Source organism: Saccostrea echinata, unplaced genomic scaffold (genome assembly GCF_033153115.1).
Source record: "Saccostrea echinata isolate AGI-Se365-2 ecotype Australia unplaced genomic scaffold, CSIRO_AGI_Sech_v1 ptg000051l, whole genome shotgun sequence".
In the NCBI taxonomy this organism is placed as follows: Eukaryota; Metazoa; Mollusca; class Bivalvia; order Ostreida; family Ostreidae; genus Saccostrea; species Saccostrea echinata.
In genome coordinates, this window is record NW_026889800.1 from 3405580 (window position 1) to 3549758 (window position 144179).

A 144179-nucleotide genomic window follows, 5' to 3' on the forward strand; every position below is an offset into this window, starting at 1 on the left:
ATCTTAAAAATCGAGGCCCCATGTCACGGCAGGCGTTAGCACAATAAAGATCTCTCGCTGCTCAATGGCCCTGAGTGCCGAGTAAAGGTCAAAATTTGAAGCCCTTCACCGGTGTATGGTGACGTCTCTATATGAATGAAAAATTCTTGAATTGGACGTAAAACAACATACAATCAATCAATCAATTAATCAATCAATCAATAACCCTCCATCTGGTTTTAAGATATAGTAGTCGTCTTCAGTGTTTTAACCAGTGATTTGCTATCGCTCGAAGTGAATGTTTATTTTCCCCTACCTTAAATAAAAAAAATTGTTTGAGAACACAATAGGTATCAGTGATAATTATCTGAAATGATAGGAAATAACTAATTATATATTATTACTCAGCCATGCATGCATTTAGAATTTCACACAGAATTGTTTGTATAAATCATATTTACGTCCTCGTGGAGATTTGTCACCTTGGTCTGAGTTTTTATGCATTTCGTCGCTGCTTTCCATCAGTTTTATACTTTTGATTAAATACCGAAATAATACTAAGAGTAAAATTTTAGTCCCACAGCTAATATCAATGACATCAGGACACTTTGTATGAAGATAACGAACAGGATCGTTCTAAAATCTATAACAAGATGTCCATGGGCCACTACGCTCACCTGAGTAACTTGTGCCTTATTGTTTTTCACCTGATGTCCCACCTTATAGTACTATTATGGCCCCGCCCTAACCCTGGGGTCATGATTTGAACAATTTAGAATCTACGCAACCCAAGAATCCTTCCACTTAAGTTTCAGTTTTTCTCGCCCAGTGGTTCTTGAGAGGAAGATTTTTACTTTATATTTCAATGTAAAACTTGGATTCCCTATTGTGGCCCCACCATAACCCTGGGGTCATGTTTGAACAATTTAGAGTCTACACTACCCCAGCATGCTTCCACTTAAGTTTCATCTTTTCTGGCCCAGTGGTTCTTGAGAAGAAGATTTTTAAGATTTTTTACTACATATTTCAATATAAACCTTGTATTCCCTATTGTGGCCCCGCCCTACCCCCGGGGGTCATGAGGTAACAATTTAGAAACTACACTACCCCAGGATGCTTCCACGTAGGTTTCAGCTTTTCCAGCCCAGTGGTCCTTGAGAAGAAGATTTTTTTCTACATATTTCAATGTAAAATTTGGATTCCCTTTTGTGGCCCCGCCCTATACCCCGAGGGTCATGATTTGAACAATTTAGAATCTACACTACCCCAGGATGCTTCCAAATAAGTTTCAGCTTTTCTGACCCAGTTCTTGAGAAAAAGAGTTTTTAATGACCCCACCCTATTTTTGTCTTTTCTTGATTATCTCCCCTTGGAAGGGGGCTTGTCCCATGATTTTGAGAATTTAAACTCCCCTTTACCCAAGGATACTTTGTACCAATTTTGGTTAGAATTGGCCCAGTGGTTTTTGAGAAGTTGAAAATGTGAAAAATTTACAGACGGACGGACAGACGGACGAACTACGGACAATGGGTGATCAGAAAAGCTCGGGTGAGCTAAAAAATACAAATCTGTGAGGAGGGCTTTAAACACGGACCCCTGAGGTGGGATGAGGTGATAGGAGATATAAGCATCCTGTGGACCGGTCACACTCGCCGTGAGCCTTATGTATTGATCAAGTAGACGGAACATTCCGTAGTCAAATTCCATATAAAAACAAAGGCCTTAAATTGGTATAAAGTACATCCTTCAAAACAGGATCCAATTTTAGGTTAAATTTGCTAACGAGGTCATTATAACGACCAAAGAATTAACGAAATGCTACTTTAAAGAGGTTGTTGAAATCCCTGTAACATCAACTTATCTGTCAGTAGCCTGCCTCGGTTTAAAAATTGATCTTACTCGGAGCATGCTCATGAGTACATGTATCTAGTAATACGCTAGGAGATGTAAACACCATATGCATGTGATAACGGGATATTGGTTCTTAAAACATTGCTGTGATTTCACTCCTTTGTTCTTGCAGTCTAAAAATTTACCTGTGGCAGTCCGAGATAAGTGAGCAGCCTGATATTAAGCTTAATATCAGACTGTCTCGGTACTGATATCCTTCAATATTGGACTGTTACTGAACAAAAGAAATTAAAATGTGATTATTTTGAAAACACCAAGATACTATGATAGTTATGTGTGCATATTTTAAAAAAAAGCCCAACAGAATATTATTTAATTAGAAAATAAAAAGAAACATTCTGAAATAGGAAGGAATAAAATAAAACGATTCAAAAACGAACTTTTTGAACTTGCAATAAACGTGTTTGACTTTGTGATGTTGTCAATCAGTGGTAAAATTCAGAAATTCTCCTTTTCTGAATAGAAACTAAGGAATATTTATACAGCAGAGTCGGCTGGTAAATCTGTCATTTTAATCATAGAAGAGTTCTTATATTAAAATATTATCCTTACACATGCAATCCTTAATAACACAGGTCCGTATAGTTTTTTTCTATAGTAAATCTTAACTTAAATGCTTCCCCTCTCCCCACTTTTTGTTGCTGTAAGGTCAAGCATAGGCAAATTCCAGAATTTTTTTTCAAAAGTGGACCAAAAAGTAAGGAAAAAGGCTCAAACCCCAACCCACCCCTGGAAAAGAATTTTCGGATTTGGACGGTTTACGTTTTATTTTTATTTTCAGATTATGTTTTGGAGCCCCCCCCCCCCCATTTTTTTTTTTTAAAAAAAATTGTTGCTACGGGCCTGTGAAGTTTAATCTCAATGTTATTAATTAGAAATTAATATACCTTCAGCATCAGATTTTCAGTGTGTTTTTCAGTTCAAATCCAAGTTCCAATCAGTTTTTCCTTTCCATTCACTAGACTATCTGTATCATAATCCAATGAACTGCTTTAAGCTATATGCATACACTTCAGGATATTTCAGTCCTACTCTCCAATTCAAACAATTAAATAACTTCAAATACCCATAAATGTGTAGCTGATTAAAAAATTACTGAGTTTTTATTGAAACATACATTCTTGAAAGAATTGCTTCATTGGCAATTAACACTTTTGTCTTTTGTTAAAATATCCGACTGTCTCAGGTAAATCAAAGTGTCATTTAAAGGGCAATGTTTTAAGTACGATATATGCCTCATACAATTTTGATTAACAAAAAATATTAGACAGTTTTCGGCCCTCATGGGCCTTAAACTGTCTTGATATTTTTTCATACAGAACTGTATTCGGCATATATCCATTTACATAAATAGGAAAGTTTACGATGGAAAAGCTGAGACATCTCGCTTGTCATACAATTTAGTTCTAAATTGGCCCTTTTCGTCTGTATTCAGTAAAACATCAAAATATGATGTGGCAGACTCTGTGGTGTCTTTTAATTCAAGTTCACTAAACTGATTTTAAATATTTTAAAGAATTAATATATGAACAAACTATTAGTAAATTTATAAATACTGAAATACTAATAGACTGATTTCGACAAAAGTTACGTGTATTTTGACTACTTACAGAAAAAAAAATGTCTACTTTACATAAAAATATATCACTTTAACTAAATGGATAATTTTGTGCATTAGTTTAAAGAATAAAATGCTTTATTTGGTTGTTACTATGTATTAATGTCGCAGCTGTTGCAAAAAAAAATTCTGCAATAGCTGCGACGTAAATTCCCGTTCTAACAAAGAAAGACATTCTATTATTTATATTTATATCTGTATTAAAGAACATTTAAAGTAAATTTAAATATGTTAAATATTGTATTAGAGATGTGAATATTATTGTATGCATAATTGAAGAGCCTTTGCTCAAGAAATCTATGCAGGTGGCCTGCTTAATGGCGTTTACTGACTGATAAACGACAATTGTTTTCATAAGAAATAAAGGAAACAATATTCAGTGGATGTAAATATATGATAAAAAACACTTCTTTATAGATTTGTTCTCATTTGGAATTATTTGACCAAACAAATAATCTCTTTGAAGGCTTACTTTTATGTACTACAAACAGTACTCTACAACAAATATCGTCTCTATGCATACACATTTTGACAGTATCAATCAACATGACATTATTAAGCGTGTGCATATCGCATAAAGTGGTGATAGTTAGTTGTTGCATATGTGATATTTGTGATTATTAATTAGCTCCATATACTTTACTTCATTGGCCAATCCGAAAAAAAATGTAAATTTATTTTTTTTCTACAAGTCAAACACATCGTTCCATTTTACAAAGAAGGTAGACGAATAAATTTATAAATAAAAACCAGTAATCAGCATTCTAATGCAGCACTGTTAAAGCTGCATAAAGGAAGCGGAGCCTAATTATATGAGAAATGTTTACTTTGACATCACACAAAAATAGCCTTTCCTCACAAAACCATAAAATAAATGAATTAATTTCCTGTAAATGAACTGAATCAAAACCTACCCCAACATTCATTTTTATTGCTAGTTAAATTCCACACAGAAAGTTTTAAACAAGTCACTGATCGCATCGATCTTGTCGACATGACGTCATCATGGTAAAATGAGACACATTTTATGTGCAGTGAGAGGCAGATCAGGTTATTTTTTCACAGTGAGAAAATCCATCCTATTATCAAATCAAATATTATTCACAGATGTTAGGTAGACCATTTTTACAAATATGAAACTTTTTTTTAAATGCCATTATTCAATAATTATCGGTGAAAAGTGTTGAAATGCCTCATAAAATCGCTTTTTTGCAAGGGCATACGAGGAGTGATCAAAAAGTTCGCGAACTAATTATATTACTTCCATATAAGAAATAAAATTAGGTTTCAGTGTTCATTATTAGCTCACCTGAGCTGAAAGCTCAAGTGAGCTTTTCTGATCACCAGTTGTCCGTCGTTCGTCCGTCCGTCCGTCTGTAAACTTTTCACATTTTCAACTTCTTTTCAAGAACCACTGGGCCAATTTTAACCAATCTTGGTACAAAGTATCCTTGGGTAAAGGTGAGTTTAAATTGTTAAAATCAAGGGTCAAGTCCCCTTACAAGGGGAGATACTCAAGAAAAGACAAAAATAGGGTGGGGTCATTAAAAATCTTCTTCTCAAGAACCACTGGGTCAGAAAAGCTAAAACTTATGTGGAAGCATGCTGGGATAGTGTAGATTTTAAATTGTTAAAATCATGACCCCCGGGGGTAGGGCGGGCCCACAATAGGGAATACAAGTTTTACATTGAAATATATAGGAAAAATCTTCAAAAATCTTCTGCTCAAGAACCACTGAGCCAGAAAAACTGAAACTTATGTGGAAGCATCCTGGGGTAGTGTAAATTCTAAATTGTTCAAATCATGACCCCCGGGGGTAGGGCGGGGCCACAATAGGGAATACAAGTTTTACATTGAAATATATAGGAAAAATCTTCAAAAATCTTCTTCTCAAGAACCACTGAGCCAGAAAAACTGAAACTTATGTGGAAGCATCCTGGGGTAGTGTAGATTCTAAATTTTTCAAATCATGGCCCCCGGGGGTAGGGCGGGGCCACACTAGGTATTACAAGGGGGAAGTCTGGTAATGAACAGCATGGCCAAAGTTACTCAGGTGAGCGATGTGGCCCATGGGCCTCTTGTTTTTTAAAGTACTCTTACTTACCCGGTATATAGCAATATACCCATTATCACATGCATTTGGGGTTTTTGTCTCCCAGTTTATTCGATATGCAAGAGCATGCCCAACGTACGAACAATTTCTAAAACGAGGTAAGCTATTGACAAACAAGTTGATGAAACAATATCAACAGTCTTTTAACATTTCGCAAATTTTAAGGTCGATACAATGACCTTGAAAGGATCCACATTTGATTAATACCACTTCCAGAATACATTGTTGTACAATTTCCTGAAAGTTCTTCTTCACTGCTGATAATATTTTAGTGAGGAGCAAATAATAGAGAAATAGGCTTAATTGGTAGAACATTTACTGGAACCCGCTATGTATCTTTGTTTGTAATGGTTTTTATGTAGTTTAAGAACCCAGATTAGGTATGGTAGTTAAAAAAAATTATTGTAAGGTTGCATGTTGGTTGCCCCCACCTTTCTGATCTAGAATTCAAACACTCAAAATTTTTTTTAACCCCCCCCCCCCCACACACACACCATGAAATGAGATTTGGAATATAGAGTAATATTTCTCTTTTTTGGCTTGTAAAAGATTTTTTGGAATAAGTTGTTATTTTTCAGTCATGCCTCCTTCCTTTCGAAATGGATGTTAAATGTACCCTCGTGACATTTTTTTCTGCATGGCACCAAAAATAGATAAGGTAATGTTTTAACCCTGCTTTCTCACTGTGATTGGCTAGGACTTCCGAGAATAAAAACAATCATTGTTTGCTAAACGAGTATGTATCAATTAATAATTGAATAATAAAATAAAAGATTTATTGCTGTCTTTTCAGTCAATAGGATGATTGAGACTGAGGCATCCTCGAAGTACAATATTTATATTGGCCTTTAGACTCGGTGAATATTTTAGCTGGCTAAACACCGTATTGACCTCAAAAAACGTCAGTAATTGCATATTTTATTTTATCAAACTAATATGGATCCTTTGTAGAATTGTTTTGTATTCAGTCTACCGTTAAGGCCCTTGAACCTCTAGTTTTTACAAGGAGTCCGAATCCCGAAAGAATTTCAACATTCTAGATAGGAACTGGCTCAAAAGAAAAAAAAAAAAAAAAAAAAAAAAAAAAGAAAAAGAAAAGATATAAAGTAATATTTAAAAAAATGATTAAATAAAGGAAACTCCAAAAAAAATTGCTTATTTTCTAATCTACTTTAGTAAGCCGAATTTTATATTAAAGCAAATGAAATTTGTCAAGTTTTCTGGTGCTGCTTATTACACAAATTACAAAAATATTTTCGAGATAAATACTAACAATCTTTCATAATGCAATTCAAGTTATCTGGTCTTTATAATTCTTTCTGAAATGCATTTTATTATTAAACATAATTGATGAAAATAATTAATTTCATCACTTGCTCTCATTTACCTCTGTTAATTGTAAATATTGAAACTAAAGTACATGTAAGTTTTCCATTACGTGTAAAAAAATATAATACAAAAACATGAAACACAGCAAAACTCACCAGTAAATGCTTATATAACTATATATCCTCTTCTAGGTTGAACGAATTCAATTTTTACTTCTAGATCTCTTGTATATAGAAAATAAACCCGGATGAAGAAGCCGGATTTGTTTAAAGAGTTCAGGATTTGGTCACTTTCTGATCATTGGATTTCATCTTTCATTCAGCGGTCACTTATTTCTTCATTGTCACTTCGAAGTAAATTTAAAGTTAAGGAACATTGATCATTGTTAAAAAGTCAGTAAAGGATACGAATCATAAGTACGGGGGAAAAACAAAAAACAAAAAAAAAAAGCAAAAAAAAAAAAAAAAAACAAAACAAAAAAAAAAAAAAAAAAAAACAAAACAAAACAAAACAAAAAACCGAAGATCCTGAAAACACAGACCTGGGATCAGGAGCCTAAGAGGAGTAAATATCCCTTGTCGACCTGTCAAGCCCGCCGTTGATCATTCAGTGTTCAAACCCTGAACACTTAAAACAGGATTGCTTATTAAATCCGCTTTATGTTCTTTATATAAGTGAAGAAAATTATTCATTCAAGGTAAGTGATATTCTAACTTCCCTATATATATATATATATATATATATATATATATATATATATATATATATATATATATATATATATATATATATATATATATATATATATATATATATATAATATGACGTCATAGTACGCAGTTCATGTATCCATGCTCAGTGGCACCGAAAGTCACGTTGTTGCAGACTCCGACAAATTAACGTTAAAACAAGACTGCGATTTATAGAATCGCATAAAAAAGTTTCAATCAGAAATGTTTATTAAAAGGTCTGATATGTTTCAGAGAGGTTTTAAACATAAAATTGTAGTAAATAGAAACGGGAAGGAAGAAAAATTTAACCGCTAGATCCGTACTGCAGCAGACTTTAAGGTCAGTTGTAATTGTCACGGACACTCAACTGTTTTGCAGAGTAGATCAGGAAACATTGTAAATTTTTATTGTTTACAATAAAATTAACAGTTTTAGTTTGCTATATTTTTAGTACTGCAACCTCAATCGCCGACATTTTCCCCCGATATTCATCGTTATTGACTAGATTTTAAATAGAAAATGAGATGCAAGCTATTAGAGTTCATTTATTCGGATTGGTTGCTTATGCTATGGCTGATCTAGGAGATAGTTAGAACCCCCCACCCCTTGGAATTTTCAGAATTGTTAAACATATATGGTAACAAAAAATGACCTTGAACCCTATCCGCCTGTTTGGACAATTATTTTTTTATGTCAAACAATTTCTGAGACAAGTTGTATCTCATTTAACACCCCCCCCCCCCCCCCCAGCCCCAATAAATTGGTTTAGATAATCCAATTTTATTTATTTAATTATTTTTGCTTGTCTTACATGTAAAACCATAAACTGAGAATTAACTTGAGTAAAAATTTCAAATAAGTATAACTTTTCACATAATTCAAAAAAAAAAATCCTCCTGTGTTTATACATGTAACTTAATACAGTACTTAATAAACTTGCAAGCTTTTAGTCATATAAAATAAAAATGCAGATATTAATTCCAAAATTAAACTTTTGCCTTGGCCTGTTTTCAGTTTACGAAAAAAATACTGAAACTAAAGTACATGTAAGTTTTCTATTACAAGTTAAAAAGAATATAATACAAAAACATGAAACGCAACAAAACTCACCAGTGAATGCTTATATAACTATATATCCTCTTCTAGGTTGAACGAATTCAATTTTTACTTCTAGATCTCTTGTATATAGAAAATAAACCCGGATGAAGAAGCCGGATTTGTTTTAAGCGTTCAGGATTTGGTCACTTTCTGATCATTGGATTTCATCTTTCATGCAGCGGTCACTTATTTCTTCATTGTCACTTCGAAGTAAATTTAAAGTTAAGGAACATTGATCATTGTTACAAAGTCAGTAAAGGATACGAATCATAAGTACGGAAAAAAAACCAAGATCCTGAAAACGCAGACCTGGAATCAGGGGCCTAAGAGGAGTTAATATCCCTTGTCGACCTGTCAAGCCCGCCGTTGATCTTTCAGTGTTCAAACCCTGAATACTTAAAACAGGATTGCTTATTAAATCTGCTTTATGTTCTATATACAAGTGGAATTAATTCATTCAAGGTAAGTGATATTCTAACTTGCCTATATAATATGACGTCATAGTACGCAATTCATGTATCCACGCTCAGCCCATCGATGGCAACGTTGTTGCAGACTCCGACAAACTAATGTAAAAAGATGGCCGTGATTTATAGAATCACATAGAAAACTTTTCAATCAATTTCTTAACAGAAATGTTTGTCAAAAGCTCTGATATATTTCATAGAGGCTTCAAACATAAAATCGTAGTAAGTAGAAACGGGAAGGAAGTTATGCCGTACTGCAGCTGACTTTAAGGTCAGTCGTAATTGTCACGGACACTCAACTGTTTTGCAAAGTAGATCAGGAAACATTCTTAATTTGTATAGTTTACAATACAATTAACAATTTTAGTTTGCTATTTTTTTAGTACTGCAACCTCTATCGCCGAGATTTCCCGCCGATATTCATCGTTAATGACTAGATTTTAAATAGAAAATGAGATACAAGCTATTAGAGTTCATTTATTCGGATTGGTTGCTTATGCTAGCGCTGATCTAGAAGAGAGTTTGACCCCCACCCCTTGGAATTTTCAAATTGTTTAACATATATGGTAAGAAAAAATGACCTTGAACCCTATCCGCTTGTTTGGACAAATTATTTTTTATGTCAAAAAAATTCTGAGACAAGTTGTATCTCATTCAACATCCCCCCCCAACCCAAATAATTTTGGTTTGGACAATCTAATTTTATTTATTTATTTAATTTTGCTTGTCTTACATGTAAGACCATAAAATGGGAACAAACTTGAGTAAAAATTTCAAATACGTATAAATTTTAACATACTTAAAAAAAAATCCTCCTGTGTTTATTACTGTAACTTAATACAGTACTTAATAAACTTGCAAGCTTTTAGTCATATGAAATAAAAATGTAGATATTAATTCCAAATTTAAATTTTTGCCTGGGCCTGTTCTCAGTTTATGACCCTAAGCATGGATTTTGTGATACATATTTTTTAAAATTTGTAATGGTTCTAGAGTATCATAAGTGGAAATTACTTTGTGAAAGACTGTTTAATCGTCAAAACAGTCAATGTACAACACCTGTCCTAAAACTAAAAGTGACATACAAATTTGATGGATTAAGAAAAATGTTCACATAATTAATTAATGAATTATAATAAGCAGTTCAAACTGTTAGGCTTAAAGGATGTCCTTGCAGACGAAGCATTCATTCAGTCTTCCTCAAGTGCATGTGGCACATTCCAAGAAGAATCTAAATCAATTCATTATCAATCAATGACATAAATCTAAAGATACCCTTATACAAATAATGCACGTACCTGAGTGTAACATTGAAAATTTTCACCCCAAGAAAACCATTGTCAACCGAGGCGCAGCCGAGGTTTACAATGGTTTTTGAGGGGTGAAAATTTTCAATGTTACACTCAACTACATGCAGTATTTATTATATCATACTGAATGTTTTATACAAATACACATTACAGTGAACCTTGCGCGCATAAATTTTGCGCAGTCAATATTTTTTGGAATAACACCCGTCGTCAGCAATGTTGACTGTTGCTATGCTGGAGGGCGTGGCTTCATTATTCAGCGGGTAATAGTGTTTTTTAACAAATGTTTCTCGACGAATCAGATATAACTATTTTACATGTACATGAAAATATAATATTAAAAGATACAAGATGTGCAAAAGAAATAAAGACAAAGTACAAACATAGAGAAACGTTTGTTGATACTGTACATTTCATAATAATAATAATAATATACTTGTTTATGTCAAATTTAGAAAGTACTATTTTTTTCTATTACATGCCCCTAGAAGTGACATACATGTATAGGGCATAGTGTTTGAATATTTAATTTGTTTCAAATGTTTCTCATTGTATTGTCACATGTCACTATACAAATCACTTACTTATACCAGTACTCTCATCAGCGACAGTGCTATCATTCAAAAATGTTATTCATCACTTTTATGAACTAAAAACCTATATACTGTATTCAACACATTGTGAATACTGTAACAGGGTTTCTGTATATGATAGAATTGCATACAACTCAAACTCCTGTTAGGGTTCGTGTACTGTTGCTTATTTTACAGATAAACAAAATTATTGCCCTGAAATATATAACAACAATATTGAGAATATCATAAAATCATTAATGCACAATCCAATATTACATACAATACTGCATAAAGGGAGATAACTCTTGCATTCAATATAATCAAAGACTCCCTATGAATTACATTTTGTGCATACACTTAAAAAATACTTTACAACAAAATATATATAAATATATATAAATATTAAAGCTTATAATATCTTTATAAACATTATATACCTTTTGTAAATAAACAATAGATCATAAAAACAATAGCATACCATTCTGAGGGAATAGGCAAGCTCCTGCATCATATTTACATGGTTTATCATATATGGCTGGGAGTCCAGATGATAACTATAAATTATCATAGACTTTATATAATTCTCTTATCATGGAACATATATGTACATATTTTCCGAACCATAAAATACACTAGCTTTAATGCTAATAGCTAATTCCAAATATCTTTCTTACTGTGCAAAAGTGCTATGGAAATTAATATTGCCAAAATTACAGGTTTCACAATTATTTGAAATATATTATAGATATGTTAAAATTAGTAAATAAATATTAGCTTACCATAAGATGAAGATATTGTCACATTCAGTCAAATTGTCAGATACAAAATCTACAAGACCTCTCTGCAAAATATCTGGACAAAGAGTGACCAGAAAAACCAAGAATAGTTGGAGGGAATTTGACAAACCAATAAAACACAAGAACACAAAACTAAAACCCAATAGAAACAAAGAACTTATAGGACTTTGGCCTGAACCTTAATTATGACCCTTAAAGCAAATAACAGGGTAGCACTGCATGTTACACCTGAGTGACCATTAAACTTATTTAATGACCCGAAATAAAATATAATTATACAAATAGAATACAAGACATTTTGATATTTATTAATTGATTAGAAATCAATTAATAAATTCATCACTCTTACAATACCATAAGATTACATAAATAAACATGTATTATGCTTTAAGAGTTCCAGAGTTAAGTGAAAAGTCTGCTACTCCTAAAGTCAGAGAAGTCAATAAAGGAATTATTTATCTTTTAGATAACATACGTATAAGGTCAACACAGGCACATAATTAATCACTGACATACCATATATTTATGCTTATTCCTTTAATCCCAAATGTGCCTTAGCCTCATCAGTTTTAATTTGGACTAATACGCTGCCACGCTTTGATATTTACCAGAAATATATCAATGTTGACCGAGACATTTTTTGTTATCTGTTTTTCCCTTTTTATACAAATGGGGACTTTGTTCTGGTGTCAAAAAATCTAATAAATTTTAATGTTTCAAGTTGGTAAATAAATAACTCGCATACAACCCTGTTATTTTTTTTCTTTTTGTTGTTTTCTCAATGGCAAGAGGGTCTTGTTTTTCTTCTGCTGATACGTGGAGTTGTAGAAGACTTAGGCTGTTTTGTTGAATAAAGGTTCTCTCTGTTGTTGTTGTTGTAGTTCTGCAAATTGTACTGCTGATTTTGGTAACTCCAAAGATTGTTTAAAAAATCAGAGATTTTCTAAGGATCTATGAGTATAATACAAATAAATTACAGTAAATTTTATTTACATTATCTAAAAGGTGGTGATTTCTTATTGAATTAGAAAGAGATTTAAGTAGCATTGATTAACCTGGTCTTTAACTGCATTAAAAAAACCAACGATGTCAAGAATAAGTGGCATAAGAGATTTTGATGCTACTCTATCTTTTATTTTTTAAATTCCCTGTCCCTTAATCATTGGTTAATTACTTATAATTATCTATCTGGACAACTACATTGTGGTGATGCCCCTATTGTACATACATACTGACACGTTGTTGCAGATTCTTTTCTGCTTCCTCTTCACCATTGATCCTAATCGCATGCAACAATTTATTTAAATATAAGTAATGCATCCTCGGTGTTTTCACAAAGACTAAATAATTATGTATAGTACATAAATGACCATTTCTCTTTCATTCTATTATGAGCTTAATATAGTATTATGATTTCACAGTTATGTACTTATATTGATATCTTCACTTGCATGAAAATCCTGGCTTTGTAACTAAGTTCTTAATATCAGAGACTTTTTTTGATATCAGTATCCTTACAACTCATCTTGATAATAACACAGTAGTCTGTCTTTCTTGATACGTGACCCACCTGATGGAACTGGATCTTGGTTTTTATGTGTATACAGTCAGTATTTCATGACCCACAAAAGCTACAGTTAATTTACATCAGGGACCTATATACTAACTGTTAGTATATAGGTCCCTGTTTACATTGATAAAATTATATACAATCACTAATAGTTTCAAAGATAAAGCTCAGAAAAAAACTACCCACAATATATTTGCAGCATTCTAATTTATCGAGAGTTTTTTTTTTTAATTTACCCAGTCATAGTTTGAGCAGTCGTTCAAAGATTGTTCAAAGATTGTAAACCACTTACATTATCACTGATTTTGACATTAATATACCCAAATATCTTATTTTTAACAGACAGTCGTTTTCCGTCTCCCACATGACACGCCTAAATATCAGTTTATGCAATGCAAACACCTGTTTTTCCGTGTTTTAAACTTATGTAATGAATAATGGCGGACAATTTTTCAGCGATTCTGATTGGCTTTGCAAGATGGCAGCTACATCAGCCGTGACTAAGGGGAAGCGTGAAAATGACGATAACTGTAGAAATAAAATAAAATTCTTAATTCGAGTGCATTTGTACAGCTAACGAGTGTCAATATTTACCAATATAAGTTCAATAACTCCTTTATTATATAGGTAAAACATCTTCCATTGATTTATTTTAATTATTTCAATTAAATAACTCAAATTAGTAAGAACTTTTCATTATCGGTATTTAAATTAAAGTCTGTCCTGAAAGCGTTCAATATCGCATCATTCCAACTACCCTACCAAGCGTTATGCTTTGCTTACTGAGGTTTTATGGGGGCTAATATGTGCTAAATTATTGATTAATAATTTCAATTTTGTATGAAAATAAACACATCTTACCTAGCTGCCACTACCTATCATAAATTTGCCCAGACGACATTTTCTGTTTACAGCGGGGCGTTCGATATTGAACGCTCGTATTAGGAATGTTTCGGGTATGCTCATTTATAATACAAACTCAGCGTTCAATAAAACGCCAAGATATTGAATGCTAATATTCTCTAGATTTTTAGTAGTTTTTTTTTTTATTATAGACTATCTATTAACTATATAATAAGGTGTAGATATAAAATATATTTGATCAGTTTCAGAGACTGAAGTAATCTTCAGTTGAAAAGGTTTAAAGTATAGACATACATAGAAAACATTTAAAAGAAATCAAAGAGTTTTAAAATCTGGTAAGTTAAAACTTAGTAGTTAGCATGATGAAAGAAAGATAAGTAATCATCCTCTTAAAATTTCTATTGTTGTTGCTTACCATTTCCTTTGAATTTATCGTTAAATTCGATGTGATAAGAAAATGTAATATATGTTTACATCTTCTTGATTTAGGGTTTTGGTTTTTCTTCTTTTTGTTAATTTATTTTTGTTGGATTTTTTTTAAAGCGCCTCGCTAGAATGTTGCAAATGCTTTCGGAAAGGTTTCTTTGTAAGAAAATTGATGTTTAGTGTGTTCCATTGTGTTTAGTGTGTACTACTTTGTTTATTGTGTACCAGTTTTTAGTCCGTACTTTTGTGTTAAGCATGCACTCTTTTGCTTAGTGTGTACTATTTTGTTTAGTGTGTACAGTTTTGTTAATCATGTACTATTATGTTTAGTATATATTATATGGTTAAGTATGCAATTTTTTAATGTGTAATATCTTGTTTAGTGTATACTGAATATATGTTAGTGTGTATTATTTTGTTTCGTGTGTAGTATTTTGTTAAGTGTGCACTTTTTAAATTAGTGTGTACTATTTTGTAAGGTGTAACTACTTTGTTTAGTGTGTAGTATGTTGTTTAGTGTGAAGCGTTCTGCTTAGTATGTAGTATTTATTTATTGTGAACTATTATGTTAAGTGTATAATATTTAATTCAATATGCACTATTATGTTTAGTGTGTATTATTTTGTTTCGTGTGAAGTATTTTGTTAAGTGTGCACTTTTTTAATTAGTGTGTACTATTTTATAAAGTGTAACTACCTTGTTTAGTGTGTAGTATTTTGTTTAGTGTGAAGCGTTCTGCTTAGTATGTAGTATTTATTTATTGTGAACTATTATGTTAAGTGTATAATATTTAATTCAATATGCACTATTATGTTTAGTGTGTATTATTTTGTTTTGTGTGAAGTATTTTGTTAAGTGTGCACTTTTTTAATTAGTGTGTACTATTTTGTAAAGTGTAACTACTTTGTTTAGTGTGTAGTATTTTGTTTAGTGTGAACCGTTCTGCTTAGTATGTAGTATTTATTTATTGTGTACAATTATGTTAAGTGTATAATATTTAATTCAATATGCACTATTATGTTTAGTGTGTATTATTTTGCAAAGTATGTACTAGTATGTAGTATTTTGTTTTGTGTGCACTATTATGTTTAGTGAGCAATATTATGTTTAGTGTTTACTATTTTGTTTGTTTGTTTAACGTCACTTTGAACATTTTTCACTCATAATGAAATGCCACCACTTGCCGCTGGAGAGCTGCAAAATTAGACCTGTACTCGGCACATCTGGCCCCCGAGCAGTGAGGGATCTTTTTCGTGCCAACGACTCGGAACCTCATTTTAAACGGTCTTATCTGAAGGACCGGTCTCCAGGTCGAACAGTGGATTCGAACCCATCACATTCATGTAGGGATCAAGACCTAACGCCTCGACTGTAGAGCAAACGTTCTTATCACTTCGCCACGCGGACGGCTATTTGTTAAGTGTAAACTGTTTTGTTAAGTGAGACTATATTGGTTAGTGTGAACTGTTTTGTTTATTTTGCTGTATTTTGTTTATATAGTGTGTACTATTATGTTTAATGTGTACTCTTTTGTTCAATGTGCACTATTGTGTTTAGTATATCTATTATGTTTAGTGCGGATTATCGTGTTTCGTGTGTACTTTTTATTTAGTGTTATTATTCATATGCACTTTTATGTTTAGTCTGTGCAATTTTGAAGTATGTACTATTATGATTAGTGTATACTCTTCTTGTTTAGTATGTACTCTTTGGTTTGGTGTGAATTATTTTGTTTAATGTGTATTATTTTGTTTTTGTGTATTATTTTAGGGTTAAAGCTTGCTTTATTCAGAGACTCAAGTGAGCTTATCTAATCAAGCTGTCCTCTTTCGTCGCTTGTTGTCCGTTAAGTATTCCCATTCTCAAATGCTCCCCAAAACCCAATTTGCAATTTTCTCCACATTTGGCACAAGTTATTCTGGCATGAAGAAATTGATCTGTTCAAAGGAAAGAAACACTTCTAATTTAAAAGAAGTCAATGCATAGCGCATTGCTGGAAAAGTTTTCCGTCCATGATTTCTTTGATACCTCGATCAAAGAAAAAAAGATTCGTTTCTTATCATTTTATATTTATCTTTCAATGATGAGATTCAACATGAGAACGAATGACGGCTCAACATATAGATTAACAATATTCTGACCTCAATATTCACACGCGGAGCAATACATAACGAACAAACAACGTCGTGTCATTATCAACTATTTCTAACAATAACACAAAAATGACTTACCAGTTGTATTATTACTTTTTCGTTATTTATGTACTTTGAATCTCCCCCTGTAAGCTGATATTTTAAGGTTCGTAAATGTAAAGAGAAGCTACTCCAAATAACCCTGACAACTTTTTTTAAGTTACCGAATTTTTTCAATTTCATTTGCGCATTTTTTTCATCTGAATATCAAACCGAACATATAAATGTATCACAACCTGTCCATGAATAACACCTGGCTGTAAAGTCTGGTGCAATCTCTTGTCGATAGAGTCTCTTGTCGATTGTTTTACACTAAAAGGATTCTTTTCTCGCTCAGAGTCGTTTTTCTCTTGCATTTCACGTATCAGGTGTCGTCGTGCGTCGTCGTCATTCGTCCGTAGTGTGTCGTGTGTTAACATTTGAACAATTTAAGCTTCTTCGCTGACAACACTGAACAAAGTTCAGCCAATTTTAGCTTGTGGCATCTATTTGTAAAGGGGAACACAATTGATTAGTTTCATGATCCCCTCTTTCTGGGGCCTGTAGGATGGGGATAAAACCAACAAAATTTAAGCAATTAAAAAAAATCTTCAATCTTACTCCTGGACATCAAAAAGTGAAACAGTTGACATGATTGTAACAAGCAACTAGTACTTTACCAAAATTGTAAAATTCATGACCCCTTTCTCAAACAAGGAAAGAAAAGTAAGTTTTAGAAGAAAAAAAACTCCTCTGGGACCTGCATAATTATTGTACAAAAATTCGGTTTGTGAATGGGTTTAATGAAACATAGTACTTTTGTATTGAAAACAGGAGGTTTAAAGCAAATTTAGGATCATTAATTGATATCTAAACCATAAGATTCAACAAATTTTATTGCTGAAATTGATGAATATACAAAGAGCAAAGCCATACAATGTGGTAGGGGTCATCCGACATTCGTGATTTTCTATAGTAAATCGAGGACGGTCATTCATTTCAAAGCTTTTGTTTACTGTCAGCCTAACGTCGTACAAACTTGTGCGAATGACAAAAAACGCATTATACATTTATAAAACTTGTGTGAAAGTAGGAAATTTGTACAAGATTAGGCTTGTACTTAAAATATTAAAAATGTATGAAAAGTTCAATGTTTTTCCTATAGCAAGCAAGAGCTATTTAGCTGTATGACCTATGTTGAACCCACCCGTGGAATAAATTATCTAAAATACCGGTAGTCACGTGAGTTCTACCCAAGTAAACATTCGTCAAAGGGGCTCACTGTAAAAGATAGCCACGTTTTGTATCATTATATCAAAGTCGTGCCGCATAGAGACGTTTGTATGTATTTGGTTTTAGGAACACGGGAGGGTTAGGAGAGTTTACTGTCGTTAAAATGTCCATGATGTCATCATACATAAAAGCGTCAAACATTTTTAACATTCATGCATGACAATGGTACCGGTATTGAAAGCCACCTAAATACACTTTTTTTCATTTTAAAATTTAAAGGAACTAATGTTAATACTTATTGCATTATTTCATATTTTTTTTTTCTCAGATAAAATAGCTCAAGAAGTATCATTCGGAAAACGCACCCGTCAGTGATCCACCATCAAATTGTTCAAGTGTCCGATTTAAATGTCTCCTCCCCTTGATTTAAATAAACGAAACTCAAAATAGGTTCGGTACGACTTTTCCGGATTTGGGGTGTCTATAGGCATTTTAAAATCTTTATTTGTTTCAAATCCATGCTGATTTGGGTGATGTTTTAACGTGATTTTAATTAGAAATATCCTCTTGTGTTTAACTATTACCAGAAGAGAACAATTTCATTATATATTCTAAAGTAATACGACACTGAAAAGGGCCCATAAAGCATTGCTTAAGTGCACTTGTCCTTTTAAACTCTGCACAAAAAGATTTACATTAAGTTTTCAATCAGATATATCTCTGAATAAATTAAAATAATTAAACTTTAAAATATATCTAATTTTTTAAATAAATTTCTTGCCATATATTATTCTGTTTCACAAGTCTTGATAAAATGAATCAAAAATTTCAGCGTTGTCTATGAAAACTTTTTCTTCAGAGTCCAATTTATACAGCATTTGTTTCCATTTTTTGATAAAAATTTTATAACTTAGTAACATTTATAAGACTGCTTCAACATAGCATAAAAATGCCCTTTGATTTTTTTTTAATGTAAGTATCTTAATATAACTTAACATTGGTTATATCTGTAGATCTTTTAAAAATTTTAAGAGGATCAATTTCAGTAACAATTATGCTGTGAACCTTTTAAGGTCTTCATCCAAATCAGATTTTTGTTTCCCTCGTACTATAGCGAAACATATATCTATGTAAAATTTCTTCTTGTGTCCAACGACGGGTATCGAAAAAAAAAGGCTTAGCATACTATTTGTTAAACAGTTAAGGAGGAATGCTACACCGTTTTTATGGATCTTTTAAACATTTGTTATGAAATATGATTTATGCATTTAAGGAACAATATAAAATGTTGATTATTTCCCCTTATTTTCCCAGAGAAATAGTAAAAACTGCTTTATATGGTGCTTTAGGGTCTTGATGTTTATGTTAAACTTTATATTATTAAATGTACAATATAAATGCAGTATATATTAAAACATGCTAATAAGAGTAAAATAAACATTTGAAATTTTTAATAAAAAAGATAATAAATATGAAAAATAAGATTTGTTGATAATTTTATCTCCAAGAAACAAGTCACAGTACCCGCATCATTATTCTTTACAGGATACGATAGGATAACTAATACGCATAACCCAATAAACGCAAAAAACGATAGACCTGATAAAATTTCTTCACGCTAAGATAAATTCAGAATACGAATGGATTGATTTCAAGGGGCAGAGATACAGATTTGAAGTTATTATTTTCTCAAATTTTCTGTATTATATCATGACTTACAGTACGACCAGACACAACCTAACACCAGAGCGAACCCAAAGCGCACCCAGGGTTCGCTTTCTATGTTTGCTCGGGGTCCGTTACGGGTCAGATTTCAGAAATTTTGGGTGTAGCAATTTTCATTTCAAATAATCTACAGTGCCTCTCTCTCTCTCTTGTAAAACTATTTTACCGTTCCTGAAATTGATCCCTTCGGTCTCTGCGCCATGATGTTGTTCACGTTTCTTTCAGCATTCAGGTGGCAGCAAATTAATGAATATGTACTCTCCATACAACGTACCTAAGAACTGTGACGACTAATTTTTCAAAAATAAAAAAAAATTAAATTGGATTTCTCATTGATAACGTGCCCAGACGGGGTAACTTTAGGGGTTGGAAGGTTTATGGAAAGTTCGAATGTAGGGAGGGGGTATATACTCAGGTATACCTTGACCATGGAGACAGTATATATCCAGCTAGCAAGTGTCAGTAAAAAAACAGGTGGATGATTACCGACACGTGATGACCCTGGCTTCACTTTGAAATTATTATTTCAGTGTCAAAATTAAATATTAACGTATTTTTTTAAGTTCAGTTTACTAATGTTGATATACAAGGTACAATGTACGTGAACTTCTCATGCTCAAGTGCAAAACAATATTCGATGTACACGACTAGTTTTTTTTTTTTCTTTTTATTTATTATTATTTTTTTTTTAAAATAAAGTAACAATTGTAATAACCATTATTGTCTTTTTTTCTTTTATACATTAATTTACGCAATGTATATTAATGGATGAAATATATGGAGATAACGAACAGTATTCAAGCTCAAAAGTCCATTAAACAATACAAAATACGAGCAGAGCCTACACGAACCTCCAAACATCAGAGGTGGGATCAGGTGCCATGGAGGAGTGAGCATCCCCTGCCGACCAGTCACACCCGCCGTGTGCTCCTTGTCATGATCGGGAAATAACGAAAAAATCCGTGGATTTTAAAAAATAAAAAATTAAGAAAATAAATATGTAATATTAACGCGCTACCTGAATAATTAAAATATAAATATATTTTTAAAAATAATTTTAATGATAGTTTCACACTGTACAATAACATGCTTTGCTTCTACAATGTTTTATTTAATCTAATGACAAACTGGCATGTTAGGTTGGGTCTGGTCGGTAATGTATGAAATATATGGAGATAACGAACAGCATTCAAGCTCAAAAGTCCATTATACAATACAAAATAAGAGGAGAGCAAACACGGACCTCCAAACATCAGAGGTGGGATCAGGTGCCATAGAGGAGTGAGCATCCCCTGCCGACCGGTCACACCCGTCGTGTGCTCCTTGTCATGATCGGGAAATAACGGAAAAATCCGTCGACAATTCAGTGTGTAAATAATGGCCTAACAATTAGTATGACAAACGTCAGTCAGCATTTGACTCAATGATAAATTGTATTTATATTTGTATATGTTGCTATAGCATTTCACACGGAAATCTAAAAAAAAAAAAAAACTTTAGAAACTACGAATTTCCGGACGCGTTTGATTGACATATCCTTGCACCATTACAAAGAAACTTTATCCTTAATACTGAAGAAAAGTAGAAATTTTGTTGTGTATTGATGAAAAACATTAAAGACATAATCTTAAAAATTCAGATTAGAAATGTGAGAAAGCAAAATCAACTCACCAGTATTGTCAGTCCATACTCAGTTATGTATGCAGAGTTTAACAAACTGAACACACCAGATGGAACTTAGACTTACTATAGTAAAAACTTTGGAACTTTGATTAACTATAGTAAAAACTTTGGAACTTTGAGTAAAAACTTTGGATCTTTGATTCACTATATTAAAAACTTAGAAACTTTGATTTACTAAAATAATAACTTTGGAGCTTTGATTAACTATTGCATAAACTTTGAAACTTTGATTTACTATAGTAAAAACCTTGATACTTTGCTTAACTATTGTAAACTATAGTATTTTTTGGTAGGGAACTGAAAAAAATTGTAGACTATTCAGTGAGGAAATAATAGTCTAACAATTTGAAAGAAAAACTGAAAAAAAACATCAGTCGTTATATTCATATTTCTTCAATTTCCCTTATTTATGTAGCAATATATCATTTTCACCTGCATTTGGAGTTTATGCCTCGATATTCGATATGCAAAAGCATGCTCTACGTGCAAAGAATTTCTAAATTGAGGCAGGCACTTTATATATATATATATATATATATATATATATATATATATATATATATATATATATATATATATATATATATATATATATATATATATATATATATATATATATTCATGTGGAAAAAACCTGGTTTTCTTTATAGAGATATTTTATTGACCATTACAAAATGAGCACCATGACGGATTATAACGAGGTGTCCAGATCTTACGACTCCGTGAGAAAAGCTCCAGATGCACACAATATAAAAAGTCTGATGGAAAACTTCACTGGAAAGGCTGCTGAGGCAAGATTATTTTCTCGATGTAATAATTTAAGAGAAAGGTTATTGACAAATTCAAAATATATCTTTTTAAAAAATTGTAAACCTATAATCCTAAACAAGCTATGGAAAAAAAATTACATCGACAACTCTAGAGGTAGCTGAACATCTGGACTCAGAGTATTCCTCTCACAAATAAGGAAAGGCGACGATAGAAAAATTCAAGCCATCTCTTTTGTCGTTTAGTTAAGTTGTTATCTGGCCATTTTCGTCTTTACTGGGTAAAACATCCAAATATGAAAGAAATGTGAAAGATAAATAGCATATTCCATAGTATTTAATTTGATTTAATTTTCATCCAACAATTTTGTCTATCCTTATATTTTCGAAGGATTCGGTTATAAAAGATTTGGACTTAAATCAATCCTGATAAATAATGTGAGAGTTTTAAATCACATTCTTTAGCTTATTTTAATGGTGAACATTTTTTCAATACCCCAATGGTTGTCTTAAACTTCTCAGTAATGAAAACAATATCTCAGTAGGAAAAAAAAAATGTTAAAGATTTAAATCTTATTAATAAGCAATTTGCAAATGTAAATATTTAATTTTAATTAAATGATTTGCAATGATTGCTATACTAGGATAATTTTAAAAAAATCAGAAAAAATGATTTTTTTCATGCGATCACACTCTAGATAGAATAAAAAGACTCATTATATAGGTAATAAATATTCTATACTAAAAACTACTAAAAGTCTAGAGAATTTTAGCGTTAAGTATCTTGGCATTTTTATTGAACGCTGAGTTAATGCATTATGTAAGCGAGTATGTCCCAAAACATTACGAATACTTGCGAACGCCCGTTGTAAACAAAAAGATGTCGACTGGTTAACCGCTCAAAGGCAATATTTATGAAAAGTAGTGGCAGATAGGTAAGATTTGTCTATTTTCACACAAAATTGAAATTATTATTTGTTAATTTAGTACGTATTAACCTCAATAAAAACCACAATAAGTAAATCATACCGATTGGCAGGGTCATTGGAAGTTATGATATTAAACAAGTATATTGGAAAGTTTTGATTTGAATAATGATACTGAAATATTTCTCACTAATTCTGAGTATTTTAATTGAAATAATTAATATAAACCAATGGGAGCTATTGTTATGTTGTCAATTGGCTGCACAGATGCACTCGCAAGGTCATGCATTTGTGCAGCCAACTCCTGTCAATAATCACTAATATAACTTCAATAACCCTATATTATTATGTTCAAAAATTATCAAGACATTCATGAATATATCAGTATTGAAGGTGGGAACAAAATAGGTAGTGCAAGTCCAAGAGTAACTTTTGTGCTATTCTTTATAATTGTTATCCAATCAAAGCTCAGTATTAGAGACTTCTGATTTATAAACAATATATTGGGGTAATTAATTTAAAGTTTATTTGAATATAGGATATGGATATTATTGACATTGGCTGTGGGACAGGAAACTACTCTGAATATTTCCTTCAGTTTGAGCCAAAAAGCCACTCATTGATGGATGCCAGTGAGGGAATGCTTTATAAGGCTAAAGCGAAGTTAGCAACAACATCGCCTAGGACGCATTTATCATTTAAACAAGCAGTTCTACCTGAATTTCCATACAAAGACAATTCGTTTGATGCTGGGATGATAAATCACGTATGTCTTATTTTCAAATACTTAGTTATTTTTTTGGTCTTCTAGTCCGAGAACGCAGTAGCATTTGTATTTAAGTGTTCTTAGTGCGTCCGTCTATTTGTGTGTTAATAGTTTGCTTTTGTCAATCTGCTACTCCTCCGTAGTTTTGACGTACACGCTAGTACATTTCTTCTTTATACGTATTGAGTAGATATTGCTTCTTAACCACTTAAAAATCACCCTCTTTCCGTAACTCCTGCTATTTTGCTAATATTTCATTGAATCTCAAAGTTATAGCACTCCTTTGGTCATGGGTCTTTTCAATTAAGAGTTCTATAATTAAGAAGCTGTTTAGTTTGTTTTTGCATCACTAGTGATGATTGAGTCGACATTCGCTCAAACGTAAAAGGTAAAGTGTTAAAAATGAAACAGAAACAAATATCAATAGTAAACATTAAGGTACATACTAGGCTTTTTAAAATTGCTTGACGGTAAAAGGCGAGATTGATAATTTTGAAGAGTTTGACTTTGTGAAATTTGACAATATATATTGAATTCAATTATCTTGGTCATCATTTCTTGTAGGCCCGTAGTACTAGAGGGTCATTGAGGGGGAAGCTCCTTTTGTTGTAAAATAGCCTTTAGCTTTAGATTCTATATCTTTAAAACGTAGTAACCCCCCCCCCCCTTCAAATTTTGTAGCATGGAAGTGTGCCAAGTAAATGAGTTAAAAGAATTGCCAAAAATTAGAGAAAAATCCCAAATCCTCTCTAGTTATGGAAGTTTATAATTTTTCCTTTCTTGTCAATTTTTTTTGGATAAACGTTGGTACGGACCTGTCTTGTGTTTATGTCTCTTACAGTATGATTCTTGAGAAAATAAATCATTTATTAGTTTTTTTTTAAGATTGGAACATATTTTATTATGCACTGAAACAGAAATGGATTGGGCAGCAGGCATAGCCTATATAAGCTCTCTCCACAGATTTAGGTATTGGGTTTTTTACTGTCTACAGAAATAAATCTTGTCCGCCTCACCATCTATTAGATTTTTCAGCCCGATTTTTTGTAGGCAGTCAGTCACAAACGTATTAAGCAATAATGTTTCCTTCCGTTGCGTGTATACACGTACAGTCTTTTTTAAATGTCGGTGTTGCAATGGTAAACAAAAATGAATGATCGATGAATTTCTTTGAAACGCTATTCCTCCTATAATTCTTGCCAGTTCATGATTGACAATATCTCTGTAGCCTTTGAAGACTACGCCTTCTAACAATTATTACTAACTGTTTTCCATTATTAGCGGTTTGTTTTTGTATTAAGAAGCAAAATTCATTCAAAAAGTTCTACGTGAAAAGAAAAGAGTCTCCTGTTGTGGCATTTTATTCACCATTAAGATATATTGAAATGGTGAAGATAACCAAAAATCTACAAACAATAAAAATCTGTGAACATAGCATAAAACATTGATCCCCGGAAATCTCAGAGAAGGAATCAGTTGCCTAGTGGGAGTAAACACCCCCTGTTGACCGGTCACACCCGCCTTGATTCCTAAGTATTGATCAGGCTGACAGAACATTCTATAGTCAAATTTAGTATAAAAAACAAAGGCCTAACAATTGGTTTGAAACAAGTCAGCCAAAATACAACCCAGTGATGAGTTATGTTTGTTAACAAGGTCATGATAACAATAAAACGTACGATAATGCTGATGTTAAAGAGGATGTTGAAATCCCTGAATCATCGATGTTCAATCAAATATGAATATTTATTTGTATTCATAGTTTGTTTCGATATATCTCATTAAATTCGAGATAAAAGACACCACATTATTATGTTTAATAAAAGAAAGACAATGACAACTAACAACTAAACTATAAAGAAAACGCGATGACTTCAACTTTCTATCGTCATCGTCCCTTGTTTATGTTGCAACATACCATTATCACCTGCCTATTTATTTTTAAAACAAGACATGCTACTGACAAATAGGTAGATTATAAAAGGATATTAACAATCTCTAACAATAAAATCTTTTAACAATAAAAGGATATTAACTATCTCTTTTGGCGTAAACTTTTCTTTTCACAAATTTTGTTTTTTGATACAATGACTTTCTTCAAAAGAGAATCTTTCGTTAGGTCGAATGTTGACCGATGTCGTTTTTAAAATGTGTAAGACCTTTATTTCATAAGACCTGTAAGACTTGAATTTTATTCGGATTTTTCCGATAACCAGATCATCAAATGGGTCACCCAGCGGGTTTGAATGGTCGGGTTGCTGATCCTAATTCCACCTTTGATGTTTCAGCTGTCCGTGTCTTTTGCCTATAAACTGCGTGTTTAATTGGACTTTTGAACACAATTACTGTTTGCTATCTTCACATTTCAAACCCATTTCATTCTTTTAAACTTCGTTATTTTAAGGAAATATCTGGATTCAAGTTTGTGAATGTAAAGCTCGAATTTATATAATAACAAATCTAAATGATTCTTTTTACATACAATACTAGACGTTCAAAGATAAATTTCTCTTTAAAAAACACAAAATCATAAATTCTCTTTGCCAAATATTTAAATCGTTTTCTTTACTAGGTTTTGCATCATATAGAGGTAAACCCTGATGGAAAATCATTTCCGGCCCTAGTTCAAACACTGAAGGAGGCTTATCGCATACTGAAACCAGGCGGAGTGTTGACCATTATTGCTGATACTCCGGAAAATATTGACGGTCATTGGTTCACACATCTAGTTCCAGAAACTACCAAGAGACTGCAGAAAAGGCTACCCACCCATAAACAAATGAAACGTATGCTTGAAGAGTCCGGCTTCTCTTTGAAATCAGCTTATAAAACATTAATGGCTTCGTATCTTCCAAATTATGACAATATAGAAGGTCCTCTTCATGAGTCCTGGAGAAATGTAAACTCTTTTTGGTCGCTTTGTACGGAGGCAGAAATTCAAAATATGATACAAAACGTGACGCAGATGAAAAATGAAGGGACTCTTCGGGCATACTATGAAAAACATGATACAATTGATTCTGTAGGAGCTTACGAAATATTTGCAGCTAAAAAGATATGAATAAGTATTATGCAATTATTACAGTAAAGCTTAGAAAACACAAGAAATTGTAACTTGTTTAAAATATCCTTTTAATGTGTACTTTGAGAGCCAACTGCGCGTTTATGGTGTGAGGATTCAATAACTGCTATCCCATTCGAAATATTATGTTTGTATACTTTGTATATTTTTGTATTTAAAGATATTTAATAAAATCAAAGACGATCCTTGTTTGAAAATACCTTTGGCTTAACTGAAGACATGTGGTATTAAACTCTTAAACCAGACGTATGACCAAATCGTGTATTTATGGCACAATAGCAAGATGACACGGTAGAGGTTATTGATGTGTCAAAAATGTGTACATTTTAAAATAAAAATATGTGTTAAAGTATTGAAAAAAAATATTTATACGAAACTTGGAGAATATCAATGAGAATCTTATGAGATTATTGATATGAGATTGATTGATTGATTAGTGCTTAACGCCGAGTTGGCAATATTTAAGCCATATTTCGGCGGAAAATTAAGTTTATATGACCGGTTTTGAAAGTTTTTTGGTGGCCTCCAGTGAGCCTAGTGAGTACTCCTTTCCGAAAACCAGAGAAACGATCTTTTGTTTGCCATAGGGTTGTAATCCTTGACATGGGCACCATTTAACGTCCCTTCCGACGGATTAAAATTAAAAAAAAAAAAGAAAAAAAGAAAAAAAAATTAAAAATGAAGACTGGAAAATTGTTAAAGTAGTTGTGCTCTTTTTTGTATTTTAAAAGAAATCAAAATGATTTGATCTTAAAAACAAATAATAAGCATAACTAGAAACTCATTGCGAGCAATGAGAGGTCTTCCGTCCGATTCTGAAAATAAAAACAGAAAATCACTCTGAAAAAGTGATAAAAGAAATTCAGCGTGAAAATCCAAGAAAGCTAACCATTAACCATTCACTTTTTTGCACCACTTCCTGTCACGACCGGAAGTAACGGCGATACAAGATTTTCTCACGATTCAAATAAACTGATGACTGACTATCAGACCTGAAAGTTTTAGACTTCAGTCGTTTACTGTTGCCGAGCAATATTGTGAGAACAAATTCTAATTTTGAGGACATGTAAACACTCGACCGGAAGTGAATTTTATAAAAATCTCTGCAAACTTTTTCAATCAAAAAGATGAAAACATACATGAAACTCCTAGAAGACTCTCTATTAACCCTGTAAATCCCAGAGAAAAATATTGAAAAACAAAAAGTTGCAAATTTAACATTTTTGAATTCACTTCCGTTTGCGACCGGAAGTAAGAACGAAGAAAAATAATGGTCGATCTCCATAACTACATTTGATTTTCTATCACCTCAGCAAGTTTCATATTCATATCTTTAGCCATTTTCTGATGATACTGTTTACTTTCTTTTATTCTTTATGTATTCAACTTTTTATTTCATGTAATTCCATATACAGGCATGTCCATGTAATCTTTTTCTGCACTTCTATATACTTCTGCATCAGACCATTTGTCTACTACGAAAGGTTGGTCACGATACATTATTTCGCGCGAAACGTCACTGGTAAATATTCGCGCATTTCCTTTGGAATGTATTTTCTATTGAATGGTGATAGCTTCAATGAAATTTCAAAATGTTCTTATAACCTGAATATCGAGCTTGAGAAAGTATATTTATCATATTGTACTTATCATATATCGTATGGATAAGTAACACTAAAGCAGTGATTTAGGTAAGATTTTCTACAAGTTTTATTTTCCTGTTTACCCCCAAAGTGGACTATCCCGATTAGTTACACATTCATGAAAAGACTGGAATGTTTCGCCCAAAAACATGTCTCGTCCTGTGACGGTCAAGGAATCTGATACCATTTATGTTCAATAACAACATCTTTTAGAAAAAAAATATTTAAATCATTTTCATTAAACAATCTTTAAAAAAATGGTTTTCTTATTTTTGTCTTTTCTGTTCATTTAATATGACACAAGCCTGCATGGGGAAAAACAATGGCCACGTAATAATTACTATGTATTGATTGCTTTAGTCAGGCAAGTTTCTTGAAAAAGCTATAACTTATAACCATGGTTTAGGATCAGTTTTCCGTGGTGTAAAACAAAAGGTTGTAGTTATCGTATTTCCACTTGTAGTCATGTCGTTTTTCTACTTTGAGATACAGACAAGAACAATTATAGTAGACGTTTGAGGAAACCCCGGATTAAAACTCTAGTTCGAAACAGAATTGCAACGTAATTGTGATGTGACAATCCAACAATTCCTTCACATTTCTTTGATCCTTGTGGTACTTTCATTCAAACAAACGCTCGGCTGACTCCGTAAATTCTGACCTACTTATCGGAGTTTACGGAGACAGCCGCCATTTTGGACCCGCTTCAAATTTAGAAATGCGAATATCTAGAGTTTGGATTGATCAATTCTAAAATAAATTATATATTAAGCATTTTCAGAAGAGCCTCTATTAATCTTATTAAAACAAAAGAAAAATATAGAAAAACAAAAAAGTTTAAAAATTCGAATTTTTTAAATTCGCATCCGGTAACGACCGGAAGTACTGACGACGCACAAAAAGGTGATTCCCCTCATTTAGAAGACATAACCTACCATCTCTAACAAGTTTCCAGTTCATATCTTAAACCATTTTTGAAAAAAGGGGGGACAAAATTTCATTTTAAAATCAAAAAACTATCAATGACTTGGCACCGGAAGCGAGTTTTCCAAATTTTCCTTCTGATGAACAAAGTCCATTTGACGACGCATAATTCCTGAAGGTTTCATTTAAAACCACTGAATAGTTTTTGAGAAATCGCCTGCACAAAATTTTTTTTGGGGAAAAAAAATAATAATAACTAGAAACTCATTGCGAGCAATGAGAGGTCTTCCGTCCGATTCTGAAAATAAAAACGAAAATTCAAGCTGAAAAAGTGATAAAAGAAATTCGGACACTCTGGAAATTTAACCCTGGTCGTCAGCCTGAAGATCCAACGTGCTGTCTCCTTAAACCGGAAGTTGACGTTTTCAAGGTTACTCAAGACATTTGCACTCTGAATAACATATTTAAAATTCATTTCAAATACTCTATCTTTAAAGTATATTCATGGGAAAGTAAAATACTCAAATTATTTAGTTTTTCTCTTATGACCGGAAGTTGTCATATTTGTTTCCGGTGGGACCAACATCTTTCGAATTTGCGAAAAAGATGCAATAAAATTGTAACAGAGACATTTATTTGCCTCTGCTGGGGATTGAACCCGGGGCCTTTGGCTTGCCAGTCCAGTGCTCTACCAATTGAGCTAAAGGGTTAACCCACTAGCCCAAGCTAGTAGGAAGCCGTGTATCTGACACTACCACATTGTCCCCCTCCAGAGAATGAGATGTCCTCATCTCTTTTTGGAGTGCCGACGCCTGTGGGGCGAAGTTCTGGGGGCAATCACTTTCACCCGCCAGAGAACACCCGGGTCCCAACGTGGGCGCCAAATGTAACAGAGACATTTTGTGCCTCTGCTGGGGATTGAACCCGGGGCCTTTGGCTTGCCAGTCCAGTGCTCTACCAATTGAGCTAAAGGGTTAACCCACTAGCCCAAGCTAGTAGGAAGCCGTGTATCTGACACTACCACATTTGAAATGGGGTTCGTTTATATGAGAATAATGACAAACGCCATGCTGTCGTTGTTGATAAATATATTCACTCTCAGTATAATCAGTATTATCACAGCTCTGAAATATATATAAACAATCATAAATATTTTATAACAAAGCATACATGTAGATCACTTGCCAGATAGCATGGTCAAATGAAGAGTTATTTCCCTTTAATTGTGCTCATAGATAAAACATTAAGAGTTATCTTTCTTAATCAATAATATGTACAAAGTATGAACACTCTGGAATATATAGATAAAACAATGAGATCAAATTATACTGAACTCTTCCAGAATAATATAATTATATAGACAATATTCAAAATATATATACATCATACCTATATGTGATATAGAGCCATAACTCCAATATATATATATATATATAGCTGAACACAGCTGTACTCTATTCAGTGATCTGTGTATGAATAATATAAATATAACTTTACTATATTACACACTTATTGTCACAGATATAAAATATACTTATTACTCTGAATATTTACAAAGTCATAAAATAATCACACAAACTGAACTTTCATACTTTATATTAGAATATTATTATTTGGTAATTTAGCAGATAAACAATTATATAGAAATAATGAAATTAGTAAAAGTAAACTTACATTCTGTCCTGTCTTGGTCATTGTCATAAATAAGTCATCATATCAAAAGCCAATATGTCTACTCAGACCAAGATCTCCAACAAAAGTAATTAACTAAGTAAAAACCAAAAGAGAGGGAAACTAACCAACCAATGAAATCCAAGTTGGCCTGGACACTACACAAGATATATATAGAAAGGGACAGGGGTTAAATGACCACTGTGATGTCATACATCTATAAATAACTAAATAAACACAGCTTGATGTAAATAATTCCATGTGGATTTATTCAATAAATGAAATGCTGTAAAGAAATGAATATGACAATTTAACTGAATTAATTTAATCCTGAAATATAATAATTAATATATAAAATAAATCACTCTATCACATACTTCCCCTCTTCGTGAAATGACGTCCTCGTCATTTACTATTTCATAAAGAAATAACGACTGTAAAATAAAATAAAATCATATAAAACATAGAATATCACTGAAAATTTATATACACTTACCGAACTGACTGACTGACTTAATGTACTTATCTTAACTAATTCTTACCTGTAATAATATCTATCAGAGCCTTTTCTACGAGTTCTTTACTGTTGTTGGAATGAAATACATTGCTGGAAGCTAATGTCTGCAAATAATCAGCCCTTGTTTTCCAGTCTGGTTGTTGTTTTGCTATCTGTTGGTTTACTATATAGTCTCCACTAGTGATCCATGATGTTGTTTTCTTTACTCTTTTAGATCTTCTTGGTACAGTCTTTGGTATCTGTTGTTCATCAGCTGAGTCTTCATCAGAATTGGTATTATCCAAATCATCATTATCAGCTTCTGCTTGTTGTTTTGTGTCTATAGACTGTTCTGTTTCCTTTACGTCAGTGTCTTCTGTAATGGTAGCTACTGAAGTACCTGTGTCATCAACATGTTCAGCAGGTGAAGGTATTCCGGAACTACTCTCATCTTCAGCGCTCTCTTCTTCATTGGCCAATGTATTCTCCTGCGGGTTACTTTCTATCCCAGAAGCAGGTGTACTAATCTTGCTGTAAGCAATAGGTGCTGCTTCATGTACTAACATTTCTTCATTACTGCTCTCTGAGTCACTATCCTCATGTTGTGAGGTACTCTTCTGTTTGGATCTTCTTGTGACTCGAGGTTTTGTTAATTTCCTAGGTGCTGGCTTAGGCTTTTCTGTCAGTAATTCAAAATCTAAGTGTCCAATTGGTAGTAAAAGGTTCCGATGTAAAGTTCTTATACAGGTGTTGTTGCTTTCTTTTCTTACAATATACACTGGAACTTCTTTGTTTGGTTGACTCTGCACTATATATGGCTCTTCCTCCCATTTATCTGATAATTTGTGAGTGCCTTCAAATGCAACTATCTTGACCAATACTCTGTCTCCTGGCTGAATGACAGCATCTCTTGCCTTGATGTCATAATTCTTCTTCTGTCTTCCTTGGGCATTTTGGATAGATTTCTGTGCCAAATGGTAAGAATGTTCTAATTTAGATTTCAAAGATTTTATGTAGGAATTCAGGTTTTCGTGTTGATTTGGTCCATCTGTTTTGAAAATGAGATCTATTGGAAGTCTGGGTTCTCGTCCGAACATAAGAAAGAAAGGTGATTGGCCTGTTGTTTCCTGTTTCATCGAATTATAGGCATGAACTAAAGTTGAAATGTGTGACTTCCAATCCTGTTTTTGGTAATTTTCAAGTGTTCCTAACATCTTTAGAAGAGTCCTGTTGAAACGTTCTGTTAAGCCGTTGCCCATTGGGTGGTATGGTGTTGTTCTCGACTTGCTTACTCCAAGAATGTTGCAGAGCTCCTGTATGATTTTGGATTCAAAATTTGCACCTTGATCACTATGTAGCCGCAAAGGTATCCCATAATGGACGATGAAATGATGAAATAATGCCTCAGCTGTGGTTTTGGCCGTTTGGTTCCTTGTAGCTACAGCCTGCGCAAATCTAGTAAAGTGATCGGTGATGACCAGGATGTTCTCATATCCTCCTTTTGATTTTTCTAATTTAAGATAGTCTACACACACCAGTTCTAGAGGTTGCGATGTTCTGATATTAATGAGTGGGGCTCTGGTTGGTGTCGTTTTTCTTAGAAGGCATCTCCTGCAGTTTGAAATGAAATGTTCCGTGTCTGCTGTCATTCCTTGCCAATAAAATCTATCTCTAATTCAACTGATGGTTTTCTCGTGGCCAGGATGTCCCATGTCAGTATGAAGATGGTACAATACTGTTCCAATACATGATCTAGGTAAAATTATCTGTGATTTCTTTTTCTCATTCACTGTTGTTTCTCTAATGAGGATCCCATCTCTTAATCTAAGTTTGTCAAAATTCTTGTGAAGTAAAGCATGGTACTGGATGTTGTTGTATGGTAAATGGTGTTTTGCTGGCTTGTACCTATCTCGCACGTATGGTATCCAGAATCTTAACACTGGGTCATTGTACTGATGACGACGAATATCAACCTCTGTCTGATCACTCAAGTCTGGTAGGTTGTCAACTGAAGATGGAGATATGGACAAGCATTGTACATAGGGATCATTGGATACAGTTGAGTTGCATATGGTCTTAATGGAATCGGATGTTATGATTTCTTGGTTTGGTATCCTGCTTAATCCATCTGCATCTGCGTTGTGTGATCCAGGTCGATATAATATTTCAAAGTTGAAGTTGGCGAGATCAGCAATCCATCTTTGGCTTGTCGCGTCAAGTTTCGCAGATGTTAAGACATAGGTGAGTGGGTTGTTGTCTGTATAAACCTTGAATGTTCCTCCATACAAGTAATCTCTGAATTTTTCGCATACGGCCCACTTCAAAGCCAGAAATTCCAATTTGTGGACAGGATAGTTCTTTTCTGATTTGGACAAACTCCTGCTGGCATAGGCTATAACCCGTTTGAATCTGTCTTGCGTCTGATATAATACAGCGCCGATGCTTGATGATGAGGCATCTGTATGTAGCTCAAAGGGTAAGGAGTAATTTGGAAATCCTAGAATTGGATATGTTGTAAGTTTCTCCTTTAGTGTCTTGAAGGCTTGTTCATGTTCACTTCCCCATCTCCACTTGTCTGGTTCTTTTGATGTTCTTATTCCCTTTCTAGATTTCTTCTTGGTATTTGGTAGAAGGTCATTCAATGGGCGTGCTATTGTTGAAAATCCCTCAATGAATCTCCGGTAATAACCAACGAAACCCAGGAATTGGCGAACTTCATCTGAATTTCTTGGTTGCGGCCAGTTCTGTACCTTACAGATCTTTTCCGGGTCTGGTTCTATTCCCTCTTCACTAACAATGTTTCCTACATATTTTACTTTCCTTTTGAAAAATTCGCATTTCTTTGGTGACAGCTTAAGATTTACTTCCCTTAGTCGTTGAAAGATCTTTTCCAACCGCTCTAAATGCTGTTCATATGTTTTTGAGAATATTATCAAGTCATCCAAATAGATGAAGCATATATCAAGGTGAAGTCCTTCAAAACATTCTTCCATAAGCCTTTGGTATGTAGCAGGTGCGTTGACTAGACCAAATGGCATACGATGATATTCGTAAAAACCTAAGGGTCCAACAGTAAACGCAGTTCTTTCCTTGTGACTTTCATGTAACTCAACTTGATGGTACCCACTTTTCATATCTAGTATGGTAAAAAATCTATTTCCTGCTAACGCATCCAAAATTTCTTCTATTCGTGGTAATGCATATGAATCTTTCTTTGTCCTAAGGTTTAACTGTCGGTAATCTACACACATGCGCAGTTCGTTGTTTTTCTTCCGACAAAGGACAACATTACTCGACCAGGGTGACTTAGACTTCCTTATAATTCCTCCCTCTAAAAGCTTCCTCAAATGATCTTTGACTTCCTCAAACATGGCAGGTGGTATATGCCTTGGTCTTTGTTTAAATGGAGTATCATCATGTAGCTCAATTCTGTGTTTTACGATGTTGGTGTGTCCTATGTCTGTGTCTGATTTGGAGAAGACATCTTCATACTTTCTTAATAAATGTTCTGCTCCTTGTTTTTCTGAAGGTGTAAGCCCATCTTCTTCAATCTTTACTAAATTCAGGACATCTTTGGTTTGCTGGAGGTTAGAACAAGGAATATCTGTTTGATTTGGTTCTACTTTCACAGGTTGTAGCTCGCAAAGTATAGATTTAGGTGGAACTTGTACTGTCCTTGTAGTGATGTTATCAATGTCCACTCTTATCACATGATTGGCTGGATAGGTATAGTCTGTAAGTGATGGTACAATATCCAGGTCTGATGGAATTACAGAGCAGGATGTGGCTTGTAGAACAGCTGTTGTAGACTGATATGGTATAGCTTTGTCGACATATCCCGATATAGAAACCGTTGAATTAGGTGGTATAATAATGCAGTGATTTTCAGCTGATTTTACAATTCCAAGTCTGTTGTTGTTGCGAGCAAGTTCTTTTTCTCGTATTGTCATTCTTCGAAAAGCTAGATACCATGGTGTAAATAATGCAGCATCCTGTAGGTATCTGTCTCCATATTTGTCTTTGACATCATCTAGCATATGTTGTAGTATATTTGTTCCTATAAGTAGTGGTACTGTACTGTTGTAATTGCTTGTTGATACAACGAGTAATGGAAACTGTTGTTCTTCTGATGATTGTGGTAATCCATTACTGATGATGGAAGCCTCGATGTATCCATGATATGGTAATTGTTGACCATTAGCACATTCCACTTTTAAAAGTTCTTCTATTGGATGAAGTTCCAAGTGACTAAGATGTTTCATATAAAAATCATAGCTAACTGTTGACACAGTAGATCCAGTATCTATCAATGCTCTGACTAAGTTTCCTTCTAAACTTGCTTCAACTTCTGAAGTACTCCCTACTAATTCACTGGTTCTACTCCTATTAGGGCTTCTCCTGTATTGACCTATCGTCTGCCCCGCAACGAAGGTCTCCTGGTGTTTAAATGTCTTCTGCTGTGGTCCAAACGCACATGACATCTACGTGCTATATGTCCAGGTTGTCTGCACCTATAACATATAGGTTCTCCATCCTCTGTCTCTTGTAAAGCAGAGTCCTGATTGTCGCTATATCCATAATCATAGCCGTATCCCTGATTATATCTTGGACCATTGTAATTCCTGTATTGAATTTCCAGATCCATAGTTTCCTCTTCTGGACTGTGGCTGAACTCTGTCATATGGTTCACCAAAATCTTTGTAATTCCTGTTTGTGCGCTGTTGTCCTGATCTCTTATTTCCTTCTTCCATAGCACTGACTTTGGTAGTAAGCTGTTGAATCATTCCTTTAGGTTCCTTAATCTCATCTCCTTTCTCAGCTTCACTTGATGCTACAGCCATATTAGATTGTGCCTTCTTCGTTTCATGTTCCTTTTCTACAAGTCTGATTTCCTTCCTAAGTTCATCAAAATTGGTCAGTGCATCAAATTTGTATCCAGTAATATCCTTAATCCATTGATGTAATCCATTCCAGAATTTTGATCTTAATTTCTCATTTGCATCCTCCTTTGTTGCGACTCCTTTGATAACAGCTTTCCTATAAATCTCCTCTAAACGACAACTCCAACTCATGCTATCCTCTCCTTTTTCTTGTCGCGCACTGTAAAATTGCTCCATGATTGTTTCTCCTCGTTCTATAGTGCCGAATACACTCTCCATCTTGTCCAGTATCTGGGTGACAGTGGCTCCAGGACCAAGTCTCATGGCAACCTTTCCTGCATCTCCTCGCAATGATCTCCTAATTGACTGAGCAATTGTTTCCTCCTTGTACTTCTCCTTGATCAAGCAGTCAACTACATATCGCCAAAGATCATATGTGGTGTCATTCTTGCTGCCATCTCCAGAAAAGCAAGAGATCTTTGGGATGTGGGAACTGATGGTGCTTCCTGATGCTGATGAATTTCCAGTATCCGTGTGTGGTTCTGTCTTTACATTGACAAATTCCTCCTCATTCATTTGTGCAACATACTGAGTCATCCATTGTTTGAAATCCTGTGCTGTATCAGCTTTAGGTTTTACATTTAATTCTTTGAAAACTGATGCTATTTGATTGAGTTCCTCCTGTGAAATTTCTACTGACATGATGATTTGTTGTTGATCGATTTCTGAATAAACTTCTCTAATTTACTAAATACTAAGTACCTAGTAACTAAATCTACCTTAATTATCTTAATAAATCTAAATTATGTAAACTACATCCTCTGAAGTTGAAGAATCCAATGTGTAATCCAATCCGAAGAGTCCGAAATGAAGTTGAATAATTAAATCTTACTAATTAATAAAACTAATTAAACTTAAATTCTAAATATCTACTTAATTAAATTTTAATTCTATGTAACATTAAAATTCACTGAAATGCAAAAGTATTATACACCTGAAAAGCAAAATTTAATATTAAATTTCTAAATAAGCTGAAATGAAAATAAGTAAATTAAATATCTTAATAAGTTCGATAAATATATATCAAAGTTCAAAGAAAGTACCAACTAAATCCTAAATAAATATAACCTTAATCTAATACTGTATTCTAAATAACTACAGTGGTTTTAAGTAATGAAGGATAACTCTAACTACAAACTTACACAAGGAAGATAACTCTTTTCTTCAGTACATCGTGTGCGCTCAAGCGTGACGAACTCTCGACCAGGGGTCAAATACCCGATGTAAACAAAATAACGCGAAATCAAAGTAAACGGAACAGCAATGCAAAAAAATGAAAAGGAATTCAATGGGTAAACAATAAATGACGGACAATGGTGAAAACCACCAACACTGATTACTCAAAGTAATGTGACCTTAGGAATATGTACTTAAATGTACAGCAATCTGAGTATTAAATGAAAGATTTCACATATTTACTACAGGGGTGATATAGGGGTGATAAAGCAACTAAATACTGACTAGATCAACAAATCTGATCAAAACAATTAACTCACTAGACACTACCTCAAATCACCTGTAAACAACCTGTACCTGAAAGTCTAAATGTAGGTCACTAATGTCAAGGTCAGCTGATCAAGAGAAAAAGAGATTAATGTAGGGTGGAAACAGGTATCTTAGATTAATAGAATTAATTTCTTGTACACTACAATTGTCTTTTGCTCAAAAATAAATAATATTTACATTTATCTTATATACAGGAAGGATATAGCAGGCTATTTACTTTACACTAGTATGCCTGTCTGACTGGTCAGTCCAAAATACACGTGTTTTGGGCACAACAATAAAAAATACCTTACCGTGCTGGCAAGCTTCTAAACACCACAATGAATAAATAGTCACAAAAAGTTCAATTATGTCACTTTCACTGAAAGTCCAGCGTTGAATGGATTACGCAGTAATCAGTCTCTATCTGTCCACACAATACACCACGTCGGTGGATCCTAGATCCTCCTCGGCGTGAGATCCTCACGGTCAGTCGCGCAATGGGCAGTCAGCCAATCCCACCGTGGATGCCATTGAAATGGGGTTCGTTTATATGAGAATAATGACAAACGCCATGCTGTCGTTGTTGATAAATATATTCACTCTCAGTATAATCAGTATTATCACAGCTCTGAAATATATATAAACAATCATAAATATTTTATAACAAAGCATACATGTAGATCACTTGCCAGATAGCACGGTCAAATGAAGAGTTATTTCCCTTTAATTGTGCTCATAGATAAAACATTAAGAGTTATCTTTCTTAATCAATAATATGTACAAAGTATGAACACTCTGGAATATATAGATAAAACAATGAGATCAAATTATACTGAACTCTTCCAGAATAATATAATTATATAGACAATATTCAAAATATATATACATCATACCTATATGTGATATAGAGCCATAACTCCAATATATATATATATATATATATATAGCTGAACACAGCTGTACTCTATTCAGTGATCTGTGTATGAATAATATAAATATAACTTTACTATATTACACACTTATTGTCACAGATATAAAATATACTTATTACTCTGAATATTTACAAAGTCATAAAATAATCACACAAACTGAACTTTCATACTTTATATTAGAATATTATTATTTGGTAATTTAGCAGATAAACAATTATATAGAAATAATGAAATTAGTAAAAGTAAACTTACATTCTGTCCTGTCTTGGTCATTGTCATAAATAAGTCATCATATCAAAAGCCAATATGTCTACTCAGACCAAGATCTCCAACAAAAGTAATTAACTAAGTAAAAACCAAAAGAGAGGGAAACTAACCAACCAATGAAATCCAAGTTGGCCTGGACACTACACAAGATATATATATAGAAAGGGACAGGGGTTAAATGACCACTGTGATGTCATACATCTATAAATAACTAAATAAACACAGCTTGATGTAAATAATTCCATGTGGATTTATTCAATAAATGAAATGCTGTAAAGAAATGAATATGACAATTTAACTGAATTAATTTAATCCTGAAATATAATAATTAATATATAAAATAAATCACTCTATCACAAAATGATGCAATTTTTACTTAAATAAAGAAAAGTTAACATTTTTGATTTCTTTTATTAATTCCTGTGAAGACTGGAAGTGACGGCTGACGCTCTGAACCCAAATGGTTTTGCCTACATCTTAAGGACTGTTGCTCATATAAGTTTGGTGTCTTAATCTCTTACCGTTTTCGAGTTCTTGCTCAGACAACTTCTCATATAGAATTTATCAAGAACTCTTGAGTAGTTTTGATTGTAATAAACAGGCTATATTCTCGATCGTTTAACCTATCAAGCCAACCTTCTTTTTTTTTTTTTTTAGATTTTGCCAAATCAGTGTTTTTGCAATTCTCAATGCAATTCCTATGTAAAATATTGAAAAAAGGGACCTACATAATTTTTCACCATAATATTTCTCCAAAACTCACTTATTTCATATGGTTTTTATTTTATGTACATTATTGTATTTTCATTTCCTATGATTTCTAGATGTTTAGCTGAAAATGTAAATAAAGAAACAAGAAAAGGACATACCGGCACCGATCTCTATTTTTGAGTTACTTCCCTTAACAGCTATAATCATATTTGATTCATAAGGGTCAAGAGAGTCAGACTGGTTGATTGATTCTATCATGTAATTGAATGAATTGATTGAAACACATTGTCATAAAAAATATTGGCATGGATTTATTTCAATTTTTATTCATAGTTATAAATGCTGCTTCCTTTATACAATCTAGAAACTGATCTCAGTCGGTCTACCTTTAAGCATATGTCACATCTTTGCCTTTCCCAGCATACTGAGCATAACTATGGTAAATGACGACCTGTTGACTCTTTGTCTCCTGAACACAATGTACAACAAAGCCATTACTACTTTTCTTTCTTTCTGTATAGATGATTCCACCGGTTGAAGGAAGTACGCGTACTTTTTGTTTACCTCTGTAAACATATGTTTTATTGGTTTTCACCGCGTAGAGAATTCTACACGGGAGATCACTCTCAATCACTATTTCATAAGTGAAAAATCCCATGTATTTAACTTTTTTTTCTCAGGTAAACTTTGACTTGCCAATGTCCGTGAAATATAACACGGGTCATTCAAAAATGCAAGGATTTTTAAGGATTTATTTAAAACAAATGCAAATGGCGCAGGATTCACACAGAAAAAAACATCATTTATGAAGATGAAAACGTATATTAAAGGTAAAAAACGAGAAAGAAAATTCAGACATAATCGGGATTAAACCCGAAATAATAGAACACCGTTGACGTTGGAGGTTAGTGTGCGAGGTACCAGCCACCCGAGGGGCTCCGAGTACCGACCTGCTCGTCGGAGTTTACGGAGACAGCCGCCATTTTGGACCCGCTTCAAATTTTAAAATGCGAATATCTAGAGTTTGGATTTATCAATTTTTAAACAAATTATATATTATGCCTTTTTGGAAATGCCTCTATTAACCCTACTAATATCAAAGAAAAATATTGAAAAACAAAAATGTTAGAAAATTCAATTTTTAAATTCGCATCCGGTAACGACCGGAAGTACCGACGACGAACGAAAAGTCATGTCCCGGCTAGGATTTATCACGATCTATAATCCCTGAAAGTTTCACATTGATATCTTTTACCGTTTTTGAGATTAGTTGCGGACAAAATGTCTTTTTAAATTCAGAAAATGGTCAATAACTTGACACCGGAAGTAAATTTCCAAAAAATCTCTCGGATAAAATAACTTCAGATTAAAACACATTGTTCCTGCAAATTTCATTAAAATTTATCAAGTAATCTTCGAGAAATCGCGTGCACAAAATTAGATGGGCGGAAAAATAATAATAATAATAATAACTAGATGAGATCTCGTTGCGAGCAACGAGTAGGTCTTCCGTCCGATTTTTCGATAAGATGAGATACGATTTTGACTATGATCTTTGTTAAAAGATAATAATATATAGACTTCCCTAATTAGATTTCATTCTTTTGATTTATATAACATTATTAAAAAAGCTCTAGATGACATGCTTTTGGCCCCTCTCAGCCCCTAGTTTGAGGGGTCAGCCCCTTTTTCTTGATATCAATTGAAAGGTCTTGTGATTTTGAAAACGTTTTGTTCAAGAAATATTCAGAGATTTCTTTTCGTTGTGGAGATATGCTGAATGGAAATATTTAGGGGCCACCCCTCCAAGTCCTTAATGGGGCCGTTTGACAAAAACTGAAAGGGTTCATATTGTTTAGAACATTATTCTGACCAACTTTTGTTCAGTATTGCTTATCAAAATATTCCCCCTTTTCGAGATATAAAGCGTCAAAGATTTAGCATTCTGGCCCCTTGTGACCCCTTATTACGTAACATATGATCAGAATCTTATCAGATATTGTTGTAAATCGTTAAGATAAGGATCTTTGCTTCAGTAATGTATTACAAATTATTGATCGTTAAAGAATTATAGATGAAAGACTTTTGGCCCCTCTGAGCCCCTAATTTGAGGGGTCAGCCCCTTTTTCTTGATATCAAATAAAAGATCTTGTGATTTTGAAAACGTTTTGTTCAACAACTATTCAGAGATTTCTTTTCGTTATGGAGATATGCTGAATGGAAATATTTAGGGGCCACCCCTCCAAGTCCTTAATGGGGCCGTTTGACAAAAACTGAAAGTGTTCATATTGTTTAGAACATTATTCTGACCATCTTTTGTTCAGTATTGCTTATCAAAATATTCCCCCTTTTCGAGATATAAAGCGTCAAAGATTTAGCATTCTGGCCCCTTGTGACCCCTTATTACGTAACATATGATCAGAATCTTATCATATATTGATGTAAATCGTTAAGATAAGCATCTTTGTTTCAATAATGTATTACAAATTATTGATCGTTAAAGAGTAATAGGTTGAAGACTTTTGGCCCCTCTGAGACCCTAATTTGAGGGGTCAGCCCCTTTTTCTTGATATCAAATAAAAGATCTTGTGATTTTGAAGACTTTTTGTTCAACAACTATTCAGAGATTTCTTTTCGTTGTGGAGATATGCTGAATGGAAATATTTAGGGGCCACCCCTCCAAGTCCTTAATGGGGCCGTTTGACAAAAACTGAAAGGATTCATATTGTTTAGAACATTGTTCTGACCATCTTTTGTTCAGTATTGCTTATCAAAATATTCCCCCTTTTCGAGATATAAAGCGTCAAAGATTTAGCATTCTGGCCCCTTGTGACCCCTTATTACGTAACATATGATCAGAATCTTGTCATATATTGTTGTAAATCGTTAAGATAAGCATCTTTGCTTCAGTAATGCATTACAAATTATTGATCGTTAAAGAGTTAAAGATGAAAGACTTTTGGCCCCTCTGAGCCCCTAATGTGAGGGGTCAGCCCCTTTTTCTTGATATCAAATGAAAGGTCGTATCATTCTGCACAACTTTTCTTCTATATGTTTTAACAAATTCTTAGCAGGTATGAAGATATGAAAGAAAAGGTGTAAAATTTTGTGAGATGTTTCTGAGACATTTTTTGAGCCCTACCGAGCTTCGGCGCCTTTTGCGCTAGAGAGATTTGGACACCTGCCTGCAAATCTACCAACCTTCCCCTACCCTCACTGAAAATCTTGCCTCAATATCGTAAGTTGTTTCGGAGGAGTTTCCAGGACAAGCCGACCCTCTAAAAATCAGAAAATCCTAAATATCTCGAGATAGAAAGTGACGTCATCAACGAAAAAAATTTCCAATAAGGGTCAGATCAATACCTATCAGATCTGAAAGTTTCATGAAAATCGGCCAAGACGTTTTCGAGAACTCGCGTGCACAAAATCGGTAAGAATAATAATAATAACTAGATGAGATCTCGTTGCGAGCAACGAGTGGGTCTTCCGTCCGATTTTTGATAAGATGAGATAAGAGTTTGAATGAGATTTTCGTTTAAATATAATGATATAAATAAATTGTTAAGACGAACAATTTTGCTTTAATAATGTTTAACAAAATATTGGTCATTAAAGGGTTATAGATTAAAGATTTTCGGCCCTTCTTGGCCCCTAATGTGAGAGGTCAGCCCCTTTTTCTTGATAACATCTTAAAGCTCTCATGATTTTGAACACTTTTTGTTCAACAACTATTCAGAAATTCTTTTTTGTTTTCGGGATATATGCAAAAGAAATATTAAGGGCCGGCCCTTCAAGTCCTAAATGGGGACGTCTAGCAAAAATTCAAAGAGTGCATATTGTTCAGAATATTATTTTGAACGTCTTTTGTTCAATACTGTTTATCAAAATATGCTTCTTTTTCGAGACATATTGCACCAAAGATTATGCAATCTGGCCCCCTAAAGACCCCTTGTTGCACAACATATGATATCAACATCATGTTATTTAGATAAAGTGTGTGAAGAAGAACTATTTCGCTTCAGTAATATATTACAAAATATTGATCATTAAAGAGTTATTGATTGTGTACTTTTGGCCCCTCTCCGTCCCTTATTTAAGGGGTCAGACCCTTTTCCTTGATATTACCATAAAGCTCCCATGATTTTTTACACTTTTTGTTCAACAACTAGTCAGAAATTCTTTTTCGTTTCTGAGATATTCGCAAAAGAAGTATTTAGGGGCCGGCCCTTCAACTCCTTAATGGGGACGTTTAGCAAAAAATGAAAGGTTGCATCTTGTTTAGAACATTATTTTGGACATCTTTTGTTCAATATTGCTTATCAAAATATTTCCCACTTTTGAGATATAAAGCGTCAAAGATTTAGCATTCTGGCCCCTCATGGCCCTTAATTATGTAACATATGATGTGAATATCATAATATATAGTTGTAAATTGTTGAGATTAACATTTTTGATTCAGTAATGCATAATAAAATATTGATCGTTAAAAAGTTATTGTTCAAAGACTTTCAGCCCCTCTCAGCCCCTATTGTGAGGGTCCAGCCCCTTTTTCTTCATATCTCTTTAAAGCTCTCATGATTTTGAACACTTTTTGTTCAACAACTAGTCAGAAATTCTTTTTCGTTTCTGAGATATTTGCAAAAGAAGTATTTAGGGGCCGGCCCTTCAACTCCTTAATGGGGACGTTTAGCAAAAAATGAAAGGTTGCATCTGGTATAAAACATTATTTTGGACATCTTTTGTTCAATATTGCTTTTCAAAATATTTCCCACTTTTGAGATATAAAGCGTCAAAGATTTAGCATACTGGCCCCTTATGGCCCTTAATTATGTAACATATGATGTGAATATCATAATATATAGTTGTAAATTGTTGAGATAAACATTTTTGCTTCAGTAATGCATTACAAAATATTGATCGTTAAAGAGTTATTGATTAAAGACTTTCAGCCCCTCTCAGCCCCTATTGTGAGGGTCCAGTCCCTTTTTCTTCATATCTCTTTAAAGCTCTTATGATTTTGAACACTTTTTGTTCAACAACTATTCAGAAATTCTTTTTCGTTTCTGAGATATTTGCAAAAGAAGTATTTAGGGGCCGGCCCTTCAACTCCTTAATGGGGACGTTTAGCAAAAAATGAAAGGTTGCATCTTGTTTAGAACATTATTTTGGACATCTTTTGTTCAATATTGCTTATCAAAATATTTCCCACTTTTTGAGATATAAAGCGTCAAAGATTTAGCATACTGGCCCCTTATGGCCCTTAATTATGTAACATATGATGTGAATATCATAATATATAGTTGTAAATTGTTGAGATAAACATTTTTGCTTCAGTAATGCATTACAAAATATTGATCGTTAAAAAGTTATTGATTAAAGACTTTTGGCCCTTCTCAGCCCCTAATCTGATGAGTCAGCCCTTTTTCTTTGATATCATATAAAAGATCTTGTAATTCTACACAATTTCTGTTCAATATGGTTTAACAAAATACTCATAGTTAAAAAGTTATCGTAAGAAATGTCTCTAAAATTCACTCATGATTCGTGTCCTAAATTTTGACCCCTACCGAGCTTCCATACTAGGCACTTCCGGAAGATTTGAAAACCCAGGTGATCAATGGCAACATGTCCTCTAGCATCGCTGAAAATTTCAGCACTCTAGCTATTATCGTTTTTGAGTTCCATTGCAGACAAGGAGGTCCTCTGAATTTTGATTAAAGGGCGATAACTTCCGACCAGAAGTGAATTTCAAAAAAATAAGAAAAACGTATAAGGTTCAGACAAAGATACATCTTTCCTGAAATTTTCAAGTAAATCGATCGAGCCAACTCCGAGAAATCTTCTGCACAAAAATTGTAAAGAAAAAAAAAGAATAATAATAATAATAATAATAAAAGTGAAAAAGAAACAATAGAATAATAGAAGGGTCTTCCGTTGGAGACGGAAGACCCTAATAATAATAGGGAAAAAGAAACCGAACGAAAACAATAAGGTCTTCCGTTGGAGACGGAAGACCTTAATAAGAAACAGTAGAATCACTATAAGGTCTTCCGTGAAGACGGAAGACCTTAATAAGAAACAGTAGAATCACTATAAGGTCTTCCGTGAAGACGGAAGACCTTAATTATAGAAACTGACACAATTGTTCTGTTATAAGATACGAACGACAGTTGCAAAGCAAACAATATTTTAAAGACTGAAAGAATATTGCATTTTTTTTGAAGAATTATTTGAAGAAACATGTTATATGTTTACCAAAAACAATAACACGACAAGTAGACGACTCAAAAACTCTATTCGTCGCATTTTGGAGTTTGGCAAATACCATTTCAATGCAGAACAAGATTGCTTGAATATTGAAGGTCTAATTAAGAACCTTGTAGAAATTGTAGGTACGTGTACTTATTCTCAGGTAGAAAATGAAGTTTTGATTAAAAACTCTCCCGATAATTCTACAGTTACATATTACTCAGCACAGTTAAGGCTGCAGTAAGGAGGTGGGGCATAATTTATACGGGAAATGCTCACTATGACATCACACAAAATTATAAGTTACTTCAAAATGAAATGATTTGCTATTTTAAACTGTTAAATAGCTTTGAACTACATCAATACTAACTAGTGCATGCATTATTGTCGTTGGTTAAATCCCACAGAGCAATATATAAACAATTCACTGATCGCAATGCACTTGTCAATGTGACGTCATATCGTAAAATTTGACGCAGTTTGTATGCAGTGAGAGGCGGATCAAGTTATATTTATACAATGGAAAAATGTATTTTGTAATTAAATAAAATATAAATTGTAGATATATAAGAGGTCATTAACTTGGATGCGATGTCTATTTTATGATCTTATTCATATACTTCACGTACATTCCCTAGACAAGCGATACTGTCGTATATTTGTATGCAGATTCATTGAAGGGTAATGGAAGGGTCGTAATAAATCGATATATTGCAAGGGCATACACTCAATGAATAATGACAAGCTTTTACACATAAACGCAAGAAGTATGAAGATATTTAAAAAGTGCTGCGAACCTGTTGAAATCTTGAAAATGAATTAATTATATCTATATTTAATGTACTTGACCAGCAAATATTCAACATACGGTGTAACAAATGTAATTTTAGCAATTAGATAGTAAAATCTATATACTAGTAGGTTCGCAGCACTTTTCACAAACTACAAAGGGTTTTGAAAATAATTATATGTTAAACTTAGATTTTTAACTTGGTCATGCCCTTGTAATATTAGAATTTATAGATGACCTCAATACTTCAGGTATATTTGCTAAAATCATGTGACTGCCACATCACGTGACAAATCTAAATAAGAAATCTAATAGTCCTCAACATGTAGTTTTCAACCACATTGCATTTGTCCGATAATAGTAAAGTCCTAAAAAGGAACGCCCATCCTTGTAAAGAATGTACTTTCTATCTAAAAAATTCGCCGATATTTCCATTTGGCACCTTAACTGTACTGCGTAGACCTTTTGTCAAATTAAAAGTGATTTAGACAGCTCTTTTGTCATTACTTTATTGTTTCGCTTGCAGAGCAGAGCGGCACTTAGGGATCGCTTTACCCGGCGTCTGTCTGTCTGTCCGTCTGTCACACATTGTATCTCAAGAACTGTAAGAGATATGGACTTGATATTTTGCACATGTATTGCTTGGCACTATGGAATTTGTGCATTGCCATTGTTACCGACCTCGTGACCCTTGACCTTTGACCTACTTTATTAAAAAAAGTTAAAAGTGCCAATATACAGCATATTTTTGACATTTAAGGGGTAAGTATATGCTCTTTAGCATGTGCACTGATTGTCATAAAACATGGAAAATACCAGCGTTACAATTCACTTGACCTTGACCTTTGACCTACTTTGCAAAAAATACCCCGGACAGTTTAATTTAACTTAAGACTTTTGAATTTTGAGAGGCGGGGTGTTGATAATTAGCATATATACATGTTTATGAGCTCATAATACTGTACTTTGAAACTGTATGATATTCAGTTACCACACAAACTGATATTTATATACAAGTAATAGCTTTTCAAAAAGCTTGCCTGACTAATCAATCAATATCTTTGGAACATATAAGCAAGAGAGGTGCTAAACTTTTCCGTAATCTAGGAGCGATATAGTTGCGATACTTCATTACACAATATGTACGATTGACTTTTTCAAATGTTATAATCAAATACTAGAGATTAACGAATATCTAAGACATGCCACTGTTTGGTCATTTATTAGTTAGCCCACTGGCTGACTAGTTACGTTGGGATGAAGCTGCAAGTGCTCTAGCGTAGATTATAATTCTGGGGGGAATAGCTAGATGATTCGTTTTAAAGAAATTCATATTACATGTACTCTCTTACTTGAAAGAGCGCTTCTTCATGCACACTCTTTGGTCAGTGAAAGATTGATGAGACGGCCTCTATCCATTATATAGACTGGTCTGTTTTCCGTCGTCCTCGACGACGAAGTAAATTATGAACGTTTTTAACTGGGAAAGTTGTCTTGAAGTGTTTGAGACACAAAAATGCTTCAATGCTGCTCTAAATCTCAAAGTAAATGGCCTGTACACTTTATAGCTAGAGCAAAACAAGATACTAATACCCCCCCCCCCCCCCCCCCGGACAAAACTCTCGCGATGATGGTCTTACCATAAACATGTCTTATAAATGAGTTTAAAATACATCTTTATGTACAGTTTTAAAATTTTTTAGTTTTTCTTTTCAATGGATTTCAGGACCTTTCTCATAATTATAATAACGTGCTTTTTTTATAAAATGAAAACCAGTACAGATCATGATGTCTTCTTCATTTTGCCGATTCTTATACTTAGAACCTTACGGGAGTGAAGCCCATTCCTCTACGGGTACTGACCTACACTCTTGTCACTATATTAAAAGGAAACCCTTGTTCATCACGAAGCATGAAATAATATGCTACTGGCTGACTTTTTAAGCTTTTTTAAAAACCTAACCTTGTAAAGTACATTATTAATAAAATGTAATATTCAAAGAAAAGGTGGAAAACAGACTGGATCAAGAAAGGATGTCCGATTTACTAGGTGGAGGGAGTTTGTTTATAATTAGACTAGTCCACTTATGGGATAAATAGTAAGAACAATCAGCAAACCCATTACTTTATTGTTGCCTGCCCATATACAATGTGTTCTTATAAAAAAAATGAGAAAAAGTTTACTGTTAATAAAAAATATGAAGCTTAAGAATCAGGTTAAAAGAATAAACTTTATTTATTTCCACAGAAGTTATCACACCCATTCAATAGAACAATCCAAGAAAAAGGCGGAAGATAATTTACATGTGACATTTGGCGCGAAATGATTGTGTCACCCCTTTTGTAGAAGGCAAATGGACTGATCCAGTGGTTTAGAAACGCAGGAAAATGTTACACGGACATGTCCGTACAAAGAATCGCAAAGAATAAACATGTGCATGCAAAACACTGAAGGAATTAAATACATCATTATTTTGCATCAGTTATATGATTCTTTCTTCTGCAAACTGTATTTATTTAAATGCAAGTAACAAATTCCGATGTAAATCAGCTTGCACAAAATCTAGTTCATTAAGACTGATCGCTTAGTTTCGGACCATGGAAAAATTAATCCTTATACTGAAAAAAAAAAAAACAAAAAACATCGGGATCGGTATCCCACAACGGATCGTGTAGAGTGACAATTGGTGTAGAGACTTTGAAACACGTAATAGCACATGTAAAATGATAAATAATTATTTATAATTATTTCAACTTAATTATTCATTTGAGGGTTGGGAATCATATTTTCTTTGAATGTCAGACTCTATCGCAGTCTTATACTATGTGAGGATGCTTTTTCTGTGCATTCATGAACTATCATGCTGGTAGTAAATAAATACTAAAATAGCTAGCTACACTTAGATTTATTTACATCTTTAATGAAGCTGCAAAGCAGGTGATACATGCGTTCCTTGGAACACTCTAATTAAGAATCGCTGAATTAAACATATTAAGATTCATACATTTTTAATATATAATTTTTGCTTTCGAACCTTTCTTCATTTGTTTATAGAGCAGTAATCTAGGTGTTGTAAGTGGTACGGTATTTTAAGCGTTCAGCACTGACAATAAAAAAAAATATCAAAGACTGGTCAGTAAGTGAACTTTAAATGAAAGTGAAGGTCCGAATTGAAGAATTGAATCTGTTCTACTTAAAGGAGAATGTGTAATTAGATGAGCAGTTATTTGTAAGTTTCACTGTGTAATATAAAATTAACATATGAAAATGAAAGTGACAAATTAAATCGCTGTTTGTCAGTTGTATTTCAGTTATAAAATGCATTTTAAAAAGATTTTAAAGCTAGGATAGAATGATTTGCATTATGAAAGATTATTAGTAATTACCTAAAATTTCGAAAATATTATTGCACATTATATAATAAACAACACAAGAAAGCTTGACATTTCCATTCCCTTTGAAATAAAGTTCGGTAGAGATAATAATATAGTAATACTAATCTTGAAGTTTTGAAGTATTTTTAAAATTTGCTTTTTATGTATTGTTTTTGTTTGCTTTATGAGCCAGTTTCTAGCCAGAATAAAGTTATTCCCGGATTGTGTTTCCTTGTAAGAAATTTATTTACATCTCTAAGTTTCTTATAACTTCTTTTATAAATTAAAAAACGACTAGAGGTTGGCAATCTGGACTGGGTTCAGAGTTTTACATGTACATAGAAATACATTAAGACAATCTTTTTGAATCATCTTTTGAATTCCACATATTAATTTTGTAGTGATATAATGCTATCCCAAGAGATTTATTCCTTGGGTGAACGCTGTGACCTATGGAGCTATTGAGTTTATTCTTGTTGCATGAGTTTTCCAGCAGATTTCAAGGACTTAGTGCTTTACCGGGAATGGCCCAAACATGTTGATGGAAGCTTAAAGTTTCAAATAAACTGAATAATTTCTGTGGGGCCATTCAGTAGTGAAAAAAGTGCTGAGTTAATTTTAAAACATATTGAATTTATCGTCACGGTCATGAACTGTTTCATATCTCATGGATTCTTAACATGCCTTATCCAAAGGGAAATAATCATCTTTGATCACTACTCCATCTAAAAATCAAGTTCACTTTATTTGTTTAGGAAAGGAAGATTTATCCCGAGCAATTATATGTGGCATTGTGATCATCAACATTGCATATTTTTAAAATATTCTAGATGGCGAAAAATCTTTATATTACTGATTTTATGAAGAACTATTTTGGATTATTTTGAAGATCATTCCTTGTAAAATACTAAATAGGTAATGAATACCCCGTAAGCAGACAAATTCATACGATATTGTCATTTTCTTTTTTAATTTTACTTTTACAATTAGAATAAGTACTAAAATGCCAAATTAAGATGATTAAAAAAAAAAAATCACTTTTTTGCTTTATTTGAAGACAAAAAAATCGTATATTGGTATTTGCTCTATATGCATGTAGCGTTTTATCGTTCAACTTTCCTTCAGCATTTCATTGGGATGCCCTTGGTTTGATTCTCGTTCGCCGAGCAGCCTTAAACGCTGGACGTGAACATAGGTAGTGACTGTTCTTTGGCCAATCGCCAGGTATTAGAAGTGAAAACCACGGGTCCTTTGGATGAGACATTAAAAACTGTGGTCCCGTGTCACGGTAGGCGTTGGAACCATAAAGAACCCTCACTGCTCAATGGCCCTGAATGCCGAGTAAAGGTCTAAATTTGAAGTCCTTCACCGGCATACGGTGACGTCTCTATATCAGTGAAAAATTCTCGAATGGGACGTAAAACAACATACAATCTATCAACCTTTCAGCATTTCTCTCTGTTTCTTGCTCACACTTCGCTTTTCATTTACACTCCATTGAAGATCTTTCTCACCTCTTGCTTCTTTCAGAAATTTTGTAAAGCATTCATTTGGTGTTTAGATGAAAACAGCAGCTTACATGTAATACACAATAAGTGCTATACAAAGTGCTATATAAGAATCATTTTCCTTGCAGTTTAACAATCGTCACAAACCAATGTTAAGTATGATATTCACAACACATGTATTCTCAATAGTATATGAAGGTATCTGAAGAATTTTTAAACCCGTTACAAAATAATAATAATATAGCATAGATACAAAAAATATGTTTCTATATTTTTATTTGGTATATTTATAACCAGTTAGATTTTGGTTATAAAGTTATAAAAGTAATTCCTGGACTATATCCATTGTTTTAGAGTAAACGGGGAAAAAGGAATGTTGGCCTTTGAGAGTCAATTGTGAAACGGAGGGAACTAATCTCGTGCATTTGACCATCAATTTGAAAGCGGAGACTGCTGATGTTGGCCTCCTGCTCGTCTGTCTGCTCCTGTTGTCTTTTCATGTTCTGGTCTGCTGTGTATAGCTGTGTCGACAACATTAGGATTTCCTCCGTTTGTTTTTTATTCTCGGCAGAAAGCTCTGATATACGGTCTGAAGCCATTTTATTGTTCTTGTTTGCATTGTTTAGTTTTATCTTAAGGTCGATTATTTCCTGCTTTAATTCCGGTTTAGCTTTCTGTAGGTTTTGGATATTTGTTTCTAATTGCGAGACTTTTGCGGAACTTTCTTGTTGAACGGAGATGAGTTGTTTCTTTGTTGATTCATAATTTTGCTCGGTGTTGTGGAGTTTATGAAGCAATTCCTTAATCTTGCTATCAGAGATTTTGAGCTTTTCTTTTGTCTTTGAAATTTCACACCGAAGAGATGAATTCATATCCACACATTTATGAAAGGCAGCATGTCTGAGGTTGTGGAATGGTAATTCTCTCAGAAATTGCTTTCTGTCCAGAAAATGCTGAACTCTGTTTGCGTCACGTAATTTCTTTGAAGTTGATTTTTTCGAAGGAGCTTGACAGTTTTTGGCGTAATGATCATACTTTCCACAGTTGAAACACACTGACGGAGATGGATGCTGAAAGGTGCAACTATATCGCGGCCGAATGGAATTTGTTGAAGTCCGGGGTGGTCGAAAGTGAAAGTCCATCGTGAGGTTTGATGTTTGGGGAAATTAAACTCATGGGGAGAACACGTCGCTGGCGTAGTGGAAGGTACAACACAAAGGGGATCGTCCCGATTCTAACACCAATTATAACCAGTTAGATTTTGGTTATAAAGTTATAAAAGTAATTCCTGGACTATATCCATTGTTTTAGAGTAAACGGGGAAAAAGGAATGTTGGCGGGTAATACAGTAGCGGCGCTGTGGGGCCGTAATACAATGCAAAGGAGAAGGGTGCCGTATTCCTTATGGTCTTCCAATATAGAGTCCAAGAACTAGTAAAATCAGGTTTCCGAATTTATTATAGACGATGGTAAATAACAATCAACATGAATTTCAACAATAGCTTACAAGTCTTAACCGAGTTGAGTGACCAGTAGAGCATCGGGCCTCCAAACTAAAGAAGGTTTAATGGACATAGCTTTTTGTAAGATAGAGAGTAAACAATAATTGAATTATGACACTAGCTGAGTTAATTGATAGACAGGTGTGTTTCTTTGATGGAATGGACATAAAAGACATTGCTAAATAATTATATAAACAAAGTTATTGATATTAGATTAACAGGTCCTGAGGCATTTACACCTAACGAGTATCAATTCTTTGACACGTCACTTAAAGTCAATTGGAATGTCTTAATCCTGTTTCAAAGAGAATGAGATTCAATCAACTAAATAATAGACACATAATGATAATAGACAGAGAATTTAACAGTTAAATGTCCAAATTTAGTAAAATATATTTAAAGAGTTATTTATTTCAAAAATGTTAATTTTGCTCGGTGACATATTTTCGTTCATTTTCCTCTCAGCGTTCCTCGCCGTTTTCTTTTCGCTTAGGCTTCGCTTCGTTTGCAGCTCGCATTTACATTACATTGAAGGTTTTTTTTTATACCTCTTGATTCTGTCATTAACTTTGCTCACCTTTGATTGGGTGTTTGATGTAAAACAACACGTTAATATACAAAACATGATAAAGCGTCCTTTTCCTTGCAGTTCAGTTTTTCAGAGAAAATGATCAGTTCTCACTACAATGCTGCGTCATGTCCGCAATTTGCTCTTCTTTTTTATAAAATATCTTTAATGGATCTCTAACAAGTATCATAAAAAACATGGGAGTTCATGAAGAAAATCATTTGAAAAGATAACGGAAGTCTGTAATAAACGAAGTGTATAAGCACAGATACATTGAACATAAAGTATAATGATATAATAAACTTACATGTGTAAACATGAAACATGGAGATAAGGAACAGTCAAACTCAGAGTCCATTTAAACAATACAAATCGGGAGCAGAATAAACACGGACCACCAAAAAAATCGGAAGTGTGATCAGGTGCCATGGAGGAGTGAGCATCCCTTGCCGACCGGTCACACCCGCCATGTGCTTTTTGTCATGATCGGGAAAAACGGAAAAATCAGTAGACAATTCAGTGTGTAAAAATGGCCTAACAATTACTATGACAAACGTCAGTCAGCATTTGACTTAATGATAGATTGTATTTGCTGACAAGTCATTGTATCGACCGGAGAACTTGCGAAATGGTGAGTTTAAACGAGACTTCTGATTTTCTTGTTTCATCAACTTGTTTGTCAATGACTTGCCGCGTTTTAGAAATTGTTCGTACGTAGAGCATGCTCTTGCATATCGAATCAACTGAGAGACATTAGATGTCTTTTGATTGTTTCACTGCAGTGTTACGTCCCTTGCAAGAATATCTCACTCACATGAGGCGTCTGTGTTTGTTATTGTAGGGCTTCAAATTTTACTTTTACTCTGTTCTCAGGGCCATTGGCCAGCGAAAGATCTTTGTCGTGCCAATAGCGGAGAAAGGCTTCAAATTACTATTCTCGGCACTGAGAGCCATTGAGCAAAGAAGAGTACAATATCCTCTCAAGAAAACAACCTCAAAAATCTTATGCAAATGTTATTTTACGACACGAGAACCTAACTTTAAATAAGTTACATCGTTTGCCTTTATTCAAATAAACTATTCATATAATACAGTTAAATATCACTAAAATTTACAAAAAGTAGATATTTAGTACCAGAAACGTTATTCTTGACATGATAAACGATACGATAAGATACACGTACGATACGATAGGAATCAGACAAAATACGATAGGACACACGCACGCACGATAGGATAAACGCAATATACGATAGAATATAGGCACAATATAGGATACATACGCGATACGATATGATACTCACACGATACTATAGGATAAATGCACGATACGATAGGAAACAGGCACGGAATTATAGGATACATGCAAAATACTATAGAAAACAGGCACAATACGATAGGTTACATACACGATACTATAGGATACACGCACGATACTATAGGACACACACGATACGATAGCTATCGCAGCTTCTTGGTCCTTTCCGACAAATGGAAGAAAAACCGATGTTTCGCTGTTAGTGTTTTTCGCAACTTTTAGAACTTTAAGCATTGCCGGCAATATATTCTTAACCTGGTGATGGAAATTTAAATCTTCAGTTAAAAGTTTGTTTTTGTGTGCAGCCACGTGAGATTCGTATAAAATAAAAATCTCAATATCTTTATAAGTACTCCATACTTACCTTTGAAAACTGACCTTTGGCACCTTCCCTCGGGAAACTATCAAAAGACAGCAGCAATGTGCATATTGCGCCTGCGGGACGACACAGCTACAGATCCTACAAGACAATGACAGGGCATTTGTTGTACGTATTCAGATATTTAAACATCATGCTAACAACTATTAGCAAATAGAATCTATCGTTAAGTCGAATGTTGGCTGACCCTTTTCAATCGCTAGACAATTATTTTTTCACTGAATTGTCTACGGATTTTTCAGTTTGCCCGATCGTGACAAGGGGCATACGGCAGGTCTGACCTGTCGACAGGAGATGATTACTCCTCCATGGCACCTAATCCCACCTATAAGTTGATGTTTTGGGGCCCGTGTTTGCTCTACTCCCCATCTGTTTTGTACCTATGGACTTTTGAATTTGATTACTGTTTAAATCACATTTCATTCCTAATAGCTGTTTATTTTTTTTTTCATAATTGTCTGTTTTTGTCACCTGAGCCAGTTCGTCGGGCGAAATTTGTGGACTCCTATTCCTCTATTGAAATCTTTTGAGCATTGTGGCCCATGGACCTCTGGTTCAATTTGCGTGCTTTCATTCCCAGTGCAGATTTTTAATATTTTCTTATTTGGCATTTTCATTTTCGTTTTCATGAGGAAAATGTTTTTCAGACATTAATTTGGCTATACTGTGTATACATCATATAATTTTTTTTATATATATGTGGGCTTTCATATAAAGTGATATTTTATTTCTTTATATCTTTAATTCTATTTTTAATATATTGACATGTTAATGGAACTACTTTCGTGGTCAACTTTTTATTATTGAACAAATATGTATGCTTGTAAAGAATTGTACCTGCTATAGTGAGTTTATATCAAAACTTAAGGTTCTTCATAAACAAGTGTAGCCCTTAAATTGATTTTAAAGGATTTCATATTGTTTTGAATTATTGATGCACTGTTTTATACCTTTGGCTGCGCAGACGTGCAAGTGTATTATGCACTTTATAGCTGCAAACTACTGCAAGTGACAATTAAGCTGCATATTCTTTTTTAGGAAGATGACATACCAGTTTTTCAAGTTTTGACAAAATTAATGTATTTAAAAACATATTGAAGTTTTTATGTTTGGTGAGTCTCACATGGCTGCACACAAAACCAAACCCTTAACAGTAACACACTGAGGGGTCAGCAACGGAAAAAAAGTGCCTAACTGATCTGGAATTTAAATAACCTTAAGTCACGGTCATAAATTCTTTTCATATAAAATAATTGCTTTTTATAATGTATCTAAGAGAGGAATCAAAACCTTTGATCATTGACCGCTATAAGAGAAGCAAGTTCATTAATTTCTTTTAGAAAGGTAGGCCTACATCCTAAACAGTGATATTGGAAATCCATCAAATTTGTATACTTAAAAAAAAAAAAATTCACTAATCATTTTCTTAGAGACAGATCTATTTATATTTTTAAATTAAATTCTGCTTAATCTGGAAAGAAATTGCAAAATTATGTTATTCAAATTCATAAAAGTATCAGTTCTCTAAAAGCTTATTTTTCATGTAGCATGTTTTCTTTATTGTTTAACTTATTTCTTCTTCAAAAACTTCCAGTTACCTTAGAAAAAAATAAATTACATTTATTATAGTATACCTCAAAAAGCATTGCATTTGTTTGCTACATCTTATTCTGCTCCAAATGTCATCAAAACAGATATAATGATATAAATTTTAACTTTAAAATATTTCAGTGTCGTAATGTAAACATATTCTTCTTGCTCAATTGCAATTACATGTTAGTACGCTATTTGGTTTTAGTTTGGATAAAAACAAAATTGATTACTCTGTAAAACATATTTTAACACCATAAAATGACTTTTGAAGTCTGTCATCTAAATATAAAATATAAGATTTTATTGATTTATTCTATAACATTAATATTTACAAATTGAATTATTAAACTACATGGAAAACTAATTGAAAAACAAATTCGGTGATTTTTTTATGCTAGTACGTCAATGCTAGCTATGACTAGCCATTCCTCTCAATATATTCAAAAAATGTATTTTATATCATCGACAACTGCTTCTTCAATAAAAATGCAACTCGGAAATTTTTCATATCTTGTGATTGGTCATCAATAAAATTACTTTGTTTACAATTATTCTATTTCTACAAGTACTCTGAAGTTGATATTAAAAAGATGCCAAAGATCCTTATTCGCCGCGGGGACGGTAATTGTGCTCTTTTATTACCTAACCTGTTTATATATTTCTATGAAGCAGAATTTATTCTAAAAACTTCTACATGAGAATAAGAACACTTGCTGTGGCCTTCAATTCGACATGCCGATATATCAACGACATTTATCAATTAACAACAGTTACTTCCATTATGCCGAATAGATATGTCCAAATGAACTTGAAATAAAAGACACCACAAAGTCAGTCACATCTGTTTCATATTTGGATTTTTTACTGATTATAAACGATAAGGGCCAACTAAATTGTATGACAAATGAGATAGCTTCAACTTTTCAATCGTCAACTTTCCTTATTTTCTTATTTATGTGATAATATTCCGCTATCACCTGCATATGGTGTTTATGTCTCCATGCTCCCAGTTGATTCGATTCTGAAGAGCATGCTCTGAGTACGAGCAATTTTTAAACCAAGGTAGGGTACTGACATATAAGTTGATGTAACAGGGATTGCAACAACCTATTTTCAGCATTTCTTAAAATCTATGCTCGTTATAATGACCTTTTTAGCAAATATGTCCTCTCACAGTGGCGGATCCAGGAATTTCATATGGGGAGGAGGCGCAGTAGAAGGCAGGAGGTCTGAGGGCTGCATTGAAGCCCCCAGTGGGTTCAGGGTGGGGGTGCGGGTGCGGGGGCCCTCTGAAGCTGACGAATTCTTATAAGAGGTGCTTTTTCCTTGATTTTTGGATAATACTTGTTATAAGAACAAAATAAAAAAGATCAAAAGGGGGGGGGGGACTGACGCTGGATCCGCCTTTGACTCTCATTGGGTCGAATTCTGACCGACATATGACATACCAATTGATATGCCTTTGTTTTTAAACTAAATTTGACTACAGAATATTCAGTCTACTTGATCAATACATAGGGCTCACGGCTTGTGTGACCGGTCAACATCGAATGTTTACTCCACCTAGGCACTTGATCGCACCTCTGGAATTTGCAGGTGTCCGTGTTTATGTCCTGTTCACAGATCTGTAGTGCATATAGTTTTTTTTTTTAATTGATCACCTTTTTCACTGTACTAGTACTGTATGCTTGCTTACAATGCTGATCCTGAGAAACCTATATTTTTCGAATGCTGATACTAATGTTGGCTGGAGCTAATGCTTATGCTTATTCATGTATCAAAATCATTTCCCTGCACTGTACCTATAAACATTTTTAGCTCAAGTCTTCATGCAAATGAAAATGTCGACTTCAGAATTTTTTTTTCAATAATACACATACAGATAAAATTTCTTGTCGCGACCAACAATGGGCACTGAAGCAAATATAGCAACGGACCTGATTTGTTAAACGTAGCAAGTAACCTTTTGTATACTTTCATAATTGTGTAATAGATAGAAAATACAGTTCTAGATATTTCTCACGGTGCAGATTTAACTTTATATTACATAATGTGTGTATCCGGATCCATTTCTTCCTTTAAGTATGAATGATAAAACCAAGGTCGACTTTCAATCGACATTTGCATTGGAGGAAAATAGATATAGAAGCCATTGCTGAAGAAGAAGTTGGAACAAGCCTAAGCGTGCCTTTTAAATAATCGTCTAAAATATATTTGACCCCTTCTGTCCCTACATTTTTGGCACACAATAATGAAGATCTGATTTCATTTTCTGCGGAAAATATGTATTTCCAGTTATATGTCACAGATTTTTTTAAACTAAAAATCTTAAAGATTTTAAAATTGATAACGTCTGATGACGCCTGTTTTTGCTTGTCAAGAAATTTCTATTTGGTCGTATCCATTCTCCAACTAAAATTGCTTTTTGCATGCCTGCTACATTATTTGTACTACCAAGTTTTCTCCATTGAGAAATGAAAATCGCAGAATGAGCACCATGACGGATTATAACGAAGTGTCCAGATCCTACGACTCCGTGAGAAAAACTACAGATGCACATGTTCTAAACAATCCTAATAGATTGAGTTTCTGATGTTATAATAAAAAATATTCTATAACAAAATCAAACTATATCTTTCCACATAATTATATGGAGTTAAACAAGGAATTGGGTAGTGTAAGATAAACGGCATCCTACTAGCTTGGGCTAGTGAGTTAACCCTTTAGCTAAATTGGTAGTGCACGGGACTGGAATGTCAGAGGTCCCGGGTTCAATCCCAAGCGGAGGCACATACCTGTCTCAGTAACACAAGTAAAAAATTACATCGTCAGCTGCTAGGTGTCATTACAACTGGATGCAAGGGTGGAATACAATGAAAAAGGTGAGGATAGCGAAAGTGATCAATCTCAAGAATCTTTAAAAAAATACAAATTTGTGAAGAAAGCATAAAAAACGGAAACCTGGTAACTCTTGATGTTTGTAAATCATATACGGAACCAATTTTAATGTATCAAATTTGTACATGCAATTTAGCGCAAAAAAGTAAGACTTTTCATTAAACATTTTTGCAGAGAGAAATCTAGTTAATTTTTTAATTACGTAATTCTGGTTATGTGGTATAACAGATCTACTAATTATTTTACATGTATTTATTTAGTTTGGAATAATTTCATTTTTCGTTTTATCTCAAGTAATCTTAAATAGTTTTGAAAACAATGCTTTGCTCATTGGATAAAGTTGATTTCTATCTTCAATTCCAGTTCACGCATTAAAAGATTGAAGGGCAATATGAAAACCATCTATCCTTCTGTATTCAATAATCCAGAAGTTAAAAAAGAAATTAGATAGATTACATGATCAGTACGTACTGGTCCCTGCTGACAAAGCAGGAAACAACATTGTCTTTGTTTGTAAGGCTCATTATATTAAATGTATTTTAGAGGAACTTGGATTTAATTCTACAAGTGGTTATCCAACTTATACTCATAGTTCTCTTTCTAAGGAAAAAATCTTCAAAATCAGTCAGTTTTGAATATGTCAGTTTTCAATATGTTTAATATTCCAAACAACCAAAATAAATTTGAATTACCATATCTATATTGGATTCCGAAACTTCATAAAAATCCTTACAAACAAAGATACATAGCGGGTTCCAGTAAATGTTCAACCAAGCCTCTTTCTTTACTCCTCACTAAGATATTAACAGTAGTGAAGGGGAAACTTCAAGAGTACTGTGCCACAATATATTCGAGAAGTGGTGTAAATTAGATGTGGATACTTAAAAATTCCAAGGAACTTTTGGAAAATTTGAAATCAAAAGATTTTTCCCGATCATGACAAGGAGCACACGGCGGATGTGACCGGTCGGCAGGGGATGCTCACTCCTCCCTGGCACTTGATCCCACCTCTGTTGTTTTGGAGGTCCGTGTTTGTTCTGCACCTATTTTTCAATGTTTAATGGACTTTTGAGCTTGAATACTGTTCGTTATTTCCATATATTTCATTCCACTGGTTAATATTAAGATATTATCCAATAGTTTTAATTTACATTGAATATAAGTGCCCGTTCGAACCAAGCAAAATTTGGCAATATTACATTTCCATCGTGTATCAGCTGCATCTTATAGTACTACGTAATTATCATATTTGTTTTCTTTAATACGTTACTGTTAAAGTTTGGAGTATCAACCATTTTAATTGCAAAGTTTATATGTTATCGTATTTTTGCAGTTAAAGTTTCCTAAGTAAAATCTTACATTTGTTTATAAGTTCAAAGTTCAGATGACATTTTTCTATCTTATAAATGTATGTTGCATAAACTGAAACCTTTGTTAAAGTTTATGAAACTGTGTGTAAATTGCATTTTTCTGTAATTTATTCTTTATATTTGTTATAGGTAAATGTCTTTTCATGCTTCATTAAATAAAATGGAGACCATCATCTTATTCCATTATCTCATTGCTGCTTGGTTACACTTGAATTACTGATCTTGAAAGAAATTAACGTAGTATTTTATTCAAATTAATAAAGGTATCAGCTTTCTAATGTCTTATTTTATATAGCATGTCTGCTCTATTGTTGAACTTATTTCTTCTTTATATACGTATACTTTCATCAACCACAGAAAAATAATAAATTACACTTAACCCAAAAAATTATTGCCTTTGCTTGTAATATCTTATTCGGCTTCAATCTTTTTCAAAACAGATATGAAATTAGAGAAAAAGGTCTTCCTGCAAATCAAAATGTAGGCGCCAGATTTTTTTTCCAATTTATTCAGGTAAAATTTCTTGTCGCAGCCAAATATTGAAACAAATATTGCAAAGACGAGATTTGGTAAAAGTACGTTGTTAACTTTGTACACCTCATAGGATTTTGTAACGAAGATAAGACACAGACCGAGATATCCCCAAGATGCAGGTTTACCTTTATATTACATTTCTGTGGCCATTTTTTTTCTTTAAGCATAAATTATAAAGCCAAGGTCAACGTTAAATCGAAATTTGCACTGGCGGGAAATAGATATAGATACTTTTGTAGAGGGAAGAATATATATTCACTAACAGCTTCAGTGCGCCTGTTAAAGAATCGTCTAAAATATTTCTTTGTCTCCCACTTCCCTAAAATTTTTCTTGGTAGCTCTGATTTCATTTTTGGATAATATGTATTTCCTGTTATATTTCAACGATTTTTTTAAATTGATAATCTTATAACATCTTAAAATTTATTAGATGTTTAAGTCATTAATTTAGAGCAGTTATTTTCTTATAATGAATAGAAATTTATTTAGATATAAACACTTATTTGTGTGGTATGTTAAGGATGAATTGCAGTTTAAAGAAAATTACTTAACTTATGTAGTGAAGGTCAATGAATTCGCGAATTTATTATCAGGAAGTAATCCCTCAAATATAACGTCTGATGGCTCCTTTTTTTCTTGATTTTTTTTTTTTTTTTTTTGGTTTGTTTAACGTCCATCTTGAGAATTGTTCATTCATATGGAGATGCCACTACTTGAAGGACTGCAAATTTAGACCTATACTCGGCACTTAGGGCCATTGAGCAGTGAGGGATCTTTTTCATGCCAGCAACTGCGACACGGGACCTCGGTTTATACGATCTCATCCGAAGGACCTGTCGCCCTGTCCCGCAATGAGATTCGAACCCGCGACGTAAAGATCAATTCCTTACTCCGCGACTCTAGAGCAAACGCTCTAATCACTTTTTCTTATTCGGTCGTACCCCATCCACCAACTGAAATTGTTTTTTTTGCAGTCCTGCTCCTTTATTTGAAATGCCAAGTTTTCTCTATAGACATATTCTACTGACCATTACAAAATAAGCACAATGGTGGATTATAACGAGGTTTCGAGATTCTACGACTCCATGAGAAAAGCTCCAGATGCACACATTATAAAAAGTCTGATGGAAAACTTTACTGGAAAAACTGCTAAGACAAGAGAGCAATTTTTCTGATTCTTTTTTTTCCATATATATCTGAATAACTAATTGTTGAATTCAAAATGCATACGTTCAAGTTTAAAAACGCGGATATTAAAAAATGAGTGTAAATTATGGGTATAAATTGAATTTTCTTAGTTTTTAGCTCCACTAGACAGATAAACTAGAACTTTTGATGCAATTATAGCTCTACATGTACTTGTCACATATCAGAACTTAAGCATCCTGTGTGTCATTCTGTCCAAATTCATTAAGTAATGGTTATAAAATGTGTTTAGTTTCGCTATATGTGTTCATTACCTTTCTTCTGCGACAGTTTTGGTCTGATTTCGATGAAATCTGGCATAGAAGTAGAAAATAAAAAAAAAACAATATAAAGAAATATCTGCTTTGTTTTTCAAAATGATAATACTTATACGTTTTAGTTTTGAATAAAATTTGGAAAAGAAAGCAGACTAAATTTCTTTTTCTTTAGATCTGCCTTCGCTTTCATTGAACGATAGGGGGTCAGAGTTACTAGAATTAGATCTAAATTAACATTTTTAAATCTTTACCAATCCTACTCCTCCAAAAATTCCTTCCTGGCAAAAAAATCCTAGTTGGGAAGAATAAATGAAACTGAAAAATTCTTTGTATTGGCAGTAATTTGAATAAATCTTGTTTCCAATTTGCTGTAAATTAAATAAGTTAAAATTAAAATCTATCTAAAGTGAATCATTGTTGACTGAAAAACATCCAATCGAATACAATATCAAATCATAAATGTTTTGCACCTTGGAACAAATCAAATTTATCAGATATCATTATCCTTTACACGAAAACATTAGCGTAAACCTAGCCTTGGTTTGAATGTCTCCATTCGAAATCGATATAGTCACAATTTCTCATGTAAAGACAACTATTTATGAATAAGGGAACAAAGAAATGGATCATATGTAATGAGGTTATGAAGGTAAATTCTATAATTTTACAGGTAACTATTGACAAAAAATTGCCAAATGTAAATATTATATTTAATTAATGCTATTGCCATGGTAAATGAAATGGAATAACATGTTAAATTCTTTCAAACACTGACGTTTTTCTTGCTTTCGTGGTCTAGTTGAAAAGTCGTTATAATCATTTTAATTTTATAAAGCACCCAATTGCACTATTTAATTCAAAGGAACCTCAAAATGAACAGTACATGTCTAAAAGTAAACTATCAGTCATTTACATGTATAAATACAAATCAGTGGCGCATCAGTTTTATAAAAGATTTTTAGTTTCTTAAAAGCTTAATATTTATTGTAGTATATTTTTTCGTGCCGTTATCTTAAATTTTTACTTAAAACAGAATATGGATATCATTGACATTGGTTGTGGGACCAAAAACTACTCTGAATTTTTCCTCCAGTTTGAACCAAAGGGTCTCTTCTTGATGGATGCTAGCGAGGGAATGCTAAGTAAGGCTAGAGCGAAGTTAACAGCATCTTGTAGGACGGAGATATCAAACAAGCAGTTCTACCAGCAATTCCATACAAAGACAACTCGTTTGATGCTGGGATAATAAATCATGTACGTTTTATTTCAGATACTTAGTTTTAGATCTAATTGTTCAGGACTGGTTAACTTTTAAGTTGATAAAGTGACCAGTTTCTGTCAATATTTTTTTCCAAAAGGCTCCTCCTCCTCAGTCTTGTAAAGGGAAGTCGAAATAAAAGACACCACGGAGTCTGCCAGATCTGTTTCATATTTGGATGTTTTGCTGACTATAGACGATAAGAGCTAACTAACAAAATATGACAATCGAAATGAATTCAGCTTTTTGATCGTCAACTCTCCTTATTTATGTAGTAATGTTCCACTTCCACCTGCATATGGTGTTTATGTCTTCCAGCTTATTCAATACTCAAAAGAATGCTCGGAGTATAATCGATTTTTAAACCGAAGCAAGCTACTGACAAACAAGTTGATGTTATGGAAAAATCTACTGATCCCACCTCTCGAATTTCCAGGGGTCCGCTTTTTATGCCCTGTTCAAAGATTTGTATTGTTTGTAGGCTTTTTGAGATACATCACTGTTCGTTACTTACATTTTCTTCCATTTCGTCCTTTCCGCTCGTAGTGAATATTATGTTGCAATATTAAAAGTTTTCTTTAAACTTAACAAGATTCTTCCCTTCCTCCAATGACCATGACCTCGTGATTTAGTTGACATATCCTTGAATCTTCAAGTAATGGTATTCCTTAAAGTCATGCGGAACAATATATCACACAATTTTAATGTTACAGTGATTGGCTTTTAATTTACATAACTACAACTAGAAACAACTTTTTATCAACAGAATACTGTTTGAATTCTATGGTCGATACGATAACCGTGTTAACAAATACAATATATCGTTAGGTCGAATGTTTCCTGACGTTTTTCTGATGAATTGTTAAACTATTATTTTCGCACTGTATTGCCTACGAATTTTTACGTTTGCCCGATCATGGCAGGTGGCATACGGCAGGTCTGACCAGTCGACAGGAGATGCTTGCTCCTCCATGACACCTGATCCCATTTAAAAGTTGATATTTTTTAACGATCCGTGTTTGCTCTGCTCCCGATTTGCATTGTTCCAATGGACTTTGGAGCTTGATTAATATTCGTTATCATCATATTTCATTCACAAAGAACAAGAGTTTGAAACTTCTATATATGGCCCCCTAAAACCATTCCTAATCTCTGCGACCAGTGTCCTCTAATATATGTTTCAGAGTCAAGATCCTAAATATCTTTAGGTTTCGAACAATAACGTTTTAGCCAAGAGTTCGATGTCTGTGAAACTGACTTAATTTCACTGTATCATTGACCAGTGACCTTGATCTTTTGGATCTGACCGTGGGTATATTTTTATGCCTTTTCATGTAATATGAATAATATATACTAATATTTCAATTAACTTTGGGAGAATTTGAATTGTCACGACATGTATAAGATATATCAAATCCAAATCCAAATGTCCCTTTCTGGTGAGAGGGAAAAAACTCTACGTAAATTACTTTTGATGACCAGTGTTCATGGATACTAAAAATGGAAGAACTTGTGAATTTTTTTAAAGGTCATTCCTCCTCCAATTCTTGTCTGACTTCCATAAAACTTGGTATTTAAGAAAATGAATGTCAAGATGCATGCATATAAATATAAAACTATACAAAATATAACGAGCCTAAATGGACTTCTTTTCTATGCAGCATTAAAAGTCTTAAGTCTTTAGAAGTACCGGGGTACTCTTTTTTAACAAAACCATAAACCGTATCATATAAGCCATATCTTATCTACATTCTTTACTAGGTGCTGCATCATATAGAAGTAAACCTTGATGGCAAATCATTTCCAGTCCTTATTCAAAAACTAAAGGAAGCTTACGGCATCCTGAAACCAGGTCTAGTTTTGACCATTATTGTTGATACTCCGGAAAATATTGAAGGCCATTGGTTCAAACATCTAGTTCCGGAAACTACAAAGAGAGTGCAAAAAAGGCTCCGCACTCATAAACAAATGCTCGAAGAGTCTGGCTTCTCTTTGAAATCAGCTCATAAAACATCAACGGCTTCATATCTTCCATATCATGACAATTTAGAAGGTCCTCTTCATGAGTCCTGGAGAAATGTAAAATCTTTTTGGTCACTTTGTACGGAGGCATACTATGAAAAACATGTTAAAATTGATTCTTATGAAATATTTGCGGCAAAAAATTGTAAATGCGTATTTTGATACCCGCAAATTTAGTAAATATAACTGGTTTAAGTTACTACTTTAACAATGTACCTGTACTGGAACAGCCAACGTAAAGTTTATGGATGGAGTGGGGCTGAAAAAAAAAATCCAAATACCGATATATATGTATATGTCTTTCAGAGGTTAATAAAATAAGACATCATTCTTGTGCAAAGATGCATTTGACTTTACTGAATATGCGTTATTTCAACCTTCAATTAGACATATGACTGGAATGTGCATTCCTGGCAAAAGATAACACAGCAGAGGTAATTGACGAGATTTAAGATATTAATGTAAACTGTGCTAATGACAAAATTACAATGAGATTGTGTCCTTAAGTATACTTCACTTTAGAAAGTGGAATCAATTTCAGAAATAATTTATTACAATTAAAGTAGTCCGTTCTTTCGATTCTGAAATCAGCAGTAAAGTAATTGAAAATGCTCAAAAAATGTCTCTGAATTCATGCAGTAATCTGTTTTCATCCATGGTATTTCTTCAAAGTTCATCATTATAGTTAATCATATTATATAGGGCCGGGAAAATTATCAAATTTCAAGTATATTTTCAAGAATAGTGAATACACACAGTGTAAAAAAGGTTGTGCTATCATTTAAGGATATCACAGATCACTTTTAATTTAATATTCTGCTAGTAAGCATTGGTATATAAGGCTAGATTAAAGGAAATTTGATTTCTCTAAAAATGTATTTATTTTTTGTACTTTTATGGGGTGCATATGTCAACTTTTTACAATACAGTTTCTAAGACTTCACAGAACCTTGAATAATATTGAGATGCAGGAAATGTGAATTGTTTCACGAAAAGATTTCAATTTCAAACTTAATTAAGAGGGGCAGACTTCCTTAAACATCTATCGAGATAGAGAAGCGGTTAATGACGTGATCAAAGTCAAGAAAGTTCGCATATAACCATTGACAGTATGAACATGAATCTCATGAGAATATTTTAAGAAAGTACTGAGAATATATTTCGAAGAACTATTGAAAGGAAATATTTACAAAAAATATGAGAATATCAATTGAAAATTCATGAAATGCAAAAAGTAAAGATAAGGAACACTGATCAATCTCAGTAATCAAAAAGAGTCGTGAACAGGATAAAACCCTGACCCCTGATAACACAAGTTGTGGATCAGGTGCCTAGAAGGAGTAAACATCCTCTGTTAACATGAACTCGGAGAAATCTTATGAGAAACTATGAAAAGATTTTTGTCGTTGTGCTTTATTATCTTGAGTAGTAAAGAACAATGACGACATAATATGACGTCATATTGTGTACTGGCTAAAACATGTCGTGGGTACTAAGTATGAACAAGAAAATGAATATAAACTTTCTCTGCATAAGAGATATGCCCGTTATGTTTTTTATTAGAACATTTGCATAGAAACGCTTATACCTAGCTTAGTGTGTAAGGTATTCAATATATACAGATATGTTTTTGCACTTGCCTAGTGCTTCAAAGCATTACACAGAGATTTGGCTGTACAAGATGGCTATTTGCCACTTGTCACTAACTACAACAAGTCACCCTGGCTCTAAGTGATTATTTTTTCACATTTCAACTCTTCCAATTCTTTTTTTTTTTTAATATTTTGGATTTCCAACGTTTCGGCTTGAGCATCACTGAAGAGACATAATTTGCATCTGTTGCATCAAAATTGGTACCGTATATGATTTACATAAAGTAACTTTATCCAGTCTCTTGTCAACATGACTTTACCTGACAATGACTCATCAACTGTGAAACAGATCACCACAGAATAAACATTTTGTGTACAATTAGACATTTTGCTAAATATATAAATAATCTTTATGTCACTTTTTTACGTTGCTTTCCGGGCAAGAATCCGACTTTGGGCATACTTTGCTTATTTCAGCCTAACATTCATTTTTGTTTTGTTTCTATATATATATATATATATATATATATATATATATATATATATATATATATATATATATATATATATATATATATATATATATATATATATATATATATATATATATATATATATATATAACATTCTTTCTTGTATTCTCACTCAATCAAATAACCTGTTAATTAAATTATATACAAGGATTTCTCAATTAACACAATCTAGCAAAATGGGAGTAACTCTCATTTGCTTCATTTTTTACAATTGTGTACTCTGTTTGCCTCCTAGATACCCAGGAGCAAAGAAAACGTAAGGCACATTTACTTAGAAAATTAAAGGAGACTTACCTGTAAGGTGAACTTTAATTAGAATTCTCCGAAGCACCAAGGGACGTTGGGTATTACGTGAGATATGCAAGCCTACTCCCAGATCAGTATTTAACTCAATATGTGAATATTCTTGAGTTAAATAAAAATCAATTTTAAAAATGTTAAGTTTTGATTTATTTATAAAAATCACCCTAGGTCCCATGGAAGGAGATCAAGGGCCGGCACCTAATACCCAACGTTCTTTGGTGCTTCGAAGAATTCTAATAATAATATTTAATATATTTACATTGATATTATTGCATTTAGTTTGTTTGCTTAGTACTCATGGGAAGAGGAGGGCGGAAGATTTTCAAAGCATTACTGCATTTTTGCTAATAAATCAATAGAGCCCCACCCAAGCACCAGAACCCCTGAACCAGATGCCATTTTGGAAGAGGAACCCTTTCTCATCATAACTATGTGTTTAGTTTGTTTGATTAATACCAATGAGCAGAGGAGATTTTAAAAGCATTACTTCATTTTCAGTATATGATACCCCCCCCCCCCCCCCCGAACCCCATGAAATTCACAATTTTGGATAAGGTACTCTTGCTCATCATAACTACATATGTATCTTATACTTAATACCTAAGAGTAGAAGAGAAGATTTTTAAATAATTAATGCATTTTCACTACATAATCATCAGAGCCCCGCCCTAACACCAGAATCCCTGACCCAGGGGCAATGAAATTCACAATTTTGGAAAAGGCACTCTTGCTCATTATAACTATATATGTACCTTATACTTAATGCTTAATACCTAGGAGTAGAAGAGAAGATTTTTTAATAATTAATGCATTTTCACTACATAATCATTAGAGCCCTGCCCTAACACTAGAATCCCTGACCCAGGGGAAATGAAATTCACAATTTTGGAAAAGGCACTCTTGCTCATCATAACTATGTACTTAGTTCATTGGTTTGATACTCAGGAGCAGAGGAGAACATTTTAAAAGAAATAATGCATTTTCACTAAGCCCCACCCTAGCGCCAGAGCCCCTGACCGTAGGATTATAAATTTCACAATTTTGATAGAGGGCTCAATGCTTATTACAATAATGCCAACAGTTTGACTGTTTGATGTCCAGGAGTAAAGAAGAAGATTTTTAAAGATAGCATTAATTTTGATGGTTTTAGCCCCACCCCTCGGGCCCCAGGGGGGCAGGTACCATGAAATTCACAAATTTTGTTCCCCTGAACCCATACATGTTATATGTCAGAATTCGTTGAAATTGGTTCAGTGGTTCTAGAGAACAAGCTGAAAATGTTTAAATGTTAACGCATGACAACAGACAAAAACGGATAGCAATAGGTCACCTGAGAAAACTCATCTGTGTAAAAAATAAAAATAAAATAAAACATAAGGAATAGCAGCCCCAATGTTAACGCTGAGTACAATATTAAGATTAGATTTTCGCAAGTTTAATTTCCATGAAAAGTATGGAGATAACAAAGAGTATTCCAGCTCAAAAGTCTATTAATCAATGCAAATTTTGGAACAGAGCAAACACGAACCTCTAAAACAACAGTGTAAATAATGACCTAACAATTAGTATGAAAAACGTCAGTCAGCATTTGACTCAATGATAAATTGTATTTGCTGACAAGGTCATTGTATTGATCTTAGAATTTACGATTTTAAGGGAGATTGCTGATATTCTTGTTTAGCTAACTTGCTTGTCAATAACTTACCTCGTTTCAGAAATTGTTTATACGTAGATCATGCTCTTGCGTATTGAATCAACTGAAAGATATAAACCTCGTATGCAGGTGATGAAGGTACATGGCTGTATAAGTAAGGGAAGTTGACGATAGAAAAGTTTAAATCATCACGTTTATCATAAAGCTTGGTTGCTAGATTACCATTAACAGAAGAATAGACTGATTATTGAAAGTCTAATTACATGTATCACAGAATATCATAGAATTCTTTGATATCATACCTTTTACATTTCTAGGTTGAAAATAAAGAAATGAATAAAAGAATGTATGCAATGAGACAGTACAATTTGAACACTTCCACTGACTCTCGTCAAAGAAATGTAGGTATTCATGAAATAGATTTCTGGTCATGATTTAGTGTACATTTTCTATCTGCAGAAGTTAATGTAAAGTACCACAACACTATCACAACACTACCGCAACACCACAACACTACCGCAACACTAAAACACTACCGCAACACCACAACACTACCGCAGAACTACCAAAACACTACCACAACACCACAAAACACCACAGCATCAGATATCGAAATAGATATACTAAATAAATAAATTGCTTTTTTTTAATAATCTGATTAATAGTAACCGTTAATCCTTACATACCCCCCCCCCCCCAACATACCCCCCCCCCCCAACACATTTACTGTATAAAATAATATTTGAGCATTGCGTATTTATCACTATACAGATGCATTTCGTCACATGAAAACAGAATCATTTTGATGAAAGGTAGCTCAAATCCTCATATATTAGGCTTCCATCATTCTTTCTTAGTGTGTGTGTGTTTTACAGTAATGAGAGTAAAGTATGTTATTGTCAGAAATAAATTTGATAATACACCCTCCTGTTAATTTGAATCCGTTCATATCTTTATGAACAGTTTATTATTGGTCTATAATCTTTTAAATATATACCTAATCTTCGGTTTATGGTTTTGAAACAAAGAATTAAATAAAAATGGTTTTTCTCCCTTTCATTTATATCCCATGCAAAATTACACTCTGATAAGCTAATTAACTTAACATAATATATAATAACATAACATAATTTATCTAATTATTCGTCCTAAAATATATAGAATATATTCAATGTTTTGTCGCTAGATATGGAGTGGGGCAAAAATTTTTGATATTTTATTATTGTGAAATATCACACAAAAATTCTGTCTCAAGAGTGAAATAAATTGCATATCCAACTTCAAAATATTGAATTTTCTATTAATTACATGTGTACATTTTCAATGATTCACCCTTGTCTGTCTTTTCAGTATCATTGGCTGTGTCGTCAGAGTTGAGCGTTTGAGACCTCATAGGCTAGAGACTGTGAGGTTGAAAATATTGTAAACATTAATTTCAACAACAATTTGATAAAAAAAAGAAGGAGTTTTTGTCTTCTTTAGAATAGTTTATTTACTCTTATAACAGGCCAGGGAGTATTTTTTAAAAATATTCTTTGTGAAGGGACGGGCACTCGAGAGTTTTGCCTGGCATCTGATATTCTGTCACATTGTGACAGAACATCACTTTTATCCAATAAATAAATTATAGTATATCACTGTTGAAAATGTTATATATATATATATATATATATATATATATATATATATATATATATATATATATATATATATATATATATATATATATATATATATATATATATATGCATATACATGTTGATATATATATATATATATATATATATATATATGTTGAAAAATTAAAAAAAACTGAGCCCATTGGATTTTTCTTTTTTTATTTTCTATGTAACAAATTTATAGAACGGACATTTATTTTCCGAAAGTCTCAAAGTTCCTTTATATCTTTTTGAATGCCTTAAACACTTAATACCTTTATATGCCCCTATTGTGAATAATATTTTTGGGTATGATTGAAGAATGAGACTGTAACACAGTGATAGTTTGTTAGATATTTTAAATGAAACGGGGCAAAGCTATGTGTTTCTGCTATTATTTATAAACAAAGACTACAGATATGTAAATCTCAATCTGAGAAAAATATACAGTAAAAACTTTTCTAACCCAGACACTACTGGTTCCATTGAAATTTGCCGGATTAGACAACATACCAGATTTGACAATATCTTTAACAATTAATTTTTATGAAAAGTACTTAAAATTTACTTCGCAATAGACAAGATTTCAGAGTAAACAACATCTGGATTAGACAAGTTTTACTGTTCTAGGTACATTGGATTATTTGACTGTAATTGTTATAAGAAAAATACAATTGACAAAAATATATATTTCTTTCAGAACAATATCTTTTACCAAAGTACATTACATTCATTTAACCACCGCTTCGAATTTTGATTGCCTTGTTCTCTATTTTCTTTCCGAGATGGAGGGACATTCCACTATTGTTCTCCACAGCCGACAAGGATTCCCCTTCATTTGATTGTTAATTAACAACTAAATAGTTCTGTAGGGTGCAGGACAGAACTTGGAATGTTGTTTGCGTATCACAGATTGCATGTGTAGAATATACATAATTATATTGTTTACATTCGATTCTAAGGTAAAGGGTAACAAAAAGTGTGATTTTGCAAAGTTGATGCATTTTTTAAAACAAAACCTGAAACAGATGAGGTATGAAGATTAAAGTCTTGTGAGGACTTTTCTACAACTGATGGATTTTGTGATTTATTTTAATGGTAAGGGTACGTTGTTTACCTCTTTACGCTTTAAATTTAGTCAATTTGCTGAAAGACCAAGATAGATTTTTAAGTATTGTAGAAAAACAAACGTCAAACACATAACTGCCACACCAGAGTTCAGAAGAGAGGCGCTATTTTTGTCGTTCGTGTTTGCGTATATCACGTGACTGTGCAATGATCTATCTGTTTCTGGCGTAGTTACAAATCTGGCAATAGGGGTGCTAGTTTTCTGTAAATAAAACAAAACAGAAAAATATATCTTATTTTTCATGCATAAGTCAATATTTGCAAAATAACTATTATACTTTAATTATTTTTTTTTAAAGAATAGCACACATTAATAAGACATTTAAAAGATAGCTTAAAATAAATTCTTAAGTTCCTATTATCCTCATTAAAATCGAATTGGAAGTTTTACATTAAATCAAATGTACAAAAAAGTCAAGGCAATGATTTCAATTAATCAAAATTCTGGGTTCAAATGGCAATACAGAAAGACAATTTAAAGAAAAGCAAATTTCAATTTTTTTGTGATATAGTCTCTTGCCGTTTGTTATTTCTTTACGATAAATTATGGTTATCCCAAAAACCACACATTTTTAAACGTCGAAGTTCATTTGGGGGAATTAATAATTGACAAAAATGCGTTTCAGCGATATCAACAATCTAGCTTCATGAAGGATTAAAACAGTGATCACAGATATCAAGTCTCCTATCTCAGAAGGAATTAAAACAGTGATCACAGATATCAAGTCTCCTATCTCAGAAGGATTAAAACAGTGATCACAGATATCAAGTCTCCTATCTCAGAAGGAATTAAAACAGTGATCACAGATATCAAGTCTCCTATCTCAGAAGGACTTAAAACAGTGATCACAGATATCAAGTCTCCTATCTCAGAAGGAATTAAAACAGTGATCACAGATATCAAGTCTCCTATCTCAGAAGGATTAAAACAGTGATCACAGATATCAAGTCTCCTATCTCAGAAGGAATTAAAACAGTGATCACAGATATCAAGTCTCCTATCTCAGAAGGACTTAAAACAGTGATCACAGATATCAAGTCTCCTATCTCAGAAGGGTGTCACTTTCGGAAATGTTTAGATACTTTGAAATTGAATTAATAATATACATGTATTAATGAAATTTTCGTTAATCAGATGCTCTTCTAAGAGGTAAATTATTGAGCTTGCAAGAATGAAATTTAGGGCTAAATTTCCAGGTAAATTGATATTTTTAGAAACAAAAAATGTTAGATCTTGGAATTGAGACAGGACGACAAAATAGAATACTAAGGGGGAATAGAGTAGGTAGAATATGTAAAATGTGACCTAGAGAATGAGAACCATTTTGTTTTAATTGTCCTCATTTTGAAGAATTTCGTAAAAAATATGTCAAGAAGTTTTATTATTTTTTTTTAACAAAAGCAATCTGTTTTCAAATTTGTACAATTATTAAGTATTCACAATGTCCATGATCTCTTTAATTTAGGGAAACATATTCATTTTGCTTTCAAGTTCAGAAGAAAGTTTTTCTCATAAGGTCATTATCTATGGAAACATTATTATATATGTGTCTGTAATGCCTTAACAACGCCATGCAAAATGCAACACCATTTTGTATTATGATATTGTTGAAATGCGATAAGATGTATGTCTTAAGCAAGAAATAAATAGTGATAAAGAGTTCATTCATTAATATATCGAAATTCGATTGGAAATTTTTGAGACTTTCCTTGAAAAAGTATTTTCTGCTTAAAATTACTCTGTCATTTTTAGAATGGAAGTAAAAAAATCTTTAGTATTATAATATACTGATGTAAATACTACGTTACCACAAAACATGTGTAACATGAATCAGATTTTAATGAATCTGTTCAATTAAGGCCTGCATCTTTTATATCTTATTTATTCACTCATTCATTTCCTTGAAAAAAACATGACTAAAAACTGCTTTTTGAAGTGAAAAAACAAAACAACATTTAAGGTAGTACAAAACACCCATGCAATTTGTTTTAATTCAGTTTTTATCAAGTACAACAGAAAGAATGATACCACTATGTTGTCAATAATCAATGGTCTTTGTTAGAAAAATAATAAGCTGTGATAAATTATCGCCCTATTTTGTAAAAAATAAGAGGCATCCTATATATTGGTCATTCGGGAGCCTACATTGTAGATTGTGTTTATGCCATCTACATGCGATTTGACCGTCTGCTCTTCAATGCAAAATAACTTTTGATCCATTTGTAGTACAGATCTGATATTTGGATATATTTATACGGAGTCTCCATTTTAATGTACAAGAAAGGTCAATGTCACATAAAGAGGTCAAAGGTTAAATATTGAGACGTCATCTACTGATTTTTATTTTTTTTTATTTTTTTGCATTTGATTATTTTTAAGTTGCGAAAATATCTGAAACCGCTGGTTCAATTTTTCTCATTTTGACATATTTTATTTTGGGTTCAATTTCAATCATTCAGAATGATTGAAATTGAACCCAAAATAAAATGTTCATTTTTTGTAAAAATTGAATAATACATTTCTTCTTAAGAGAACTTAAAGTGTAGCATATTTACATGTGAATTTTCAATTCCCGGATGATGTATACTCATTTTTACATCATATTTTACTCAGATATACTGGTATCAATATATTTTACTGAATTTTAGTAACAAAAAGGTTGCCTTTATAAAAAGCATCACACAAGTTTGCAATAGATCGATTGGTAATTTTTAAATAATGCAATTTCTCATGTCAAATGTCTGATTTCACAATTTTCTTACAGGGGGCTGATAAGCCACATTTCAAACTATTTGGGCAAAAAAATGTGTGGTTGAATTTCTTTCCTATTACTTATAAAGAGAGATTTTGTATCCTAGAACAAAATATCAGTTTCAAAAAATTGAATTTGAGGAAAAAATTGACCTTTTTATTGTGTACTGCCTTAAGAAAACAACCTCTCGATCTACACTATCGCTGCATATTTCGAGATTTTTTTGTGGTCATTTTTATTTCCGCAACCCTGAAAGAGTCGCTCGTTCAGATTATAATAAGCTAGCACATCGTGATCGTAAGCTTCTCGTCAGAAACTTTGATAAGCTCTTTTACTATTTATTCGAAAAATAAGATATTTCTTTCAATAAGAGGGATATCTTTCTTTACTTAAGAGCTATCTCTTTAACTTATAGGATATATCGTTAGCTTAGAAAGATATCTCTATAGAAAGATATCTCTTTAGCTTGGAAAGACATATCTTTAAATTACAGAGATATCTTTTTTTTCGAATAGATAGTTAAAGAGATTACCGTAGAAACCTTTGTCCAATGAAAATGATGGGTCTATTCAGTGTTTGAATGTAAAGGTAACTGAGCAGATATTGTTCGAATTTCCTGTCCAAAGGAGTGATTATTCACACAAAACAACGTCTCTTTTGAAGTATTTCAGAAACTGTTTTACTGCCTCTGGTAATTCATTAGATACATACGAGTCGCAATATACCGGATTATCAATATTATTGCGCAGCCCTATTAGATAAAACACCAGCTAGATTAGCTTGAGTCAGGACAATACACTATAGCTAGAATGAATGATATATAATCTAAAATGGATAATACAACGGCTATATTAGCTTGAATGGACAATGCACTAGCTAGAATGGATAATATACCAGCTAAATTAGCTACAATGAACAATACACTAGCTAGATAAGCTAGAATAGATAATGCACCAGCTAGATCACCTAGAAAAAATAATATACATGCTAGATCAATTAGAATGGATAATATGCCAGCTAGATATAGCTACCTGTCTGTATGGTCTCCGCCGTTTTACCGTGGTCTGGGTTTCTTCTGATATCGTTGTAGATATCATGTCACACTTCGTGCTTTTCTTTACCATAGGCTTAACAAGAACGGGTACAAGTTGCGCAGCTTCCGGTCCACACTCGATGGTAATTGTTGAGGTAATACAATCCAAGGTTCGTGCAAGATCCCTACCAAATGAGAAGGGCATGGTTACTGTTGAGGTAATACAACACAAGGTTCGGACAAGATTCCTATTGAATAAGACGAGCATTGTTATTGCTGAGGTAATACAATCTTTAGGGCAAGACCCCTACCAAATAATAAGGGCATGGTTATAGTTGAGGTAATACAATTCAAGGTTCGGGCAAGATCCCTACCGATCGCGAATAAGGAGTGAATGAAAATGATATACCAGGGGGTCAATGTTAAATCCTTTATATATATATATATATATATATATATATATATATATATATATATATATATATATATATATATATATATATATGAATTAAAACTTTAAGCAGGTTATTTAGGTTAATTTGCATAAATATAAATGCTTAATAAAATAACAACTTTAAGGTCTTATTATCGGTCGCAGCAGCGGTCCATCTATTTGTGGTTGTGTTAGAGAGTGCACATGGGGAAATGAGATGAGAAATGAGAAAATAAAATTATTTCTTTATTAGTTCAGTAAAATAATTTTTAAATGATAACATGTATAAAATCATGAGTAAAATATTTCAAAAACTTGCTTTAAACTAGGTTTTAATTGTTGTTATTATGTTTCAATTTCATTATCATTTCTCATCAGAAAATTATTAATTTATGATTATATAAAAAGAGTTTACAATAGGTACTCCCCAACCTGGCAGTGTGTAAGATATGAAAGCAAATCGTTATAATTTTCCGGATAATAATTGTGGTAAAAGTGCATGATGAATAAAAATTGAAAGTTGTTCAAATAGTGAATATTGTTTTGAATATGCTACAGCTGCGAATGACATAAAGATAATTTTTTTCTACATTTTGCACCGCGCCGTGCAGCATAGCCTACTGGCCTACTATGCAGAAATCATGGGCATCGTCACGTGGCTAAGATCCAGGGTATCAGCACGTGGTTCATCTTTAGAGACCTACATATTAATTTTGATGACAATAAATTCTTATCATTTACCACTGACTTTATTACATTGATGAATCAATTTGATGACCAAATGCACTAAAATTTCTATTTATTTCATTTCTTTTAATTATTTATTTATTTTGCTTTGAAGACAGTCTGAAATAAAAATGATCACTCTTCAAGCTTTGAATATCTTGTGCTTTTCTTGCATGGATGCTTTTAAAATTGTGAAAGTACTTTTTGAAATGCAAAATTTTGTTTGCGGCCGATTTGATGCTTTGCATCAATTTTACTTGTTTATGTAACTTTAAAACCATAAGTTATATCTTCACATGGAACTGGTATATATCATTGTCATACATAACTAATTAAATCATTATCTTCTTACCTACATAACTGAAATATATCATCCTCGTTGATCCACTGCATTAGGCGAATTTTGGAGTTCATCTTTCTCTTAAAACAGCTCTCCGAGTATGGCCCGAATTCACGGAAACAAGTCATATAGCGGGCATAACCTAAAGTAGGACGGAATAACTGATAAACTGTTGTATGTGTGAGAAGAATAAACAACGTAAGAATAAGAATCTTAGTAATTAAGATTGAGATTAAAAATAAATAAACAAACATCTGGGTTTCAGGTTTTACCATTGCATCTGAAACCCTCTTCAGTTTTGAATAGCATTGCAATCAATTACTTTTAAAGAGAATGTTTGACACTGGAGATGAAGTACATTTTGATCACAATATGAACTATATATCCAGGGTATAACGTATTTTTTCTATCTTCTAAATGAATCCTTCTACATTTTGAATCAAGGACGGAAAATTCATTTTTAATATTTTAGTACAATTCTGTAAGGATTCGTAAATTCCCCCAAAATATCTAATTTTTCGAGACTGAACAAAGTTTACATATTTTATATGCCTAATCATATCTAGTCGTTGTTTTTGTCAGGGTTTATTTCCATTGACCATTATTCAGTAGGAATTTATTTTATTACAATCATGTATATACACATAAACAACTTAAAGTCTACATGTATATAGTATTGTCGGAATTAATTGATTATATCAGGGACCTATATACTTAGTATATAGGTCCCTGATTATATTATACCTTTCTCGCTTATATCAACATCATAATACAATCGTTTTATGTTCAACAAGATGAAGATTTTATTGGGAGGAATAAAACTTAGGGTGAAGTTCAGGCCATATGATGCACAACACATGCGGTCGATCCCATAAAATGAGGAAAATTCGTGCTCCTCAACAAAATGTGCATCTTACGTTCATAAATACTGTCATCAGAGCAGAGCGCCGAAAGCTCAGATTGAGCGCCCTCCAAATTCATCTGCGTCGCCTCGATTTTTCTGTGTAGAGACATGGGACAAAGTTCCTTCATATTTCTGATACAGGCCATGGCTGTATTGTAGGAACTACAAGATAACACATTCGAATACGTCAAAATTCTATCTGATATGGTAAACTGAAATTCAAATGTTTGTGTAATGAGATTTGTTTTCTGTTTGATGATTATGCCGTAGCTTTATCATTCAGTTTGTTGACAGATGTAGCAAGGAGGTTGTATCAAGTTTCTTTTTCACATTTCAGAAGAGGGGTTCTATTCAGTATTTATCATGTTTTTTTCGTTCATTTTTTCTAAACCGTCTGAATATGTTTAAAACTAAATAAAAAAATCAGATTTTATTTTACCAGATTTTATTTCACCAGAAGTATTTGGAAGTGTTTATGAATAGAGAGACATTTCAGTTAAAAAAGATGAAATCATTTTTTGCATATTTTCATAGGATATACTAATGGATTCGGGAATATGAAAACATAAGAAAAGAAAAATTACAGAAATTTGTATAAAAGTCATGATCACTGATAGTGCTACCTGCAGAATGCCCGTAGTATTTCTACATCCACCCCAGACAATAAAGTCGCACTGCTTTTTTTCATGTTCAACATTTGGGTATTATAATCGGTGAAACATTCAAATGCATACTTCTGTACGGGGCTCGGGCAATAGAGGTAATCGGCACCGAGGCTTCCTTAATTAAAAAAAAAAAAACATGTTCAAATATAAAAACATGCAAGTACACTTTTAAATTGCTATGTAAAAATATCTTTTTTTAATCACCCCCTCCACCTTGAAAAAGAATTATTAGCGAGTACTTGATGAATTCAACTTTGAATTAAATTATAGAGAAGCTTCAGACGGCATTGTCGGAGGGGAAACATTGATAATTATAAACGTGAAATCGGAAATTCGGAAGATGGTTTAAGAAGATAATAAACCTACAATAGGAGATTGATAATCTTTATATATATAACTCAAAACATACACAGATATACAGCATGCAACCCCACGGATCGAAAAACGTAACTACAGTTCTGTGAAAATTCGAGCAGCGTTTTGAATACTAGTAGACATGAGTACATTAAGAAGTCGACATGTCGAATATTGTGACGTGTAGCCTAGCTAACATCTTACAACAGAGAGAGAGAGAGAGAGAGAGAGAGAGAGAGAGAGAGAGAGAGAGAGAGAGAGAGAGACCTGTTTACTGTAGTATTAGCCCTATAAAGATGCTATTCCCCGGTAATTAGCAGGTGCGCTCTTGAAAACAATAAACAGCGGAGCGAACAGATAACACTCTACCAGTTCTAATTAAAGGAACATAGCCTGGGGAGTTATTTACCCTCATATATATCGTGTCAATTTGCTACTCTGTTGGAGGTTTTAAAAAAAAATCAAGATACCCCATAAACTCTGGAAAAACCTGTAAAACATGACATGCTTGTAAAACGAGTTAGTTTTGACTGTCTCTTTAAATTTGACATGTTTGATGTATCATTTTTTTCACTATGCTAACTTTGTTACTAATCAAGCTTTCATAAGTTCAATATAATATAGGTTTAAGTTTGAGAAAAAGAGAACTTTTATTGTTTTTAATGCGAAACATTCACTTAGAGAAATTACAAAAATCTTGTTAAAATAAATCTAAGATAGGATCGCATCCCGTAATTTGCTCAGTGTCTTGTTTTTGTCAGGAGAAACTTGTGGAGATAAATCATGTCCTGATTGATTTATTCCTAAACTTATCGCAATCATTAGGACAGATTAGAGCAGTCATTTAGCCTTATCACTTTCCCTCTTAACACATGTTCAACATCCAGCCAGCTTCTTATTTTTGTCGATTGCTGAAACAAGACTTTAAATGTTATGACAATGCACTGCTGCTGTTATTTTTCTACCGACATTTACACCATTGTAACTTTTTTTTTTTTGTAAGAAGGTCGCTCTTTTAAAACCAGAGAGAAAAAAAACCAAACAGATGCTGAGTCGCAGCGAAAATGTGTATTCTAAAGCGACGGGAGTTAGATATTAATTATGAAAGCTGAGTACGTCCTCGCGACATGTGTTTGTAAACATGGATGAAAAAATATACATGTTTGAAGCCTCTACATGAAAAAGCATGTCCGCGAAAAACAGATGTAATGGTTCTGTAACGTAAACAAATTATTAACAGAGTTCAAAAGATTCATTTTGCATGTAAACATTTGTACAGAAAGTTAACTAAAGCTAGCGGACGCTTGGATAAATATTACAGCTTCCAAAAAATAATCATAATCCAATTTTCTCGTTCCCTTCTCTCTGCTTTTAGATCCAAAATTTTAATAACTCTTTACAGCAAAAAAAAAAAAAAAAAAAAAAAAAAAAAAAAAAAAAAAAAAAAAAAAAAAATTCGAAAAGAGTTTACTCCAAATTTTGCAGGGCCAAAATTCTTAGCAGTAAAGACAATTTAGAGAGAGGGATAATTAAGGTTCAATATTTGTACAGATTTAACTGAAATAAAAACTTATCCCATTAATTAAGGATTCAGCTATGAATCAAAGTTCCAGATTTTCCAGTTGTCATCATTTTCCACTTTGATAACTATATTAGTAGATTAGTTTGGAATAAAATATTTAGTTTTTGCATATTTTAAATCAATTTCTTTATTCCTTTATATATTTTGAAATATATATATCTACCTTTGTATCAAGGTAGTAGATATTTCCGAGGACACTTAACATTTTTAATTTATCTTTCTTTCTATAAATCCCGAATGCATGAATCTGATGTCAAGGGAGACAAACTCCAGCATAAAATAACGTTAACGAATAAAAAAAAAATTCATTAGCTTGAATATGAGCAGTGTTATAATCTTTGTCGTGATATGAAAAATCAAACCACTAAGTCTTTACGATTTATTCCTCTTTAAACAATCCATACCTAAAGGAATAATTATGTTTCAAAACATGTTTTTTTTAAATATAACGGTAGAACCTACCTGTCAAAGTGAAGAACAGAAGAATCAGATGATACATTAAATTTTCCTTTCCCTTCAAAAGCACAGAAATTGAAAAATCTTTTTTGCGCATTTTTGTCTAGATGCACGACAAGTCTGAGCGGGAAAGTTAATCAGCAGGCGATATAGGGGCGCGTGGTCATCCCGCATCAAAATAGAGACGTTTATTGCGAGCTGGCATCCATAGTTCGTCAGTTAAACAAGTTGGATGATAAGCCACGAAGTATCACGAACTTCCAAAATCTTTCGCCTGTCTCATTTAGCCGAAATATCCTAAACATTTGTTTAGCTGTGTGTTTATGCATCTGGATTTGCGATTTCTTTGCATTCGTTACATTTTCTTCTTCTGAAAGAATCTCAAGAAATGCAAACAAAAATCAGAGATTTTTTTTTATTATCTTGCAGACAGAAGAAATAAAATTATTTGTTTAGCGTTTTACCTTAATTTGTGTTTGATTTTAAAAATAATTTTTTTAAAGAGAATTTTGAGCGGAATTTTACTGAATAGTGGATAAATGTCGTTCATTACAGATTCGTATAAAGAAGCAATTTTAGTTGGGGGTGGGGGGGGGGGTACCAAACAATTTCAGTCAGTTTAGTAGGAGGGGGCACTACCAAGCAAAAGTTCCTTGACAAGCAAAAATAAAAGGTCATCAGACGTTATTATTGAGGGGGCACGAGCATAAAATAGCAGTTTTCAATGGTATACTATATATTGGCAAAATTATTTGAGCCCCCCCCCCCCCGTCCCTTCGGTTCCTACGATCACGCCTTGAGAAATTCGTAAATAATTTGTTCCCATTATTGGCATTAACCAAACTTCTAAATGTAAATAAGGTTCAAACTGTTCTCATAATTCATTACAGTTCCAAAGAAATCCAACGAAATAAAAATCTTAAATAAATGTCTTTTTTTAAATGAAAGATATGTAAGGTTTATAAACCCTCTGCTCATGCATATAAAATACTGCTTTAACAGTTATGATTTTCCAAATGTGTTTTATAAGTAAAATAAAAACAATTATACCAAAGTTTGAGGGGTTACATTGAACAAAAAAGTCACTTCAACTTGTCGAATTTATACAGGAATAATAGACATTTATGTCATTCACAGTTATCTCTCTTATCAGAGTATCAATGAACCTTGAGGGGATGAAGTACACATGGTCACATGACTCCGTTTAACTATGTCATAGTCTCTGATAATGTAAAGGCAAAAGATTAATTAAATCGTCAGTACTTGTATAGGATATTAACAATTTGTTTTACTTTAATATCTTTTTTTTTTTAAATATCAAAAAGTTTTAATATCCTTATAATCATTAACAAATATAATGAAATAAACTGATCCACTTCTCTATTTCCCTATACTGCGTGTCCAACTTCGACTCCACATGCACATTGAGTAAGCATATACAGATTGTTCCGATGTAAAGACGAATAATGACCCCCCGTAGAAAAATGTCCAGGGAGGGGGGGTCATCAAAAAAAGACGCTATTTTTTTCTAATCTAATTCGCGGGGAGTAAGTGTTTTTTTAACAATAATTTTGAATTTAAAGTCCACAAAGAGAAGAGAGAACAAGAAGGAAAAATGATTGTTCTTAATGATATTACTATTTGAAGAAAATAGGTTAACTCTGGTAAATGTATACGGACCAAACACAGACTGTCCTGACTTTTATGAAAATGTTTGAGATAACCTTTCTAGAATTTGAAAATGAATATTTTGTATTATGTGGTGACTTGAATCTTGCTCTTAATCCTGATATAGATACATAAAAATTATGCCAATGTTAACAATCCAATGGCTCGTGAAAAGAATGATAGAAATTATGGAAGATTTACAAGTAATTGACAATTACAGACTTCTGAATCTAGATAAAAAAATCTTTACATAGAGGGAAAAAAACCCTGTTAAACAAGGCCGATTAGACTATATATCTTCATTTCTGAAGGTCTATGAAATATATAGAGATAACGAACAGTATTCAAGCTCAAAAGTCAATTAAACAATACAAAATAGGAGCAGAGCAAACACGGACCTCCAAATTATCAGAGGTGGGATCAGGTGCCATGGAGGAGTGAGCATCCCCTGATATAACATATTGTAGATATAAACCCCGTATGCAGGTGATGAAGGTATATTGCTGCACAGGTAAGGGAAGTTGACGATTGAAAAGTTAAAGTCATCACGTTTATCATAAAGCTTGGTTGTTAGATTACCATTAACGTCCTTTTCAAGTAAAAGATCCAAATATGAAACAGATGTGTCAGACTCTGTGGTATCTTTTATCTCAAGCTCACCAGGATATATCATATCGACATAAGAATGGAAATAACCATTGTTAATTGACAATACCTCATCGATATATCTAAAAGTCGAGTTAGGCCAGAGCAAGTGTTTTCTTTTTTTCACGTATAAGATTTTGAACAAATTCTGCTTCATATGAATACAAAAAAAGGTCTGCTAATAACGGGGCGCAATTGTTACCCATGGGAATTCCAATAGATTGTTGGAAGACCTGGTCTCCAAAAACCACATAGATATTGTCAATCAGAAACTCAAGCATCTTTTAGTGTCAACTTCAGAGTACTTGTATGTACAATCAGAATGTTTTTTAACAAAATAATTTTGCAAAAGACCAATGACAAGGTAAGTAAATTTACGAGTTCCATTTTTATTGAAAAATTAGCTGTCAATGATATTAAAAAGCCTGGACTTTAATATATCGTGGGGAATGGTTGAGTATAAAGTTGAAAAGTCGTAAGTTTTTAAGCTGTTGATTTTGGTAAAATCTTGTGATTTCAAATTTTCCAAAAGTTCCTTGGAATTTTTAAGTATCCACATCTAATTTACACCACTTCTCGAATATATTGTTGCACAGTACTCTTCAAGTTTCTCCTTCACTACGTTAATATCTTAGTGAGGAGTAAAGAAAGAGTCTTGGTTGAACATTTACTGGAACCCGCTTTGTATCTTTGTAAGGATTTTTATGAAGTTTCGGAATCCAATACAGACATGGTAATTCAAATTCATTTTGGTTGTTTGGAATATTAAAAATATTCAAAACTGACATATGATTTTAAAGAATTTCTTCCTTAGAAAAGGGAACTATGAGTATAAGTTGGATTACCACTTGTAGAATTAAATCCAAGTTCCTCTAACATGCATTTAATATAATGAGCCTTACAAACAAAGACAATGTTGTTACCTGCTTTGTCAGTACGTACTGATCATGTAATCTATCTAATTCTTTTTTTCACTTCTGGATTATTGAATACAGAAGGATAAATGGTTCTCATTTTGCCCCTCAATCTTTTAATGCGCGATTGTAACATACATCTGATACATTTAATCCATTCTGACAAAGTGTCAAGGTCTTCTTTTTCACGTCTGACCCAACGCCTGGCGTAATCCTCTACAGAATCCATAATATTATGAAATTACGACGCCCGTTAAAGGATCGGGGTTCCCTATATTTAGGACCTTTTAGAATTAGTGATCTAAGGTTCTCATTATTAACTATATTTACGTCACCAGTAATAACGTGTCCAGCAGGACTATAGTTATAGGGTGAAGAAGAACATGAACACGAAGGAGGATTATGTTTCAGATATTCGATATCCAGGCCCTGTAAAGTTTTCTTGTAATTACAAAGTTTGGAGGCGATAGTTGATGTATATTTTTAGGAAATACAAGGTGTAGTCTTCAACTTGAAATATGGTGGAATATATGACTCGACCCTTTTGTGATTAAGAATATTACTTGAATTAACTGCGTCAATTCCTTTGTTGGCATATTGGAGTTTAAGGGGAAAAAAACCGGATTGTTTTAGCTGCATTTTCTTCTGTAAAACGTGGCGGTTTAAAAAGCCTATGATCTGCAATATCCATAATCATAGATCTGAGCCTGTAATCTGGTGTCGAGGAATCAAAAAATGGACTTTCTTTGACCTTTTCAAGTAGACTATTCATAAGATTCAAAGGGCAGAGTAAAGTTTGGTGAGAATGTAATGAAGACCTAACTGTTGATTTACATAAGGTAGTAACGAATCAAAAGAGACATCGTGTTGTAAGACCGATGCCCATGACTACGTTTACGTCTCTTTGTATGGTTAAAAAGTCCCATCACATTTACATTGTTACTCTGTGGACTGGAAAGATTCCAAACACTATCGACATTGTCATTGCATCCATAGGGAAAGGCTGTCCCTAGTTTTCTAATCTAAAATTCTTCTCGTTGTCTACGGAAAGGTGTACTCAGTGATGGACTGTCTGTATGATGGTAAATCTTTTCTAGAATTTTAAAAAAATGAGAAGGTCGTCTGTTTTTTTTTCACCCGACAAGTTGCAACAAAACTATAGCTATTAGAAAAAAATATCCGAATATTTGGCTATCAGAATTATGTTCAGAAGCATTCTTTGCCAAATCCACTTTTTAAGATAAGAGATGGTTGCCCATCTAAAGCTTGTGAAATGTTTTGCCAATCTAATTTCTAGTGAATTATCACTAGCAAATATGCTGATTTCAATAAAAAAAGGACCCGAAAAAATATTCATATTCATGTTTAAACACAGGGAAGTATATGTTATTAATATCTATTTGTTATCTGTAAAGGTTGTTTCTTCCCTATAATATTATGCGTTTAATAATAATTTTGTTTGTTTTTTCTGCTAATTTTATCTTTCTCAATATCAAAACAGAATTTATATGAAAATCCAATAAAAACATGCTTGCATATTGATAATATCAATTCTTAAAAAATCAGATCCAGTAGTTTCCGTGCTATAATGAACAATTTCATTGGATAACAATCTACTGTAATGATACTCCCCAGTCCAGGGATCTTTTTCCCGTTCATTTGTGGAGCTATATGTGAATTAACCAGTTAAAAGCGTTTGTTAATAAATAAATCTAGTAAGGTTTTTCATAAAAAGGGAAAAGGAGATGCATGTAGAGGAAAACTGGGTTACTCTTGATGTTTTACATAAACTTTATTAAAGATTACATTTTAACAAATGATTATTTCGTGTAATATGGTTGTAAATGATTTGCCAATACAGTCTTTTATAGGAAACACTTAAGAAGAACAGGACAAAAGAAGTATTTCTTAAAAGAACAAAAAAAAGCATTAAATATAAGATTGAAAAAATGATATCATTTGAAATAAAAAATGCAAAACACAATTTAAAGAAACTAATGGTTAGATTGATTGCAGTAAATTTGTAATATTGTGGTTTATCAAATGTGTGATACAAACAGGGTGTCAATATAAAATATAAATTGATAATCCCTATTGTAAATATTACAGGATCAATTTATTAAAAAGTGGTCTAGTGATGTGAATAGCTCTCAAAATGACAAATGTACAGAATGTATTTCTTAAAAACCACGTACATATGTGTCCATGGAACCTGATCCCACCTCTGATATTTAGGAGGTCCGTGTTTGTTCTGCTCCTGATTTGAATTGTTTGAATGAACTTTTAAGTTTGAATACTGTTCGTTTTTTCCAAATTTCATGTGCATTTCGATGCAATCCTCTTCATGTTATCCATTTCTAAACCAAGGATTGATTCTGGCAAACATTGATGTTACAGGGGTATCAACAATCTCTTATAAAGTCAACCTTTCACGAAAGCGTATATAATTATTCAATTAATGGTTTTACTACAGTGAAAAAAATATGCAGTGTTTATTATGACTTCATTTTTTGGGACTGACATTGAAATTCATTCAGCTGTTACCAGGACTTAGTCCTTTGAGATATGACATGTTCTCAAGACGATGTGATAAAATTTAAAAAAAAAATAAACTATTGAACATAACATGTAATTATAAAAAGATTACTGATGTTGGACGAGACAAAATAACCGAAGCAATATCAAGATTAATCAAAGAACATGTATACATTATAGTTTTACAGAAAATATATAAAATTCCGTTAACACTTTTAGGTAAAGTCACCTTATCTAATTCACTTAATACCCAAGTTACCAAATAAGTACCTTAAATGAATGATACATTTTAATTAGCTATAACTTAAGTTACATTGACCTAGGCCTTCGAGTTACATCTATGGCCTTCAATTACAATGACCTAGAACTTTCTTAGCAAAGATCTTAAGTAACAATGACCTAGACCTTTGATGTACATGGATGACCTTATGTTACAATGACCAAGACCTTTGAGTTACATGTGTGACCTTAGTTTCAATGACTTACATCTTTTCTTTACATGAAGGACCTAGACCTTTGATTAACATGTATGACCTTTAGTTACAATCATCTAGACCTTTGGGTCATGCCTTTAATAATGAATATGACGGTGAAAACTCTTAGCAAAATGATACAATTGGTTCAGTGACTCTAGAGATATGAAGATTGATACATGTAGGTTCACTTGAAGAATTTCGAACTTTGTCGTTATATTGATTATATATTGATAATAAACTATAAACATGAGTGAGCTTAGTCACAGTTTTGACATATTGCAAATTGTATGAAGACACAGAAGTGTCTTTGTGTTTTCAAAACTTAAATTAGTTCATTTTCTTTGCTTTAAAAAAAGTCTGCACTCGGCACAAGACCATTTATCTTCTAGACTGATTTTTATATTCGTTTGTTTAATGTCCCTTTGATAATTTTTCACCCAAATTGACAATCCACCATTTGCCAGTAGAGGGCTTCAAATTTAGACTTGAACTCGGAAGAACTTAAGTCTTTGCTCAGTAAGGGATCTTTTTTGTGTCAGCACCCACCGCAACACGGGACTTTGGTTTATTCGGTCTCATCCGAAGGAACTCGCAACGTACATGTAAGATCAACTCCTTACTCCACGATTCCAGAGCAATTGCTCTACAACTGTTCCAAGCGGGCAACAATTTTATAATTGAAAAATATTTTAAGCTATAATGACCTTACACCTCAAACAGCCAGCAATTTGTGTATGAAAGTACGGGAAGCTAGACACATGCAATGTATAAATTACATGCCAGAAAAAAAATCACAAAAAGGGAGCACAAAAACTAAAAATGTAAAGGAAGGAATGCACGAGAGGACTACAGACTACCACAGAATTTATTGTTACACTTATCTTTTAAGACCTGGAGAAAATTTAAGTTTTAGAAATTTAATATTATTTGTGATTTGTAATGTTTAAATCTTGTCCTACTTCCAAAATTAATACCAGTACTATTTTATCTGCTTGAGAAATCAGAATTTAGAGGAAGTTTCCTTTCAACACAGATTGATTTTATCGAATTCTCCTCCTGTCCAACTTTTATAGATTTATTGGATGAATCGAGGTATTGGAAGGAAGCCAAAAGTCATTAGGTGATGTCATTTTTTTTTAGCTATTTTCCATTCAGGACCAACGTGAAGTAAGTATGGGCATTCGTTTAAACTAATTTTAATTGTTCAATCTACTTTTTTTAAAGTTTAGATTATCCTGCATTTTGCTTACACCTTTTAGCTCTCATTAGGCTGTTTTAAATTAAAAAAATATTGACCTTGTCAGCAAATACAATTTATCATTGAGTCAAATGCTGACTGACGTTTTTCATACTTATTGTTAGGCCATTATTTACACACTGAATTGTCGACGGATTTTCCCGTTATTTCCCGATCATGACAAGGAGCATACGGCGGAAGTGACCGGTCGGCAGGGGATGCTCACTCCTCCATGGCACCTGATCCCACCTCTGATAAATTGGAGGTCCGTGTTTGCTCTGCACCTATTTTGTAATGTTTAATGGACTTTTGAGCTTGAATACTGTTCGTTATCTCCATATATTTCATGAATTAAATCAATAATCTTTATATTTTACTATCTATACAATTACTTGAAAGGACCGCATGCCTTATAGATGCTGGCTTAAGTTTTTAAGTTCTCGTAACACAGTGATAATTTTATGCGGAAATGCATTGCGTCATAAAATATCGTGAATTACCAATAGGTAAAATGCGGTATTATTGATAATATTGGCAGTGCACTGGAAATTCTAGAGCTGTTTAATAAATATATGTACATTGTGTTTCCAGACATTTCTGATAGATTTTCATGATTTTAAAGGAAAGGGGGTTAAAAATCTCATGTTATTTAATCTTCGCTTTTGTGATAATTACGACGAAATTGTCGACAAATAGGCGAAAAAGACAAGTTTTATATCTACTACAATGTCAAACCTTTACCTTATTTGGCTATTGTTATAATTGCGCACAGTGGATCTTACCATGAGCATATGACCAATCATTGAATGAATTTCAAGGAATGTTGGTCTATTACCTGTTTATATTATTTCGTGGTTTAGGTTAAATTATAATGCGATATCAAATGGACTGCAAAAAAAACAATTGAAAATAATTCTTATGAAAAAAAAATGTTATAAATTGCAATAGAAGGATATTCTAGTCATGCTCTCAACAACAAAAAAAGCACTAAGTAAGTTTTTACTTTATACTTTTTACTGGCGCCAAAAAATGCTATTCCAAGGCAACCATGTTTATTAAAAAAAATACTTATTGAAGAAGTATAAAGGAATACTAGAGAGATTACCCGGTAAAGTACATTTCCAATGAAATACCGTGATAAAAAATTTAACTTTACATATCTTTTCTGTGTACCATGTCTCCACGCGCTAGTCCCTTCCTAGCTAGTTTACCTTCCTATTAACAGTCTCGCTTTAGTCTCACTTAATCTCGCCAGAGCTTCTGCGGACTCTTCGGATATTATAATTTGGAAAAAACCGAAAAAAGGGTTCCGAACATTTTGGTAGGGGTGAAAGTAACAAACTTAAGGTAAAAAAAAAATTACAAAACACTGCTAAATATATATTCACATATTTTAATTAGTCATTTAAGGCCTTCTTTTCTGATGCTTAAACACTTTTTCAAGATATCCTTCCTAATTCATTTATTACAGGATTGGTTTTCTGGATATAATGGAAGGGGAAGAACAGAAGAATGCATTAACTAGCATAGAGGCTTTCATGGAGTTCTACTCCAGAGTACCGCGTCCTAACATGATTTTTTCCGTCATAGGGGACTCTGACAAATTGATTCCGAAACAATGGCCTAAATCAAGATTTCAGCAATCTTTGATCTATGCAGCAAAGGCTGCAGGGGGTTTGTATTTATTATAGTTATTTTCTCATATCGACATTTCAATGCATTTGCCACAGACCATGGTAACTTATATTTTGTTTTAGTATTTTTTGTTAATATGAAACAGCACATATTTACAGGCATGCAGATTAAATTTTTATAAATATAATTATATACATTGTACAGAGATTTATCTTTATATTGACATCAGATTGTTGGATATTGAGCAAAGGAGAACCCCTGACGGTCTCCAAAATTCTCCGAGAGATGATGGAAGAGTACATTTACCTAGAAAAACCTGTCCGTAAAGACATCCGACTAATATCCATACCTTCTAAACCTGTCACGGACACAGGCTTGTACTTTGATTTACCAGAGGTCCTAGAAAACGATTGGGACCAGTACAGAAAGAGAAAGGTAGCATCGAGAATGTTTTTTTTTTTCAAAACTACTTGTACATCAAACACTTTTAATGCTCTTATCTATGTTTAATATAGCTTTTACTTTTTGGCATGTATATTTTCATCTGATTTAAAATGCGTTGGGCCTGTTTTCATCCTCTGTTAATCAATTCCCGCACTGTATATGCTGACTGTCTCCATTGTAGATAGGTTTTTATAATATTGAGAATAAGTCGCTTTCTGGACAGGTTATAATATCAAAATACTAAAGAAAACTATAAAAAACAAAAAAGTCAATTTCACTTGGATAGATTTATCATATACCCGATACTATAAATGAGCGATGAAAGAGTTCTTGTTGTCTTTTAAAACTACTTCCAATTCTTCAATAATTCTTATATTATGAGAAATGATTAACATTTTATTGTTTAAATCACTCAACGTCAGATACAATGTGTCTCTTAATGGTAGTATTTATTTAAGGAATGAGTAAGTACATACAATAATTGTATATGATATTTTTTAAAAAGATTACCGAACATATTGATCCCAGGTCCCTCACTTGAATTCATTTCAGCGTCTTATTCCAGCAAAATAAGTGACAAGAAAAAAGTTAAAATGACATGTACTTCTCATCAAAACATGAAACGCTTGCCAAAAAGAAATGAATTTTTGTAAAAATAAATAAATAAATAAATAAATAAATAAATATATCAATCAATCAATCAATAATAAAAATAAATAACAAGAAACCCATGGGCCATATCGCTCACCTGGGCACTGTGGCTAGGAAAGAAGCAGAAATTAGCTCAGTATTGAAAAGTATAAATGCATAAGTGCCCCCGACCTACCACTAAAAAATAGGAGGGGTATGATTTGAACAAACTTGAATCTACACTAAGGATTCTTACACATTTCTTTGCCGAACTGTGGCTTTTTTCCTATAAGTTTGAAACTTTCATTGTGGTCCCACCCTATCCACGGGGGTCATGATTTGAACAAATCTGAATCTACACTACCTGGGGATGCTTCCATATAACTAATCATGGCTAAAAATTCCTATGTATTCCTATGTATAACTTTGCTCGTCCATTGTGGCCCCATCCTACCCCCGGGGTCAAGATTTGAACAAATCTGAATCTACACTACCTGAGGATGTTACCTTATAAATATAACCAATCATAGCTTTGTTGTTTTTGAGAACAGGATTTTTAAAGATTTTTCCTGTGTATTCCTATGTGAAACGTTGCTCGTCCATTGTGGCCCCACCCTACCCCCACTGGTGATGATTTGAACAAACTTGAATCTACAATACCTGAGGATGATTCCACATAAGTTTCATCTTTTCTGGCCTAGTGGTTCATGGGAAAAAGATTTTTAAAAGATGCCATTAATTTTTCACTAATTTGTAATTATCTCCCCTTGAAAGAGGGCATGGCCCTTCATTTGAACAAACTTGAAACCCCTTCACCCAAGGATGCTTTGTGCCAAGTTTGGTTGAAATTGGCCCAGTGGTTCTGGAGAAGAAGATGAAAATGTAAAAAGTTTACAACGACGACTAAGACAACGACAGACAACGGGCAAATTTCAATCAGACAAGCTCACTTGAGCCTTAGGCTCAGATGAGCTAAAAAGTAAAAATATGTTAATTAAATCAGTCTAATCATGTCATGAAATTTATAATTTATTTTCAAGATATATATGTAAAGAATGTATCAGCTTATTTGAAGATCAAATGTCTTTGTATTTCCATGTATGAACAAGTAAGGTTACTTTTCCTGACCTTATTCGATTGATGTTACAAAATTAATTTGATCGACAATATCAAAGCAGAGTTTTGTCGCCTGTACATTTTCTTGTCAGCGACAATACGTACCTACTCTCACCTTACATATAAGCATTCATCGGTACATATTGACACGAGCAAAAATATTTGCTGAAATTATTTTTTCTGTGATCGGCTTCGACCAATCACTGTTAATTCCATATGAGGCATCCGGCAGATTTAACTATCTGCGCACACAATACTCCCTAGCCGCACTACTTTGTTGACTATGCATTGACAGCTTTATATATATCTTTCGGGACATGTCAAGTACTAACGAGCATTATTTTGATACGGTTACCTTGAGATGCAGACATTTACTCGTTACTTGACTAATTTTTTTTTTTTTACTGTTTTCTTTACATTCGTAAGAATTTCATTCGGAAGAACACTTCCCTCAAGAAAAAAAGTTTATTGGTTCATTGTGTTTCGAAAAAAAAAAATATTCATGTAAAATCGTATTAAGAAAGCGCGACGCACGTTTCCTATTCTCTTTATAGCATTAGACAATATTATATATGTTTAAATTTAAATTGACTAAAATTAATATTTTGCTATGAGTATATGTATGTACATATGTTTAATTTTACATTATTTCTCAACTTAGTGTGACGTGTAAAGGATAGCCCTATTAAAATATTTTTCTAAACATACCAAATTTAAATTAAAGAACATATTTTAACCTGACATTGTTGTTATATAGAGTAGTGTGACCACATGATGTTGCCTTTTAGATAATTATTTCGTGACAGAAAAAAATGTGCTAATGTTGGCATTTTTTTGAAATAGGATGAGAGACATGAGATCAAATAGGCTAAACCTCTGTAAAGAAAAATAACTTTGCAGATAAATTAACTATCAATTTCTTTTACAGAGTTCTGAATTAAAGTTGCAAGGAAATAAAACTTTAGTACTAATGCAAGGATTCTGTTCATTTCTTCATGTAGTACATTTTGTAACCTTTTTAAGCTCATCTGAACGTTTCTGATCACCTGGTGTCCGGCATCCGTCCCTCTACCTGTCTGTCCGTCCGTAACCTTCATATTTTCAACTTCTAATCAAGACCCACTGCACCAATTTTAACCAAAGTTGATGCAAAGCATCTCTTGGTAAAGGGAATTCTAAATTGTAAAAATGAAGGGCCAGGCCCCCTTCCAATGGGAGATAATCAAGAAAAGGCAATAATTGGGTGGGGTAATTAAAAAATCGTCTTCTCAAGATTCACTAATCCAGAAAAGTTAAAACTTATGTGATAGTTTCCTCAGGTAGTGTAAATTTTTAATTGTTCAAATCATGGCCCTTAGAGGTAGGGTGGGGCCACAGTAGGGAATCAAATTGAAATATACAGGAAAAATCTTTCAAAATCTTCTTCTCAAGAACTACTGGATCAGAAAAGCTGAAACTTATGTGGTAGCTTCCTTAGGTATTGTAGATTCTACATTGTTCAAATCATGGCCCCTGGGGGTAGGTTTGTGCAACAGAACAGATCAAATATACAGAAGAATACATGTATTGGGGGGGGGGGGGGGCTGATGAAGAACAGCAGAACAGCAGGGCTAAAGTGACTCAGGTGAGCATTGTGGCCCATGGGCCTCTAATTTACTTATCAACAGGATTAGTAATTATGTTCAGAAATATTTCTAGCGAAGTTAAATGTAGGTCTAAGAAACTAGTTTAAACGACCTTGTACGTAATTTGCTTAACGAACTCCAAATGAATTATGAGCCGTTGTGCCATACAATTCGATACATTCTATGAGATATAACGTCATTGTAGGTTCATGCAAATGGAGGAAATGATATTTCTTGTTATATTATGACTAATGTAATGTGTCAAGCACTTGTTTTAAAGATCATCATAATGGTAAAATTAAAAAGACATCTAAACTGAAATCGGTAGAATTTGAAATTTCTTTATAAACGATAATATGCTGAAAGTCAACAATGCTTTAATTAGACAGAATAGGAGTCGCGCTTTCTTAAATCGATTTGACTTGAATATATTTGTTGCTTTCCGAATACCAATGAATGAATAAACTTCACACTTAAGGGAAGTGTACTTCCGAATGAAATAAAATTCTTCCGCATCTTAAGATTATTCACTATATAACTGAATAAACCTTTGCGTCTTAAGGTAAATGAATCAAAATATTCCTCGGTAGTACTTAACATGTTATGAAAGATTTATATGAAGCTGTCAGTGCATAGTAAACAAAGAAGTGCAGGGCGTAACGTGTGCGCAGATAGTTAAATCTGCCAGATGCCTCATATGGAATCAACTGTGATAGGCCTAAGTCGATCAAATAAAAAAATCGTTTGCAAGGTTGACTAGGTACATGCTTAAATACTTAGGTTTTTTTTCCTTGCAACTTTAATTTAAAACCCTGTAAAACATTTGATATTTAATTTATCCGCAGTTATTTTTCTTTTCAAAGTTTTAGGCCATTTGATATTATGTTTCTCTTCCTATTTCATTTAAAACAAAAAACACATCCACATTATAATATTTTTGAAAAGGCAACATAGTGTGGTCATACTTTTTATATCACTACAATCTCCTGTACATAGTGTGGCCGACGACAATATGTAATTTCACAAAAATCTCAATTTCACCAACAGATCTGCTAAAAATAAAATGACCTCTCAATTGTAATAACTTGAATATTATTTTACTATTATGTTCAAATTTATAACCTGTTTATTTGATCAGATTAAACTGATTTTGTGTAGTAAGTAAGCTTTATCCTCAACCTTATGTTTAGCTTAATACATGTATTTTAAAAAGTATTTTGTATAAACGAGTGAAACTTTAAGAAAACAATATCTTATAGTAGTCTTGATATAACTTTTGTATCAACTCTCTTATCTGTACCTTTTTTTTAATTATTATGTTTGAATAAAACAAAATACTTTTTACTTGTGATGTTCTAGACTTTAACATCAGAGACACGTTGGGATGACAGTTTTTATGTTGATCTGTTTATCCCTTCCGTCGGTGAAGACTACCTTGAGTTTAGGTTCGAGCTAGAAAGAACTTTGGAAAGACCGGCAGAGAAAGGTAACATGTCCATAAGGAAATCCTGTTGCTTAAAATAACATTTTTTTGTTAATTTGAAATGAATAATTATTGCACAATTTCAAGATTTCTTGTTTTGCTATTTTAATCATCATGACAAGTTAACATTTTTCTTAAATGAAATATTAAAGTCAATTTGTGATCAATAAATCCAAAACAAATAATATCTTTTTGAAGTAAATGATAACAAAGTTCTGGAAATTGATTTTTGTGAGAAAATTATTTTTTTTTTATTCTTTCTATTTCTAAAACTTATTTATGCTTACTTATTCCCTCAGTAGCATAAAATTCAAAATTTAACATATTGCAACTCTTTCCTGTATTGTAAATTGAAGTGAATAGAGAGTGCCGTCGGTACGCTACTTAAACATTGAATTCTTATTTTTTGAAAGATATAGTTTCATAACTGCAATTGTGTATACAAATGAATTGAATACCGCGAAAATAATTTTTACACTTTGTTAACATTTTTTAACTCACTGCGTTGTCTTTTTTTGTGTGATTTTTTTTTCTAAATCTTTTTATTATCCTTCGGGTAAAAAACAATGAATGGAATAGCCTTTCAAATAGCTACTACGCTTACATTCTTCAACATGAGCATGAATTTTAATTTTCCCTGATAACGTTGCACTTGCACGGCGTTCATCATTTGTGACGTCAAGATAATATTCATTACTTGCCCTTTTGACCTCCCCGTCCGTATAATGGTGCAATATTTACATTTGTCAATGCCTTTCCTTATATGACAATTCGAAATAAATTGACATTCAATTTTAAATACCATGAAGTTAGTCATTTGATAGGACTTTCTTGCTAATGGAAAGCAAACCGCACAAGATTTGTGTGCCTACGAGGACTAAGCATCCCCTGTTGAACGTTCACACTTGCCGTGAGCCTATAAAATTAGTCAAGTAGACGGAACATTCCGTAATCAAATCTAGTGTAGAAAAAGGCCCAACAATTGATATGAAATAAGTCAGCCAAATTACGACCATGCAAATGATAGGTTATATTGCTAACAAGGTCAATGTAACGACCATATAAAATACGAAATGCTGACTTTAAACCAGGTTGTTGAAATCCCTGTATTATCAACTTATGTGTGTAAAGCCTAATAGGGTTTAAAAATTTATCGAAGACAGAGCACGTTCTTGAGTAGCGAGTAAGGGAGACAGAAATACCATATGCAGGTGAAAGCGGAATATCATTGCATTAATAAGGAAAGTTGACGATGGAAAAGCTGGTCATCTCGTTTGTCATACATTCTAGTTGTTAGTTGGCCCTTATCGTCTATAATCGGTAAAGCATCCAAATATGAAACAAAGAATCGGTGGTGTCTTTATTCAAGTTCAATGGGATATTTTGAGTTGATGTATCAACATGATGTAGTCAACTATTGTTAACTGATAAAACCTCGTCGATATATCTGATAGTCGAAAAGACATTAGGTTATCTTACAATTTAAATAAATGGAAATGTACGAAATATGGTCAATGTTTCGAAAAGTTTCCCTTTCTCGACTTTCAACTCGAACTAACACAGTTTGTTTTCATGTTTTCTTAGTATCGAAAATACAAATATGTTTTAAAAATATTTTATTATGATATAATTTTTTGGTAATGATTTCAGAAAAGAATGCCTTAGTTTTTATTCTTGTGGAAGGAGATTTGTCGGCCGTAGATCATGTAAAACAAGCCACTGAGAATGGTATACCTGTCATGTTTGTCAAAGGAACAGGCGGGTTGGCGGATCTCCTGTCGATTTCTATGTAATTATACTTTAAATTTTATCTCTTATGGAGCCGAAAAACATCTGCAAATCATTAAAATTCAAACTTAGCAATTAAAAAGTTATATTGTTTAACTAATCTCATTTATAAACGTTGCTTTCATTTGATTATAATTATAAGTACATCATATGATCCACTTGTGAAATTCAGTTTATTTTATGTGGAAATTTCCCTTTTGTAGAAATAATGCTATATGATTGAAAAGTCATATCTGTCTATCATGAAGAAATCAACTTTTTAGGGATTTGCAAAATAAAAGAAGGGCTCTTAATTTAAAAACGTTACTAACCTTCAAGCTGTACTTGAAATTGAATTGGAGGATTTTGCAGTTGATAAATGGAATTCAAACCATCTTTTTAGGGAATTGTTGAATGAAAAAAAGGCTTTGGAACTGAGAACAATGCTTCCAACTTTATTTGGAATTGAACTGGAGAACACTGAAATAGACGAACTTGACCAGAGTTTGAGAACTATCTTAAGAAGATCGTACTTAGTAAGAGAGTTTACTTTTTTTCCACCTGATACAAAATCCTCTAACTATCATCATCTAAATAATCTCAGTTTCATTGCAAGCTAGCCTTTCCTTTGTACTCATCATTGTATTGTGATCGGCTTCGGTCGATCAATGTTGATTCCATATGAGGCATCCAGCAAATTTAAAATCTGCGCACACATTTTGCCTTGCACTACTTTTTTTAACTATGCACTGAGAGCTTCATAAGATGTTAAATACTAACGAGGATTATTTTGAAATAATTTACTTCAGATGCAAAGGTTTATACAGTTGCATGGTAAACTTACATTTTTCTTAACTTATGTAAGGATTTTGTTCGGAAGTACACTTCCGAAAATAGAACTTTTTTTTTTTTATAGAAATCAAAATAGAATTAAGAAAGAGCGACTCCTATTCTGTCTATTTAAAGCATTGTGGACTTTCAGCATATTATCGTTTATAAAGAAGTTTCAAATCTCACCGATTTTAGCTTAGAAGTATTTTGAAATTTACCATAATGATTATTTTTAGAAAAAATGCTCGACACATCTCTTAGCCCTAGCATAACATGGAATCACATTTCCTCCATCTACCTACGGTGACGCTCTCTCTAATTATAGAAAGTATCGATTTATTTTGCTCACGGCTTATAATTCCTTTGGAAATAAGCGGGGAACGATTATTCAGCAAATGATGTACAAGGTCGTTTAAACATTTTTATCCTTTTTTTTTTAAGGATATCCCTGAACATAATGACCAGGAACGTTGTATCGGGGTGGGGTGTGGGGAGGGGGTCGGGGTGGCCTGACCCCCATATTTTTCAAAACGTAAATGTTTTACTATTGAAAATGTTATTGAAAGGCTGATTGCTCCTATCAATTACTTTTTGACGTTCACAGTTTAATTATGAAAATCTAAGTTATCCCCCCCCCCCTCTTCCGCACAAACACACACACACTTTCAAAAACGATTCTAGGTTCTTGATTACTAATTCTGTTAATAAGAAAAAGTCGGTTACAAAATTGATTCGTTGAGTCAAGGAGCAGAATACATGCATGAAAACTTAAGTTTTACTTCCTTGCAACTTTGATTAAGAACTCCGTAAAAGATTGACAGTTAATTTAACTGCAGGATGTTATTTTCTTCATAAAATTTAGCAGCCCATTTGATTTCATGTGTCTCAGCCCCCCCCCCCCCACGTCAACAAAACAGCCTTCTAGTTACATTTTCTAGAGGCAGTTTCAATTGTAATTTGGTACGTTAAGAAAAAAATTTTAATAGGGTTATTTCTTATACTCTTTACTCAGTTTAGGAAAAAAAATGGTGATATTATATTGCAACAGCGCACTGATTTGACAGATTGGATTTGTACAGAGTTGTTGAACCTGATTATTGTTGACATTTGTAGGAAAGTTGAGGTGAACTGGTATATGTGTATATTTATTTGACATAGCAGGAAACTGTATAATTCATGCTTTTTAGGGGTAAGGATATGGAAGTATAGGTTGGGCCTTTTGAATTTAGACTTAAAATGACTTTTTAATTTTATTCTAAGAAGAGCCAGAGATATTATATTTTCAGTACTTTTAGGAGCTTCTTGATTTGTTGAAATTTGCTGTTTGTTTAAATTTTCGATAAATTTGAAAATTTATTAAAATTGTTTTCATACGATTTAGGTAATTTATACATTTAGCTGAGGAAGCTGGTGTATTTCTAATTTTGCTGTTGCTTTATAATGGTATTCCGACTTTGAAATTTTCTGGAAATTTACTAGTGTTAGAAATTGATTAGGGAACTTAGTTCAAGGGATTAAGTTTTAGGTTTTCGTTTTTACTTTCATCCAGGAGGTCTGGGAGAAAGTTTGAGAGTTAGGAATTTAAACTTTGGAGATTTACTTTTCGAGCGTTAGCACTGTGGGAGGAGTTGGTTATATACGGATAGATGTAGGTGACTAGACTAGAGAGAGAGAGAGAGAGAGACTGAGACAGAGTTTGTTCTTGTTTATTTGAAAGATAATCGTTATAATAAATTGTAAAATTGTATTTTGTCTCATGTCAAATACAGAGATTAACAAGGTGTTCTAAAGTTGAAGGCTTCCAACCAAGTTGAATATGCGGGATAGTTAAGATTAAGTCAGAAGATACTGAGTATTAAGAGAATTTTAGTGTCTTCCTTAAAATGAAATATGTGGAGATAACGAACAGTATTCGAGCTCAAAAGTCCATTAAACAATACAAATTTTGGAGCAGAGCAAACACGGACCTCTAAAGCATCAGAGGTGGGATCAGGTGCCATGGAGGAGTGAGCATCTCCTGCCGACCGGTCACACCAGCCGTGTGCTCCTTGTCATAATCGGGATATAACGGAAAAATCCGTCGACAATTAAGCATGTAAATAATGGCCTATCAATTGGTATGAAAAACGTCAGTCAGCATTTGACGTAATGATAGATTGTATTTGCTGACAAGGTCATTGTAACGACCATAGAACCTACGAAGTAATGACTTTAAAGGAGACTGCTTATATTCTTGTTTCATCAACTTGATCGTCAATAATTTACCTCGTTTTAGAAATTGTACATACGTAGAGCATGCTCTTGCGTATCGAATCAACTGAGAGATATAAACCCCGTATACAGGTGATAAGGGTATATTGCTGCATAGGTAAGGGAAATTGACGATTGAAAAGTGAAAGTCATCACGTTTATCATAAAACTTGGTTGTTAGATTACCATTAACGTCTTTTTCTATTAAAATATCCAAATATGAAACAGATGTGTCAGACTCTTTGGTATCTTTTATCTCAAGCTCACCGTTTTGCTGCACTATTTTGTGTGTTTTAACAAAACAGAATACCTTTACTTGTTCTTTTTCATTTTCTTTCAATTTAGATATTTTTCTCTTCAAACGATAAAGAGAATTTATTTATGTAATGTATTTCTTTTAGCTTGATGCCTTTGACGTTTTCGGAAAGACTGAGGAACAATTCGCAGCTTCTGTGGGGGAGCTGGTGCAGAAATCCTGGTTCTTAGAAAACATAAGTCCTACTGAAGATGAAAGATACAGAGAAAGCAGTAAGACATTACATTTTCTCTAAATAATATTTTCACAAAATATATACTGTTATACAGCTTAAATGACATTCTATGGTCGAAACAATGACCTTGTTAGCAAAAACAAGCTATCATAAAGTCGAATGCTCACTGAAGTTTATCATATTAATTGCAGGCCAATTTTTACACACTGAATTTTCTAAGGGTTTATCGGATTACCCGATCATGACAAGGGGCACACTGCGGGTGTGATCGGTAGACAGGGGATGCTGATGTCCGTGTTTGCTTTGCTCCCGAATTGTATTGTTTCAGTTGACTTTTGAGCTTGATAACCAGTCTCGTCGAACAGTCAAACGTGGGTATACCCTCAGTCAAGGGTTTTCCGTCCCGTCATGCAATGCGCAGGAACAGTAACTCTTGCAGTATCCAATATAAGCAAACTTGCCTATATGATCTATCTTAGGGAAAAAAGATCGATAATATTGGTATTTCTGCTATGAACTTGGTAAAATGTCAACAGAAAAAAAAAATCAACAGGATAAGTTTTTCGATATTTTGAATTTATATTTTAGGAATAAGGAAATATTTTCTGCCATTTCATGAAATAATTTATTATTTTGTGTGACGTTTCAATTTAGGTTTTTTAAATTATGAAATTTAAAACACAAGATATAAAAGACAATAAATACGATAAATTGCATTTGAATTTTTATTTTAAACTGTATTTTTGTTACACTTCCTGGGCATGATTATCGATAACACAGTTTAGTATTTAGTAGCTATAATCAGTAGAACATTTATGAAACAATTATGGCAGACCTTTTTTGTCTTTTATTTCGTGTTGAACAGGATATATCGAGCTGATATATTAATAAAATGCTATTGTCCATTGATAAAACATCGTCGATATATCTTAATATTATACTTTTATGTAAATTTGTTGAATGTGATTCGTCGAGAAACATTTGTTAAAAAACACTATTACCCGCTGAATACTGAAGCCACGCCCTCCAGCATAGCAACAGTCGGAAATGCTTGACGACGGGTGATATTCTAAAAAAAAAAATAGTGACTGCGCAGAATTTATGCGCGCAAGATTCACTGTTATATGTATTTGTATAAAACATTCAGTATAAAATAATAAATATTGCATGAGGTTGAGTGTAACATTGAAAATTTTCACTCCTCGGAAAACCATTGTCAACCTCGACTGCGCCGCGGTTGACAATGGTTTTCTTGGGGTGAATATTTTCAATGTTACACTCAACAATATGCAATATTTATATATTATTATACTTTCATGTTAAATACTAAAATCTGATTGGTTTAAACGCATTTAACAATCCGTAATGTTACCCTCAGCGTTAGCAACACACTTGACAACGGGTAACATTACGAAAATATCACATGCGTTCAAATCATGCGCGTACGGTTCACCGTAGAATTCTCAAAACGTCGGTTGTGCGTTTGAAAGAAGCCGAATAAATAACGTAAATAAAAGCTTGTGTCCGATGTAGCTTACTTGAAAACAACAAACGACAGACGAAACATCCTTGCGAGTGCAAACTTTAGATGATAAAGGACTTTTTGAGTAGCAAACAAACAATAAAGAGGTTGGTAAATCTTTTCCGAAGCTTTCTTATTGAGAAAAATAGAAGCGGGGAGTTTGAAAGCTTTCTAAGCGTGAACTTAACGATGATCTCCGAATTTTTTATATGACATCCGAAATCAATAAGACATTCAGTATAATAAAATAAATAGTGCACGTTTTTGAGGGTAACAGTTGAAATTGACACCCCTCGGAAAACCATTGTCAACCTCCGCTGACGCGTCGGTTGACAATGGTTTTCCTTGGGGTGTCAATTTCAACTGTTACCCTCAAAAACGTGCACTATTTATATATTGTTTTGTTGCAGGCCACAGCAAGATTTGTTTTTTCTATGAAGAAGTTTTTGAATAAAATCTGCTTCATTGGAATATGGTATATGTCGGCTAATAAAGGAAGACAATAAGTACCCATCGGATTTCCAACAGATTGTTGGAATAATTGGTCCCAAAAACTAAAAAGGAATTATCAATGAGGAGTTCCAATAGCTTTTTTAATATCATGATCAGAATACCTGTATTTGTATAATGTCTCAATTGAACTTTATTCATTGACCTGTGTGCAAATTATATGACCTTACTTTATTGAATTTCACAGTCAATATCACGATTATAAAATACGAGTATATAGATATAGAATCATTCATGTGAATGTTTATGAAGTTTTTTTTGTACGGAACCTCACGTAAAAATATAAAATATGGGAATTAGCCGAAAATAAACAAGATAAACTTATATTCTACCTTGTCAATTTGGACATGGTTGTCTTTGCACAAATCTAATATTATTTTTTAAGAAAAAATGTACGCCTCTAAAGATTAAGTTTAAAAAAGCTTAAGTCACTTAAAATCATCAGGGAGGAAAAAATGGCCAACCAGTGAAAATAAAAATGGGGCATGACACATCACAAAATATAAATAGATGGGAAAAAGCTTGAACTGAATTCTATATATATATATATATATATATATATATATATATATATATATATATATATATATATATATATATATATAATCTAAGAAACAATGATTGTTTTAGATTATATCAAAATAATCATGATCTTTTGATTTAATAGATTAAATAAAATTCTTTTGAACATGAATTTGGTCATCTAACTGAATAATACAACAATCCTTTTCATATAATACATATATAAATCATCCTAATACATGTTTGGTAAAATATTCGAAGCAAGTTCTATCAGAATTGTTAACTAGATAATATGTCTGGAATACAACGAAAATTATATACCGAATAAATAGAAAAGTGAGGACGGAAGTTTTATTTCAATTTAATCACACTATTTACTTTATTTCTTGAAAGAACAAGCTAGAGGAAAAACAAACAAAGAACAGTATCGTATAAGCTCTTATGCAATGGAGGAGAAGTGGAAAAGGGAGACAATCACGTGGCATATGGCAAAACAAGAATATGAAACCCTCGGCTTTACATCCTTCTCGTCGCCTTTTTCACTTCCGCTAGATTTCTTCTTCCGATTCTCTAAGTTTTTGGAATTGAAGAGAGAAAACCCCTCCTCAATGGAGGTGATGAATGAAGCGCAGGTATCAACCTTCTCTTTAAAGAAATGGAATGTTTTTTTTAATAATGTGAATATATTGCGTTTCATATCATATGTTTATACTTATTTCAGAACTTGTTAAAGACTGCTCTGTTAACCAATAGAACTGACTATATAGAAGCCCTTCTGGACTTAAATCTTCCATTTTCATCAGATGAAATTTGCGAGCAAGATGGCAATCATATTAGTGATCTATACAAGGTCAGTTTAATATGTATTCTATATGCGATATTTTTAGAGTCAGACTACACGTTCCTCGAAAATACATAATTTAATTTCCCAAAGAATTTGTCATTGAAGTATTGCTACTTAAACAATTTTTCACACACAAAAAAAAAAATGAGGAACCTTACCAGCAAGATACAAGAGGGTGATATTTCTTATGTTATCCTTATGGGTAATCTTTTAAATTGCCAATGTCACAATATTTGATGAAGTTATGTTTTAAAACATATTAAATACAATTTAGAAATTATAAGTACGGAAGCGTATTAGTGCCACTTTGACACTTTTTTATTTTTCATTTTCCACATTTTAATCTGTAAATTTTGCACTTCAATCTGTAATTTTTACACTTTAATCTGTACGTTTTACACTTTAATCTGTAAATTTTGCACTTTAATCTGTAAATTTTACACATTAATCTGTAAATTTTACACATTAATCTGTAAAATTTATACTTTAATCTGTAAATTTTACAAATTAATCTGTAAATTTTACACTTTAATCTGTAAAATTTACATTTTAAACTGTTAATTTTACACTTTAATCTGTAAAATTTACACTTTAATCAGTAAATTTTACACATTAAAGTGTAAATTTTAAACTGTTATCTGTAAAATTTACCAATTAATCTGTAAGGGATGATTCTCTATAATGCCATTTTCCGGCCTACGATAAAATCACTAAAAATTTGATTTTATGTAACTTTAATCATTGTATTTCATGATTTTGATGTTTGTTTTTCAAAATCGATCACCTAAGTCGCGTGATTTAAAAATCACAAACGGCCGTCAAGTAAAGAAAAATTGAGGGTAGGTCTATTTACATCAAGTTTCTATGCATGTTTCTAGATGTAAATGATCAAAAATTGTTTATTTATGTTGGAAACATATCAGACTTAAGTAATAAAAGCAAAGATTGTTTAATTTAAGGCTAAAGATATTTTTTATGGCAAGAATTTTGATGCATTCACATTTTGCATATTTTGAATGTAAATCTTTATAAAATGCACCTCGTATGATGTTGAAAAATGTTTAATTAGCATTTAATTAAAAGTATTATTAAGGTCTTCCGCTCCAGGCGGAAGACCTTCTACTGATTCTGATGGTTAAGATTATTCTTATTATTCTTTTTTTTTTCCTAGACGCCAACTTTGAGACCTCATATCTTGCTCATTTCTCAACGGATTTTGCTCAAATTTGCAGGGTTTATAAACGTTACAAAACTCTATCAGAATGCTGTCAAACACTTCAAAAATTCACTTCCGCTTTTGGGTTATCTCCCTTTAAATGAAAATTTAGGACGCTTCATTTCCAGACAAAGGCTCAGAGACTACAAAAGCTGGAGTAGAAATTCTACCGAATTTAAATAATAGAAGCACTGAAGTTGTGCATATCGGTTTTTGTTTTTCAATTTCTGTATTCAAAATGGCGCTAGAGAGGGGTCAAAAATTAGAACGCCTAAAAGAGCGAAAATTTACACATATTTTCCTTTTTATCTTCTAAACTAAAAATATTTTGATAAAACATGTAGAATAAAAGTTGTGCACAATTTTAAGGCCTTTCATTTGACACCACTAAAAAGGGTCTAGCCCCTAAAATTAGGGATCTGGGGCCCTTTAAAGTTTTTGCTTTATAACTCAAAAACGGTAAATATTTCGAAATAGCTGCCGTAATTAAAGTTGTTATTTAACATCTTATTGATCTCAAGAAAATGTTATTTTGTTTGAGTCTTGTGTTCTAAATGAGCTAGAAGCATAACACATATACAGGTAAGTGTTTTCATTCAGCAAGTAAACAAGAGTTCTTCATGCGTGTAATTAAAATAAACTTACTATAAATAATAAACCTAGCTACATTAGATGCTAATATTCTTTAGAATCAGGTTCTTGAAGTATTTTGTGCTTTATTTCCAAATTATTTACTGACAACTTTCCCTTTTATTTCGTTTGTTTTCAAATTTGGATAAATCAGTCTACTAAACAGGGAAAAAAAAGATAACCTTTTCTTCTTATCATATAAAAACAAACAATAAAGTTAGAAAATAAAACAAAACTTTAAACATAGACTATTCACAGCCATTAAGTACACGCCTTTTACATTCACTTTGTGTGTTTACAATTATGTAACCCCTCCCTCGATAGCGCGTGGCAAAGGAGGTCACCGAGGATCAATCGGCGTGTGAACCAGCGACCTAAGGTCATACACAAAACAATCCATAGAATCGCCATTCCAAATACATTTTGTTAACTAAGTGATGAGTGGATAAATATGTTGAATCTTTCATACTATTTCGTAATATCTTTGATTAAGTCGCTAGTACATTTCAATTTACATGTTACAAGAAAGTTGCATATTTATTTTTATAAACATTGTATTTCTCGATGTTGAGATAATTGCGCTTTGTGGAAAATTACTTTAAAATCATTTCGAATCTTTCATATGATTTCGTCTTACTGTTTATCACTCGCTCGCTTTAATCAGCTAGTCTTAACTGCCTTTCACTTATTCACTTCAAATTCAATGCATTTTGAATGCCGAAAAGACCACTTTGTTTGCGTATTAAAGAAACGGTTTATTTATCTCTCTAATGTTATTATTTAACAAGTTGCTATTTCTTTCATGAACATTAAACAGCATGTATATAATTATCACGATAATTGTACGTAGAGGTCACATTTTTAATTGTCAGGAAAATCGAAAATAAAATTAAGTACTTTTGAGTTTGTATTATTTTCTTCCTAACTTACAGTATTATTGCATACAAAATACTAGGTCGGACGCAAGTAAGCTAAATATTTCACTTGTATTTGAAAATTCTATCGAACGTCGAAAGAATTTTACCCGTTAAAAAGTATACCAAAAAACCCTTCCTATGCAGTTTTCTTCGGGAATCAATTGGCTTAGATAGTTTGTTCCGACATGTGTTGAAAAAATTCACGCAATGAGAAGCCATACATTTCGAACTTGTGACCTCTTGGTCAGTGCATGTGAAGATTACGCATGGCAGTTAGTGTCTGGAAAACGAAGTATGTTTTATAAATGATTTGACAGATTAAGATTTGTTCTCATTCTAAATTAAATACAAACACAAACCCGTTATTTTCTTTGTTATTTTATACCGTCCCTTATATCAGACAGATTATTTTAAAAACGTGTTGTTTAGGAAGATTAATCTTATGCATTTGTTTTATTTCATCTAATAAACTGAATTTACCCATGAATTACTGGTACATGCATGTAAGTACGCGTAAATGCGGTTTTATTTGTTTATGTGGAAGAGCGCCCAAAATAAAGACACTTCGAACTCTGGAATTTCCCTATTTTACTGTTTAAATCATAGGTCCGCTCAGCTGACGAGTTGTTTTAATAACGGTAATAAATTATATTCAAGTCCTGGCCAGCGATCGTTACGGTTGGTGACACTGCAATTAAACAGGTCGATACTCAGGTACTAAGATACTAACGGGTATATATATTTTCACCTAATATGTTTTCATTAAGTGTTTTCATAAGAAATAAATTGCTGGATGATATCATGTTCTCCCTGATCACATCGATAGCGTGTAGAAACAGCGGTACATGAACACACGCTTTTGTGTACAAAGCAAACGTGTAAACCAAAAGGATGGGGAAAAAACGACGAAATAAAAACATTTCTCTATTAACTGAAATTATTGTCTTTAGACAGATAAAAATAAATGATTATCCGCCTGAGAACATGTGAAAATTATACCCAAATACAATGTAACGAAGGATTTGGGGTTTAATCCCGAGTACACAATTATAGCAATGATGTGTACATGTACATGCAGAATACCGCTTTTTTATCCTTCGTCCATGTGTTCCTCCTTAGCGGAAAAAATTATCAGTAAATTATATTATACCGAACGAGGTTGAAAAATGACGAACTTTATTTCTTAAAATTAACAGCAATTATCAGACTTTTCTCATATCACTGTAAAAATGCCCTAAAAACTAAAACCGTCTTTTTGACTTTGTCAACGCGTTTGATAGATAATGAAAAAAAAAAAAAAAACGCTGGCAGATTTAGAGGAGGTTCAGGGGGCCTGCCCTCTTTTGTATCAAAAATATACACAAGATTTAATAAATCAATTTTTTTATGTGGGTTTGGGCCCCTACCCCGACCCAAAACTGGTCGGGCCCCCTTTTCAAGACTCCTGTATCCGCCACTGAAAAAGAATGTGTTGTTCTCCTGGATGTCGATATCTGAATTATGTTTTAATTAAACACCTTGTCTAATATATCATGGGCGCCCATAATAGGACGATTATTTGTTTTTGTTTTTCAAAAAGTGGTTCTTACAGATGTTAAAAAAACTTATAAACGGCTAATTAATTATTTTATTCATCTACAACAAATGTTAGTTTAGTTCTTTGCTTACATAATCCAACTTTTATAAATTAACACGAAAGTCGTGCGATCGTATACAAATACTCAGAAGCAATCTTTCATATTTAATGAACGTATAGGTGAATAAATTTCCTCTCATCACTATACGTATACCCCCATCCTCGAAATAAATAGAAAGTTTTCCTTTCGCAGTCGGTTGGTTTTACCAGGTACATGTCAGTACAAGTGAGGATGGAGCTTTACAGAAGCAGGTGATGAATTCCGAGAGAGATAGGCACTGCCTATTTTATATACATGTACATTCCTAGGGACCTTGTTTTCTGAACCGATGTCACTGTTATTCAAAGACCTAGCTAGAAATTCTCTCTCTCTCTCTTTGAAATGCAGGCCCGTCGATTATAAAAAAAAAAAATGACAAAATAATTTCAATTTTTAATAAGTATCTCACCTTCCAAGCCAAAGACCCAAGGAAGCTTTTCTGTTCATAATTCTTCATCTTTGTTTGCTTTCTTGGTGTATATGAGCGTTATCGTCGTTGTTGTTCTAAAGCTACTTGTAAATTTTTCTCATTTTTATCAAGAACCACAGGACCATAACAACGAAAATTAACACAGAATATTTTTGGTAAAGTTTTATTCAAATGAAGGGTCAAATCCTCTTTTAACGGATACATGTAGTAAAAGTTAGATGGGGTCCAGGCGCGGATCAAGGAATTTTTTCAACGGGGGGGGGGGGGGAGGGGATCCCCCCCAAAAAAATTTCAACCCAGAAATTTCTTGACGACCCAAAAAAAGAAACTCTTTTCCCAAACGTGAAAAACCAATTTCGTGTGTGTGTTTGTGTGTGTGTATGGGGGGGGGGGGGTCGCTGACTTTTAAAGCTTCATACCTAAGACTTTTCATACCATTTTAACACAGATCCGCGTTTTCGAGGAAGGGTCCGCGTTTTCTAGGGGGGGGGGGCATGGTCACTTTTACTTGGCTTAGTATATGCATTTAACTGCCCCCAAGCCCCTCTAGATCCGCGCATGGGGTCATTTGAAAATAGTATTCTCAAGAACCCCTGGACTAGAATGAGAAAATTTCCAACATAGCATACATTCATTTTTTTTTCAAATATTGATTCCAGGGAGAAGGTTTGGGCTGGAAAGAGTGTTCATAATTTAACATAGGAATTTATATATCCCCCCAAACGAAGTGTGTGGGTTTGGGGTGGAGGTGTTTTGAGTCTTCTGGAATCACACTGTTCGTCTGCCTAGCTGTCCGTCTGTACGTGATAGTTTGCCAAGGATATTATAACTTTGCTATGAAGAAACTGGAAGGTCAACTTGGTACAAAGATTACTAATGATCCGAGGGTGTGTCATGGTTTTGATCCAATATCATTCCGGCAAGTTCAAGGTCACTGGAAAAAAATAGCAAGTATCATACTTGATACAGGAATTGCTTATGACAAAATTAAATGGTTTGACACGACCTTCATCCAAGGTCATTCCTGTAAGTTCAAGGTCACTGACAGAAAAGTGTAAGATTACTGTATGTGCTATAATTTTGGAAGCTCATACTTGGAACAAAGATTGCTTATGATCCACCGGTTTGAGATAACATAGTACTAGACAGGCAGAAGAAATGGCAAAATTCGTGCCTGGATTATAAATTTATAAGGGGTGGGATGAACGCAGGAAACTTTTTCTCAGATTGCTTTAGATGGGTTTGTCCTGACCTTGAACAAAGGTTTTTTCGGCAAGTTCAAGGTCACTGGCAGATAAATATTATTTTTTTCCCCATGCTATAACTTTGTTATATAAAATCACTGGAAGCTTTTACTTGATACAGAGATTGCTTATGATCCAAGAATGTGTTTTGACCTTGATCCAAGGTCTTTCTGGCAAGTTCAAGGTCACTGACAGAAAAGTGCAATATTCTTTTTTAGGTATATCTTTGTCATTGAGTATCACTGGAAGCTCATAATTTGTTCAAAGGTTGTTTTTGACCTTAACATAGGTCATTTAGGCAAGATCAAGGTCACTGATATAATAAGTGTAAAATTCAAAAAGGTCTAGTCGCCCACGTGGCGCAGTGGTAAGAGTGTCTGCTCTAGAGTCGTGGATTAAGGAGTTGATCCTTACGTTGCTGGTTCGAATCCCACTGTGGGATGCAGAGACCGATCCTTTGGATGAGACCGTACAAACTGAGGTCCTGTCTGGCAGTAGGTGCTGACACGAAAAAGATCCTTCACTGCTCAATGGCCATGAGTGCCGAGTATAGGTCAAATTTGGAGACCTCCATCGGCAAATGGTGGCGTCTCCATATGATTGAAGAATTCTCGAAGCTGACGTTAAACAACATACAAACAAACAAACAAAAAGGTCCATAATTTTGTAATAGAAAAAATTGCATGCATTTGCATTTCACTGAAAAGTTGATAAATATATCATCCAGAGTGTGTAATGGCCTTGACTTAAATTCGAGGTCACTTAAAATATGATGTTTTGGATGAATCACAGTCTGAAAGAATACGTGACTGTGATTTTTTTTTTTATGTCGGTGACATACAGATGGTGTTTGCTCTTAACCAGCTGCAGAATGTGTCATGGCTTGACGCAAGGTTATTTGGACAAGTTCAAGTTCACTGACGGGGGAATTTTACATTCCTTAACTGTCTTTCTACTGTTGAAACATTGAAAGTTGATGCCCCTTACAGGATTGTTTATAACCTTAAAATGTTGCATGACCTTGACTCAAGGTCACTATGTCCTGTCCGGAGCTCAGACGGAAGACCTATTCGTTGCATTGCAACGAGCTCGGCTCTAGTTTCATATATGTTTATATTGTAATTGTGTATTGTTTCTATAGATGTGGTACCTATTTTACGCATAAAATGCCGATGCAAGAAATGAGATTTCTAAGTTTCTATTGAACTATAAAAGTTGTGTATCAGATGTTTGAAGCAATGAATGAATTTTGTTTGTGATTAAATCAAAATTAAGTTGTAATTTATAAAATATAGTCTACATTTGCAAAAAAAAAAAAAAAAAAAAAAAATAAAGAATTCATTAATTTACAGGATAAAAATATTAATGCAAGTACATCTTGATAGTCAGTACATAAAACTCAAAAGGTTGTATTAAAAATATATATATCGACGTAAAATGAAATAACATCGTAAGAGTTGCTTTTATTCAATTTAATTACGCATGTAAAACAATATATTTAATCTAAAATGCTATCTAAACTATAATACACAAATGTATGTGTAAAAGTCGAGTCCCCCCCCCCCCCCCACGGCACTCCATAAAATGGAGTAGATTTTAGATTTTCAACAGTTCCTTCCACTACGCTTATCAGAAGTTTTAGTATATCCATGGACTAACAGAGTTCTACAACATCTCAGGAACAAAATGGACCGTAAGAGATGACACTCCTTTTGCACTCTTGAAACCTGAGGATTAAATTCTCTTTCCGTGCTGCGTCAAGAACTAAGGTGTTTAACACGGGTAGTGACAGTTCCTTTGCTAAGTCCTCAGCATTGAAAGTAAAAGTCATGGGTCTTTTGGATATTATCTTAAAGAAGGAGGTCCTGCCCCACGCTAGGTGTTGGTCAATACTGAAACCATGCATAAATCAAAATTGTGACACTTCACCTTAAGTGGATGATCTCTTTATCTAGGTGAAAAATTCTAAAATGACCTAAAGCAACATTCAATTATCAATCACTTGACATTTAGGAACCCCTTTCCTCCTTGGCGTTTTATTTTCTAAGACAGAACTACTGTTCTCATAACTTATATTGATGCTACCAAAGAAGTGTGATGAAAAGATTGAGTCCTCTCAACACCCAGTTAACAAAATACATGGATCCTATGTCACTCATACGGAAAAGTGTCCTTCTAAAAGGTCGAGGCGAGAATTTCCATTATGAAACCATCCCATCAGTAATTCTCTATCTATAAAAGTTACATGTGTACCCATAGAAAAATTAAGCTTATAACACAAATAGCAAATGCATCTTCCCGCTACAACAAAAATAGCTTTTATCATTTCTAGAACTAATAAAAAATATGCAGTACTCCTAAGGAAATACAAATACAAAGAATTAGCATAGATAAACTAAACTACCCTATTAATAATAATAATTATAATAAGTAACTTATATTCATACCTTATAGTCTATAAAAAAATTTCTTTATTTCTAGCAGATAGTTCAATGAGACTTGTCTTCACGTAATTTCATAACAACCAGTCATTTCAGTCCTTTGATTTTAGATTTTTTAAGTAAAAAGTTAACCTTTTTTGAGTAAACATGCATGGCTTATATTAATTCTTAGTAAATCAATAGAAACATGTACTCTAAGTGGAAGTTTATAATAAGAAATAATCTACATAAGCTGATATCCTCCATTGTGAGTAGTTAGCTTTTCCTGCATATATCGTAAAAATGAAGCGAAAAGTTTTTATTTACATGTCATAACCACCTTTAACCAAGTTGATAATTTGGTAGTCACTTTTTATGTTCATAAGAAGTTTACATGCAAATTTTGGTGTTGGTTAAAGGTGGTTATGACATGTGTAGGAGTTACCTAACACACCAACCCTCTTGAGTTTTCCCATTACCCTAATGCTAATACGGACCGATAGTACCTTACTTTGTGACCCTATATCATAACAAATACTTCTGTATCATTAACCAATCAACATTTATCATTAAACTGGAACATTAGCCTACTGACTCATGCAGTTTTTAAGGGAAAAAATACTATTTGAAAATTTGAAGTCATTGTAGGCCGCAAAACGGCCTTATAGAGAATGATCCTTTATATTTTAATCTGTATAATTTACAATTTTATCTGTTTAATTTACAAAATCAATTTGGTATAAGTAACAGGCTTTAAAGCCAATGGACCATGATTCCTGGATGACAAAACTTAATTTTGATTTCTTATTTAACAATAAATATGGAAATTAATTACTTATCAGATATTATATGTATGGATATAATACAAATAATAAGCTATCTAATATGACTGATATAGGTGAAGCTTTCATAGAATATTTGAATTATAAAGAATTATGAATTAAGTGGAAGTGAAGCGCAAATCAAACACAAAAATCTTCTCAATGATTATGATAGTGATATCATTATACGCAAATTCATTTGATGCGCTCAGCAGCTCAATTATTGATAGCATTAATTGAATTACATTCTACATGTTTTATGACACCAATTGAATTTACTTAGTATAACTGAATTGAACATTTTTAAATAACCATTAATATATTTATTATTTATGTATATACATGTAGATAATTAAAGTATATGAGTTTATATTAATTTTGGAACAGCATAAAAATTAATATCCTTTGATTCAATGATGTTTCTTTATTGTTACGTTCTAAAATCACCGTAATTTTAACTATCACATTTTACGACCCATGAACTGCAAATGAGAAGACAAAAATATTTGAGATATATATTTTTTACTGTTCGTCGCTCTTTACTGTAGTGCTAAAGAAATATACTGGATTGAAAGCAGATTCCCGATATTTTGCTGGGGAAAATTACGAAGCCCATGAGCAAATCGCCCATCCTTACATATCATATATACATATATAAACTTTTATGCAAACATTTGTGAACATCTCAGATTTATACTATTTTTCAAGTCATAGGTATAATACCATGAAAACGACCGTCCGATTATTACAGATTACAGTATGTTTTTTTTCAGATTAAAGTGTAAAATTTACAGATTAATGTGTAAAATTTACAGATTAAAGTGTAAATTTATCACATTAAAGTGTGTTCATTACATGTACATTACATGTGATAAGAACTTTCCGAATTTTCAATCCGTTAGACCTAATGACATAGACGCTTATGGTTTTATACCTTAAAAAAATCTCTAACTTGACTGTAACTTTGCAATAGAAGAAACAGCACTTCCACATGTTTACACAAGTGTATTATCTCTGACAAGACCTTTTTGAAAAAAAAGAAGGTCCAGATCTCTTAGTTTGATTTTCAAAAATTTTGGAAACAGACAAAACCCAACTACAGTAATTCAAGATTTTTCTCAAAAATGATTTTTACAGGTGGTGATATTTTAAAAAAAAAACTCTGTGGGTTCTTTAGAGTTATACGCTTTTCATTAAAAATACCTTTGAAGGTATGCAAGAAATCTTTCTCAGAAACACCTTTTGATTCTATCTAGCGACACTTTCTGGAAATAATCAATAACATAACCACTCGTATTTACATAAATTGAGATCCATAAAACTTCTTGGTTACGTAAATTTTCTAGATCAGTTAGAATACTAAACATTTTAGGACTTTGTGAGGACTTCAGGTGTGTACTTGTCATTGCTTTTTTAATGTAACCCATTCTGGAGGCAGCCTTATACCTTTCAAAGAAGCTAGTTGGTTTCTTTTTTAAAATTTAACATTTCATAGCTCTTGTTTATGACCTTACCGATATATAATTTCTAATTTTACACAGAATCTAACGTCTGACAACTGTGTGTTGAAATTCTTCCTTTTATTAGCTCATCCAGTTTTAAATCTGAAAAGGTAAAATGAAGTGAATAAATTGACCTTGGAGATCATGGCTCTGTGGCTAGATGATTTAATTGGGCAATGGACACGTGGTTATCTTCTGAGGAAGTCTCCTTATTATAAATGGGCTACCTCCATAGGCAATCCTGAGTCATGGTCCAAAATGTATTTATATGCTTTTTTAAATCACAGATCGTCATTTCTTCTCATTTTTTGTATAACTTAAATCCTTACAATTTCATTATTGGACTCGGATCTTTATTTTTTAAATAGCATTCTTTTATTTTTCTTAAATCATGGTGTCTTTTACGAAAAGTGGGGTCGCCCGCGTGGCGCAGTAGTTATAGCGTTGCTCTAGAGTCGCGAAGTAAGGAGTTGATCCTTACGTCGCGGGATTAAATCCCACTGCGGGATGTGGAGACCGGTCATTCGGATGAGTACAAACCGAGGTGCCTTATCGCAGTAGGTGTTGTAAAAAAAGGATCCCTCACTGCTCAATGGTCCTGCGTGCCGAATATAGGTCCAAATGTGCAGCTCTCCAACGACAATGATGGCGTCTCCATAATATCGAAAAATATTCGAGAGGGACGTTAAACAACAAACAAACAAAACGAACTGTGGGTGGCATCTACATAAAATATTGAGACGTTGATCAACTAGTACTTTACAAAATATATTTTCGTAAAAGAAACAATAATAGATGATCATTATACATCCTACATTAGTTATCTAATGTCATAATGCAGACAAAAACACGGAAATTTTTCAAACGAAGAATCATGGACTTTTGAGTTTGATTATTAATTGATATCTCCATCTTTCATCTTAATTAGCTTACACGAATGTAGAGTATTTGCCACGACTGAAATGTTAGAATTTACCAATTCTAACTTCTTGAACAGGTCCAAAATACTTTAAATGAATTTGTTGAAAAAAAAAAAAAAACAGAGTGTGTCATATAGATGTCTATTTTTTTTTTTTTTGGTCAGTCATTGTAATTAAAGATTGGTTCATCGTGTGATTTCTTATGAAACAAATTAAGTCATTTCTTTAAAGTAGAATTAAAATCTGATTGTGGCATTCACAAATGAGATAATGTCAGCATTTAAATTCAAGGTTTTTTTTAAATTTTCAAAGACTTGTTAAATGATACATTTTTTCATTACAGTTTTCATTGTATGATTACACAGAAAGGAGTAACTCTTCAGGAATGCGCTGGGTTTTAAAGGTAAAATAGTATCTTTTATTAATGATGAAGCATGCGTCTTTATTTGTGAAACCAATATATTTACTGGAAGCTGCCAACAAACTTGTACGTGGATATATTTTCTTTTGTGCCCGAGTGCATTGAAAAAAATGTCCACATTATCACTAAAGAATTTATGATAAATTCTATAGATTAAGAAAATATTAGAAATTTTCAGAAGTTAGTTCAAGAGTATTCTAATTACATTATGTATGTAAGCCCCCCCCCCCGACTTTCAAGAAATTAAATCATCTATTATTTTTAAAAGATTGAACCCCTATATCACTTCCGAGGGTGGGTGGATTATGGTCTTTCGTAAACAAAACCACATTACCCTGACTTCACTATGCTGCAACAAAATGTGTGGGTGGGGGTTAGGGAGGGGGAACTAGTCTTTAAAGAAGAAAGTGGAGGGGGACAGTGCCTGGGTTTTATGGTTTGTAACATAAAATCTCAAACCTTATCTTTGTTGAACGTATTACACAGTGATGATTGTAATGAAGTTTAAAATTATGCAGATTAAGAGATGGATTCAGTGTTACTAACATGTGAACCTTTTCTTTGTTCAATTTCCTGAATCTTTTACTTCCTTATGATGTTTTTTGATAAAAAAGAAATAATGACAACTGTAAGTTTTTAAATTTACAGTTCATTCACTTGAGAGATGAAAACTTTGCAATTTTATTTCTCAATCTAAAAATATTCACAGTGTTACTTTACAGTAACAATGAATTGTATTGTAATACCCCGTGTATAAATAAATAACATACAATCTTATTGTAATTTAGAAAAAAAAGATAAATATATGTTTATTTGTGTTGTAGGAAATGGGTGGAAAGAAAAAACTAGCAAAGCATCTTTTTGAAGGTGAAAAGGACTGTCACAAAATTGCACAGAAGATGTGTAAAAGACTTTTAAAATACAACGGTTAGTTCTTTTTCGTAATTATATGTTTGTGTACTGAATGTGTAGACGTCTAATATAATTCATGAGGTTAAAAAAGAGAAATTTCATATATGTATAATTTACAGACTATCTTGAAAATTAATTAAGAAACTTTTCCCAATGAATTTTGCAATTTGATAGATAATTTCAAAAAAATAATTAAACGTTCAGATTTCGACTTAACGTTTATTTCATTTCCAAAATGCAGAAACTGAGGATCCCAGATTATATACATACTGTAGGACTCAGAGAAGAAAGCAATACCTGAATCGACAACGTTACTTACAGGCAGTCCTTCTGTGGTCATTACTGACTCATAGACCGGACATTGCTACTATGGTCTGGCGGAGAGTGGCCAATCAGTTCTGTACGCTTTTGTTTCTTATTTTTGCGATTGCACTGCAACAAGATTTTCTTATCTGCCAAAATATTTAAAAATAAAAACTATATTGTGAAGCTCTCCAAGTGGTAGAGCTTATTATAATAATTTACTTTCAAAGGATGTCAGGATGTTCTCTTTATTTGCTCTTGTCAGGATTTGTACTCTTGTTTGTGTTTTAAGTCCAGAATAATCAGACTGACATTCCAGCTTAAAGGAACAGACTTTTTAGTGTACAGATTTATTGTTCATGTATAACCATCTCAGTGACATAAATACACACCAATTGTCAATACAACACACAAAGATCCACTTTGTTATACGTACACTAGTCTACAACATCAAAATAACCTTGGCTCTATTTTATAATTCCATCTCAGTGACATAAATACACACTATATATGTCAAAACAACACAAAGATTCACTTTGTTATACGTACACTACACCATCAATAGAACCTTGACTCTATCTTATAATTCCAAAATATAGAAATAGAGGGATCACTTTATCCGAAGTGTATATCCTGGGAATAACCCTTGATATATATAATGAAATGATATTAAACTCCTATGCAAAATAGAATTATGTTAAATCTCTTTATCAAGAGATCTCAATAATTATCAACGAAGTCCAGAATTCAGAGAAATAATCTCTAAATAATCTTGCATAATTACCCATCAATTAAAGACGCTAATTCCTAGTCATTATAAATCTGCGAAGTTAATTTGTACTAAATAGGTAATTAATCAAGGGATTAACCCGTTAATTAAAATACCGTTTATCTAAAGACGGAAGGAATAACCTTCTATTTCCTTACACTTACTTCCGCGATTTTAGTAACCTATATCTGCCAAAAGTAAAGCTGGAAAAGTACTGGCTGCTAATATAGACTTCTAGATCCACAGGGGTAACAAACGCGCAAGAAACCATCGGAGACACTATCGGTGCTTCCAAATAAAATAATTAATACAACTTTAATTATACATAAAGTAACATAACTGTAGACATTTTACTACAAAGAATCTTCGTCACTCAAATAAATGTCACAACCCAGAAGAAAATAGCAATATACATTCAAAAAGACCACCAGACGAAAATAGTCAGTGACCTAAGGACAAATGCATAAATTACAACTCTAGCGCGCCCTACAATCAGTTCCGATAAACTGGCAACCTACATGAAATATATGGAGATAACGAACATTATTCAAGCTCAAACGTCCATTAAACAATACTAAACAGGAGCAGAACAAACATGGACCTCCAAAACATCAGAGGTGGGATCAGGTGCCATGGAGGAGTGAGCATCTCATGCCGACCGGTCACACCAGCCGTGTGCTCCTTGTCATGATCGGGTAATAACGGAAAAATCCGTCGACAATTCAGTGTGTAAATAATTGTCTAACAATTAGTATGAAAAACGTCAGTCAGCATTTGACTCAATGATAAATAGTCTTTGCTGACAAGGTCATTGTATCGACCATAGAACTTACGAAATGATGACTTTAAACGAGACTGCTGATATTCTTGTTTTATCAACATGTTTGTTAATAATTAACCTCGTTTTAGATAAATAGAACATAAAAACTTCGTTATTTACATGACATATCAGTAATGTTCAACGATATCCCTGTAATAACTTACATAACGTAAATAAGTTGTAAATAACAATGCATCAAGTCATGAAAATTCATATATATACCACGTTATTTACAAACATTGAGCATATGTTAACTTAGGGGGCGAATAACAACACAAAATATTACGAAATCAGCTGATCACAGAAAACTATCAACCGTTTGCATAGATGATTACTACAAGTAATATTATTTATATTAACATGATAATGCTAGAAAATAAATATGCATATCAGAGACACATGACTCCACAATATTTAACTGATACGTTGAGGTATGCAAATGTGCTGTTCAATTTTTCCTTTACAAACAGAATAAACACGGCTTCAGTGTTTTACTTTAATTGAACAAACTATTTACAGTCCGAATAACCTCTAAATTGGAATTTAAAACAACAAGTTGAATTATGCTTTTAAAGGCTTTTTCTTAAGAAAAGTTGCTGTCAGATTCAGAATTTCTCACCAGGCGTGTACAGTAAATTGTTTTTTTTTTTTTTATCTCATTGTTAAATATTTGTTTAGGTCTGAGCTTAAAGCTCATTTGAACTTTTCTGGTGATATTTTGTCTGGCGTCCTTCTGTCCGTCCGTCTTCCGTCTGTCTGTATGTTAAACTTTTCTTAGTTTCGACTTCTTCTTAAAAACTTCTCGGCAAATTTCAACCAAACTCCCCACAAAGCATCCTTTGGGAAAAGATTTTCAAGTTTTTGAAAATGAAGGGCCACGCATTCTTCAAGGTAAAATAGTTCTTTAAAAAAAAAAAAAAAAAAAAAAAAAAAAAAAAATAGTGAAAAATTTATGTGAAATCTTATCGTAACGTGTATATTCTAATTTGTTCAAATTATGACCCACTAGTGTAGGGCAGGACAGATTGTAAGTGATCAAAGTTTCAATTACGAAGAAATAGAAAAAAAAAATCTTTAAAATCTTATTTTCAAGAACAGTAAAGCCAGGATGTCATTTTGATAAGAAAACATCCTCTGGTAGTGAAATTTCTTCAAATCATGACACCTGGGGTTAGTGTTCGCCATAATGGGGATTCAATGTTTATCTTAGGAATATATGGGAAAAAACTTAACTTTTATTATCAAGAAGAACAAGGCACTGATAGACATAAGTTATTGAAAATTCCTCAATTATTGTACAAATGAAAGTTCGTTTACATAATTAGGTAGGGGGGGGGGACCTTGGGGGAATAAAAAAAGAAACACCTGGTAGAATAAATGAATATCGGAGAAAATCATTAAAAGTCTTCTCTAGAACATAAAAGCCATAATAATTCATTCGATATGGAAACATCCTGAGGAAATGTAGATTCAGGTATGTTCAAATCATGACCCTGGACATAGGTGGTGCCACAATAGGGATTCAAACTTTTATAGAGGTATAATAGGAAAAACCAATCTTATAAATCTTTTTTCTTCAACAGCAAGGCCATGATTTGTCAAATGATATCGAAACATCCTTAGGTAGTGCAGATTTAATTTTTTTTTTGTTTAAATGATTCTAAAGGTGGGGGGGGCAAAATTTGGGATCAAAGTTTTATATAAAAAAATAACGGAGAACGATTGGGGATCGAAGTTTTAAGAGGAATACAAAGGAAAAAAAATCGCTCAAAATCTTTTTCTCTAGAAAAGCTAATCCACGATTAGTAACATTAATATTGAAAAATCCTCAGGTAGTGAAGATTCAAGTTTTTTTCAAATCATAACCCCCCCCCCCCCCCCACACACACACACACAACCAAAGGGAAAAGGGTACGTGGGTCCATAAGCTGGGGTTCAAGGTTTTATCTAGGAATATACTAGGAAAAAATCTTAAAATATTTTCTTCGCCAGAATAGCAAAGCCACAATTGATATATTAATATGGAAACATCAAGTTTCAAGTTTGTTCAATCAAAGACCACTGGTGGTAGGATGGGAGATCGAAGTTTTTCATAAGAAGAAAGGAATTAAATCTTTTGAAATAGTGTAGATTCAAGTTATTTATAATCATGACTCTCTGGGGAAGGTAGAACCACGTATTTATAAAAAAAATTCACCTCAGGAATATTTGACAATTTTAAGAATATGCGTATAGGAGAGAAAAAAACTGCCGAAGAAAAAGCTTCAGGGCCATATTGACTCAGGTGAGCGTTGTGTCCTATAATCCACTTGCTTTATATGTGATTATAGATACTGGACTTGTGAGTGCAATAATTCTCCAAGAGATGTCCTCCATAGCCACATTGAAGGATGAGGAGTTAGCGATGAAGCTAACTGAACATTCAAAGTAAAAAGAAAATCTTTTAATGTTGTGCACTTATTCTAAGCATTTGATATGTTAGTTCAACAGTGAAAATTAACCTTTAGAAAATCTATTCTGAACAGAACAACTGAAATTGAAAAATAAATACTAAAAAAGAAGATATATAAAATTGAAAATAAAGATCGAAATGTTTTATAATTTTGCAGAATGAAAGACTAAAGGATGTATGCCGTATATGAATAAAACTCTGCTGATAACTCGCATTAAACTTTTCAAATTTGTCATTTTAGTTCAATATATTCATTATTTTAAACAATATAGAAAGAAGAAAAATGTTTTGAGATACAAGGCATTAAAACATGACGGAAATCAAGACTTCTTTGAATTTTTCCCAGCCAATGAATAAGAAATTTCTTTCTTTCTTTGAGAACTTATGATCTAGAACTAAACGTTTCTCAATATTTTTAAGGAGACTATGAAAACATCAAAATGTGAATAGATAAAAGTGGGTTAGTATGCAAAAAATGGATGTATATTTTAAAAGACGAAGCCTAAAAAGTTCCGAAAAATGGCTGACACCTCAGCATAATCGGCAAAATACATCCTTAAGCACACGATAAACCGAAGCACTGAATGTTTGTTTTCCTTATACTTGATCTTTTCGAACATTTCAAGGAAAACTATGCAAAGAATTTATTTTTCTTAAATATTATTGAAGAAGTATTATAGATAAAACATGAGATCAAAATGTTCTACAAATTTGTTACATAATTACTAATTTAGTCACGTATAAGACATATAAACTTAATGTAATATTTACATGTACAAAGGGCTCAGCTTAGCATTATAAGAATCAAATAATTAATATTTACATTTCGAAATGTTTTCATTAAGATTCTTTACAAATTAGAAAAAGTTCATGTTCTCATTAACTAGCGTGGGATGAGTAAGAATATTTCCATTGTGATGTGACAGAAGTCAAAAAATAGTGCAAACCTTTTTTTTTTTCAAAAATGAATGACAAAAATATATGGCAAATCATCAGAAAAATAATGTAAATAATATATAAGATATGAATTTAATTTTTGAGAATTCATGAGGTACATGAACTACAACGCTTCACGCCGTCACGGTCAATATTCTACGGGGGGTCACTTTTCGTCGTTACACCGGCGTGAAGCGTTGTAGTTCATGTCCTCATGAATTCTCAAAATTTAAATTCATCGCTTAAATGATCACTGTTTTGATCTTTATTGAGCTCTGAGGGACACTTTTACGTAGAACAGATATGTTTGCAATTATCTCTTTTTTTAATAAAAATAAAAATGTACTACAACGAAAACGGAAGGCCTTATGGTGATAAGTGGATTCATCAATTCAAAAACACTTACAATGTAGGTGTATTTGATAGACAGGTACATTTTTGAGTGACTTAGCTCACACAGAATTAACTTAATTTGTTGCTGTTTCATGGTCTTGAGAGAATGGAATTCAGTGATATATAATTTAGTTTTCTTGGGATTATGTCATTTAAATTGGTGTCATTACATTTTAAACTATTTTAAAATAATATTACATCTCTATGTATGCGTTTTCTAATTATTCTAATATTTTCACTCATTTGGCAGAGCGTTTATAAACCGAGCATTAAATATGATGGACAATCTTTATCGGACCGACCGAGATCTTGCATTTGAAATCTTGGACGAATTAGACACAGTATGGACTATCCAAGCCCGACCTCTATCATTTGCATATGAATCAAAGATGTACGATATCATAGCCCATCCATGCTCTGTTGGTCTGATGGATAAAATATGGTATAATGGTCTAATTCCGAGTGGGATGTCGATAAGATTTTGCAAAGATTTTTTAGTAAGTAGCTGTAGTTGCTTATTTCGTGTGCCTACACAAAACAACAATGTTATGATTTGCAAACTGTTTTTATTCATACAATTTTATTTAAGCTTAAAATCCAAACCAAAATTACTGTACAGCAGGAAATTAACTCGCAGAGTTAATATTCGCTATATTCGCGGAAATAAAAATTCCGCGAAATCAACATAAAGTGAATAATTCTTCAAAAATCAATAAGGATAAATTGAAGAAATATTATCGATATCTGTGATTAGATTCGTTAACTCTATCTGTGTTTCCTTGCAAACATAAAAGCAGTTACATGTAATAAGACCGTCTTCCTAATTATGCGGTGTACGGATCAATCACTAATAAGTAGTTGAATAAATCACTTGAGTATAGAATCATATGAACGTATTTCATAAATATCTAATAAAAAGAAAGAAAAAAAACAAGAAAGAAAGAAGAAAATTTATCTGAATGCGTAACATTGTAAATCGTACATTTTGTCCTTTAATCGAAATTAGTACGGCGTTTCGTTATATTTAATCGGGTTCAGAATCGACACAATACGCAAGGAAAATACTTGCAGTGCTGGAAAAAGTTTTTGTACAATTTTCCTTTCCTCGAATTCAAACGACCGCAATTTGCTGCAAATTGAACAAATCGCGATCTTTTCCGACCGCGATTTTAACCTGCTGCACAGTATTGAGTTCAGGATTTTTGAGTGTTATATGAATTATGTTGATGAACAACAATGAAATGTACAGTGTAACAAATGCTGATTTTGATTTAAAGGAACAACCACGCGTCGCAGGATCTGCCCCCTGCTTCCACTTCGTTCTACATTACGTGAGTAAATTCAGGACTAACTTATTGTTCAATAATCATTAATACCCCTCTACTGTTTCCCCTATATAATCCTTCATCGATATATGTGAATAATTTCTCTAAAAATTGCTGCGGATTGCTAAGTGCTCATTTTGCCGAGCGTAAGCTACGGTATTCTAGTGAGCCTAACCCTAACCCTGAATGGTTTGACAGTGATCTGGTCTGACCGTAAGGTACATCAAGAAACAACATAAATATAGACGAATTTTGACTGCTTCCTTGACCCGAATCAATACAACATATAAACCATTGCTCACAATCAATTTGGTCACTGATGTTGTAAAAATTAGCATAAGCAAATCCGTACTACAACACATGCAAAAAATGTGTATAATGATCCATGATCAATTTTTAAATATTCTCCAGTCCTGTGCAATTTCTTTATAATTCATATTGTTAAAAAATGCCTGATTTTTTTTAAAGGAAGGGGGAGTTATTACACGTCCATAGAGCATAAAATCTTAGGGTAAGTCAGGGTAATTTCGATCACCGTTTAATTTCGAACACAGGAACACAACACAACACAAAGATCTACGGAAGTGTTGAGACAAGTTTAATTAACCCATGCAACATGCTTACTTATTTTTAAACAAATTCATTGTTTTTTTATGCATTTTTAACTCCTAAAGCAAAAAAAAAAAAAAAAAAAAAAAAAAAAAAAGTATGAAGAAAAAATCATTCTCAATTACTTTGAATCTTTTTTAAACTAGTGCAGTTGAAAACAATCGTGTTTTGTGGATTGAAAGTGGTCGAAATTACTCCAGTCTACCCTACCTTTTGTATTCTAACAATATCGGTATTTATTTATTATCATAACAAGAACTTACTCAAAGAGTCATAACACGTCAAGATGATAGGCACAGATCATCAGCACATATGGTTTAACGCTAGGTAAAGGCCTTTCAATGCAAATTATTCAGAGAAAGTTTTGATTTATTTTCTTATACATACTTAGTACCCACGATAAGTTATAGCCAGTACACATTAGGATGTAATATTATGACGTCATTGTTCTTACCTACTGGGGGAATAAAACACATCAACAAAACAGCTTCGGCGCGAGGGATTATCCTTTTTACATAAAAATTGTATATGTATAATGCTAAGAAGGATATCCTATAGATTAATAAAACTGCTGCACAGATCCTAGGTAATTTCTCATTTGATCCAAATTTGAGGAAACTTACACCGGACTGTGCATTTTTACCCTGTTTCAACTTAAACCTGTACAAATGGTAATTAAATAACTGAGCTGTTGATATTTGTGCAGCAATACCAGCAATCCTTGGATTATTTTACTTCTAGATATACATTATTTCAGTTTAATAAAATAGAGCATGCCCTTGCGCCGAAGCTGTTTTGTTGATGTCCTTTAAAATCTTGTGTAGTAAAGAAAATGCGTCATAATATGACGTCATAATGTGTACTGGCTATATCATGTCGTGGGTACCAAGTATGTATTAGACAATACGTTTTAACCTTCCCTGTAGAATAGGTATAATACGTTTTAACTTTCCTTGTAGAATAGGTATAGTCCTTAGGCATTTAAATTAGTTTATTTGCATAGAAATGCCTATACCTAGCCTAAACTCACTTGCGAGATCAAATGAGTCAATGTTGATGTGATAATCTGCTTTTGTCAACGAGGTGGGATACGGCTCTTCGGATCAAATTAGTGTTATAAAAATAATTTTTTTTTATATGTTATGGAGCAGTTATGCAAATTTTTTTCATTGATACACGAAATAAAAACGTCATGTATACTGTGTGATTTGTCACCAGTTTCAAAGAAGATTGATATGGATTTAAATAAACACAGTTTGGTGATACGGAAAGTCGGATCACACCGTCAATATATTGCTTAAAATCAGCAGTAAAACTGAGCTATACACGTTTTTCTATATAATAAATATCTTTGAACTTGAAATAAAAGACATTACAGATTCGGACACATCTGTCTTTTATGTTTGGATGTTTTACTAGAAATGAAATTCATGGCAACGTTACAGGACAAACACCACCAAATGTTTTCCCATAGACTTCCATACAAAGTTTAGCTCCTGTCACTGATTCATATATTGAAATTTGGGCAAATGAATTTCTTGCGTGAAAGTTCGAGATCTTGCAAAACAAAACATGCCAGAATAAATATACCGTGTCGCGGCACTTCTACTTTCAAATTCCATTTGTTTACAACTAGGTGCGTTCAGCACAAAATGAAAATCTCTAACTTAAGTGCATCCCTCCCTTCAAATTTTTACTTTTAACTCCTATATATCTCAAACAAGCTTAAGTCTTGATATGAGCTTTTTATCACCCTTATTTCACTTGTCAAATACATAACAAGTCTTTTCTCTTAATGACCAATCATATGCCCCTTAAAATTTTCTTCTCCGCACAACTTTGGGTGTCCAAAATGTCTGCTTCCATGTATATGCTTATGTAAGTGTTTTTCTAACAAAACTTAAAGATAAAAGTGATTACCTTGGTCTTTCTACTTACATTTTTCTTATGTATAAAGCAATTTACTACTACCACCTGTAAATGAACTTTATGTTCTACAATTTATTCGATACTCCAACTTATCCAACTTATACTCAATGTTCCCTTTCTAAGGAAGAAATTCTTCAAAATCATAATTATGTCAGTTTTGAATATTTTTAATATTCCAAACAATCAAAATGAATTTGATTTACCATATCTATATTGGATTCCGAAACTTCATAAATATCCTTACAAACAAAGATACATAGCTGGTTCCAGTAAATGTTCAAACAAGACTCTTTCTTCACTCCTCACTAAGATATTAACAGTAGTGAAGGAGAAACTTCAAGAGTACTGTGCAACAGTATATTCGAGAAGTGGTGTAAATCAGATGTGGATACTTAATTCCAAGGAACTTTTGGAAAATTTGAAATCACAAGATTTTACCAAAATCAACAGCTTAAAAACTTACCACTTTTCAACTTTATACACAACCATTCCCCACGATAAATCAAAATCCACGCTTTTTGATATCATTGACAGCTGCTTTTTCAATAAAAATGGAACTCATAAATTTACTTACCTTGTCATTGGACATTTGCAAAATTATTTTGTTAAAAAAAAACATTCTGATTGTACACACAAGTACTCTGAAGTTGACATTAAAAAGATGCTTGAGTTTCTGATTGACAATATCTATGTGGTTTTTGGAGACCAGGTCTTCCAACAATCTATTGGAATTCCCATGGGTACCAATTGCGCCCCGTTATTAGCAGACCTTTTTTTGTATTCCTATGACGCAGAATTTGTCCAAAATCTTTTACATGAAAGGAAGACAACACTTGCTGTGGCCTTCAACTCGACATTTAGATATATCGACTACGTATTGTCAATTAACAATGGTTATTTCCTTTCTTATGTCGATACTATATATCCCAGTGAGCTTGTGATAAAAGATACCACAGAGTCTGACACATCTGTTTCATATTTGGATATTTTACTTGAAAAAGACGTTAATGGTAATCTAACAACCAAGCTTTATAATAAACGTGATGACTTTAACTTTTCAATCGTCAACTTCCCTTAAAAGGCCCTTTCACAATTGGCTCACGAGAACTTTACAACACTTTGCGATTGAAATTTTTTAGCTTCACACGAGCTCTCGCATACGTTGCACGATGTTTCGCATTTTTTGCATGCGTTTTATTAGTCGCATCAAGTCTCCTCAAAATAGTGGACATGCACACTATTCAGACGCGACCAAATGCGATCCAAATTACCGCCAAGCAACGCACGAACATTAGTACGAACGTCTTACAACGTTTTGTGTACTCGTAAGAGTGATGCACGATTTTTAAAGGTCGTAAGATGAATTGCAGCTTTCTATGCGTGTGTTTTGCGACCATGAGACTGTTGCTCAACGTGTCTCATGTAATCTTGCACGATTTATCAGCTTCAATTTTCCATGCATATCCATGCATATATTAAATATATACACCATACATATTAAATATTTACACCAATACGATATCAAACCGCCGAAACACTTTGCTGTTACATGTATAATAATACAGTCAATAATTAATTACGCATATTCTAAACGATAACAATATTAGAAGAAATAAGCACTGTGTCGGGTTCTCTAAATTTAGAATTGCGTGGCTGATGGATGTTGCCTAAATGCACTCGAACGAGTATTCGTACCATGGAACGCATGATCGCACGAGCGCCGCACGTCCAATCGCATTGGCGCACGTTCAATCGTCCGATCACCTAATCATTCGCGCGATCCTATCGCATTATCTTACAACACTCGCTTTCATTGTATATCAGACCCATATAGACGCAAGACAAATCGCAAGATTTAATGCGTGTGTATCGTACAACGGTCGCTGTAGATCTTGCGATTTCGTACGAACACTTTTTCATATGCGATTATTTCGGCAACAGTTTACGATCCAAATCAATTTTTTTCGGTCACACGAATATTTTATCGAGTCTGCTCGCTAATTGCGAAAGGGCTTTTACTTATGCAGCAATATACCTTCGTCACCTGCATACGGGGTTTATATCTCTCAGTTGATTCGATACGCAGGAGCATGCTCTACGTATGTACAATTTCTAAAAAGAGGTAAATTATTGACAAACAAGTTGATGAAAGAAGAATATCAGCAGTCTCGTTTAAAGTCATCATTTCGTAAGTTCTATGGTCGATACAATGACCTTGTCAGCAAATACAATTTATCATCGAGTAAAATGCTGACTGACGTTTTTCATACTCATTGTTAGGCCATTATTTACAAATTGAATTTCCGACGGATTTCACCGTTATTTCCCGATCATGACAAGGAGCACATGGCGGGTGTGACCGGTCGGCAGGAGATGCTCACTCCTCCATAGCACCTGATCCCACCTCTGATGTTTTGGAGGTCCGTGTTTGCTCTGCTCCTATTTTGTATTGTTTAATGGACTTTTGAGCTCGAATACTGTTCGTTATCTCCATATATTTCATTCTCAAGAGAATAATCTACGTACAAACTATTTCTTAAACGAAGCAAGCTATTAACAAATAAGTTGATGAAAATAAGATATTTACAGTCTCCTTTAAAGTTAAGATCTCCCAAATTCTTTATGTGAACTTGTTAGCAAATATTGTCTGCCGTTTTCAATTTGTGAAGCAATTTTTTCACAATGAATTAGCCGTATACCTTTTTTGTTTGTTCGAGAATGAGAAGGAGCACAGGGCGGTTGGGACCGGTCAATAGGTTATGCTTACTCCTGCGTGTTACCTGATCTCTTTTCATATGGTTTTAGAGGTCTGTGTTTGTTCTGTTTCCAATTTGTACTGATCCAATGGATTTTTGAGCTTTATTACTGTTCGCTATCTTCATATCATTACATGTAATATTTTATGATAATTGTTATTGTACAAGTTAAATGTATCCCCCCCTTTTTTTTTTTTTTTTTACACTTATTTCACAGGTTAAAGGTTTGCTGTTGTGTAATGTTTCCTTTTTCACAGGTTTCCTTTGCAGTGATCATTCTCCTGTACAGCTATATGTTGCTGACAAATCTTAAAGAGTATACAGAAATGTCCTTGTTCTTTCAAATGTCTGAGAACGTCCTTTATATCTGGACAGGCTTTGATTTCCTCAACGACATCGTCAGCGTTATGGTAGTTTTCATCTCATAATCATTTTCTGTATTATTTTATTCAAGTAGCATAATCAAGAAAGACAAAAATAAGGCGAGGTGATTAAAAAATCTCCAGAGCCACTGGGCCAGAAGAGATAATACTAAAGTACTCAAATCATGGTTCCAGGGTAGGATTGGGTCATAATAAGGAATAAAAATTTTCCGTTGAAAAATATAGGAAACGTAATTCTAAATCTCCTCTCAAGGACCAGTGGGCCAGAAGGGACCAGAAGGCATAAAACGTAGTGAAAACTTCCTGAGATAGCATAGATTCTAAATTGTTCAAAGCATGGCCCCGAAATATAGGTTTGGACCACAATAGGAAATCAAACTTTTACATTTAGATATAGGGCCATTTTTTAAAAAAATGTTTGGTTGCCCTCTCCTGACCGACAGGCTAAAAACATTTTTAGCCTCCAGAAAACTATTATTTTTTATGCATTCCAAAAAAAAAAAAAAATAGATTTCGAAAATTCAGCATGTTATGATGTTATGAACTTTTTTGGGAAAAAATTTCCCCACCTTCCTATTTTTTCCTATTTTTTCGGTCTAAGTCGGAAGAGGGCAACCAACAGTATTGTAAAGTTGGCGTAGAGGAAAAATATTTTTAAAAAAAAATCTAATTACATGTAAAATGTTTTTTTTTCTCATCAACCAAAGGCAGAAGAGATGAATTTTAGGTAAGATTCTAAATTATTGTAAACATGGCCTCTGGGGGCAGGTCGGGTCATACCCTCACAAAAAATTACTTTAGTTAACTATAGTTTACTATAGTAAACTACACTTTACTATAGTATCAAAGTTTTTTTTTACTGTAGTAAATCAAATTATTTTCACTATGGATTTCGGATCGTTATATTTTTTGTTCTTCAATTCATACATGCACATTTTGTATATTAAATGGAAGTATTATTTGTATATTCACAGATTATTTCTAAGTTTTACATAACTTTAATCGAATTAAACAGATTGTAAGCTTCTAAATCGCTAAAAAAAATTCCAGATTAAAGTTTCATGGAATATCAAAGTATCAAATATTTCACTATAGTTAACTATAATTAAAAAAAAAACCCGCAAAAAACCAAAATCATGCTCTACGCACGAACAATTTCTAAAACGAGTTACTAACAAAGAAACTGATGAAACAAGAATATCAACAGTCTTATTTAAAACCTTCACAAGTTCTATGGTCAATACAATGACCTTGCCAGCAATAGTAATTCATCATTAAATAATTCAAAATATGATGAGGATTTTCAAACTAATTGTTAAATTATTATTTACACACTCAATTGTGTACAGGGTTTTTTTATATTTCCCGATCATGACAAGGAGAACACGGCGGGTATGATCGGTCGGCAGGGGATGCTCACTCCTCCATGGCACCTGATCCCACCTCTGATGTTTTAGAGGTCCGTGTTTGCTCTGCTCTTGATTTGTATTGTTTGAACGGACTTCTGAGCTTGAATACTGTTTGTTATGTCCACATTTCATCAATGTTTGAAAAATATGCTTTATATTTACTTTTTGGAGGGGGGGGGGGATAAAATAAATGAAAGTATTAGATACATTGTTAACTAAAATGGCTGTTCGATTTTAAACTTATGGAAAAGAGAATGTTTTGTAAATTAGCATGAAAATGGCCGTGCAAATTTTCATAAAAGAATTACAAAAATTATTTTCCTTTTTCAGGGAGTGTTGTGGAAAAGAACCGAAACAAGGAGAAAATGTAGATACAGATTTCTCTCTCGATTAAATGATATGTGGAAGCTCTTGGGCCTTTTTTGTGCCCTTCTTGTCGTTTTGACGATCACATCCAGACATAGCTTAGATATTAATTTCATAATGCCAAGATTTGCCCCTCGCTCGGCAGCCCTTTTACTGCTGTTCTCGTATCTTCGGTACATGCGTTTGTTTGTTATTCACCATTACACAGGAATTACATTCGTTTTTCTGAAACACATGGTAGGTATAATCAAAGTTTATCTTAATTTGAAAGATATTGATGATATTTGTTAAAGCGAGGAGAAGGTCAAGAAAATAACACTCATTTAAAAAAACATGTATCCCCCAGTAACACCTATGTTGATTGTAAAATATTTGTCTTGATTTGAATGCGAGGATACTATTAAACAAACAATGTTTTAGATATCTGGTCCCTTGTTTACACTTTTTATTATCATAAAACAAATTTTTCCAACAAACTGTTGGAGATCCGGTGGGCACTAATTGTGCTCCTTTTTAGCTGACCTGTTTTTGTATTCCTATGAAGAAGAATTTATTAAAAAACTTCTACCTGAGAAGGGGAAACACGTTGTGGTCTTCAATATGACGATCTGATATATTGACGATGTTCAATTAACAATAATTATTTTCATTCATAAATCGACTCGATATACTGTAAACCAACTTTTATTCGCGTGCGAGAAATATTCGCGTGTTTCACGACCTATTTTAACTCGCGAATATTCATCGCCACGAACCATTTATTTTGCTTTGTATTTGTAGAGAAAGTTTCCTCAGTCGTGAAAATTAATCGTCGCGGATTGTTTTCAAGGTGACGAATAGCGAATAAAAGTTGACGCGAAAAATAGTTGGTTTACAGTATACCAGTGAACTTGAAATAAAAGATACCACAGACTCTGCCACATTCGTTTTCATATTTGGATTTGTTACTGACTATAGACGATAAAGGCCAACTAATAACTAAATTGTACGACAAACGAGATGATTTTTCCATCGTCAACTTTCCTTATTTAAGTAGTAGTATTCCACTATCACCTGCTTATGGTGTTTATGTCTCCCAACTTATTCGCTACTAAAGAGCTTGCTCTGAGTATGATCAATTTTTAAAGTGAGGCATCCTACTCACTAATAAGTTGATGTTAAAGGTATTTCAGCATCCTCGATTAAAGCCAGCATTTCGTAAATTCTATGTTAGCTATAATTACATTGTTAGCAAATATATTCTATTATTTCGTCGTATTTTGGCCTGTTTGTTTCATACTAATTGTTAGGCTTTTGTTTTTATACTGTATTTGAATACGGAAAGTCTACCTGATCAATACTTAGGGCTCACGGCGGGTGTGACCGGTCAACAGGGGAAGTTGTCTTCTCCTATAGGTACCTGATCCCACCTCTTGAATTTCTATTGGCCTATGTTTTGTGCCCTCTTCACTTATTTGTATTGTTTAGAGTATTTTTGAGATTGATCACTGTTTGTTCACTTAACCTTTTACATATGCTTCGATTTTCAATTACGATAAAGTTAAAAGTGGAATCATGATACGACGGTCGTATGCAACATACAACATACAAGCAACATACAATTGAAATTGCTAAATGTAAAAAAAAAAATACTTTATTTTTTCCCTAATCGAAAACTATTTAGAGTCCTAATCATTGTAAACCGCAGGGTCTTCATACCCTAACAAAAAATACTATAGTAAACTATAGTTAACTATAGTTTGCTATAGTTAACTATAGTAAATCAAAGTTCCAAAGTTTTCACTATAGTAAATCAAAGTTCCAAGGTTTTTACTATAGTAAATCAAAGTTCCAAAGTTTTCACTATAGTAAATCAAAGTTCCAAAGTTTTCACTATAGTAAATCAAAGTTCCAAAGTTTTTACTATAGTAAATCAAAGTTCCAAAGTTTTCACTATAGTAAATCAAATTTCCAAAGTTTTTACTATAGTAAATCAAAGTTCCAAAGTTTTTACTATAGTAAATCAAAGTTCCAAAGTTTTTACTTTGGTACTAAAGTTAACTATAGTAAACTATAGTTAACTATAGTTTACTATAGTATTTTTTTGTTAGGGTACTGTCGTTGAAAGTAAATTCACTTTGAAAGTTAAACTACACTTACTTAAATCTGTTTAAAAATGATGTCTGCATCAAGAAGATAAAAATAAGAAAGTAAAGCCGTAAAGCCAGAGCTTTGAACAATTTTATTTTCGAGGTTTTGGTAGGCAAAATTTATTTTATAAAAAAAAAAATGCCCAATAACTTGTAACCACAGTAAAAAAGAATTCTCAAATTTCGCGAGGAAAAGGGGGGATGATTTCATTTTTGGGTATGATCATATAAGGCTATCAAATTTTCGGGAACAAAAAAAAAAGATAAGGGGGGGGGGGGAGAAGAGGAAGCAAGCATTGTAAAATTAGGTACCTACTTAAGAGCAAAGGTCTATTCTGGGGAAAAAATGGTGAGTAAGGCCCTCATGTCCCCCTACAATAGCGAGTGACCAAATCAGAATGCTGTCTTTGGCATAACAACCTCAGGCAAACAGTTTGATTCTAACGTACGGCAAAATGCATTGCTCTCGAACCCAGTCATTAAATGTGTAATATTTAAATTTGCTGAATATGACTACTGTCAATGTTTCATATCAAACTTTAAAATCTTGAAAAGTGGGAGGGGCTGGCATACATTTGAAATTCCATAAAACTGCCAATAATTCAGAGCATTTTTCTGTAAGGATATATAAGGACTGTGACACACATGATCTCAGCTTTTAAATATGTTCAGATGATCTTTTCGTTTGGTGGAATTTGCGTAAGCGGGCAACCATCCTACAAACATACTCTTATGCAGTTTCCATGGAAAAGGGCACAAATACGAAAAATTGATATTTTTATCCTTATGGAAACCCTAGTATATTTTTTGTAAAGGGACAAATGAAATTAACGACTACATTTGCATGATTAAATCTTACTGATTTCAATGGTGCTGCAGAAAATTCAAGAAAATCCATGTCTTGCGTACCAAAATGGTTTAGTACTTACGAGAATGGTAGAGAGGATATGGTCACGCGCTTGCGAATGGTTGGACGAGTTTGTGTGTAATGGAAGTAGTAATCTATGTCGGAATCTATGTAATTTTGCTAACTTTCTCACGAGGGGATGCCCCGATTTCGGTGACCTAATTCGTAATTTCAAGCATTAGATTGAAAATAATTTCACAGGAATTGTTGCACTGCATTTGCTATTGAAGATCACCTCTTGCCATCTCATATATTTTAAAATGAAATATTCAAGCTAAAACGTCCTTTCGAACAATACAGGAGCAGAGTATACACGGACCTCTAAAACATCAGAGTTTGGATCAGGTGCCATGGAGGAGTAAGCATCCCCTGCCCACCAGTACATGTAACACCCACCGTGTGCTCGTTGTCATAATTGCGAAATTATTGTTGTCATTAGTGGTTATGATGACGCATAATTCATGATACAATTTAATTGTTAGAGAACAAAATTCCATTCATAATACAATATTTTATATTGTTAGTGCTAATACATACATGGAGTCCGTCTGTCTATATTTGTCTTTGAAGTTTAAGTGGGATAAAAACTTAAATAATGCAAAACTAAGAGAATCAGATAAATAAGAAAAATAATGCTGATATCCTGTTGGCATGCCACAAAAAAAACTATTATTTATTCAATTTATTAGGTTAGAAGGTATAATTTAATGCCAGCACTACTCTTTGTAAAAGAATTAGAGAAACATTTGAAAGTCAATCTGGATTAAACAAAATGAAACGAGACTTGAATATAAAAGAAGATTAAGGTCATTGTGTGAAAATGTTTGACTACTATTCCTAAGTTTATCTTCTAGGAATTTGGAATGATAGCTCAATGATTTTAATAAGGCTAATTTTTTTTAAAAAACGTTTTATACAATAAGTCAATTATATACTATCGTAATGATTCCCACCTTAGATTAAAAAAAAAACCAAAAAAAAAAAAAAAAAAACCCCTGACCTTCTCCTGTCAGTCATTGACATCTTCCTGTCTCCCCCTGACTTTCTCCTATGATCCCCTGGCGTTGTCCCTGACTATCCTGTCTACTTCTTGACGTCCCCTGACTTTGCCCCTGTTACCAATGTCTAAGCCCTGATGTCCCCTAACATTCTTTTACGTCCCTTTCAACTCCCTGACGTCCCCTGACTAAGTCCCTGACCCTCCTATCCACTCCCTGTCGTCCCCTAACATTTATTTTGATCCAGAAAAAGGATTAAAATTTGGTCTTGTTGCTATTTACTTGTGAGAAATACGCTACTCTTAGCAATTTTAAAGTTTTGTGATAATACAGATTCAGTAAATAGTTATTTGTTTGAATATTTTAAGTATTTTTTTGATATGATTGTAATTGATTGTTTTAGTTTAGTACAAGTAGTTTTCTTTTAAATGAATCTTGAGGAATATAAATTCCAGTTACTTTGAAAAGAATGCATTACCAATTTATTGCGTCTTGTGTAGCATAAATGGCATGTAAATATATTTCTATTTATTTATTTGTTTATATATTCACATGTATTTATTTGTTTATTTATTTATTTTCTAATTTATTCATTTAATCTATTCATTTATTTTTTTTATATATGGTTGCTTTATTCAATTAGTAATTAATCAATTAATGTTATATATTTGTTTAATTTGCTAATTCAGTTATTTTCAGTCTATTCAGTTTATTTTTATTTATCTATTAATTATAATTAAAGATTAATTAATTATAATCGATTTATCTATGTAGTTCCGCAAAATAAATCGAAAGGTAAAACAAACTATGCTTCAAACTATTTTAAAGCATATTTACATTTCTTTTAATTCTTTTAATTTCAAAATGGGTATCCAAACAATCGTCTTATTACACACAGTCAGAATTCTGAATTGGTTTTATTACTACGTTTACTTTGGTACAAATAAAAGAAATGTTCCTCAAAAATTGTCACGTTTGTGAAAATAATTCCGAGTTGTTGATAGTTGACCAATCACTCAGGGTACACAGACCAGACACCTATTGTCCTTTTTACTGACCTCTATACACTGTTTAATCTGTGGCAGCACGACCGTATCTACTCTGCAGGTGTTATTTCTTTCACAACCGAGACAAGTTCTTGAAGAATTTTTTTACCAAAGTAAAAGGAGCAATAAAACAAATTCCTGATTCAGATTGTGTGTAATGAGATAATGATTGTGATACCCATAGAATTAAAAATAATTCAAATATGCTTAAAAATAATTTGAAGCATAGTTTTCCTTTACCCAGAGATTGTTTATGATGAACTACACAAATTGAATTAAATTAAATTATTCAATAAATTAAAATAAATGACATAAATAAAAATCAAGTAAGTAAAAATTCTAAATAAATTAATCTATTTAATGATAAGTAAATAAAACAAGTATGTCTTAACCAGAGGGAGACAGGAAAATATCAGGGACTGACAGGGGAACGTCAGGGTTTCTTTTTTTGGAATCTAAGAAAAGTTACTACAGTAGTGATACATTTCGTATACTAAAATTCTAAAAGTATTTATATGTGAAACTATATTTTCAGCTTCTAAATCTGGCGAGGTTCTTAATTACGATTGCATTCTTTGTGCTGGGTGTAGGAATCTTTTTCGAGGCTCTTTTGGTTCCGGACAATCCAGATCTTTTCCCTGGGGAATGGTATGAATGGCGTATCTGGAGAATTATCTACTTTCCTTACTACCAGTACTTTGGAGAAACCTTTGAAGAAACAATTGGCATACAAGTCGAGAACGAAAGTAACGTATCTTTACATCTCTTTGCATGTTCCGTAAGTTACACGTATTCCATTTAATCCATAGAAGGTAAGAGGTTTAAAATTATTTTCTTGGTTCCTGTCTACATGGGGAATAAATAAGGCAGCAAAATGGTTGATGCAGCTTTTAATCACTATATCATTATTCTTTCTTGTAGTAATATCAAGCAGAATTCATTCAAGAAACTGTTACATGAAAAGAAGTCTCTTGCTGTTGCCATTACTTCAACATTTACGATTAACAATATTAACAACATTCATTTTTATACTACGTTGATTCGTTATATCCCCTTGAACACGAAAATAGAGATATCACAGAGTCTGACACATTTTTTTTCATTTGGATATTTTTCAATAAAAAGACGTTAATGGCAAACTTACAACAAAACTCTATGTAAAACGCGATGACTTCAACTTTTCCATCATCATCTTCCCTTAATAATGTAGCAATATACCATTATCACCTGCGTATGGGTCGCCCGCATGTCGCAGTTATAAGCGTTAGCTTATGAATCGCGGAGGTCCCTCATCGCAGTAGGTGCTGGTACGAAAAAGATCTCTCACTGCTCAATGGCCCTAAGTTCCGGGTATAGGTCAAACTTTGTAGCTCTCCATCGGCAAATGGTGGAGTCTCAATATGAGCGAAAAATTCTCCAGAGGGACGTCAAACATCAAACAAAAACTTCCGTATGGATTTTATGTCTTCCAACTTATTCGATACACAAGAGCATGCTCTACGTACTAACAATTTCTAAAACGAGGCAAGATACTATCAAATAAATTGATGAAAAAAGAATATCAATAATCTCCCTTAAAGTCAACATGTCGCAAATTCTATGACATTGTCATCAAATACAATCAATCATTATGTCAAGTGTTCATTGACATTTTAATACAAATTGTAAGGATATTATTTTTTAAGCACCCCCTGTTGACCGGCCACACCCGCCGTGAGCCCTATGTATTGTTCAGATGGACGGAAGTTTCCGTAGTCAAATTCAGTATAAAAACATAGGCCTAACAATTGGTATGAAATGTCAGCCAAAATACGACCCAAAGGTATTGTTCATTAAAACGATGTTGTTTTTTACTATGGTTTTTCATAACGACCATTTTAACGACTAAGTTGGTCATATACTGAAATGATAAAATATCTTTAAAAATCACCTCCTTTACTCCTGAATAAATAGGAGTAAGAAACAAAGTGTGTGTATGTTTTTGATTAGTATTTAGCTCTCCAAAACATTTTGAAATTCATGAACGAATAATTCAAAGTTCAAAGTCCAAGCGGGGGTTCACTTTTTCATGTATTTCATTTTTTTATTATACCCCTCCCCCCGCAAACGAAGTTTGAGGGGGATATAGGAATCATCTTGTCCGTCTGTCCGTTCGTCAGTCTGTCTGTCTGTTTAGCTGTCTGTCTCTCCGTCTGTTAGTCTCTGCAAACGTGTCCGGTCCATATCTTTCTTACGGAGGAACATTAGAATAAAATACTTAAAAAAAATTGTACATATTTTTTCAATGAAATATATGGAGATAACGAACAGTATTCAAGCTCAAAAGTCCATTAAACATTACAAAATAGGTGCAGAGCAAACCCGGACCTCCAAAACATCAGAGGTGGGATCAGGTGCTATGGAGGAGTGAGCATCCCCTGCCGACCGGTCACACCCGCCGTGTGCTCCTTGTCATGATCGGGAAATAACGGGAAAATCCGTCGACAATTCAGAGTTTAAATAATGGCCTCACGATTAGTATGAAAAACGTCAGTCAGCATTTGAGTCAATGATAAATTGTATTTGCTGCCAAGGTCATTGTATCGACAATACAACTTACGAAATGATGACTTTAAACGAGACTGCTGATATTCTTGTTTCATCAACTTGTTTGTCAATAATTTACCTCGTTTTAGAAATTGTACATACGTAGAGCATGTTCTTGCGTATCGAATCAACTGAGAGATATAAACCCCGTAGGCAGGTGATGAACTTGACGATTTTAAAGTTAAAGTCTTCACGTTTATCATAAAGCTTAGTTGTTAGATTACCATTAACGTCTTTTTCAAGTAAAATATCCAAATATGAAACAGATGTGTCAGACTATGTATCTTTTATCTCAAGCTCACCGGGATATATCGTATCGACATAAGAATGGAAATAACAATTCTTAAAAGTGTTTTCTTCTTATCACGTATAAGATTTTGGACAAATTCTGCTTCATATGAATACAAAAAAGGTCTACTAGTAACGGGGCGCAATTGGTGCCCATGGGAATTCCAATAGATTATTGGAAGACCTGGTCTCCAAAAACCACATAGATATTGTCAATCAGAAACTCAAACATCTTTTTAATGTCAACTTCATAATACTTGTGTGTACAATCAGAATGTTTTTTAACAAAATAATGTTGCAAATGTCCAGTGACAAGGTAAGTAATTTACGAGTTCCATTTTTATTGAAAAAGCAGCGGTCAATGATATCAAAAAAGCGTGGATTTTAATTTATCGTGAGGAATGGTTGTGTATAAAGTTGAAAAGTCGTAAGTTTTTAAACTGTTGATTTTGGTAAAATCTTGTGATTTCAAATTTTCCAAAAGTTCCCTGGGATTTTTAAGTATCCGTATCTGATTCACACCACTTCTCGAATATATTGTTGCACAGTACTCTTGATGTTTCCTCTTCAATGTATTAAAGAACAATGTTATTATTAGTACTGATGTTTTATTAGGCTGCACCTTAATTTCATTCATAAAAAAATCTGATGGGCAATTACCGGTGATTTCACTTTAAATGTTTAAACAAGTTGTGAACACCTCTTAGATCCATCAAATACTAGTATTAGTGACTTTACACCTTCTCCGAAAATTCTTTTCGGGGTATTTGTCCAAATTGAACAGTTCTAATTTACATCTTGTAAAGTAAAATTAAAATAAACTAGTATGTCTAGATCTGCGATTGCTAGCATCCCAAACAGCGCCAATACATATTTATCACTTGAGGTAATTTTTCTACTGATGGAAGAAATATACCTCGTTCGATGTGTGAAAAAAATTTGTCCAACCGTTTCCATGGAAATGGTTGAAATTTAAAGAAGTTTAAACAAAAATCGGAAAACTGAAGTTGGTGTTCATTATTGGTGTGAAGTTTAATAAAGATTATCAAATCCATATGTGTGACCTCTCGTACATGGACAAAATTTGACACTTTTCTAATTATTTCAAGGACAACAGTGGTCATTTTGAAAAATTAAAATGTTTAGCACACAACAAGTGTTACTAAATATCTTTTTTTGAAAACTGTCATTAGGATTATCCAAGTTATCTCCGAGAAAATGCTCGGACAAAATTATAGGTCCAGCAATAACAATATATCTCCTCGACCTACGTTTGGGATGAAATTTTTATAAATATTAAAGAGTTAAAACGGTCTGCATTTCAGAGGTTGATTGGAGTGTAAAGGGAATAGCAGCAATACATATGATGGTGGGGAATCTTCTCATCGTTAACTTGATTATCGCCCTTTTTACGTAAGTGTTCTAAAAAGTATTCTATATCCTCGAATTGACTGATCATTAGAACAAAAATATCTTGTTCTGGAATTTTTTTAATTTTTTTTATTTTATCTATTGCAACTTTGAGTTCTGGAACGTTATCGGATTTTACATATAGATTTCTGTGTCAATCTTCTCATTTGTGTTGCAGGTTTCTTAGAAATAATCAAGAAATCCAACGAACTATGTTTATTTTGAATTAAATAACATCTAACACAACATGATTCGTAAATTCTAATCAAATAGCCTTTTCAACTCTCATTACAGGACAACTTATGAGAAAATTCTGAAAAAGTCTCGACTTGTTTGGCAGTTTGAAAGGTATCACGTTATTGAGGATTTTAGACATAGGACATTTTGCAACCTTGATTACATCATTCCAGTGCGCGGGATTTTATACCTATGCAAAAAGAGACGCAAAGGTAAGCCTTAAAAGGGATAGAATGCACTTTACCGATACGACCGCTATTTTGATTTTGGATCCGAGCGTGAGATGGTGCGACGACAAAACTTAGCAAAGTGTCAACTTTCATGGGCGCCGCCATTTTGTTTATACTGGAAGCAAGAAAAACAGAGACCAGCGGCGTTGGAGCGATAGAAATAGAAAAAGCAGGAGTTTGGGGAGGCAGCCCCCAGTATAAGAAAAATACTTGCAACATTGAAATACCTTATATGCTATCACTAAAAAAAGTCAACACTCACGTTAGGATTTTTCTGTGTTTGAATTCAGTAGTGCGAGAGGAGTCATCTGCTTTTTGTATCTACAAACTCCCTTGATTAGTTTTAAGATCTTCCTGGTTCTTGGATTTATCATCAGCGTCATTCGTATATTTTTTTTCTGATGCAATACTCCACTAACTTATTTACTTAGTCCTCTTAGGGCTTTGAGCACATAAGGCCTGCATCAAGGACCTCTATCTCTGTCTGTC

At 33.1% G+C, this 144179-nt stretch overlaps 2 protein-coding genes and 1 pseudogene across 2 annotated transcripts in view; 2 read left to right on the forward strand and 1 right to left on the reverse strand.

The window, feature by feature from the left end:
- Positions 1–9182: 9182 nt before the first annotated feature.
- Positions 9183–67203, forward strand: LOC133203485 (uncharacterized; annotated as a pseudogene).
- Positions 67204–73009: 5806 nt separating this feature from the next.
- Positions 73010–83425, reverse strand: LOC133203665 (uncharacterized). Its single transcript, XM_061339434.1, has 6 exons — positions 83162–83425; positions 80722–80878; positions 80112–80260; positions 79207–79336; positions 77694–77880; positions 73010–74111 (listed from the first exon to the last, which is right to left on the reverse strand). Exons 1-6 carry the CDS (start codon positions 83250–83252, stop codon positions 73920–73922), a joined length of 906 nt encoding a protein of 301 aa, XP_061195418.1. The 5' UTR covers positions 83253–83425; the 3' UTR covers positions 73010–73919.
- Positions 83426–92120: 8695 nt separating this feature from the next.
- LOC133203486 (uncharacterized) overlaps positions 92121–144179 on the forward strand; it is a 55140-nt gene continuing 3081 nt past the window's right edge. The window contains exons 1-19 of the mRNA XM_061339262.1: positions 92121–92304; positions 92495–92700; positions 97440–97566; positions 99214–99352; positions 99734–99866; positions 102813–102939; positions 105850–106088; positions 106178–106306; positions 118420–118479; positions 119322–119424; positions 119651–119809; positions 123632–123728; positions 125333–125627; positions 126360–126413; positions 131959–132111; positions 133824–134096; positions 139475–139685; positions 143139–143226; positions 143518–143672. Coding sequence (XP_061195246.1) covers positions 92121–92304; positions 92495–92700; positions 97440–97566; positions 99214–99352; positions 99734–99866; positions 102813–102939; positions 105850–106088; positions 106178–106306; positions 118420–118479; positions 119322–119424; positions 119651–119809; positions 123632–123728; positions 125333–125627; positions 126360–126413; positions 131959–132111; positions 133824–134096; positions 139475–139685; positions 143139–143226; positions 143518–143672 — 2932 coding nt within the window. The remainder of the gene's footprint in view (positions 92305–92494; positions 92701–97439; positions 97567–99213; positions 99353–99733; positions 99867–102812; positions 102940–105849; positions 106089–106177; positions 106307–118419; positions 118480–119321; positions 119425–119650; positions 119810–123631; positions 123729–125332; positions 125628–126359; positions 126414–131958; positions 132112–133823; positions 134097–139474; positions 139686–143138; positions 143227–143517; positions 143673–144179) is intronic.

What these genes read in the sequence shown, in the direction of transcription:
- LOC133203665 (XM_061339434.1), bottom strand. Translation starts at nt 83,252, where the DNA reads ATGCGCAAAAAAGATTTTTCAATTTCTGTGCTTTTGAAGGGAAAGGAA. An exon ending in TCTGTTCTTCACTTTGACAG is followed by an intron (nt 80,879 to 83,161) that starts GTAGGTTCTACC and finishes TTTTTAATTAAG; the next exon opens with GAAGCCTCGGTGCCGATTAC. An exon ending in GGCGGAGACCATACAGACAG is followed by an intron (nt 74,112 to 77,693) that starts GTAGCTATATCT and finishes TTTTATTTACAG; the next exon opens with AAAACTAGCACCCCTATTGC.